The sequence below is a fragment of the Dromiciops gliroides genome, chromosome 3 (genome assembly GCF_019393635.1).
Source record: "Dromiciops gliroides isolate mDroGli1 chromosome 3, mDroGli1.pri, whole genome shotgun sequence".
Lineage (NCBI taxonomy): Eukaryota > Metazoa > Chordata > Mammalia > Microbiotheria > Microbiotheriidae > Dromiciops > Dromiciops gliroides.
In genome coordinates, this window is record NC_057863.1 from 593,145,165 (window position 1) to 593,289,343 (window position 144,179).

Below are 144,179 nucleotides of genomic sequence, written 5' to 3' on the forward strand. Positions count from 1 at the left end.
TATTATTATCAACCCCATTTTACAGATGAGGACACTGAGGCAGCTATCAGCAGATGCCAATATTATCCCAATTTTACAGTTGAAGAGACTGAGGCTGAGAAAATTCAAGTGACCAGGGTCACACCACTAATAACAGGATTTGAACTCAGATCTCTCCTGACTCCAAGTCCAGCACCCTTACCCTCTGTGCCACCTATTAGGATGTGAACTCCTTGAGCGCAAGGATTGTCTTGCTTCTCCACAGTATTTTGCACATAGTAAATCCTCAATAAAGGCTTTTTAATCCATTTATTCACCTAAGGAAGGATTGTAGCTCTCAAACTGATAGAGACTTTGGAAACCATCCAGTTCAAACCCCTTATTTTATAGCTAAGGAAACTAAAGTCCAGAGAATTCAAGTGATTTGCCCACAGTCACACAGGAAGAGAATGTCAAAGGTGGCATTTGAACCCACGTCCTCAGATTCCCGAGCCAGGGAACTTGCCACTGTGCCACCTGATGGCAACAAGCAAGGAGATCCCTAGGTATGAGGAAAAACCAACCACACCCATGGTGTTAAAGTCTGCAGAACCAAGAAACTGAGATAAGAAAGTCATTTACCAGAGCAGGGATTCAGAGAGGGAGAAGTCTGTATTAAACTAGGAAACTGAAATTCTAGGGGCGTCAGGGAATCGATCGCTTATCTGACTCCCAAAGGTCAGGTACCTTTATGGGAGCTGTTTGTATTCTCTGCCCCTGTCTCAGTGCTACCATGGGGATCTATCAAGCCTCCTCCCAATTTAGTAAAAGACCCAATTAAACCATGAGCATCCACTCCCTGTGTGCCTCTGCTCAAGTCATCTCTTCTCTCTGAGCTTCCTCTTCTCTAAGTGACTGTACAGTCTCCAAGATGCACCCTAAGCGAATCACCTGACTTCCCTGAATCTCAGTTTTCTTGTCTGTAAAATGGAGGGATTGGACTCAATGGCCACTGAAGACACTTCTATCTCCAGACTTAGGATGCACATGAAAAAGGGATCAGAGTTGTTACCTTTTTGATATGTAGGATTGTAGATCTAAAGGCCATCAAGTTAAACTACTTCATTTTACAGACAGGGGCTTTGAGGCTGAGAGAAATTAACTTGCCCAGGGTCACACAGCTAGTAAGTGTCTGAGGCAGGATTTCAGCTCAGGTTTTGCTGACTCCAAGCCCCGCATTCTGTCCACTGCATCCCCTTATTTTCTTTCTTTCTTTCTTTCTTTCTTTCTTTCTTTCTTTTTTTTTTTTTTGGTTTTGTTTTGTTTTGGTTTGTTTTTTTGCAGGGCAGTGAGGGTTAAGTGACTTGCCCAGGGTCACATAGCTAGTAAGTGTCAAGTGTCTGAGGCCGGATTTGAACTCAGGGCCTCCTGAATCCAGGGCTGGTGCTTTATCTACTATGCCACCTAGCTGCCCCATCATCCCCTTATTTTCATTGGCAAATTGGGACCAATGGGTGGAAGCAGATTTGGGGTTAACATAAAAAGCAACTTTAAAAAAAACATAAAAAGTAACTTCCTAGCATTTTGAAAAGCAGTATGGCCTCTTGAAATAGAAAGAGGAAGAGGAGGAGGGTGGGGAGGAAGAGTAGGGGGAAGGTAGAAAAGGAAGGTAGGGGAAAGAGGAGGAAAAGGAGGGTGGAGGGTAGGAAGAGGAGGAAGAAGGAAGAAAGGAAGAGAAACAAGGAAGAAAGGAAGGAAGGAAGGAAGGAAGGAAGGAAGGAAGGAAGGAAGGAAGGAAGGAAGGAAGGAAGGAAGGGAAGGAAAGAAAGAGAAAGGAGGAAGGCTAGCATTTACATAGCACCTTTAGATTTGCAAAGCACTTTACAAATATTATCTTATTATAGCCTCATAACAACCTTGGGAGGGAGGTACTATTATGATTTTACAGATGAGAAAACTGAAGCAGACATTTTAAATGACTTGACCTTAGGGTCAAATTTGAACTCAGGTCTTCCTGACTCTAGATCCAACCCTCTATCCACTGAACCACCCTGCAGATTTGTTCACAGGGAATCTCCTCAACTCAATCCCACTCAAATATAGCTCAACCAATCTGAAAGCTTTCAGTAACATAACAAGGGACTTGGCTGATTCGAGCATGCAGTCATGCCCCCACATCCATTGTGCAGCAGGCTAGTCCTGACTTCACTCCAGATGTCCAAGGGCTTGACCCTCCCTTAAAGGCAGACTAAGTGCCAGGTTTTGCATTTGTCCCCTTCTCTGCCCTTTTCTGAAGGAAATCTGATGCTGATGACAATTATAGCAATGACAATGATGATGGTGATTGCTCACATTTTTATGGCACATTAAGGTTTGCAAAGCACTTTAGCAACATTCCATATGACCCTCCCAACAACCCTGTGAAGTAGGTAATATAAGCACTGTTTGGAATGCCTCTGACAGAGGGGTGTGCTGGAGTCAACTCCTACAATTCAAGTGAGCTGGTTGTTAAATTTTCAACATGAGTGTTTACATCTCAGAAATTAGCAAATGGCTACCTGTCAGGGCTCTTCTTTTGTTTTGTTTTAATTGTCTAGTCTTAAGAAAGTGGTGGAGGGGCAGCTAGGTGGCACAGTGGATAGAACACGGGCCCTGGAGTCAAGAGCACCTGAATTCAAATCCGGCCTCAGACACTTAACACTGACTAGCTGTGTGATCCAGGGCAAGTCATTTAACCCCAATTGCCTCACTAAAAAAAAAGTGGTAGAGAAGGGTATGTGGAAGTTTGTTTTTTCAGAGAACCAGTTGTTAAATATTAATAGCACACCTCTGTCCCTGAGTCTTCTCTTCTCCAGGTTAAGCATCCCCATTTGCCTCCAGTTGGCAAAATGGAAAGAGCACTTGCTCTGGAGACAAAGGATGTGGGTTCATATCCTGTGTCCAACACTGTGTAAGTCAGATAAGTCACTCCCCCTCCTCAGGCCACATTTTCTTCATTCATAAAATGAAGAGGTTGGATTTAGCCTCTGAGGTCTCTTCCATCTGCAGGAATATTCTAGGAAATGGTCCTTATAGGGCATGGCTTCCAGTTCTCTCCCCAAACTTGTCAGCTTCCTCTGGGTGCCCTCTAGCTTGTCAATGACCTTCTCAAAACGGGATATCTAGTAAAGAATATATTATCATCCCCAATTGGGGGTGGGGGTTGTGGTTTCTGACTTCATTGGTCTAAGGATCTCTTGGTAAGGAAACTCCCTCTGTCAACAAAGTTCAGCAATTCATAGACTAAGAGAATTCCCTATGGGGCACTGAGACCTGAGTAATTTATCCAGGATCATGTATCTGACTTTCTGACTCCAACACTGCCTCTCTATCCCCATTTTACACACGAGGAAACTGAGGCTCAGAGAGACAGACCACAGAGCTAGTAAGTATCCCAAGTGAGATTTGAACCCAGGTAGCTGGAGAAGGAAATGGCCAACCACTCCAGTATCTCTACAAAAACAAACAAACAAAAAAAATCCAAATCAGGTCATAAAGAGTCAAGACTAAAAGTGACTGAACAACAACCCTCCTACCTCTAGCACCCTTTCAACTCTACCACAATACAGTTCAACAGCTAAATCCTAGTTGCAGCATTCCTCTCTTATTGAGAATTCAGAGCTCCGTCTACTTTGTCTAGATTTCAGTTCAAGATGAAGTCAAGCTAACAAGGGGTTGGAATGTGAATCTTGTCTTTCATCCCTTCATTCCCTCACCCTGCTCAGAAATCCTTTCTGGCTGGAGGGGCTGTAGAAGTTGGAAGAGGAAAGAGTGAGTCATTTAAATAATTATAGTAAAAGTAGGATGTGAGTGTTTCAAGCTGCTCCAGTGGAAAAAAGTACCAATACCTGTGAGAACCTGGGTCTATCCATGTAGACAAGTAAAAAATGTTCTTGCTGTTGTTGTTATTATTGTTGCTGTTGTTGTTATCATTTTATTATTATTCCTAACATTTCTATAACATTTTATAGTCTCAAATATGGGTGTTCTGGTAAATGTTTAACCACCTCGAAAGAAAATGTGCACACAGCACAATATGGTAACACACGGTTAAGTTTAATCTGGGTCATTAACATTTTCTTCATCGCTTTCTTAAGTCTAGACAATCAACAGAACAATAAATCAAGCCCTGATTTGTAGCCATTTACCAATTTCCAAGATGTAAATGCTCACCTTGAAAATTTAACCATCAGTTCTCCTGAGCTGATAGAAGCCAGCTCCAGCACCACCTTGGTTTCAAAGCAATTTCTTTACTTTCATTTTATTTGTTCTTCACCAGAGGAAAGTAGGTGGTGAAGCAGTGAATAGAGTTCAGGGGCAGGAAGATCTGAGTTCAAATCCAGATTCAGACACTTAATAGTGGTATGACCTTGGATAAGTCACTTAACCTCAGTTTCCCCAACCATAAAATGGGATATAATAGTTGGGTTGTTGTAAGGATCAAATGAGATATTTTTAAAGCACAGTGCCTGGCACATAGTGGGCACCTTATAAATGATACATATTCTCACTAAAAGAGAGACTCTGAAGGTAGCCAGATGACATGGGAGAAAAAGTGAAGAAGCTGGAGTCAGAAGGATCTGAGTTTAAATGCTCCTCTAGACACTCTGGCAAGTCATTTACTGTTCCTCAGCTTCAGTTTCTTCATCTGTAAAATGGAGGTGACATTACCACCTATCGCACAGCATTATTGTGAAAAACAAATGAGAAAACCTGAAATCCCTGTAGAAATATAAGCCATTGATAGTAATATTACTTCAGGAGTTCCTGATTTTTCACTTAGCCATATTGAGAAGGCAATGAGGTGGCAAAGTAGGTAGAGAGATGTGGTTGTGGAGTCAGGAAGACATGAGTCTGAATCTAGCCTGAATCTAGGACACTTACTTGCTGTGTGACCTGGGGTAAGACACTTAACTTCTGTCTGCCTCAGTTTCCTCAACTGTAAAATGGAGATAATAATAGCCCATATCCCCCAGGATTATTGTGAAGATCAAATGGGATAATATTGATAAATTTGTAAATTTTACAAATATTTGTTAAAATGCTTTGCAAACCCTAAGGTACCATATTTACATATATCTACACGTACATATACATAAATATATCATATTATATATCTATTTAAAGCTACATATATTGCATGTATGTACGTATGTAAAATAGCTAGCTAACATTCATAGTAAGCACCTAGCATGGCCATTGTATTGGACACTGAGGGAGGGGCACAAGGGTAGAGAATGAAACAGTCCCTGGCTGCCAAAAGCTGACATTGTCCTGGAGGAAGCAACCTTTGGCCAGGGAGGTCAGTACAAGATGATTGGAGGTAGGAGAAAATAACAACAACTAAGACAGTCAGGAAAGGATCTGCAGAAGTCTTTGGTATTTTGCTTTTGTCTATGTCCCCAAAACCTGGCATGTAGAAGGCTCTCAATAAATGTTTGTAGATTTGAATTGCTCTGAGTCCTGAGGAAGCTAAGGATTCTAAGAGGCAGAGATAAGGAGGAAGAACGTCCAGATAATGGGTGACTGCTTATGCAAAGGTCCTGGGGCTGACAATGGAATGTAAGCAACTAGGTTAGTTTGGCTGGACTAGAAAGTCAGTCAATAAGCGATTATTATTATCATTATTATTATTATCATTATCATGTAACTTGTCCAGGGTCACACAGCTAGTAAGTGTCAAGTGTCTGAAGTCACATTTGAACCCAGGTCCTCCTGACAAGCATTTATTAAGTGCCTACTCTGAGGTGCTGTGATAAGTGTTGAGAATACAAAGAAAGACAAAATTCAGCCCCTGCTCTCAAGGAGCTCCCATTCTAATGGGGGAGACGTGAAAACAATTATGTACCAAAAAATATACATATGCAGGATAAATTGGGGATAATCAACAGAGGGAAGGCACTAAGATTAAAAATGATTGGGGGTAGGGCAGCTAGGTGGTGCAGTGGATAAAGCACCGGCCCTGGAATCAGGAGTACCTGAGTTCAAATCAGGCCTCAGACACATAACACTTACTAGCTCTGTGACCCTAGGCAAGTCATTTAACCCCCATTGCCCCACAAAAAAAAAAAAAGATTGGGAAAGGCTTATTGTAGCAAGTGTGACTTAAGCTAATATTTTAAGGAAACCAGGAAAGCTAGGAGGTAGAAATGGGAAGGAAGAGAACTCCAGACATGGAGGAAAGCCCCTGAAAATGCCCAGAGTCAGGAAATGGAAACAGGTGGGAGGCTAGTGGACTCCACAGTACTCTGGGGTGAGTTATGGGTAAGAAAACTAAAAAGGCAGGTAGGGGCCCAGGTTATGGAGAGCTTTAAAAGCCAAACAAAGGGTTTTAGATTTGATCTCAAGAAGCAATAGAGATTTATTGGAGTTGATTTAATAGAGAGGTGACATGATCAGACTTGTGCTTTAGGAAGCTCAATTTGACAGCTGAGTGGAGAATGGATTGGAGTGGGGGGAGACTTGAGGCAGAGAGACGAAGTGATGAGGGCTTGCTCTAGGGTGGTAACAGTGTCAGAGGAGAGAAGGGAGCACATTTGAGACATGTTACAATGGTAAAATTGACAGGACTTGGCAACAGATTGGACATAAGGGGTGAGACAGAAAATGAGGAGTAAAGAATGACACTTAGGTTGTGAACTCAGATGATTGGGAAGATGGAGGTGCCCTCAACAGTAATAATGACATTAAAAGAGGGGCTAGTTTGGAAGGAAAGATAATGAATTCAGTTTTGGACTGTTGAGTTGAAGACGTCTTTTGGAGATTCAATTAGAGATGTCAAATAGGTAGCTGGAGATGCTAGACTGGAAGTCAGTCTATGGCTGGACTGAGACTTATCTGCATAGAGATGATAGTTGAATCCATGATAGCAGATGAGATCACCAAATATATAAAAGGGAAAGAAAAGAGGGACCAGGGGAGAGCCCTGGAAAATAGGTAGAGTTAGAGATCAAGACCTGGATGAATACCCAGCAAAGGAGACTGAAAAACTTAACCTGACTGGGAGGAAGGGGCCCAGGAGAGGGTAATGTCACAGAAATCTTTAAAGAAGACGGTATCTAAGAGGAGAAGGCAATCAGTACTGTCAAAGGCTACAAAAAGGTCAAGAAGGATGAGGACTGAGAAAAGGCCATTAGATTTGGCAATTAAAAGATCATTGGTAACTTTGGGGAGAGTAGTGTCAGTGGAATGATGAGGTCAGAAGCTAGACTGCAGAGAGTTCTCTGCAAAAAAAGAGTGAGAGTAAAGGAAGTAGAGGTATCAATTGTAGATGGCCGTCTTAGGAAGTTTAACCACAAAAAGAAGGAGAGAGATTGGTTGATAACTAGCAGGGATGGATGGATCAAGTGAGAGTTTTGTGAGAATGGAAGAGAGACATGGAAATGTTTAGGGGCAGTTAGGGAAGCAGCCAGGAAACAGGGAAAGATTGAAGATAAGTGAGAAAGTTGGAATGAAAAAGTGAGACAATCTATTGGAGGACATGGGATGGAAGGGGATCACTTGTGCACAAACAGAGATTTACTTTGACAAGGGGAAGGGCCACCTCTTCACATGAAATGGATGAAGAGAAAGATAGCAGGAAAAGGCATCTGAGTAATATGAGATAAGAAGGAGGGGAGAAGAGGGAGCTCTCAGGGAATGGACTCAATTTTTTCATTTAAATATGAGTCAAAGGGGCTGCTAGGTGGTGCAGTGGATAGAGCACAGGCCCTGGATTCAGGAAGACCTGAGTTCAAATCCGGCCTCAGACACTTAACACATACTAGCTGTGTGACCCTGGGCAAGTCACTTAACCCCAATTGCCTCACCAAAAAAAAAAAAAAAGGAATGTAAATATGAGTCAAGGTTCTCAGCTGAGAAAGTGGGTTGGAGGAGCCATGGGAGGTTTGAGGAAGGATGAAAAGGTTCAGGAAAAGACACTTCGATGAGTGGGATACTGAGTCAATTAAGGAGTTGTAAAAGGATTGAGTGCCTTGCCACAGTGAGGACCCAGTTGACACTGTTGTTGTTCAGTTGTTTTCAGTCATCTCCAACTCTTTGAGGCCCCTTTTAGGGTTTTCTTGGCAAAGAGTGGTTTGCCACTTCCTGCTCCAGCTCATTTTACAGATGAGGAAACTAAGGCAAACTGGAGTAAGCAACTTGCCCAGGATCACACAGCTAGTAAGTGTCTGAGGCCAGATTTGAACTCATGAAGATGAGTCTTACTGATTCCAAGCCCAACACTCTGTCCACCATGTCCCCTAGCTGCCAACTGAGATCATGTAACAAATTTGTAGTGGGCTCCGTGGGCATGGCTTTGTGACTTTATCTGGCTTCATTCAGAAGAATATAAGTAGGAACAAAGGCTACAGAGAGCAATCCAAGCCTGAGATTTGACAGGGCAATATAGGTTAAGAGGACAGGGCACTCCAGAGAAGAGGAGAGTAGAGAGTTGAACTGGTTCCCCATGGGGTCAAGATAGGGAAAAGAGGAGAATATAGCCAGTGCAGGGTGATAGCCTAGGAAAGAACTGAGGGGTTGAAGGATTAGAGTTCATTACAAGGACAAATAACAGAGTTTGAAGTTACAAGGCTGAGGGAGAGGTGGAATAACAAAAGATTGTGATCAGATAGAGGAATTTCAGAGTTCATGAACAGGGAAGTGGTGCATTTTCAGGTGATGGCAAGATGAAGAATACAGGCATCTCCGTGTGTAGCTGCAGTGAATTGGAGGATTAGGTCAAGGGAAATGAAAAAAACGAGAGGACTTGAGGGAGTGTCAATATGTATGTTGAAGTCCCTTAGTATGAGGCCAGGTGTTGAGGAAAAGAGAATAACTATGAACCAGGCATTAAACACATTGAGGAGAGTGCCCAGGAGGTCAGTGGAAAACAGCCACTGGAATCTTGATTGAGTGATAATTATGGATTGAATGAATCACAAAGGAGAAAAAATGACTGAGTGATGGGGGTAGAGGGAGAGCCTAGAAGTGACAAGTGGGAGCAAAGAGTATTCCAGCTCCCCCACCAAGACTAGAGTGCAGGAAGGGGAGTAATATGTCAGGAAAGGCAGTCTAAAACCAGGTTGTAAAAACCTTAAATGCTGATCTGAGGAGTTTATATTTTATTCCAGAGTCAATGGGGAGCCACTGGAGGCTTCTGAGCAGGAGAGTGGCACAGCCAGGGCTGAGCTTTAAGAAGATCTTTTGGTGCCTGTGTGGTATTCCCTTCACACAAACACTCCCACTATCATTACATTTAGAAGCCCCTCCATGCCTTAGCTGGCAGTTTCAATACAATCCAACACATAAGTTGTTCAGGCCAAAAAATAAATTCATCACCTGGGGGTCCACCCTCGGGTGATAAAAGTAGTAGAAGTAGTAATATTATTATGTGACAGGAATAAAAGCAGATGGCAATGATTAAGCCCTTCTTCCTCCAACTCCCTGGCTCCTAGATTGCTTTATGTGTATGGGTCCCCTCATACATTCTCCCATAAAGGGAACTCAGAGGACTTTGAAGGTCCTGGACTGGAGACACTTGCTACATTTACTACCTACAAGAATAACTTTGCCTCCTAGGAGGGAATGTGAAGTAGCAAACATCAGTACCAGGAAAGCCCTGTGGCCTTTCCCCTAGAGGAGAGGGGCAATCACAAGGACACTTGTGGGCTATGTACCAGCCCCTTCATCAACATCCAAATTCAGGCAACACCAGAGCCTGCAAGGCCGTCTTTGAAAAGAAGAGCTGCTATATATGTCTTCCTATTATTTGGCTTCTTTGATGTTTTTTTTCTGTTTCAGCAGGTCTCTTCTCTTCCCTGGACCTCAGTTTCCTCACCTGGAAAATGAGGGATTAGAGTAGACAGTCTTTAAAGTCCCTTTTGGCTCTTGTTATGTTTTTGCATTCTAAAGTCCCTACCAGCTCTGACATCCTCTATTCTAAAACCCCTTCCAGCTTTGGCATTCGATGTTCGAAGATCTCCCCCAGCTCTGGCATTCTATGTCCAAAGAAAAGACCTCTCCTAGCTCTGGCATTCAATGCTTGACAGCTCCTTCCGGCTCCGACATTCGATGTTCTGTGGTTCTTTCCAGTTCTAACATTCTGTGCCTTTATTTGCTTGGGAATGAAATTAATTGATCTTGGAGGCAGCAAAAGTCAGAAGCCCCCTTAACCGGAGATAGTGTTCTCTGGTCCCCCAAAGTCCTACAAGTCAAGCAAACTTATGGGGTTTCCTGCAGAAGAACCATGTTATTTCTTCCCCCAAGGTTCTAGACTGAATTATTGTAGCCTGAGGGAGCTATTCATCAGCCCTGACACAGCAGGAAGCTTAGTAGGCAAACAGCTTTATTGCTCCACGAGATTAACCCAGCCTGTAGTAATTTGTAACAAAGATAAGAAAATTGCAATGGTCTCTCAGAAATAAATCTGCAATCCAGGGTGGACAAAGGGGACTTCAGTGAGAAATCTGCTATTTCAGATATAATCAAATTTATAACATCCGCTGCACAGCATAAAGACCCAAGCACCAGAAGTGTCGCCTGGACCTGTCACCGAATGCATCAATTAGCAGGAGCTCCTAGCAGACCTCAAGGAAAATTCCAATGCAGCCCCAGCTCCCACCTTTGAGAAGATTCTATTGTCTTATTGAAGAATTTCATGGGGCTCAAAAAAGACCAGGCCCCCCTAGATAGTGACCACAGTCTCTCCCTGGTAAGACATGTCAGCCTTTGTTAAGGTGTTCACAGGGCCCTGTCCTAGGCACCTTGGAGAGACAATGGAGAGTAAGACCCAGCTCCTGCCTTACAGATCTCACAGTCTAATAGATGGGGCACAACTCATACACAGAAATGATAAGGAATGGAATATATAATAGTAATATGGTGCAGTGCAGAGGGTCCCAACCTTTCTCACTCCCCGTTTCCCTGGGCATACAGTAATCCTACCTCCTATTAATATGGAAGAAAATAAATTCTAGAGTTTACCATGCATATGTATGGAATATATAAATATATGGCATATACATAAGTATATACATATATATATATATGTATGTAAGTATATGGAATATAATTAATTTATTTCAAGAAGATAACATAGTTATTTACTACATATTCATCATATCCTTTTTTGGGGGGGAATGGGGCAATAAAGGTTAAGTGACTTGCCCAGAGTCACACAGTCAAGCGTCTGAGGCCAGATAGGAACTCAGGTCCTCCTGAATCCAGGGACAGTGCCTTATCCACTGCACCACCGTGCGCCCCTCTATCATATCCTTTTGACAAACTTATTTACTCCCTGGAAGTACATGTACCTCAGGTCAGAAGCCCATGATCTTGGATGATCATAGACCTAGAATTGGAAGAAAACTCACAAACCATCTCATCCAACCCCATTATTTAACAAACGGGGAAACTAAGGCATGGGTTGTTCCTTGACCAAGATCACACAAGTAGTATACCTGAGACAGGATTTGAACTCAGGCCTGTTCCTCTGATTCCGGAGTCACCATTCTTTCCATTTTAGTGGAGAACCAGACAGCATCAGGAAGATGTGAGTTCAAATCTTACCTCTAGCATGTCCTGGCTGTATGACTCTAGTCAAATCATTTAACCTCTCTGTGCCCTCAGGCAATTTTCTAAGGCTTTAATAGGTCTGGCCTGTTTAAGTAAAGGGAGTTTCCTCACCCAGCAATACCTACACTAATGAAATCACCAGATGAAGTCCAAAAATAAAAAAAAGGCTCCAAGTAACTAAGAGAGGTACAAAGAGAATTCTTTCTAAGATCTGGGAGGAAAACAAACAGTTCTAACTTGGAACAGGGAGTCAAGAGAGGCTTCTTGGAGAACAGTATGTTGCACATAGCAGGTAATTGATAAATGTTTGTTGAACTGAACTGAAGTTGACATTATGGGGCTGGGTCTTGATGGATGGGTAGGATTTCCACAAACCAAGTTGTGAGGGGAACAAAGAGTGTGAAGAACATTCCAGGTAGAGGGGATAGCCTGAACAAAAATTCTGAGCAGGACAGTGGAATGCAAGCACAAGAGATGGCATGTCATCTAATTTAGTGGGGGCAAATACCAATGCATGAAACAAATACAGATAGCATGATACCATTTTGTTTTGTTTTAATCATGAAGTCTGCTTAATACTACCAAGTCATCTCTGAGTAATTCAGAGAAGTTCTTTGACTTGCCAAAGAGTACCCTATTTAAAGTTGTGGGTTTGCATCCTAGTTCTGCTATTGAGTAGCTGTGTAACCTTGGGTAAATCATTTAATCCCACTAAGTATCGGTTTCTTTATCTGTAAAATGGGAACAAAATACCCCCTCCCCATTTACAAAGCAGTTGCCTGAATAGAAAATGTATGTAAGGCATACTCTAAATCATAACATAAATAAGAATTATTTATAACTAGGAAGGTTGGCCAAGTATTATAGGAGAATAAGGCCTGGAATGGAAGGAGCATAATAGGAAGGAAAGGAACAAGCATTTATCTACTACATGCCAATTACTTTACAAATATTATGTCATTTGAGCCTCACAACAAGCCTGGAAGAGCAATGCCATTATTGTCCCCATTTTACAGATGAGGGAAATGAGGCAAAGAGAGGTTAAGTGACTTGCCCAGGGTGACCCAGCTAGTAAAAGTCTGAGGTAAAATTTGAACTCAGGTCTTCCTGACTCTGGGCCCAGCATTCTATGTTCTACAGCACCACCTACCTGCCTCTAACTGTGCAGTAGAATGGCCAAGACACCTGATTGACCTAAATTTGAATCCCAATTTTGCAACTTACTGGACTGCATGTGTGACCTTGATCAATTAATTCTCTTAACCTCTCTGAACCTGCTTCCTCATCCATCAAATAAGAAAGATGGAATAGGTGGTCTCTACAATCCCCTTCTAGCACCATAGTGATTCTATGAATGTAATTTAGAAATGCCATCTACCTTAGTTCCTTACACACATATGGTTGAATAAACGGCTGGAATAAGACAAATTTCTCATCCTCATTCTGCCCTAACTAGCCATGTGACCTTGAGTGAGTCCCTTCCTCCTCTCTGTGCCTCAGTTTTCTTACCTGTAACATGAGGATCTTGATCTAGACAGCCTCTGAGGTCCTTCCCCACTCTAGCTCTAATACCATATTATCTTTGAGGACTTTTCTAGCTTTGAAATGATATGATTTTGTCACATCTGAGCCTCAGTCCCCTCACCTGTCAAATGATGGTCATAATCTCTACCCTGCCTCCCTCTAAGGATTGTTGGGAGGCAAAAAAAAAAAGAAAAAAAATGAAAGAAACCAAATGCCCTTTTAAATCTTCAAAGCACTATGGAAATACCAGCTACTTTTGTTACATTGGGAAGATTATACACACACAAAAACCAGGACATACACAGACACTAATTCACCTCATTCCCCAAAGAAGACTCACAAACTCTCAGTAGACCGAGTCAGTTTCTGGGTTCAGAGATTTTAGATGCTGCTGAATCTGTGAGACTGGATGGTGACTCAGCTCCATGAAGGTGACTTGAAATTTCTTAAAAGAAAAGGGGCAAGAAAAGGCAAGCACAGGAGGGTTGTAGTTTGCCTCCACACTCTGGTTCCCAACTTCTTGGCTTGGTGACTTGCCTATCTGGAAAAGGCTTCCTTGCTCATTCCTGTCAGGAGGCTAGAGGTGAAAGACAATCACCCATACTTCTGACACAGCAAACAGACTATCACCCAGCATGCCAAGGTGATTATAGAGCTGAATGGAATACTTGGTGTTCACTTAGCAGGGCAGACACAGTGGGCATCAGAATGCAGCCCTGCACCAGAGGAATTTAACTAGGACTACTGCCCAACACTGCTCATTCAGAACAAGGTTGATCGGAAGGGAGACAGTCGTAACTCTTAAATAATTTTTTGAACTCAAGCCCCAAAAGAAACATAGATTCTCAGAGCTGGATGGTTTCTCAAAGCGCATCTGGGCTAACAACCTAAACAAATTTTCTCTATAAGGGGCAGCTGTGGCAGAGTGGATAGCGCACCAACCCTGAAATCAAAAAGACCTGAGTTCAAATCCAGCCTCAGACAACTCACTAGCTGTGTGATCTTGGGCAAGTTACTTAACCCCAATTCCTCCCCTCCCCCCCAAAAAATAATAGAGGAAGAAGAAAGAAAATTATCTCTATGGCAAGTGGTATTCAGGCCTCTGCCTGAATACCTCCAATGGATGAGGAACTCACTAACTTACAAGGTAGAGCCCATTCTGTTTTTAAACAGCTCCTGGTCTCATATTACACTGAAATCTATGTTATTGCAACTTCCCCCATTGACCCTAAATCTGTCCTTTGGGGGAAAGCTGAAGGAATCTAATTGCTCTTCCACAGAGTTGGGAGAAAACATGTGAGGGGAAAAAGACCAATTTGGAATCAGAGGGACTAGTTTTGAATCCTGCCTCTGCTCCATGAACCTTGAATAAGTCACCCTCCCTCTCTGGGCCTCAATTTCCTCATCTTCATAAAATGAAAGAGTTGAATTGGTGATCTTTAAAGTCCTTTCCAGCTCTATCTATGTTCCTCTGGTCTCAATTTAGCTTCACAACAACCCTCTGAAAGAGGCATTTTGAGAATATTATCCCCACTTAACTGCTAATGAATAGGGTTCAGAGAGGCTAGCTGACTTAGCCATGGTCACACAGCTGGTAAGTAACAGAGAGCGCTGAGATCTCTCTTGACTACCTGGGCTATTCTCTTGTCAGCTGCCCTTTCCCTTCCCCCCAGCTGCCTGCATATTACCATGATTATTCTTCTCTTCTCCAGGATAAACAGCCCAGTTCCTATGGCAGATCTTATGACCTGGTCTCTATCTCATTCCCCCAAAGGGGTGCCCTTTGGATCACCATCCACCCACCTTAGAACCCCTTCGGATCTTTCTTCCTAGGGCTTGTCCCCTCCCAAACCCAAAGCCACAGTCCCGCGAACCCCCCGCCCCCGCGCCCATCCCCTATGCCTGGTACCCTCCCCAGAAGCAGAGTAAATATTTTTCCCAGTGGCGCCTGGCGCTCAATTAACCACCAGCTCCTTCTAATCCCCACGTTGCGCCAACAGCCTGTGGCACGGGGGAGATGGGGAAACATTTAAGGCAATTAAACTTTAGCTACTTTTAAAACAAAATTCTTTAAATGCTAATGACCATTGTTTTCCAACTTGATAAGTAAAATTTGTGTCAAGCAAGGTTAGATGATTGCGAAGATTTAATTGTACTTCTCCCAGAAAGAAGTGTTCCTCCAACAGCTCCAACGGACCTCTCCCCGCGCGCCTTCAGAGAAGTGTCCTGCAACAATAGAGCCGTGATTTGCTGAAATTAAAATGCTATTATGGTGAAATTAGGGCTTCAATATTTTAGCAGCTCTAATAGGCCTTGCATTTTAAGGGACATCTGATAAGAGATAATTACATTTCATCTTAAAGAAACTGAGTTGTTTTCTAAGGAAAATACTTTTCTTTCTTCCGCAGAGGTTAAAGCCGCAGCCATCATTAGCAGGAGCAATAAGCAGTAGGTGCCTCCTTCAGCTTGGGGAATATATATTAGCATATAAATAGCCTTCGGTGGCTGCCTGATTCCAGCTATTTTGCGTTTCAATGTGGCATCAGAATGCACTTAGCGAGAAATGGTGGGAGAGGAAAAAGAGGTTTGTAATATGTCGCTTTAGAGAGGGGGGAACTGGAAGCATGAAAAGATCATCCCCTCCTCGGTGGGGCCTTTTTATATATATATTGTATCCTTTCAATGCCCCAATTACAGGCTCCAAAGAACAATCGGAGCCCCCAGAACTGGGCTTCGCCTTGCGCTAGCCGCCTTGTCTACGGGTACCATTGAAGTAAGTCAGTGGTGCATTGAAAACAAGAGAAATGTCGGGGGTCTCGGCTTGGATTTCTCCAGGGGCCCTCTCCCGGCTCCTGGGCTTCTGGGTTTTTATCTGCCCCTCCTCCTCAGCATCCTGCCCCATCATTTCCTATCTATATGTTGGGAGGGAATAATAATAATATTAATAATAATAAAGCTGATGGTGATCATTAAAGTGAAGATGATAACGTTCTACAAAACATTAAACATGAAAAAATGAGAATGACAGGATAACAACTTGTTTTAGGACGATTTCGAAATGACCTCGGAAGAACAAGATGAGGAGATAAGAACAGAAACTGAAATTTGGATTGCACTTCAAAATTTTATCTCACAAAGCCTAATCAAAACTCTAGTAGCTAGAGATAACCTCCACGTCTTACGCATCTTTACTGAGGCTCACAGAGGTCCAATCAATCAATAAACATTAATTAAGCACCTACTATGTGCCAGGCTCTGTGTTAAGCACTGTGGAGATAACAAAAAGAGGCAAAAGACAGTCCCTGCCTTCAAGAAGCTTACAATCTGGGGGCAGCTAGGTGGTGCAGGGGATAAAGCACCAGTCCTGGATTCAGGAGGACCTGAGTTCAAATCCAGCCTCAGACACTTGACACTTATTAGCTGTGTGACTCTGGCCAAGTCACTTAACCCTCATTGCCCTATAAAAAATAAATAAAAAGATAAAAAATAAATTTTTAAAAGAAGTTTACAATCTGTAAACAAATATATAAAAAGCAAGCTATATATATAGGATAAATAGGAAATAATTAGCTGAGGGAAAGTATTAGGATTGAGGAAGGATTAGAGAAGGCTTTCTGTAGAAAGTGGGATTTTAGTTGGGACTAAAGCCAGGGAGGTCAGTAGGCAGAGTGGAGGAGGGGAGAGCATTTCAGGCATGGGGAGAAAATGTTTTGAGTTGAGAGATGAAGTGTCTTGATCATAGAAGGGTCAGCAGGCCTGTGTCACGGGATCCAAAAGAATGTGTTAGGGAGTAAGGTGTAAGAAAACTAGGAAGAATGGATAGAGATAATTATTGTTAGAAACAGGTTAACTAAGACACAACTCCCATCTAGTGCAAAGAAGGAAGGCCATTTTATTAGGATGTTGCAGGTGTGTTTTGCCACAGCAAACTTCCCTTTTTCTCCTAGATCTAAGGCAAAGTCCCTCCCCCATTTTGCCCATTGGCTGGCTAATCTGGATGCACACTCTTCGGGACACTCCTACTTTTATAAAGAGCATTGAATGCCAAACAGAGCATTTTGTATTTGCTCCTAAAGGCATTAGGGAGCCATTGGATTTGGGGGGGGGAAGGGGCAAAGCAGTGACATGATTGGATCTGTGCTTTAGGAAAATCACTTTGGTGGTTGAATGAAGGATAGACTAGAGTTGGGAGAGACCCGAAGCAGCAGACCCACCAGCATGAGAATGGTGGCAGCATCAGAGGAAAGGAGGAGAGTATATTGGAGAGATGTTGCAAAGGTGAAATCAACAGGCCTTGGAAATAAGAATGGAGTGGGGTAGCAGAAATGAGACGTAGTGAGGAGTCCAGGATGATTCCTGGGTTGTAAGCCTAACGGACTGGAAGGATGGTGTTGTCTTCTGCAGTAATGGGGAAGGTAGAAGGAGGTAGAGTTGGAGGGAAGATAATGAGTTCAATTTTGAATATATTGAGTTTAAGGTGTCTACCGGACATCCAGTTTAAGATGTCTGAAAGACAGTTGGAGATGTGAGATAGAAGGTCAGTAATTTTTAACATGGCCATGGGGCTGGAATTACTTAATCTAGGATCCTTCTTTTTTTTTTTTTTTGTGGTGAGGCAATTGGGGTTAAGTGACTTGCCCAGGGTCACACTAGTAAGTGTCAAGGGTCTGAGGCCAGATTTGAACTCAGGTCCTCCTGAATCCAGGGCCGGTGCTCTATCTACTGTGCCACCTAGCTGCCCCTGGAATTACTTAAGAAGGTCCCAAACCTCAATTTACTTATCTGCTGAATGCAGGGATTGAATTTAGAGATCATTAAGTCCAAGAATCCCATCATACAAATATAGAAGGAGGAAGGGTCTTGTCCACAGACTGGATCCAGGGTCCAGGCTGGAAGCCAGGTCTTGGGACACCTAGATTTTTTCCCCTCCTACTCATTAGGCTCTAAATCTCAATTTCGTTCTGAACATTTTAAGTGAGCATTAAGAAACCAGGCTTCCTAACCCATAGCCCAGTATTTCCTCTACCACCCTATGTTGTGTCCTCTTCTGGAAGGGGACCTGGATTGGATGATATTACAAGGTCCTTTGCATCTATCATATCTGAAGGGAGAAAGGAGGAGAAAAGTTTTGTTTTTGCTGAACCAGTCTGCATGCAGACCTGAGTGAGATTCAGCCAGATAGTGAAATGAATGAAGGCATGTCACAGAAAAGTATGCAGGGCTCATAGCTCTGATCACAGAAATAACAAGAGAAGCCCAGGGCCAAAATGTGTGGCCTCCTCCGCCTCCCCTTTTTCCTCCCAGACAGGGATAGGTGGTCAAACTCGATCTATTGCTGTTACTATGTACCTTCCTTGTAGTCAGGGGCACTGATGGCAAAGCAAGCTCCCTTATGGTTACTACTTATTAAGAAGCCAACTGTGATCTCCTCTAGCATATGTACAGGAAGGAGGGAAAGTCTCTACTTTTCTCCTCAGGCAGATGTAGGGGTTCTACTTATATGATCTCAGATGTCCTTTATAGCTTGGACTTTCCACACTTTGTTCTTTCAGGTTCCTTCTGTGATTTTACTCTGTCCATCAAGTAGAAAAATCAAAAGCCTCTCCATCTCAGTTTTCTAATCTGTAACATGGGCCTAAAAATATTTACATTAGCCACCTCATTGAGGTTTTTCAAGAATCTAATGAGATAATAGAGAGAGGGGGGCACTTTGTAACTGTATGTGCTATAGAAATAAGACCGGTGATTACCAAGCCAGGGAATTACTGAACAGAAGGGCCTGCACTCAAAGTTTTCTCTTAACCTCAACCAAGTCCAGGACTCGGTCCATAACACACTGCGGTCTCTTTGATCTCTCCATTGCTTATAATGTGCTCTTTAGAGCATCTCCCAGTCTATTGTCAAAGAACCCAGGTTCAAATTCCAACTTTACCACTTACTACTTATAACTTTGGCAGAGTGACTTAACATCTCTGGGTCTCAGTTTCCTCAACAGTAAAATGAGTGGGGATTGAAGTAGATTAATTCTAAGGTCCCTTCCAGCTCTAAATTTATGATACTACGATCTTGGTGTTCCCACATCACTGATCACTGATAAAAGAGGCCCAGATGCTATTGTGACTCTGAAAACTTATAGCCCAAGTGATTAAGTTTTTTTTTCTGCCTTTGGAAAAGTTGTATTAATTCTTGGGGTTTTTGTTGTTGTTTTTTTGGTTGGGCAATGAGGGTTAAGTGACTTGCCCAAGGTCAGACAGCTAGTAAGTGTTAAATGTCTGAGGTCAAATTTGAACTCAGGTCCTCCTGACTCCAGGGCCAGTGCTCTATCCACTGCTCCACCTAGCTGCCCCTATTAATTTTTACTTGGAGCTCCTGGCTCCTTAATGGGAAGTGTGCTAAATAGACCTACAAATAGAGCTAAGAGAAAACTTAAAACATCTAACAGAATGTCAGTGCTGGAAAGAACTTTAAAATTATCCTATGCTACCTTAGGTAAGCTCCTTACAACTCTGGACTATTGTTTCCTCCTTTATAAAATGAGTAGGTTGAACTAGATGGTTTCCAAGGCCCCTTCCAATTCTTATGATGTGTGATTTTAGTTAATGTTGGGAAAATGTTACTGATCCCCTGCATTCCTACCTTGCCAGAGAGCTACAGCCTACGTTCTCTGGCCTTGGTGCTGAAAATGCAGGAATAGCTTTCTGCCTGTTAGTACCTGAATTCAACCCTTTCACGTTTTCCAATGCTTTCTTGATTCACGCAATCTGGGTGATGGGACATTCCCATGACTTTTATGTGTTTTTCAAATGAATAGAGATTGGTCATAAGGAAGGTACCAAAGTGTCCTTGTAGCACATGTTATGTATTCAGTAGTGAGCTGATAAATGTTTAACTATTGACTTCAGAAAAAAAAATGTATATATACATATATATGTACACATGACACACTTTTAAGTTTTATCTGAATTATTAACATATTCCCCATCACTTTATTAAGCCTAGACAATCAACAATAAACCAAGCCTCGATTTGTAACATTTACTGATTTCCAAGGTATAAATGCTCACCCTGAAAAGTTAACAATCAATTCTTGAGCTGATCTGAATCAGCCCCAGAATGCCATTGACTGCAGGAGGCAGCAGCATGGTGTAGTAGGAGAAGCCATGGATTTCAAGGCAGGAGATCTATGTTCAAATCCCAGTTCAGCCAGTTAGCCATGTGACCATGGGAAATTTGCTTCCCTGACTTGGTTTCTGTTTCTTCATCTATAAATAGGAATAACAATGCTTTACCTGCACTTTGTAACCATCAAGCACTGGAGAAATGTCAACTCCTATTATTACTATCACAGGTTCTGTGTGTGTTGTAGTTGAAAGAGTCTTAGATTAAGAATCCAGAGACATCATTTGAACTCCCAGCTCTACTACTACCTGGCTTAATGTAAGTAAACAAGTAAAAATCACTAGATATGGAGTCAAAGGAACTGGGTTTCAATCTCTAGTCTGCCTTACTACCTGAGTAACCTTAGACAAGTCACCTAACCTCACTCATTAGTCCTCATGACCTCTAGGATCTCTCCCAGCTCTATTTTAGCATCCTATAGTCCTAAATCCCTTCCTTTTTCTGAGCCTCAAGCTCCTCCTTGTTAAAATGAAACACTGTTCTCTAAGGACCCTCCAATTCTAATGTTTTTGTTTTTGTTTTTGTTTTGGTAGGGCAGTGAGGGTTAAGTGGCTTGCCCAGGGTCACACAGCTAGTAAGTGTCAAGTGTCTAAGGCCAGATTTGAACTCAGGTCCTCCTGACTCCAGAGCCCCATGAAATGGATTTTAATGACTCTACATGATAGCAAGTGGAGAGAAAACAGTCAAAGAAATTGTTTACCATCACATGGACTAAACCAGAGGTGTCAAACTTGTGGTCTACAGCAACACTCCCAAGTGCAGCCCAAACCACATTAAAATGTAATTGGGGGGCAGCTAGCTGGCACAGTGGATAGAGCACTGGCCCTGGATTCAGGAGGACCTGAGTTCAAATCTGGCCTCATATACTTAACTCACTAGCTGTGTGACCCTGGGCAAGTCACTTAACTCCAATTGCCTCACCAAAAAAAAAAAATGTAATTGGAAAATGATTAACAAAACCAAGTAAAAATGCAATATAACATAATGATAATATGTGGTTTTCAACACCAATATGCAGCCCACAGGGATCCATTTTTATTTGAGTTTGACACCACTGGACTAAACCATCCTCCTCCTTTGCTCCTTTCACATGCTAATAAATAGCCCTAGAAAAAAGCACTAAACAATGCTTATTGGATCTATATAGATTTATGTTTTCTAATTTCAATTGGGTTCTCACTGTAGGAAGGAAATCATTCTACTGTACACTAACCTATTTGCAATCTTGTTTATCAAAACACTGTTCCTAAATGTCTCATCTTTCCTCAGACCTCCCCTAGTACCCTTTCTCCCTCCTGTGCTAAGAACCTCACTTCATACTTCACTAACAAAATTGACACTAGTCCCCAGAAACTCCCTCTTCTCCTCTCCTTCTCATATCACATCATTCAGAAACTTCTCCACTTTTTCTTCTTTCACTTTGGTCTCTGATAAAGATGTCACCCATCTCCTTGCTTAAGCAAACCCCTCTACATATATTGATCCCTTCACTTCCTGTCTTCTCCAGCAGAGTGCTCCCTTCCTCCCCTTTTTATCACCACTTTCTCTCTAATCTTCATTCTCTATAGATTGACTCATGCCTCATGCCCATCTCTCCCCAATCCTCAAAAAACTCACTGGGCCTATCTATCCCCGCTAGCCATCATCTCATATCTCTCCTCCCTTTGTTGGTCAAACTCCTTAAGAAAGCTGTTTACACTCACTGCCTCTACTTCCTTTTCTCTCATTATCTTCTAAACCTGCTGAAATTGGACATCAAATCTCATTGTCCAACCAAAATTGCCTCTCTAAAATTACTCATTGTTTCTTTAAATTGCTAAATCTAATGGACTTTTCCCAATCCTCATCCTTCTTTACATCTCTGCAGTATCTGACAATGATGATCATGTCCTAAATACACTCTCCTATAGGTTTTCATGACGTTCTCTCCTTGTGTTGGATGTCCTAAAATGTCCAAAACAATACTCATTATCTTTCCAAAAAAAATGCTCCCATCTTCCCAACTTGTCTATCACTGTCAATAGTACCACCATTCTCCTAGTTACCTAGACTCACAAACTCAGTATCATCTTCCACTCATTCTCCAGACCCACTTCATATAACCAATCTGTTGTAGTTTCATTGTTTTTCCTTCATGACAACTAGGAAGTGTCATAATACATAGAGTGCGGACCTGGAAGTCAGTAAGACTCATCTTCCTGAGTTCAAATCTGACCTTAGACCCTTACTAGCCAAAAGACTTTGTGTAAGTCACATAACCCTGTTTGCCTCAATTTCCTCATCTGTAAAATGAACTGGAGAAGGAAATGACAAACCACTCCAGTATATTTGCCAAGAAAACCCTAAATACGGTCACAAGGAGTTGGACACAACTGAAAAATGGCTGAACAACACATTCATAACATCTCTCATGTATGTCCCCTTCTCTCCATGCTCATAGCCACCACCCTGGTGCAGGTCCTCATCACCTCCCACATGGACAATTACAATAGCCTTCCCATTGATCTCCCAGTCTCAAGTCTCTCTCCACTCCAATCCATTTTCCACTCAGCTTCCAGAGTCATTTTTTTCCTAAAGTGCAGGCCTGACTATGTCATGCCACCCCACCCCCACCTCAGTAATCTCAATGGCTCCTTAATCAAGAATCAAATGCAAAACATTCTGTCATTTAAAGGCCTTCATTACCTCTTACTTTTACAGTCTTTTTATACCTAACTTCCATCCATAAACTCTATGATCTAGCTATACTGGCCTTGCTTTTCCTTGACCATGACCCTCCATCTCCCAACTCCATGTCTTTGTACTTTTTGTGCCTCATACCTGGAATACTCTTTCCTCACCTCTGTCTCCTGACTTCACTGGATTCCTTCAAGACTCAGTTCAACTCCCATTTATGCAGGAGGCCTTTCCTAGCTCCCTTCCCTAAAGAGCAGGAAATGTCTTCAGGAAACTGAGGCTCAGTTTAAAGAGATTTTGGAAATCATCTATTCAATCCCTTTATTTTACAAATGAAGAAATGGGGACACAGAAAAGGCAAGTGACTTACCTAACTTAATATAGATAGTAATACTCTTAGGACAATGGATAATTGAAGGTATGATCTTTCAATAGAAGAAACCAACCACAGATGATGTTGTTGTTTATCCTTTATTCTTGAAGAGGACCATGCCATCAGGGTGATGTCATGATTTGCATTGAATTGGATTTAAATAAGGGAGGACTATGCAAGGTCACCAACCTCATTCTCTCCTCTGGAGCTATCTGGATCCAATGACAAGATATAGATCAGGATAACTGGAGATGTACCAGATGTTTTTAAGGCAATTGGGGTTAAGTGACTTGTCCAGGGTCACACAGCTAGTATATGTCTGAGGTGAGATTTGAACACAGGTCCTCCCAACATCAGGGCCACTGCTCTATCCAGTGTGCTACCTAGCTGCCCCACAGATAATGTAAAATAGGTGAAGCCTAAATATCTAATGGTAAGTGGTCTATTCAAAAGAATAGTCAAACTAGAGATGGCCTCAAGTCAAGAAGAAAATCTGGTTTTGAGTCCTTCCTCTGACAAATCCTGGCTGTGTCACCCCTGCCAAGTCACTTACCTTCTCAGAGCTCCCAAGACACTAAGACTCAAAGGTGAAGAGAAGGTGCCAATGTGCACTGATAGAAGAGAAAGAATTCCCTCCTTGGGAGTTCCCTCCATCAATAACATTTGCAGATCCAAGCTTTTGAAAATAGATCTATGTAAAGTCAACTATTTTTAAACCCAGAAATATAGTAATAATAGATGTTTCCATAGTGCTTTAGAGTCATAATACTTTCACACATGTTGTCCTTTTTGATCCTCACAACAATCCTATGAGGTAAATGGTACAAATAAGATGATGGTGCTATTAGCTGACATTTATAAAGCCCATTTTAGCCTCCCAACAGCCCAGTGAGGTAGGCATTTCAAGAATCACCAAGAGCAGCTATGGGGCACCATATGGCATAGAGCACTGGACTTGCAGTCAGAAAGACCTGAATTCAGGGCAGCTAGGCAGCACAGTGGATAGAGCACCAGTCCTGGAGTCTGTAGGGAGGACCTGAGTTTAAATCCGGCCTCAGATACTTTGTGACCCTGGGTAAGTCATGTAACCCTAATTGCCTCAAAAATAAGAAATTAAAGACCTGAGTTCAACTCCAGCCTGATACCAGGCAAGTCATTTAACTTTTGTTGGCCTCAGTTTCCTCATTTGTAAAATTGCAATAATCCAAGAGGGTTATTGTGAAGATTAAATGAGATATATGTAAAGTGCTTTATAAACCTTGAAGACTATTGGAATTCTAATTATTATTTTTATTATTATTGCAGATGAAGAAACTGAACCTCAGAGAAGAGGAATGACCTACCCAATCAAAAATCTGAGAGTTGTGACTATTCATCTCTAGTTTCTGCTGTAGTTCATTCCCTGGCTCTTTTTTTCCTAATTTTTCACAAGCCAGCAAAACCAGAACAACCAAGAGCCAGAACTGATATGGCTCTGGAACATTCACTCAGATGTATACTGGATATGGGACAGGTTTAGGACAGGTCTGTGATTCTGCCCATCAGATTAACCACTTTCCATTTTTATTATCTTAATTATAAACATAAACTATTGGAGGAAATATGGTGGGGGAGGAGTCAACTCTTCATTTCACAATTAACATCTCATTTCAAGAGATCCAGCAACTCAAATTAAGGTCAATGACCTTAATCTTCCATCAGATACACTTCTCGATTCATCATATTAGTTGGAAAATTCCAAACTATAAAATATATGGATTAACCCCATATTTGCATTATTGTGGCCATTAGCGCATTTAGATTTGTCATTTAATCTCCATGACCTTTGTCTTACCATTGATATTGACGAAAGCAAGTCCAGGGCTCTGCACACTGAGGAGGAAAAATAGCAAGGCATCTTAAACATCCCTCCTTTATTTAAAAAAATGAAAAGATAGACAAGGAAAGTGTAGATTGGTGAGACATTTTGCCACCGATTAACTAAAATTAACCCCAGAGCAAGGAAAAGCAGAGAAGTCACAGGAGCCTAATTTTAATCATAAAGGTTGGATGAAATCCCATTTGAAATATGTCTTTTCCTTTGTGTTGTGGAAAATCACCGTTTCTAACAAAGAAAGAAATAGAAAAATTAGTCTTAGCAAACAAGCTACTCCTTGTCCTAGATGTAACCCTCCTATCAGGAGTTGGACTCAAATTCAAGTCCTTTAAGATGTCAGAGGGGCCAGGGAGCAGGACCCACAAACCACTAGGCCCTGTCACCAGACAACTCATCTCCATAATGAACAATGCATGCATTTTCCATACAGCTGCACCGAGACTCCGAGCAGAACACCTTTGGTTCCCAGTCTTCTCATTTCTCGCCCCCACAATCAAATCAGTTCCCCTATCTCTATCTCAGGATCCTCATCAGTAAGATGATGTCCACCTTCCAGTTCTGAAATTCTTTGATTTTCTATCTCTTTCCCATACCAAACTTAGGGTTGTCTAGCTATATTCACTGTCTGCTCTTCTGGATCTGATGCTTCATGGGATCATCAGCTCAAACATCTAGAGCTGGAAATTGGTCCAGCTTTCCAGAGGTCACCTAGCCCAAACCCCTTAAGTTATGGATGATGAAACTGAGTTCTGGAGAAATTCAGTGATGTACCTAAGGTCACATAGGAAGTGGTCAAGCTAGGATAGGAACCCAAGCTCTCTGACTCCACATTCAATGTACTTTCTGTCTCACCACATTGTCTTGAGTTCCTCCCCACTCCCCAACTTTCCCAAATATGACCAAACTACTTCCTGAGCCCTCATGATGACCCCGTAGTAATACTTCAGTCCCAAATATCTGTTGGTCATTCCAAACTAGATGCCCCAGAAACATCTCAAGTTCACTATACCTAAAACTTAATCCATTATGTTTCACCCAAAATCCTCCTCTCCACCAAACTTCCCTACTAAGGGTACCACCATTCTTCTGGCCAACCAGGTTCATAATCTCAGTGTTGTCCTTGACTCCACACTCTCCTACATCCTGATCATTTGTCATACTTTTAGTTCTACCTCCATAAGATCTCAACTGTTTTCTATTCGCATGGCTAAAACCTTAGTTCAGGTCTTCATTACTTCTCCCCTGGACAATTTCAATAGACTCTGAATCAATCTCCCTACCTCAAGTCTCTTCCCGTTCTAAGCCATCCTACACACAGTTGTCAAAGTAATTTCCCTTAAGCAGAGATCTGACCACATAGCTCTTTCTCAATTAACTCAAGTAGTTCCCTATTGTCTTTAAGATAAAATACAAACTCCTCTGGTTGGCTTTTAAAGCCTTTTATGGCTTGCCCCAAACCTATATTTCCAGCCCCATCATACAATGTTCCCCTTCCTAAACTCTACAATCCAATAAAACTCACCTCTTTGTTCTTCATTACACTGCACTCTATCTCCCATCTCCATGCCTTTGTCCTGACTACCCTTCATGCCTAAAATGCACTCCCTAATTACCTCTGTTGCAGAGTTCCTAATTTCCTTCAAGACAAAGTTCAATTACCATTTTCAAAAATAAGCCTATTTTTTGTTATTCTGAACTTGGCAAACATTAACAAACTAGTGTAAAACCACCAATCTCTATTATGTACAGCATTTTTAAAAAAAAATTCAATATGTTGGTTCCAAAGCTGTCCTGCTTGTCTGTTTCTCTCTGAACTTGCTTCTATCCTCTTCTCTTTGTATTTGTTTAATTACTTCAGTGACCCTCTTTTCTTTCTTTTCTTCATCTCTGGGTATCTTAAGTGTATAACCAAGGTAACTAAGAAGGACCATGATGAGGCAGAGTAATGAATGGTTAGGGCCCAGAGATGAGTCTACCCTGTGAAAATTAAGTGTTTTAAGAGAAGAGTAAGCTACTGTTGATACTGCTATATGAGGAAGATTGGCAAGGACACTGAAAGGGTATGACAGAAAGAGAATTGACCCAGGGGTAAAGAGTCCCAATTTTGAGTCCTAAACCACTTAATAGCTGGATAATCTCAGACAATTCACTTTCCTCTCTCTGGGCTTTGGTGTCCTCATCTGTAAAGTAAGAGGCAAGAAGGAAGGGCTTGGACTAGATGAACTCCAAGTGCCCCTTAGGTCCTTGATTTGGATATATAAGGGTCTCTCCAAAGTATCTCTTTCATCTGTCCCTTCCTTTCTATCTACTCCCACCACCACCATGATACAGACCTTTATTGTCACCTCCCTGGACTATTGCAAAGGCCTCCTAGCAGGTCTTCCTGCTTCTACTCTCTCCATTCTCCAATCTGGTCTTTCTCATCCATAGATCTGTTCATGTCACTCCTCACAACCCCTGTAATGAATTTCTGTCCCCTACTGAATAAAATTAAAACCTCCAAATTGGACAGAACCTGAGTCCATCTAGTCCCATCTAAGTAGAAATACCTTCTTTTTTGAGGGACAATGAGGGTTAAGTGACTTGCTTAAGGTCACACAGCTACTAAGTGTCAAGTGTCTGAGGCCAGATTTGAACTCAGGTCCTCCTGAATCCAAGGTCAGTGCTTTATCCACTGTGCCACCTAGCTTCCCCCAGTAGAAAATACCTTCTAAATAATTTCATACCCTTTGATCTGACATTCAAGACCTTTGAATATCTAATGCTACCCTACCTTCTAAACCTTCACTTAAATTTATTCTCTTCCATGCATTCTATGCCCTAACCAATTGGACTCCCCTCTCCATCCCCACCCTGACTCACCTCTTGTTGCGCCTCCATTCTCCAGCCTATCTGTCATTATTCACACTGTTTCCCTAATTCTGGAAATGTCCTCCGTCATCTCTTCATCTACTGAATCCTACTCATCCCTTAAAAATACAACTCAAATACCAGCCTCCTACGGGAAGCCTGCATTAATCGCCTAAGTTGTTACCAGTTGATAACAATTTTCCCCGTTCAACTTCACATAGTACTTTGTGTCTCTGAAATGCACTTATCAAGTAATATTCTGTGTTAGAATGATCTTGTTAGTAGCCTACCCCCTCCCTACTAGGCTAGATGCTTCGTGAGTACAGGTGCTGTGCCCTATTTAAACTTTATCTCTCTTCCAGTGTCTGTTGTGGTGTTCAGCACAGATATGCTGTAAATGAATGGTTACTAAATTGAATTGGTCTGAAAAGGCAAACTAAGAAAAATTAGCAGATATTCCAGGGGCAGCTTATAGCTCAATATAAGAAAAAGTCCCTGAACAATCAGAGCTGCCCGACAGTATAATGGACTGCCTTGGGAAGAAGATTCTCCATCACTAGAGGTCTTTCAACAGAGACCGGATGACTACTTGTTGGAGATTTTATAAAGGGGATTCCTGTTCAGGCATGTGTTGAACCAGAAAAGGAAGAAAATAGGCATTGATCTACTATGCGTGAGGCATTGTGTCAAGCACTTTATAAATATTATCTCATTTGAGCCTCCCAGCAACCTTGGGAACTATGTGCTATTATCATTCCTATTTTACAGAAGAGAAAACAGAGGCAGACAAATGTTAAGTGATTCACCCAGGGTCATGCAGCTAATAAGTATCTGGGGCCAGATTTGAATTCACATCTTCCTGACTCCAGGTCCAGCTCTCTGACCACTGCACCACTTCGTTGCCTCTGATGACAGTGAAGGGAGACTGATACCTTGGATCTGGAGTCAGAGGTTCTGGGATCAGACTCCAGCTATGCCACTTGCTACTTTTGTGACTTTGGGCAAGTCATTTAACCTCTCCGGGCTTCAGTTTCTTCATCTGTAAAATGAGGAGATGGAATCAGATAACCTCTAATGACTCTTCTAGCTTTAGATTTACATACTATGCTCCTAAGATTAAATGATGTGTAAGGTCCTTCCACTTCTCACATTCTGTGATTCTGTCTTTTGTGGCTAGTTCCTGTGCCCTTTGTCTCTACCGCATTCCAACCCTTGAACTTGAAATTTTTTTACTGTTTTTTATATGTCCCCAATTATGGTTAATTATTCTACTTCTCTTACACCCATAACAGGCTGCTTGAAAAGTATTAATGTCCCAAGACATATTAAATGCTGCTCCAAAAGATACTCATTGAGTTTTTGTAAGGAAACTACCATGTCTCTGTGTTTAAAATGGTCAGAGAAAAACAAAAGGTTTGCCCTTTGAAGAAGTTTCTGGCAAAGAAAGTCAGGTTTTAGAGAAACTTCTGGAAGGGCTACTTTGGTAGAGAAAGCCAATTCAGTTGGAACTGGGCATTCACAGGTAGGGACACATCCAAAGAGTGGGTGATGTGGTTGGCAAGGAAACTCTACTATTTGGGAAAAAAACAATCATAGGAGGATGTGACATTTGGAAACTTGGCACACACCTTCCAAGATTTAGAGGAATCTCATCTCTCTTGGCTATGGGAGTCCTTTATGTTACTTTTACATTTTTCTTAGGATGCAATAAAGACTATCCTATACATATAATACGCTTTGTTACCCTGAGTGCTTGTACAGAACCTAAGGACTCTTTGGCCTATATCTGTAGAGACCTAGATATGAGCTATATTACAACTATATATGGACATTTCCAAGAAGTGATTCTGAGTGGGAGCACCATGAGCCAAAAAGAAAATTATTTGGGGAGTTTGACCTCAAAAATTAAACCCAATGCATACAAGTCCAGAACTTGGGGCATTAGGCCATAGGTGACACTAAAGCAAAGAACTAATGATTAATATCTGTGCTGTTATTTTTGTAATACCCATCAAAGTTCATTATTCCAATGTCTCCTCTTAACATAGAGGTGACATTGAGTTCTCAAAAGCTGTAACAGGAAAACCCAAGTTTAGCACAAGTCCTATCAAATCGAAAAGATTTTGAGGATAGGTCTACTTTGTTATCTGAGGACCAGCCAACCTAAAATTGGAGAGGCTTATCATGAGGCTGGGCAGAGAATGATGGGGTTTTTGGCTGCAGCAGCTCTTGAAAACCATTTCTTTTTTTAATAGGAAAAGGATAAAAACCTTGGGCAAATTCATTCCCTTCTCTGGGCCTCTGTTTCTTCCTCTATAAATTAAGGAAACCAAATAAGATGATACTTTGCAGCTGATACACAAGGTGCTTCCCTAAGGGGAAGAAGCAGGGTACAAGATGGAAAGGTGCTGGGTTTGATGTCAGAGGACCTGGGTTCCAATCCTCGACTTATTCCACTTACTGCCTGTGGGACCTTGGATTTGGTGGGCCTCCCAGTTCCCTTCAAGTACTAAATCTATTCTACAATGTTTTCTTTTTGTACCAAATTCCTATGATCTTTTCCTTCTTTCTCTGGGCCCTTGGGGGGGGGGGAAGAGGTGTTTATTGTGTGTGCATGTATATATATAGACGCATATGTATGTATGTACGTATGCATTTGTGTATACATGTATATACATATATACATACATGTATGCATACATACATAATATATATCTAGGCACACTCCAATTACAAGCTGCATTCAGGTTTCCAAGCTCTCCTCTCATTCCATTAATCCATTGCTGGGATGATTTAGACAGAGGTTCTTAACTTTTGTGCCATGGACCCCTTTGTCAGTCTGACAAAGTCTAAGGAACCCTTCTTTGAATAATGTCTTTATACATTTGTATAAAATAAAATACACAGGATTACAAAGGAAAACAATTATATTGGAGTAAAGCTTCAAATCTTTCCCACCCAAATTCACTGATGCTTTGAAATGTATCCCTTGGAAAGGGACAGATCTGTGGAATTCAGGTTAAGAACCCATGGGTTTGGGGTAGCTAGGTGGCGCAGTGGATAGAGCACCGGCTCTGGAGTCAGGAGTACCTGAGTTCAAATCCAGCCTCAGACACATAACACTAGCTGTGTGACCCTGGGCAAGTCACTTAACCCCAATTGCCTCACTAAAATAAAAAAAAAATTTAAAAAAAAAAAGAACCCATGGGTTAGACAGTCACCTTTCTAGAGGCAGAAGGCTGGACCATGTGACTTCTCAAAGCCCCTCCCAGGTCCATGAGTGTCTAAGTTTCTGTCTCCTTAGCTACAGGCAACTGGTTAAATCTCTGGCCAGATTCTGAACCCCTTTGGCCATGATCACCCTTACACAATGCATTTTATTGGAGTACAATCTACTGTCTTTATCATTAACAGTTGTTCTTAAGACTGATTTGAACACGATTTGGATTATTTCATTAATTACTTTCGCTCAAGAAGGAAACACTTTGAGCAGTGAGCCCAAATGTTCTACCCCACACTGTTTCCATTAGCACTTCTATGCCTAGAAACTTGGAGAAAAGTCGATCCTCAGAGCCAAGACCAAATACCATTTCTCTTAACCTTAGATGGTAATAGAAAGACTGCAAAAAGCTATTTTGGGGTTCAATTAAAACAAAAGTGTGTTTTTTCATATTTGTATGAGAGGCAAATCCTTGGACATCCATTTATCCTTAGAACTGGAAGGGCTCTTAGAGATCATTGAGAGACACTTTATAGACAAGGAAACACGAAGGGCAGGGTCTTAGAACTATCATAGAATGTATAACTGTCAGAAATGAAAGAGCCATTAATTAGTACATAAAGAACAGCAGAGCTGGAAGGGATCTCAAAACACAGAATGTTAAAGTAATGAAATTCTGAATTGGAAGAGATCTCAGAATAGAATCTGAAGGAAAACCCACACTTGACCAAGAATTTGCTCAACACCATTTCCCACAAGTCTTTCCTTGAAGCCCTCTAGTGTGGAGGGGCCCACTTTCTCCCAAAGCAATTCATTTCACTTTGGGATTGCCCTAAAAGGGTGGTTTTTTTCCTTACATAGAGTCAAAATCTCCCTCTCTTTTATACATTCCTCCTGGTTCTCCCCACTGGGGCCAAGCAGAATAAGTCTAGATTCCTCCTTCCCTATGACATCCCTTCTCAAATATTTGGTTTTAGCTATTATGCCCACCAGACTTCTCTTCTTCAGACTGAACTTTCCCACTTCAGCTGATCTCCAGTCCTCTCACAATGTTGTCTGCCCTCCTCTGGCTCTTTTTTTTTTTTTTTTTGGTGAGGCAATTGGGGTTAAGTGACCTGCCCAGGGTCACACAGCTAATAAGTGTAAAGTGCCTGAGGCCAGATTTGAACTCAGGTCCTCCTGAATCCAGGGCCAGTTGCTCTATCCACTGCACCACTAGCTTGCCCTTCTCCTCTAGATCTTGCTCCTGTTTATCAATATACTTTCTACAAATATGAGACCCAGAACTAAATACCACCTGCCAGATGTGGGGTAACCATGGTCCAAGTCCAGGGACACTATCATTTCTCTCACTCTATCTTGAAGCCAATCTTTATACAGACAACAGATCTCACACCTTTTTTATTGCTATGTATATTTGATTACTCATATTGAATTTGTGAAATGGATGAATGAATGAAAAGTACTTTTTAAGTGCATGCCACATGTAAGGCATTAGACTAAACACTAGGGATACAAATAAAAAAAAATAAGAATCACTGACCATAAGGGGAAGACAACACATATTGGGGGGGGGACATTGTAGACAAGGAGGGTTTTCTTTTTATCTGAAGTCTTAGTGAGTAGATGGTGAGTGGAATTAAAAAGTGATTAATTGACATATCTTTTGCAGAGATCATAGTGTGATTTTTAATTACTGTTCCCAGAACAAGTGGTGGAAGAGATAAGGAAGGAGAGGGGGGGGGAAAACAAGAAGTCAGTCAATAAGCATTTAGTATGTGTTTTTAGATGATACAGTGGATAGAGCACTGGGCTTGGAATTTATTAGTTCAAATCCAGCCTCAGACATTTACTGGCTGTGTGACCCTGGATAAGTCACTTAACCCTGTTTGCTTCACTTTCCTTATCTGTAAAATGAGCTAGAGAAGGAAATGTCAAACTGCTCCAGTATCTCTGCCAAGAAAACCCCAAAAGTCAGACACGACTGAAATAACTAAACAACAACTATTATATGTCAGGCACTGTGTTAAGTGCTGAGAATATAAAAAGATGCCTGGAGCTGAGAGTTGGAGTGTCTTGTTTATGGAACAGCCAGGAGGCCAATGTCACTAGATCAAAGAGGATCAGTCTAGGAATAAGGTGTAAGAAGACTGGAAAGCTAGGGAGGAGCTAGGTCATGAAGGGCTCTGAACATCAAATAGAGGATTTTATATTTGCTCCTAGTGGTGATAGGGAGCTATTGGAGTTTATTGATTGGGGAGGGGGGAAGTGACAGCCAGACCTGTGCTTAGGAAAATCACTTTGCCAGCTGAATGGAAGATGGATTGGAGTGGGGAAAGACTTGAGGCATGTCTGCTACATGCCAGGCACTGTGTTAAGCACTTACAAATGTTATCTCATTTGATCTTCACAACTCCAGGACATAGGTGCTCTTGTTATCCCCATTTTATAGTTGAAAAAACTAAGACAGATAGAGGTTAAGTGACTTGCCTAGGGTCATGCAGATAGTAAATGTCTACATTCACATTTAAACTCAGGGCTTCCTAATTCTATAACCACCTACTTCTCTATCACTATGCCAACTAGTGGGTGGCATGGCAAGAAGATATCTAGAGTGCATCAAATAGAATCTTTGAACTGGAACATACCTTGGAAGACATCTAGTCCAACATCTAATCAAAGTTGAATCAACTCTATAACTCAACAAGTGGACATCCATTCAGCCTCTACTTGAAGACTTCCTGAAATAGGAAGCTCACCACCCCCATAGACAATACATCGTATTGTCAGACAACTTTAATGGCCCACAAAGTTCCTCTGTATGTTGAAGGAAAATCTGCCTCCCTGTCACTTCCACCCATTGTTCCCTGTTCTGCCTTCTGGTGCCAAACAAAACGTCTAATCTTCCCTCCATACAAGAGCCCTTCAAATATTTGAGAACTATTAAGTAGCTTTAAAAACCTTCTCTTCTCCAGACTAAAAATCTCCAGTTCCACCAGTGTTCATGTGGCATAGTCTATAGACTCCTCACCATCCTCTGTTGCAGCCCAATTTTTCACTTTTCCTTTGAAAATGTGGGGCCCACTTATCAAAATTGCAATCCATCTACAGAGAAAGAACAAATGGTACCTGAAAACAGAGTGAAGCATAATTTTTTGATAGTCCCTTAATCTGAAGTTTTGTTTTTGTCTGTTTTCTTTCATAACCTAGCTAATGTGGAGATGTTTTGTATGACTACTCATGTATAACTTATATTGAATTGTTTGAGTTCTTGGGGGAGGGGAGGAGGGAGGAAGAGAAGTTGGAACACAAAGTTTTTAAAAATTGATGTCAAAATTTGTTTTTACATGTAATTTGGAAAGTAAAATTCTAAATTTTAAAAAAATGTGGGTCCCAGAAATGACCACAACGCACCAGATGTGGTCTGAACAGGGGGAAACTATCAGATCATTACCCCCCTGCCTTGTTCAGTACTCGCTGCCTTATTGTTTTAATATAAATAAGAGAACACTGAATTTAAGGGCAGTCAGGGAGCTTCTAATGAGCTGACTAGAAGACAAATGAGAGCAAACAATCAGGGGAACAGGGCTGATCTAATTCTGGGAGGGTTATTAGAATGATGAGGAAAGGGCCTCAGGCTTTAAAGTCAAGTCACATTTCCACCATGGCTGTGTCGAGATGCCAGGCATAGACATGGGGCCTGGGAAAGGATATAAGAAATGTTGGACCATTTAGGTCAGCATTATCATTTTATTGAGCTTCTAAGCCCCCTTAATAACATGGGGAAGAAGCAGCATGAGGACCCTTGGGAATCTGCCCACAGAAAATTTAACAAGGAGAATAGGGAGACAGGAGAGAAGACAGCACAACTTGGGAAATCAGGGCAGTGAAGCCCACTATCCACTGTCTGTAGGAAGGGCTTCTAGGCCAAAGGGGACTCAGAGGATGTCAGGATTTGAGTGTGCAAGGATACTATATCATCTGAGTCATTTGCTCCCATTGTCTTCGACTGACCCACACATGCCATGGTTTCCAGTCCCTTCACCATCCTGGTTGACCTCCTAAAGACACACTCCAGGGTGTAGCTAGGTGGCACAATGTATAAAGCACTAGCCCTGGATTCAGGAGGACCTGAGTTCAAATCCGGCTTCAAACACTTGACACTTACTAGCTGTGTGGCCCTCAGCAAATCACATAACCCTCACTGCCCCACAAAAAAAAAAAAACCAACAACAACAACAACAAAAACAAAGACACACTTCAGCTGTCTACACCTGTGTCTTCACACAAAATTGCACAAAACTAGAATTACCTAGGGCAGACATAGACCTACACCAAAATCACCACTGCCAACAATCTAGAGAACTATAAGTACTCTATTGTAGACACAAGTATATTTATTTCATTTATTTCTGTGAAGAAAAATGCAAAGACATCCTTGCGTGAAGTGCAGGCACATATACAAATCATTCTACTAGCTGCAGTGTAGACACAAATGCAATTGTCCCACAGCCTACAGGATAAACAAAAGTACAGTGGTTTCTCTGCCTAAGGTATAGACAGAAGTAATAACTCTCATTTCCATAATACTATATGGTTGACGAAGGATTTTCATCACAACAAGCTTGTGAGTTGGAAGCATCAGTATTCTTAACCCCATTTTACAAAATAGAAACCTTAGTGTAGTGAAAAGAACAATGTTTTGGGGGTGGCTAGAGCACCAGCCCTGGAGTCAGGAAAACCTGAGTTCAAATCCGACCTCAGACACTTAACACTCATCAGCTGTGTGACCCTGGGCAAGTCACTTAACCCCAATTGCCTCACCAAAAAAAGAAAAGAAAAGAAAAGAACAAGCACTGGCCCTGGATTCAGGAGTACCTGAGTTCAAATCCGGCCTCAGACACTTGACACTTACTAGCTGTGTGACCCTGGGCAAGTCACTTAACCCCCATTGTCCCGCAAAAAAAAAAAAGAACAGAACAATGTTTTTAGAGCCAAAAAATACTGGGTTCCAATCCTAGTTCTGCCACAATAGCTGCATAACATTGTAAATCTTTTCTCCTCTCTGGTCTCATTTGTCCTCTGTAAAATGAAGGGGATTAGACTTAACCCATTTTGTGTCTGGGTCCCTTTGGCAATCTGGAGAAACCTATAAACCCCCTTCTCAGAATCATGTTTTAAGTCCATAAAATAAAAACATAGGATTACAAATTCTGTTGGAATATTAAAATATTTTTTTAAATAAGGGGGCAGCTAGGTGGTTCAGTGGATAAAGCACAGGCCCTGGATTCAGGAGGACCTGAGTTCAAATCTAGCCTCAGGACACTTGCATTTACTAGCTGTGTGATCATGGGCAAGTCACTTAACCCTCATTGCCCCGCAAAATAAATAAATGGATGGATGGATGGATGAATAAGTGAGTGAATAAATAAACAAACAAATAAATAGATAGATGAGCAGATAGATAAATAGATGAATGAATGATTGGGTGAATGAATAAATAAATAAATGGATGAATGGATAGATAGATGGATGGATGGAGAAATGAATGAACGAATGAATGAAGCAAGTTCACAGACCCTGGGTTAAGAACAATTGGCACTAGATGATACCTGAGGTCTCATCCTTTCCATGATTCTATGAAATCATTTCATAAGATAAGAATTGGGATAATAATTTTTAAAAAGAATTGGGAAAATAAAGAGGAAGAAACTGATGCCTAGGGATGGGAAGTGATTGGCCAAGATCCCATAGCCTCCAGGAACAAATAGATAGTCCTCTTCTGGCATTTAAAAGCTCTTCATTCCTTGACCTCTGGCTACATTCTAACCTCTTTCAACTTATTTCCTCCCCCTCCAATTCAGAGACACTGGCCTCTTGCATTTCCTTTAAAAGCCATCTCCATACCTAGAAGAAGAGGAAGAGGGCTAGCACCATGATGCAAAGGACGGAACAGTTACTCTGGATTCAGAGGGTGTGGGTTTTAAATGCCACCTCTGGAACTATTCAAGGTACCCTAGGCAAATCACTTCATCTCCCCTTGTATGTAAGATGAGGGGGTTGAAGTAGTTGGCCAAGAAGGTCCTTTCTCTTCTCAGTCTATGATCTATGGCATTGCTATTTCTATGTTTCAATGATTTAATTATTGCGTCTTCAGGAAGACATTTGCCAGCATTTTCTAAAGCTCTTGAGATTTACAAAGAATTTTACATAAAATGTCATATTTAATCCTCACAGCAATACTGAGGTTAGGCACCATTATAATCCTCATTTAGTGATTAGGGCCCAGCATCACACAGTTAGTAGGTGCCTGAGGTAGGATTCAAATTCAGGTCTTCCTGCCTCTAAGTACAGGATACTCTTCACTGCACCACCTAGCTGACCCAGACTAGATGGCCATTTGCTAGGAATAGAGATTCATGCCCCGATAGGGCAAGTACTAGAAGGTCTCTGTGGTACCTTCCAGTCTAAGAATCTGAGCAAGGACTTAATGAGCACATGTTGAAGAATGTTTTAGAGACATGATTGCCTCAGGCATGAATTGAAACTAGATAACCCTGATTCATTGTTGTTGATGTTGTTCAGTTGTGTCCAACTTTAATGACTCTGTTTGGAGGTTTCTTGGCAAAGATACAGAGTGGTTTGCCATTTCCTTCTCCAGCTCATTTACAGATGAGGAAACTGAGGTAAACAAGGTTAAGTGACTTGTCCAGAGTCACACAGCTAGTCAGTGTCTGAGGCAACATTTGAACTTATGGAAAATGAGTCTTCTTGACTCGGTCTGACACCCTATCCAACTGTCTACCTAGCTGCCTCCAACACTGAATTTGACCTAGCTGAGGTCTCCTCCAATTCTGAGAGTCTAAGGTTCCCTCCCTGGAGCTGGAAGAAGCACAGATCAAAGATCCCAATCCAGTACACTAGGACCCAATCATCAGACCTCATGCCTTAGCTTGGATTTCTTTACAGGTGCCTCTGGCACCCCCTGCCTCCCACAAAGATATGATTCTTCTCCAAGATCAGCAGGACACTCCAGCAGGGAGGAAGGACATTGATCTTTAGGTCCCTCTTTCCTGCTCAGAGATGTTGATGACAGCACTTCCTTCATCACACCCACCATTCTCTACCCTCCAGGGAAATGAGAAATTCATAAATGAATGAAACCCCAGAAGCTGAGAGCTGGAAGAAACCTCAAAATAGATCTGATCCAAAGCATTGGTACCAAAAGGGGAATACCCTCCACAGCTTCCTCAACAAGCCCCTGCTTGAAGACCTGACAAGTTGGTGAACCCCCTACAACCCAAGTCAGACCATCCCACTGCTGGACAGCTCTAGTCGTGGAGAAGTGGGATTTTTTCCCTTTAAATCAAGCCAAATCTGTCTCCTTGTGGCTTTCCCTGATTGTTTCTAGGTTTGCCCTGTGGGGCCAAATCTTATCTGTCTTCTACATTTCAAGCTCCAACTTGAAGACAGCAGATTTAGCCTCCCTCACTCAAGTCTTCTCTTCTCTATAATCCCTTCAGCTTCTCTCCAAAAGGCAAAGAAAGGTAAGTCAGCATAAACTCCATGATGTTTTCAGTAGAAAAGGAGAAAATGTCAAAGAAGATTATATCCTAGTTCCAGAGCTGGGAAGGACCACTACCTAGTTGACTCCCTAATTTTTATAGGAAAGGAAACTGAGACCCAGGAAGGTTAAAATACTACCCCAATCATTTAAGTAGAAGATATCAGCAGCAGGATTTGAACCCAGATTACACTGAAAGAATTTCTTCTCCAAATTCCAACCTGACCTCTGCCTTCCCTGCCCTCCCTCTGGCCTCTGCCTTCCTTCATTCTCTCCCTTTCTCCTCTCCTTTCTACCTTCCCAATCGCTAGTTTACCTGTGATTTGTGACAACCAATCTGGAGACATCCAGCACCAGTGTGGTCAGTGCTGGGTGAGTCAGAGGATGCGAATGGCAATGCCAGGTTTCTCTTGTCAAGAACCACATCAGCATCCTCTATGCAGTCAGCTGGATAGCTGCACACCTTCCCCATTCCCAAACCCCTCTCCCCACTTCACCTAGGGAGAGAGTTCAAAGAATGAGGAAAACATACACTTCCTCTGAGTCAGGAGACCTGGATTTAAGCTCTACCACTCATTCACTAGTCTTCTCACTTCCCTGAACTTTAGCTTCCTCTTCTGTTTAAATGGGTATAGCAACCCTTGCCATTTTCTACCTCACAATGGTGATTGTAGAGAAGTAGCTCAAATGTAGTATGAAACAAGATCTGTGATTTCCTTCAGTGTAGACTCTTCTCAAACTTAGTTACTTCACCTGGAAGAAGTTAATTCTTCATGCCATACAACAAGGGGTCAATCACCATCAACAAGCAGTTATTAAGAGCCTACTGTGTGGGGGGCTTTATGAAAGGAATAGAATATACAAATACAAATGAAACAATCCCTACCCTCATGGAGCTTATATTCTAATGAACATAAGTTGGGGGAAAAGGGCTCTAAACCCAGAAGGCCAAACCCTATCCATTTGGCCACACTGCCTCTCTTTGAGCCTTCTACTACTGTAGAAATGACAGCTATTATGTGAGCTCTCAACTGGGCCAACAGAATTGTGCCATATTGTTTCTGATGAAACTCAAGAAAAATACTATCCAAGCAATTAGACAAACACAAATAAATTGGCCCCAAATCACAGCTCCCTCAAGCTCAGGGGCTTACTCTGAAGCACCTCTCAAGCTTGCAGCCTTGTCCATCTTAATCAATGTAACTCTGATGAGAACATTACCAACAAGGGCTGCTGCAGCTGCTTTATGCTTTGAGCTACTGAATATTGCTCAATTGGTAACAAGATAATAAGTGAAGGAGGGAAGCCAGAAGAGAGCAGGAGCAGTCCCAGGCATTCTTTCTGAGAAAATAGAACTTCCAAGGAATTGCTACCCTCAGGCTGACCTGTGGACAGAGGAATAAGGTGAAATAAATATGGTGGCCCTTTGGGCATATAATAAATCACAAAGGGCCATGCTTAAGCAAACAATGTATAAAACTGGCCTGATTTAAGGAGATGATTGTCTAGGGAGGACAAGGCTGGCAAAGGTAGAAGGGATCACTGGATTGAGAGCTTTCAGGGAATTTGGAGATAACAAATTCCCAGCCACTTCAGATTAATTCGGTTCAGTGGAATTCCACTTTATTGAATGCTAGGTTCTAGCCCTGACAGTACACAAACTCTCCAAGGATCTGGGATCCCATCAGCTTGGAAGCTCTCTCCAACAACTCTGGATTCACACCTGTCATCCCTCACCCTTGCCATGTGATAAGCCCCCTTTCTCCTCCTGCCATCCTATGTAACTCTTATCCATTTCCTCCTGTGGATTGATTGTAGAAAGCTATCTACAGTCTAGAGGCCTTCTTTCATTATCCCCTGACATGGCACGGGTACCAGTGAGCACTCCAGATGGTCCCCAGTCATCCTCATCCTTGCTAAGTAATCTGTTCATCTTCTCTTCCTGTCATACATTTCCCTGATGTCACCTTTTACTCTTCCGAGTTCCACATTATTGTGTTGCAATCTGAGTCTCCCTTTCCCCTGTATATATTCATTTTTAATTCTCAAAGATTTCTGTATTCCGTGTCTCACATAGCAACACCCATCTCTGATGATACAAAGACAAAACCTAAATAAATCAATGCCCTCTGAGGGCTTACAGTCACCTTATCCTGAGCATGGGTCTTTATTAATCCAGTCAAGGCTACCATTGGATTTCTTGACTTCATTGCTGGCTCCTGTTGTGCTCTAAACCTCCCAAATATTTTTCACATTAACCTTTTCTAAGCACATCTCCTCATCCTGTACATGTACAGATGAACTAGTTAAATTAGAGTTTAGGACTTAAATTGTTCCTATTTAATTTAATCTTATCCTATTTAGATCATTATTCCAGTCTGTCACAATCCTTTTAGCTCCAGGCTCTGTTATCCAATATGTTGCAAGTCCCTCCCAGATTTATGTCATCCACTAATCTGATAAGCATGAAATATGTACACTTGATCCCACAGAGGGTTTGTCATGTGGGCCACTCTCCACAACCTATAGGTTGTCTTTCAGACCCTCAACTTGGAAAGGCAAAGGAATCACCAAATCATCAATAAGGGAAAGGCCCGTTTCTTCAGATGCCTTTTGAAAAAATAGCACTAGAGGCCAGACTCTTCCCTTCACAGGCCTCAGTTTCCCCAATTGTAAAATGAGTACAATGGACTAGATCAGTAGTGGCAAATTTGAATATAAACAACTCACTGCTGGCTTCAGATTGACTTAGAAAACCACAAATCAGCATTCTCCCTGTTGAACTGTATTTTTATTATTTCATTAAACATTTCCCAATTACCATTTTAATCTGGTCCAGACTGCATTAAGTTTTGCCAGCAATGAGTTTGACACCTCTGAACTAAACTCACAAGGTCCTTTACAAGTCTGAAGATTGTTGGCAGGTGGTCTTGAGGACTGCTACAGCAAAAATTCATGAACTTGGTCTCCCCAGGCTTCTAGGGATGAAACTTTCTGAATTACAGCTCATCCTTAGAGCTCCATGATAAACCTTCCAGTGAGAAATACTTGGCTTAAGCCTTGATCAAATTCATAGGATCATAGATTTAGAATAGGAAGGGACCTCAGAGACCATCAGATCCAACTTCCTCATTTTATAGATGGAGAAACTTCAACATAAAGATATTAAGTGACTTAACGAAGGGTCACAAGGCCATGTCAGATTTGAGCCTAGGTCTTCCGAATCTCTCTACAAGTAAAGTATATACAAAATAATAGCCCCTATGCTCCAATCAGTGACATGTGGCCCAGGGATATCAGCTGTCTCCCTAATCACACACACAACACACACACACACACACACCAATTCAAGATTTCTAGAGGGCCCCCTCTTACTACAACAGAGGAACCAGGTGCACAGCCCACACACACATGTACCAGCTGGATGAAATCACTTCATTTCATTATGCCTCTGATGCTACTTACCCGTATGATTGGGCAAATCACTTGACTTGCCTTGGCCTCAGTTTCTCATCTGTAAAATAAGGGAGTAGACTAGATGGCTTCTGAGGTCCCTCCTAGCTATAGAGCCATCATCCTAGGACTTCAGGAAGGACCCAAAGGCCACTGGAACAGCACTGACTGCCACTCCTCTGCCATTTACAGTCCCTGAACTTTGTGGCTAATGGGAAAGCCTTGCCCCCTTGATTCTGTTCCTGTTCAGTTCTTTTTTTAGTTGCATCTGAACTCTCCATGACCCCATTTCAGATTTTCTTGGAAAAGACACTGGAGTGTTTTGCCATCTCCTTTTCTAGCTCATTTTACAGATGAGGAAGCTGGGGAAGACAAAGGTTAAGTGACTTGCCCAGGATCACATGGCTAATCAGTGGCTGAGGGTAATATTTGAACTCAGGTCTTCCTGACTCCAGGTTTAGTGCTCTATCCCCTGCGCCACCTGGCTGCCCCAGGGCCTTGTTAGAAGTGATGAAATTAGGGGCAGCCAGGGTGGCGCTGTGGATAGAGCACTAGGCCTGGAGTCAGGAGGACCTGAGTTCAAATCCAGTCTCAGACACTTGACACTCACTAGCTGTATGACCCTGGGCAAGTCACTTAACCCCCATTGCTCCACCAAAAAAAAGTGACGAATTAGCTGACACTAAAACCTAAGTCCCTTGATTCCTAATCTAGAACTTTTCTACTAGAATATACCACCCTTTTAGAGTTCCTTGTAGCCTTCCCCTTTCTGATTCTCTGAATGCTATGAAAATATAATAATATCTCAACAATATAAGAAGCCTTAGACGTCCTTTAGAGAAATCTCTAATCTGATTCATGGGATCATAGATTTCAATAAGGGAGGTACCTTAGGGCCACCAAATCCCTTCCTCTCATTTTAGCAGTGAAAGGGACTGGGGCACAGAGAGAGTAAATTATTGCTCAGAGTTTCATAGCTAGAAAATACCTGAGGGTATTTGAATCCAGATCTTCCTAACTCCAAGACCAGCCCATCATCCACTGCCCATATAGTCTCTCAAAGGAATGTCCTCTACAACATTCCCTAGCCATAATGCTTGCCTTGTGACCCTGCCCCCTCATAGCCTCAGTTTTCTTTTCTGAGAAGTAAGGTTCTAATAATCCTTGCTTGCCTCCCTTGATGAGTGTTAATAGGGATCGAGTTTGAGAATGTGTGTAGAGCACCAGTGCTCTAGTGCCTAGAATCAGAAGACCTGAGCTCAAATCCAGCCCCAGATATTTACTAGCTATGGGTGCCCTGGGCAAGTCACTTAACCCTTGCCTGTCTCAGTTTGCCAGCAACAAAGTAGAAATAATAATAGTACTTACCTCCCAGGTTGTTGCAAAGATCAAATGAGATAATATATGTAAAACTACTTTGCACAAAGTCTGCATACAGTAGGCATTTAATAACTCTTGTTCCTTTCCCTTGTTCCTACCATACCTCCTTTCCACCAGTGGTGATGATACAACATTACAAAAAGAGACACCCTTGGGAGGCAACTAGGTGGCACTGAGAATAAAGCATTGGGCCCTGGATTCAGGAGGACCTGAGTTCAAATCCAGCCTCAGACACTTGACACTTACTAGCTGTGTGACCTTGGGCAAGTCACTTAACCCTCATTGCCCTGCCCAAAAAACAAACAAACAAACAAATGTTGAAAACTATCTCTACGTGTAACTAGAAAATAAGAGACACCTTTATAAAAGAAGCTTCACCAAGGACAGAATGACAAAACGAGGCATTCTTAGAGCTCATGCAGTCCAAACTCTTGTTTTCCAGAAAACCTAGAGATAGAAAGACTTAGCCAAGGTCACATGCAGCAAGGAAATGGAAGAGTGGGGGCATAGGTATTCCCACTCCAAGTCCCTACTTATCAGGGATGGGTGGAAGATGTCTGGGAGAGGACTGTGATAGAACAGAGAGCTAAGAGGGACAAAGAGCAAGACTCTCTCAAAGTTGGCTAATGGCAGAGCCAGGGCCTTGGGCGCAGACTAGGGTTCTTCCCATTGGAACAGCAGCCGCTGCTCTCTGTACTGACCCATGGCCCCCATCCTGGACATCTCACAACAACATAGACTAACGTCCTCTTATGAGTCCATTAGCATATAAGCAGGAGTTAGTCCTATCCCCCAGCACAGGGTTTCTAACAGTAAGCTTAGATTACCAGTTGTAGTGATGTCCATCCTGGTTAATATATATTTGGCTGGGCTAGAGAGCTTTTCCAGCGGGTAAGCTCTTCCCTGCAAGTAAATTAGGCTCTACTGAAGACTACATTAATGCCCTCATTCCACAAGAGTATAATCAAGGGCCCAACTGCAGCTTCATGACCCATCAACACAACCAAGGGCTCACAGGGCTGGAGAACAGATAGATGTTTGATGTTGAGTGAATGAGTGACTGGGAGAATGAATGAGTGACTAGGAAAATGAATGGATGGATGGATAGATGGATTAATTAATGAATTAATTTAAAAGTGAGTTGAAGCAAAATGTAATAGAAATACACTATACTAGGACATATCTGGCTGTCCTTCCAATCTCAATTTTCTATTTACCATCTATGTGACCTTGGGAAATTGTATTTCTCCGGGCCTCATAAGACCATAGAGCTGACATGGAAGGAAGCTGAGAGGTCATCTAGGGCAACTTCCTCATTTTAAAGATAAGGAAACTGAGGCAAGACGATGTTTCATGACTTGCCCAAAGATAATAAGCATCAGAGAGGGAAATTTAAGCTCAGTTTCTCTGACCTGGGAGTTGTACAACCACCTCTGAGGTGCCCTTTGGCCCTAAATGCCATATGATCCTAAGAAGCTATGACCAAGAGCTTTTTGAATTGAATTCCTTGGTTAAATGGATTACTTTTTACTGCAACATAACATGACCCTTGGAATAAATTTTATAAGTGATAAAGTACATAGCAGCCCATAGCATACCCTATGCCCCATACCCCACATCCATAATCGGGTCAGAAGGCACAAGCTATTGCTCATCTCATTGTGCCAGTCAGATCCGGGGAAAACCAAGCTGGGCTAGAGCCTGAGCCGAATCATTATAAAAATTTCCATTTTCTGTCTTATTAATGTGACTTAAAATGCCACATATTCATAAGTTCACAGATCACAAAGCTTATAGCTGGAAGAGAACTTGGGCTTCAGCTGGTTCAAGTCTCACAGTTTGTAGGGAGAAACTGAGGCCCAGAGAGAAGTGACTAAACAAAGGTCATATAGGAGCAAGGAGTAAAACTGGGATTTGAACCACTGAGATTCACTGACTCTAAATCCAGTGTTCTTGCCAGTGCACCACCCTGCCTCACCCATGGAAAAATAATTTCATATCAGTAGCAACTGACTGGCCTTGGATAAGTCACTTCATTTCTCTGAAAACCTCAGCTTCCTCAACAGGTACAGTCATCTATGCCCTGCTTTTTGCAGTTAGTTGGCATGTAAGCTCCTTAAGCAGAGACTGTCTTTTGGCTCTTTTTGTATCCCTAGCACTTAGCGCAGTGCCTGACACATAATAAATATTTATTGATTGGTTGGTTGTTGGTTGATAAAGGGAAAGCCCTTTATCACCTATAAGGCTCAGTAGAGGCAAATGGTATTATTTTCCTATTTTTGCATCTTTATTGGTATCTTTGGATTTTTATCACTTTCTTTTCCAAAATATAACCCTCTCTCCATCTCCAGAGAATCCTCTCTTTTAACAAAGAATAAAAGAAGGATGAGGGAAGGAAAACAATTCAGGAAAACTAACTAACATAACAAACAAGCCTGTCATTAGGTTCATTGATCTACCCCCCATGGTCCCCCATCTCTACAATAATGAAAAGCCTCCTCTTTAGGACCAAGTTCAGTTCCAGTAATTTACACAGGGTTCTGTCTCACTTTTTGTTCTTCTTCTTTCCATTTACATTGTTGTTGTAGTCATTGTATATAGTATTTTCCTGGACCTGCTCACTTCCCTTTGCATCAGTTCATGTAAGTCTTCCTTTGCTTCTCTGAATTAATTTTATTCATCATTTCTTAAAGTATGATAATGATTGATCTTAAGAAAGGCAAAAGGGGAATTAAAGAAATTTACCCAAAGGATCTTAAAGGAGAAATAAAAGAATCTTTCATTCAGGTTGGGAATGAAATCAAGCCACTCCCTGAAGGGAAGGGAAGGGAAGGGAAGCGAAGGGAAGCGAAGGGAAGCGAAGGGAAGGGAAGAGAAAAGGAAAAGGAAAGGGAAAAGGAAAAGGAAAAGGAAAGAGGAAAGAAAAGGAAAAGGAATTAGGCTACAGGCTTATTTTGAAGTAGAAAGTTAGGTCTCAGGACTGGAAATGGTTTCATTTTTTTTACTTTCTTTCCCCAGCATCTACGTAGTACCTAGGACATAGGGAAATCCTTAATAAATATCTATTGAATAATGAAATCAGAAAGAGTCCTCTCCAACAGCTTAGAGGCACCATAGGGGCAGCTAGATGGTTCAGTGGTAGAACACTGGCCCTGAAGTTGAAAAGGACCTGAGTCAAATCTCACCTCAGCCACTTACTAGCTGTGTGACCCCTAGGCCAAGGTCACTTGGCCCCTGTTGCATTAAACATCCAGGGCCATCTCCAGTCACTCTGGTGTATATCTTGCCACTGGACCCACATGGCTCTGGAGGAGAGAGTGAGGTTGGTGATCTTGCACAGCCCTCCCTCACTTAAATCCAATCAATGCAAGTCATGACATCACCATGATGTCCATGGTCCTCTTTGAGAACAAAGGACAAACAACGGGGGGCATCCATAGCATGGTGGAAAGAGCACCATACAAGAGGTCTGAAGACATGGGGCTCTGGTCCCAGATCTGACATTCACTAGGTAGTTTGGGCAAGTTCCTTCCCTCTCCTCTTTGTGCCTGAATTCATCACTCATAAAATGAGGGAGTTGGAGCAGGTCACTCAAAAAGTCCCGTCCAGCTCAGAGTCCTATCAAACATCCAATGTGGCTTATACAAGGGCTCCCTCAGTGATAGAGACAGGACTAAACACAACACTGTTTTCCTGATTCCTGGCCCAGGGCTTCATCTACCACATTCTACAGTCCTATGTGGACTACCTGAGGTGAGGACTTGTTAAAGAGAAGGAGAAAGGAGCTTGGGGAGAGAGCTGTCTGGGGATTGGTACCAATGTCCCCCCACTTGCTACCTGGGATCATTCCTTATACAATCATATTGAGAGACCGCATAGCATAATGGAGAGTGGATTTAGGAAAACCTAGTTTCAAACCCCACATCGGGTACTTGGCTAGCTATGTGGCCCTGGCTAAGTCATTTGGCCTCTCAGAGCCTCAGTTTCTCATTTGTAAAATGGGAATAATAATATCCATAGTATGCACCTCACAGGAATACAGTGAGATTCAAATGAGATCATGTATATATAACGCTTCACAAACTTTTAGCACTATCAGTTATCATTATAATAACTCTCTTATCTAAAGCACTTTAGGATTTGCAAAGCACTTGCCTGACAACATCCCTCTGAGGTAAATAGTATAAGCATGATTATAAGTAATATCCCCAATTTACAGATAAGAAAACTGAGGGTCAAAAAGGGGAAGCAACTTGTCCGACATTCATAGGTTCAGAAATATAATGATGAGGACTCCACTGGTCATTGAATCCAATTCTACAAAAGAGGAAACTGAATCCCAGAGAGATTAAGTGATTTTGCTCGGGGTAATACAAATAGCCAACTGTCAGGGCCAGGAATTGAAAGCAGATTTTCCTGAGTCCAAACCTAGCACTCTATCCATTACAACATTCTGCCATTCAATAGGATTCTTTTATTTCAACGATTTCAGGTAGGAAGTGGGTCAGACTCCCAGCCAAACCCCAGACCACCCTTTATGCTTCTCTCTCCTCTCTCACAGCAATTTGAGCCCAGGTTTCCTCGGTCAGAGTCTAGGGCCCCTTCAATAACATCCAACAAGGCTCTCTGTACACCTTAGCATCTCATCAAGCCCCAATTCCAAAATCGCCTCCCTGAGCCAGACTGGAATTGGATCTTATCTGTCCTTTAATGTCTTCAAGGAAAACATTCCATACGGTATCCTGGCAAACCCAAATCATGATTAATCTTGACGCTCTCTACCTTCTCCCAGCTAACACAGCCCAATTGGAGACGTCCATGCAGGAGACTAAAAAACGGTTATTGAAATGACTAAGCGCCTTTTGTCTGTGGAATGTTGCATTGATTTGAGATTCGGGCTCACTGGAACACTCGAGGAACACAAGGCAGGATGAAGTTTGCATGAATGAAATGAACATGCAGGCTTCATCCCCCGAAAGTGAATGGAAGGGAAGAAGGGGGAGGAAAAGTTTAACTTTGAAACCTTTTAAAATATTTCACATAAAAACCCAAATCGACTGTACTTAGAGGAGGGCAGGGCTCACATATCACTGAGTTTTATGAGCCAGTGACAGAAAGAATCTCTTTACTTGTCAAATGAGGGAGCTGGGGGAGTGAAAAGAACGAACCCAGCACAGGTTTGAGATGTGTGTGACCTCTAAGGAGGGCCCAACAGTTGAAGGGAGAATTAAGATTGCTTTCAAAAAGTATTTGTACCCTGGAAACAGCGAAGAGCCATCACACTTCCTACACTGCTATAAACGGGCAAGAGAGCCTCCTGGCACTTTCTCCAAAGGCCCATCCATCAAACTAACCTCCCTCCATCCCCCACCCTCTTGCCAAACTGGGTATTATCTGAAGGGAAAAAAGAAGGCATAAAATAGGAGCTTGTATGATTCCTGCAAGGGAAAGGGGGTGGAGAAGGAGGGATGAGATCAGATGACCTCTGAGCTTTCATCAATTTTGAGATTTCTGTCATTTCTATGATTTCGGAGTTTCTAAAACCCCCAAGATGCTTGGATTTTTTTCATCCTAGAAACTGAGAATGAAACATTTTTAAAGGCTACAGAATTTGCTCCTCAGATTCTGAGATGCAAAACTCTATAAATCTGTTTCTCTTTTGATGACTTCATTTCATTTTGTTTGTTTTTCCAAAGAAGGAAGAAATACAAGGGAGTAAAAGGGGGGCAGTAAATCATGACAGTTTCACAGGGCTGGGATCAAGTAAGATCATGCCTATGAAGGCACTTTGGAAACTGGAAGAAATTTTACCAACAGGAATAATTGTTGGCTCTAATATTAATCATGTCTTCTTAGCAAATAAACAGAAGTACACAAGAATCAGTTGTGCCAGTTTGTGTGGGGGGTTTTAATGTTATGTCTCTGACCCCAAAAATAGCTTTTGAAGGAACGTTTTAAAATATTATCATGACTGGTCAGTGTTCAATCCATAGACACACAGGACGTTTGCTTTCAAATTAATTCAATGAAAAAGGCATTTATTAATCATCTACATATGGGCCAGGCACAATGAGGATGCAAAGAGATGCAGAAAGTTTCTGCTCTCAGGGAGTTCACATTCTAGTGGGAAGACGACATGCAAAACAATTATATACAGACAAAGATACAGACAGGATAAATTGGAGATAATCTCAGAGGAAAAGCATGAAAATTAAGCACTAGGGAAGGCTTCTGCAGAAGGGGATTAGCCGGACTTCAAGGCAAATGCTGGAACTGGAAGGGACCTTAGAACAGAGAAGAATCAGACTTTAAAGGGACCATTGTACATAGGATGTCAGAAGAGGGAGGGGCCCTTAGAACCAGAATTTCAGAGTTGGGGAGGACTGTAGAACACAGAATGCCTTTCCAAACAGCAAGTCAGCTGGAAGGGACCTCAGAACACAGAGTGTCCATTTGCAGGGGATCTTAGAACACAGAGAATGTCAGAGCCCAGAGGACCAAGAACATAAAATACAGATCCAAAAGGAACCTTAAAACATAAAAAAGTCAGCTGAAAGGTACCTGAGAACCCAGAATGTCAGAGCTAGGAAGGATCTTAGCACATAGAATATTTAGATCTGAAATATATATAAATATATATATACATATACACATATATGTGTATGTATGTGTATATATACACACAGACACACATATATCTCTCATATATACTTACATATATAAATTATTCAGTTCAATCTCTTCATATATATCTTCATATCTACATGTCTATATATGCATATACATATATAGAAGAGATGTATGAAGCGATTGCATTGAATGATTTCTATATATGTGTATATATGTATATGTATATATGAGATATATGTACCTGTATGCGTGCTGTATATGTGCGTGTGTGCGTACATACATACATAGATTCCACTCAATCTCTTCATTCTCCAGAAGGAGAAATTGAAACCCAAAGAAGGAAGAGACTTTCCCAAGGTCACTCCAGGTAATAAGTAAGAAAGCCAGGATTCAAATTCAGACCCTTTGGCTCCTAATTCAATTATGGTTCCCCTAAACAAGCTACTTCCTTAGAACACAGAAAATTAGTATATAAAACCTTAGAATTTATAAAGTCAGCATTGAAGGATCTTAGAATATAGAATAAAAAATATCGAAAGATAGAGCATGTGATAAAGAATGCCAAAATGTAATAATAGCTCACATTTACATGGTACTTTAAGGTTTGCAAAGTGCATTAGATGTATTGTCTGATTTTAGCCTCAAAACAACCCTGTTAGGTACTACTTTGACCCCCATTTTACAGATGAGGAAACTAAGACTAAGAGAGATTAAGTGATTTTTACCCAGGGTCACAAGGCTAATAAGTGCCAGAGGCAGGAATGGAACCCAATTCTTCCTGCCCAGGATCACCTCTCTGAGCCTCAGTTACCTCCCCTAAAAAATACAGAAACAAAGAACCCTTTAAGACCTTCTAAGTCCAATGCTTCATCTAGAGAGGAAGAAATTAAAGCAAAGGATGGAAAAATAACTTGCCAGTGTCACATAGCAACTCAGTGGCAAAGCTAAATAGGAACTAGGATCCTCTGACTTGCCACCCCAGCCTAAGTCCTTTTCAAAGGGCCCTAACATGGTATTTGCTTTTACTGCCACCCCCCAGGGTGAATAACCTGAATGTTAGACTGGGAAAGGACGTCACTGGGGGCTCCTGGGCACATGGCCTAATGGCCAGCCTTACATCCGGTATTATTGCTGGGCAGGCGCTGGGCGCACAGTGGGCTACTGGACGCCAGCATGGAAATGTTTCATTTATGGCCTTCTGCATAACTATGCAAAAGAAGCCAAAGAATCCATCGGCAAAGAGGCACTCATGCATATTTGATCATCAGAGGCCCGGCCATCATTTAGGCTGCGGGCTTCCTGATGGCAGTGGCCTAATAACAGCCCTGCTGAAGCAATTAATCTCCTTTAAATAAGCACTCACAGTGCTCCAGAGAGCAAACAAAAACCTATCACTAAGATATTTCCAACAAGGGGAGAAGGGAGGAGAGGAAAGGAGGAGTAGATCAATTAGCAGTAGACTATTTTCCTTTTCTTCTTATCTCCAGTACTCCATCTGGCCATTTCCTATTCAGTCCCCCAATGGTCACTAAAGATGGTGATGGTGATGCTAGTGAAGACGGCAATGATGTTGGTGATGATGACGACGACGATGATGGTGATGGAGGTGGCGGCACTATGATGACAATGACAATGACAATGGCAATGATCATGATGATATGGAGGTGGTGATGACAACAAAGATGACTATAACGATAACAACAACATAGCTCCCATTTCTATAGGCTTAAAGATTGCTATCGCACTTTCCCCACTCACTCCAACCAATGGGAAAGTCTTTAGGACAAGAGACTGAATCCTCTGCTTGATTTTTAAAGCTCTTCACAATATGGCTTCTGTGTAGTTCTACATTTCTAACAAATTGACCTATTTGCTGTTCCATGTGCATGATACCTTTTCACAGTCTGTCCATCATGCCTGAAGACTCTTCCTCCTCATGCTCCCCTCTTAGGACCCTCAACTCCTTTCAAGATACTTCTCAAGTTTGGTTTCCTTTAAGAGGCCTTTTGGGATTCTCCCAGTTGTTAGTCCCTCCTCTGGGAAACTAACAGCTATTAGTCCCATCACCGGGTCATTACTTTACATCTATCTTGTCTGTGAATGTGTTGTATTTCCCTATTAGAATATAAGTTTCTTGTCGGTAGAAACTGTCTCACTTTTGCACTTGTATCCCCAATGTCTATTATAGCAACCATCATGCACTTAATAAATGTTGATTAATTGATTGACCATGGGAAAACCACTTCCTTTTTCTGAGCCTCAGTTTCCTTATCTGTAAAATGTGGATAATAATACTGACTCTCACCTAGCTACCTCTCAGGGTTGTTTAAGGAACACTTGTTAAACTCTAACACACTGTAGAAACAGAAGTTATAACTGTCAATATTAATTAGTCTTGGGCAGCTAGGTGGCAGAATGGTTAGCTTCTGGAGTCTGAAAGACTCATCTTCTTGTGTTCAAATCTGGCCACTTCACCCTGTTTGCCCCAGTTTCCTTATCTGTCAAATGAGCTGGAAAAGAAAATGTCAAACCACTACAATATCTTTGCCAAGAAAACCCCAAATGAGATCTCAGAGTCATGACTGAAAAATGATTGAATAAAATTATTCTTAATAATGTCATGGTTTAGTGAATAGATAGCTAGCCTTGGATTAGGAAGACTGTATTCAAGTCCTGCATATGAAAAAAACATGAATGAATGAACATAATTGAATGATGAATGAGTGAGTGAGTGAGTGAATGGATGAATGAATGAATGAAAAAGCATTTAGTAAATGTTTACTACATGTCAAACACTTTACTGTGTATTAGGGATGTAAATTAAAAAAGCAAAAACAGTTCCCTGCCCTCAAAGGAGCTTACATTCTAAAGGAAGGAGACAACCCACAGAGGGAGTGGTAGTCAGGGAAGGGAGTTTTGATCTGGGAAATGTGAGATGAAGACATGAAGAGATGGTGAGTGATGTCATAGGGCTGTCTATTAGTATTTTCTTCCCAGAGGTGATAGAAACATGGATTTGACTCTAGTTCTCAGAGCCAGAAGTGGAGGAAGGAGGGAGAGAGGCCCTGGGTAAATCATTTAACATCTCAGTGCCCATAGCAACTCTCTACATCGCAGATCCCTTTCCAATCTGCATCAGTAGGTGAACTTTCCTTACACAGACGTTCCCTAGAGTCTAGCTTCTAAAACTGTTAGTCACAACCCCATATAGGGTCATGTAACTGAATGTAGGGGTGGAGAAAAACTTGGCAATATTAAAAGGCTATGTCTACCTATTTTATATACCTATATACCTGAGTCTCATAAAAATTTCTCAGGCAAAAAGGGGTCGCGAGTAGAAAAAAAATTTTTTTTATTAATGTATGAGGTATTTTATTTTTTCCATTACATGTAAAGATAGTTCTCAACTTTTGTTTATACATGCTTTACAATTTCAGATTTTTCTCCCTCCCTCCCCTCCCTCCCCCCTCCCCTAGACAGCAGGTAATCTGATATAGGTTATATCTATATATCTCTATACATATACATATAGATATATATATATACACACACATATATATACACATAATAACATTAATCCTATTTCTGCATTAATCCTGTTACAAGAGAAAGAATCAGAGCAGTGATGCAAAACCTCAAAATAGAAAAAAAAAAACAACAGCACCCAAAACAAAAGAAATAATATGGTTCAATCAGCATCTATACTCCACAGTTCTTTCTTTTTTTTTCTTGGATTTGGAGATCCTCTTCTATCATGAGTTCCCTGGAACTCTTCTGTACCATTGCATTGGTGAGAAGAATATAGTCCATCACAGTAGGTCAACACTCAATGTTGATGATACTGTGTACAATGTTCTGGTTCTGCTCATCTCACTCATCATCAGCTCACGCAAGACCCTCCAGGTTTCTCTGAACTCTTCCTGCTCATCATTTCTTACAGCACAATAGTATTCCATTGTATTCATATACCACAACTTGTCCAGCCATTCCCCAATTGATGGGCACCCCCTCAACTTCCAATTCCTTGCTACCACGTAAAGAGCAGCTATAAATATTTTTGTACATGTGGGTCCCTTTCCCCCCTCCATGATTTCTTTGGGCAAAAGACCTAAAAGTGGGATTGCTGGGTCAAAGGGTATGCACAGCTTTATTGCCCTTTGGGCATAATTCCAAATTGCTCTCCAGAATGGTTGGATCAGCTCACAGCTCCACCAACAATGCATTAGTGTTCCAATTTTCCCACAGCCTCTCCAACATTTATTATCTTCCTTTTTTGTCATTTTAGCCAATCTGATAGGTGTCAGGTGGTACCTCAGAGTTGTTTTAATTTGCATCTCTCTAATCATTAGAGATTTAGAGCATTTTTTCATATGGGAATAGATAGCTTTGGTTTCTTCATCAGAAAACTGCCTGTTCATATCCTTTGACCATTTCTCAATTGGGGAATGACTTGGATTCTTATAAATTTGATTTAATTCCCTATATATTTTAGAGATGAGGCCTTTATCAGAAGCACTGGCCTCAAAAATTGTTTCCCAGCTTTCTGCCTCCCTTCCAATTTTGGATGCATTGCTTCTGTTTGTACAAAAATTTTTTAATTTAATATAATCAAAATCATCCATTTTGCATTTTATAATATACTCTATCTCTTGTTTGGTCAAAAACTGTTTTCCTTTCCAAAGATCTGATAGGTACACTATTCCTTTCTCTCCTAATTTACCTATGGTATCACCTCTTATGTCTAAATCATGTATCCATTTTGACCTTATTTTAGTATAAGGTGTAAGATGTTGGTCTATGCCACGAGTAGAAAAAATTTAAGAAGCTCTGCCCTAGACCAATGAACTATCAGATCTGGACCCCCTCCAAAAAAAATACAAAGCAATATCATGCATATAGAGTCAGAAAGCTGTAAGGAAACTTGGGCATAATCTTGTTGGATCTGATCTATTTCCAACAAACAAGCATTTCCTAAGTGCCTGCTAAGTGCCCGGCACTGGGGTTACAAATATAAGCAATAGTAACAGTCTCTGCCTTCAAGGACCTTACATTCTAATGAGGGAAGAAAATATACGAAAGGGAATTTTAAAAAAGCAGGGGTGGAGGGGGCAGCTAGGTGGTACAGTGGATAAAGCACCAGCCCTGGATTCAGGAGGACCTGAGTTCAAATCCAGCCTCAGACACTTGACACTTACTAGCTGTGTGACCCTGGGAAAGTCACTTAACCCTCATTTTCCCACCAAAAACAAACAAACAAACAAAAATGGGGTGGAGAGGAAAGATAGTTGATGGAAGTTGTTGTGGGGGAGAGAGGCATCAATGAGGTCTGGAAGGTCAGAAGCAGAGCCAGGAGGGGAATGAAGACTGGCTAGCCTAAGCCCCTCCCCTAAATGGAAGATCAGAGAAGAGCTCACCAATGGAAGAAGGGGGCTGATAGGGCAGATAGATATTGCAAGGTGAGAAGGCCACAGGGAAAGGTAGATGTCCCCAGGAAAGATCCAGAGTGAGATAGCCACTGAGGCATGGTTGCCAAATCAGGAAAGTCAGAAGCAGGCCCTGCCATGGGCCAAGCACTGTGCCAGGTGCTTGGGGGCAGACAAGATGAACTACCCCCCCCCAGGTATAGAAAGATGAAAGTCACTTATCCAAGGTGACATGAACAGCACATAGCAGAGACATGATTTGAACCCAGCAGCTCTGACCCCCAAATCCTGCCCTTTCTATTTCACTTCTCTCCAAAGCCAATGCTTCTGGAGGCCCAGATCCTCCCCACACGTGCCTATCTTGACTGAGTAGAAAGGGAAACATTCAATCGAGCTATGAAATCGATCATTTCAGTAAGTGAGCTTTCAAAGGCTCCCCCTGGCCCCCCAAGTAATGGCTACTGGTAGAAATTAGCATCTAAATTCTTTTAAGGAAATCTAATCAGGCTCCCCCAGCAGGCTTTTAATGACAGAAGATATTATTACTGGGAAAAATCCAAAGGTAAGTGTTCCCAAGGTTTAGTTCATCCAAATGACCCCCAATCCTCACCCAGCCTGGGCCCTCCTGCCCTATCGATCAGGCAGAGCTGAAGTCACAGCAGCCGGGAGAGAAGGGGATGGTTTATGCAGCCTGATGGCCTCCCTAGAGGACCGGAGTTCAGGAGTGCGGGGTCCGGAGAGAAATGAGATGTTCCCTGAATCACAAGAATTCTCAATGGCAAAGTTTACAGGAACCATCGACCATGCAGGCAGCTGGCTCACAGCCAGACCTAGTTGTCAAGGATTAGATTAATTTTAATTCAGTGGGGAAAAAAACCCACCCCATTAGTACAATGTTGTGGCTGAGAGTTGAAACATACAAGAACCATGAAGGTCCAGGGCCGATGTTTGGGTAAAGACCCAGGAGCGTTCCAGGGCCTGAAGATGTCCTGTCTGCAACAAGATGCAGCATATCTGGGAGAGTGGGAGAGGGTGCATTTCTCTATTTTTTGTTCTCTTTAGTTTCCAGATTGGGCCCACCAAAGACCCAGCTTCTCCCACCTTCCGTCATTCTTTCCCACTCCCAACCCCCAATCTGTCTTCCTTCAGGAGCAGGAAACTCCAAGAAGGAAGACAGGCTTATGTGAACTTTGGCCAAGTCCCTACTCACAGTAGGAGCTTAATCAATGTTTACTGAACTCTTGTTAAAGGGATGACCCTTAGGTTTCCACCTCTGATAAGGAGGTCCTTAGTACAAATTATCACAGGATCACAGATTTCAAAGGGGAAGGGTCCTTAGGCATCATCAAGTCCAGCTTCCTGGTGGAAGGGGCGGTGTTTGTTTATTTTGTTTATTTTGGACCAGATCTCTAATTTCATTGGTCCAGGAACACCTGGTGTGAAAACTCCCTCAACCATATGCAGGTAAGTGCCCACTCTGCAATCAGAATTCAAGGGCACTGAGGGATTAAACTTTCTGCCCAGGGTTACCCAAACCAACAGAAGTCAGAGGTGAGACTGGGAGCCAGGTCTTTCTGCCTCTGAAGTTGGCTCTCTAGTACATCATACAGCTCCATCTAACAGTTGAACAAACCTAGTCAGGTAACATCATTAAGTATCCCTTCATTTGGCATTTAAAGCCCTTCACTATCTGTCCCCCAGTCAACTTCCCAGGCTGATTTCACATTCTCTCCTTCACACAGGCTGCATCCCACACCTAACCGACTTCTCTCCCACTTTACCTTTGTCACTTAAATGTTCAGTATCCTTCAAGGTTCATATTAGATGCCACCCCCTATGCCTTCTTGTGACTCCCCTAGTCATCTCTCCCCCACAAAGGTACCTTGTATTTTCTTCTCTTGTTTACATGTTGTATACACACACAAAACACACACACAATTGAATATAAGCTCCTTGAAACGGGGACTGTTGTCTTTTTGTCCTTGTACCTCCAGCACTTAGTACAGTGACTGACCAAAAAATAATAATAATCATTGTTGTTGTTGTTGTTGTTATTTTCATTCACATACAGGACTCTCAGTGTGGAGGATTAGACCTCAAGGACTCCCTTCCAGTTCTAAGTCTGGGATCCTAAAAATAATTGCTAAGTTATAAGAACAGCTCACATTTCTAAAGAGCCTTACTAGGAGTCAAGAAAACCTGAGTTCAAATCCAGTCTCAGATGCAATATTAGCTGGGTGACCCTGGCAACCCCTATGATATCTGTCATGCTCAGTTTCCTCATCTGTACAATGTAATCATGCTACCTATATTCCAGGGTTGTTGTAAAGATAAACAATGAGAAAATAATTGTAAAGTGCTTTTTCAAACCATAAAAAGCACCATGATGTTGTTTGTCCCTTCATACTTGAAGAAGAACAAAATGGCATCACTATGCTTGGGTCTGGGGTGATGTATTGACTCCCTCATAAATTGAATTTAAGTGGGGCAAAGTTGCACAGTCATCCACCCTCCCTCTGTCTTCCAGAGGCATGAGTCCAGTAGCAAGACAAAAGTCAAGAGGACTGGCGATGGCCCAGGATGCAGCTGGACGTGTCTTCTTGGTGTCTTCCACGTCTGACCAAGTTCAAGCACTCCACACAGCTCCTGCCTCAGCCATCTTCGTGGCCCATTGGAACAAATTGCTCTCATCCACCCATTTCACCTGGGGGAGGTCTTCACATGCTTGGGGTAGACATCCCCTTAACTCACTGACTAGGTAAATGTTGGCTATCATTACTTAATAAGGTTATTGTAAGGTAGGCTCTTTATTCACATGCCAAAAAAGTGAAAGCTGTTGAACTTATTATTATTACAGTTTACAAAAACACTCTATCCACCACAGCTGTGCCTGGTTTGGTAACGCCAGTATTATCAACCCCTATTTTACAAAAGGGAGAAACTAAGACTTATCAATACAAAGGTATTTGCCCATTGTCGATATAGCAATTAGTGACACTTGAGCTTGGAATATCTGACTCAAAACCCTATGACTCTTATGCTGCCTCCTTCGAGATGCTTCCCCCTCCCCTCCCATCCTCACAATTTCACTGTAAATAGCCCATTGGGTACCCGCTGAGGATGTGAAATGGAGGAGGCCGGGCTCTAAAATATGATTGGTCATAATAATCCTCCACTGACCCCTTTCTCTGGTGCCTCAGCATGCATAGCCTAGGCAGGGATCCCAGTGGGATATAGGCTTTGGATCCCACCAAGCCGGTTGATGGCCCAACACTGATCCCAGTACCCTGCACATAGGCGATGCTTAATAAATGTTTGCTGAGTACACTGCCCAGGTAGACATTGAAAACTGGCCTCCAACATTCCTTCCAGCTCTGAGAGCCTCTATCTCACATTACCTTCGTGATCTCATTCCAGCCTACCATGACTCTGTAAAGGAGATAAAGCAAGATTATTTTTTCCCATTTTACAAATGAGGAAACTGAGGCCCAGAAACAGGAAGCAGCTTACCCATGGCTGCTTACAAGGAGTAGACAGATGGACCCGGGTCTTCCAACTCCACATCCTCATAGCTCTATGCCACCTCTTGAATGGAGACAGTGAAATATGGTCATGACATGTCAGATCTAGAGTCAAGAAGATCTGGGTTCAAATGCTGACTCTGAAACCTAATAGACACATGATCTAGTGTTCTAGACCTCTTCATGGAACCAGCATAATGACATCTGCCTTTGATGACAAATGCCACCTCTTCCTAGGAGTCTTCCTTCAATCTCTCCTCTCCAAGCTAGAAGTAAATCCTCTCTATACCAAGCAGAAGCATCTAAGGGTGTGGATAAAGTGCTAGACCTGGGATCAGAAAAGCCTGGGTTCAAATCCTACCTCTGGCCCTTCCCAGTTCTGTAACCACAGACAAGGTAATTAACCTCTCTGACCCTCCTAGTTTAGAGCTGGTAGGCATCTTAGTGGTCATCTAGTTCGAACCCTTCATTTTACAGATAAGGAAACTGAGGTCTATAAAGGAGAAGATACTTGTCCAAGGTCACACAGCTTAGTGAGTGGCAGAACTGGGGTTCAAACCCAGTTTCTTCATTTGTAAAATAAGGATGATAATAATACCTATAAGACCTTCCTCACAGGAATATGGAGCAGCTCCAGGAAGATCATCTACCTAAAGCAGGATATAAATGTCAGCTGTTCTAAGCATTCTGTCCTTTAAGAGGCCAAGGCCCCAGTCAAGGCACTTGAGAGAAGGAGAGTGTGTCAAGTATCAGGGATGAGCCTTGCCTCTCCATTACTGAGGGCACCATGTTTTTTAACTGAAACTTTCCAGGCTAGTGGCTTACAATATAGTCCCACATTTATGCAAAGAAACATGTGGAAGCTAAAAAACAGGCACAAACATGTCGATTTGTCTACAAATGCTGCTCTCAGCTCCTGCCATGATGACCAACAGTGTAATGGAAGTGAGCCTGGTGGCCTCCCCACCTTTACCTGCCCTCTGAGGCAGTGAGAGCTGTGGCCTCTAGCACCCAGAGAATTGGAAAGGAAATTGAAGGCCATCTAGTTCACCCATCCCCATTTTACAGGAGAGGAAACTAAGACACTCCCAAAGAAGCCAAGTGATCTGCCCCAAGTTGTGTAAATAGCAAAGAGCTAGGATTCGAACCCAGACCTTCTAACTCCATACCCAATACTCTTTACACTGTACTAGACCATCTCTCTGCCTTCCTCCCCCTCAGTGGCTACCTATTCATCCAGAGAACATGGGAGAAGTACATGGAAGTCCACTGGCCCTGTGTTGTCAGGAAAATCTCCAGGAGATCCTCTACGATGCATCCGTCTCAGGCCCAATGTGTGCTCCAGTAAGATTGAAAAAAGGGCCCCTGCATGATAGGTCTAATCATGAACCTGGGGGCCTCAGAGTGATCTATGAAGAGGGAAGCTCACTGTTCATTCCAAGCAGGAGCTCCAGCAAGGGTGCGCCCTCTTGGTGAGCAGCTGTCCTGAAGTTAACCAGTCTCAGGCTTAGGCTTAGTTTACATGCCTTCTCCCCCAAGGAAGTCTTTCCTGATTCCTCTAGTTATTAGTGCTCTCTCCTTTCTCCAGTTATCTTATACTTACTTATGTAGTGATCTTCTGGAAGTATCCCCCACCTCATACCCACAAGTTGAGTCCCCACAAGGGACTCCTGTAAATTCAAAGTATTATAAGAGTTCTACTCATAAAACTATTAATTCACAAGACCCCACTAGTATGTTTCCTTTTTTGTTTTTGTTTTTGTTTTTGTTTTTGCAGGGCAATGAGGGTTAAGTGACTTGCCCAGGGTCACACAGCTAGTCAAGTGTCTGAGGCTGGATTTGAACTCAGGTCCTCCTAAATCCAGGGTCGGTGCTTTATCCATTGCACCACCTAGCTTCCCCCTAGTATGTTTCCTTTTAATAGTTAGCCAGTTGACACAGCTCAAGCAAAAACATTTACTCTAAAGATAAAGTAAGGGGGCAGCTAGATGGTGCAGTGGATAGAGCACCGGCCCTGGATTCAGGAGTACCTGAGTTCAAATCTGACCTCAGACACTTGACACTTACTAGCTGTGTGACCCTGGGCAAGTCACTTAACCCTCATTGACCTGCAAATAATAATAATAATAATAAAGATAAAGATAAAGTAAGAACATCAATAATAATACTTAACTCCCCAAAACCTGAAGTACACACTCCCACAAATGCATAAAGCATCAACAGGAAGAGTGGGTATAAAACTCTATCTATCATCTATCATCTATCTATAACTATATATACACACATGCATATATAATTATATATACATATGGAGAGAGAAATAGAGAGGGGGAGAAAGAGGGAGGAGAGAGAGAGAAAGAGAGACAGAGACAGAGAGAGGGACACAGGGAGAGAGAGACACAGAGAGACAGAGACAGAGACAGAGAGAGAGAGTTTACTAATAGAGAACCAAATACACATAGAGAACACATATGGCTCAGGCAATTCATACCCACAGCACTGCAGGGCCCTAATGATCTTTCTCTTCTCATTAATACTTATTGCTATTCTCTTTGGAGCATGGCATCTCTGCAGTCATCCCTGGTTCTATTCTTCACCACATCTCAACTCCCAATGATCAGGGCTAACTTTCTCTCAGTTCACAAAGTTCTTCCAGTCTCATGCCTTGGGTCTGCTCCCTAATGGATGCAGTGTGTCTCCTGCTGGGTAGATAACTCTGATGTAAGACCCCATAGCTCAGGAGGCATAGAAGAGAAAAATCTCCCAGCCAAGAGATGAGGAGTCATTCCTCCCCAAGAGCTAGCTTCTTCCTGCATAGCTGAGTCTCTTCTCTGCTTCCAGATATCATACTTCTCATAGCCAATCTCTTGCTTGACAATCATTTTTAGAGATATTCCCTCAGTAGTTAAAGGGACACTAGGAATGTGGGATAATCTTTTGGCTGGCCTCCTTCTAATTCCACCAAGCATAATTGAAGAACTGCATACCTTATAACAATAGAAGTGCAGCTCTATCATTACACTTCAGTCAATCCCTAAGACTTTGTTTTCCTCTGCTACCTATCCCCCCTTAAATTCTACAATTTTATGACCTTGGCTGGTGGGAAATCAGTTGATCAGGAGTCTTTTGATCAATCCCCCTGTTACACTTTTCCATGTAAATACTGGATTATAGGGTCATACAACTGAGGAAACAAACCACCAAGGACCAGAGAGGTGAAACAAATTTCCCAGGCCCTCAGTTTCCTCACCTGTAAAATGGTCATCTTGAACTAGATGTCTTTCCAGCTTTAAATCTATGCTTCTATGATTATTCCATGTTCTCCAGTTCCCTACACATAGTAGATACTTAATAAATGTCCCTTGGATGGACCTTAGATCATTTTCTCAGTACCATTTCCTCCCTATAGAGCCCATCCAAGGGACTTTTGCCTTCAGTCCCAGGGCTTCCTTTTTTATGTTCTTTCCCAACCCTTTACCGAACTCCCAACACGAGGCATGAAACCTGACCTTCCTAGTCCCTGGACCAGCTTGGCTTTTTGGAATCAGAAACCTGCCCCGCTTAATCCCTAATCATCTTACCTTTCTCCTGCTACTGTCACCATAACTAGACATCTGAACCGGGCACCTACACCTTCTTTCCCTTAATATTCCTGCCCACACACTCCAGACCACAAGTACATGTTTCTAATGATTATGTACAAGGAAAAGAGACCATTATCCCAGATAATTCTAAATTCATAGAAAAGAAGTCTTCCCACACTCAGTGGTTCCTGGGTTCTCTTAGTTCTTCCTCTAGCAACAATTCACCTCGTGCACATCTTGGCCCCTCATAATTCTCACTGGACCTGGAATATTTCCCACCCACCCCCTCAATCCCTAGAGGAAAATCATGTCTCTCATCCCAGAACAGCTCTCCCACCACCAGAATGGCTCACATACTGGATCTAGAGCTGGGAAGGACTTCAGAAGCCATCTAGTCTAACCCCCTCACTTTACAGATGTGGAAACTGAGGCCCAGGAAGGTTAAGTGGCTTCTCCAAAGTATCAGAGTCAAGGAATTTGAACTCAGGTCCTCTGACTCCTGGGCTAGTGCTCATTCCACTATACCATGAAGATCCCCTCAATCTTATGCTTCAAAGACAACATGACAACATGGCAACATGACAACATGGATGGAGTGCTGGACTCAGAATTAGGAAAAACATGAAGTCAAATCCTTTTTCTGACACATATTCCTCGTTCAGCCTTGGACAGATCACCTAACATCTCTGGACCTCCGTTTCTTTCTCTGTGAAATTGGGATGATGATATTTGCACCACTTCCCTCACAGGGTATTATGAGGAAAACACTTTGTAAGTGCCATTATTCCTTTTCATTGGTTCCCTAGAGGATTCTAAATTCAGTGAAAGCCAATCAGGAGGGGGCAGCTAGGTGGCACAGTGGATAAAGCACCAGCCCTGGATTCAGGAGGACCTGAGTTCAAATCTGGCCTCAGACACTTGACACTACCTATGTGACCCTGGGCAAGTCACTTAACCCTCATTGTCCCACAAAAAAAAAAAACAAACAAACAAAAAAGCCAATCAAGAAGATTACTGATATCAGGTTTTGGCAGCTCCAACCAACTTTTGGAATTAGCGGATTAGATATCATCCCTATCAAAGAAAAGCATAAAATGACAGTCTGTGTGGTGAATGTCCCCCTCACCTCCAAAATCATAATCATTCCACCCAACGCACATATCACCTCCAAAGTTTATAGAAGACACCATTTTCACTGACTACCTGGTGCAGATAGCTTTGTCCAGCAGAGTTGGAAAGCCAAATGGCCACAGTATAACAACCTTCAGAAATACATGATCCAAGTTTAAGTCCCAGACCTGACAGTCAATCACCTTGTTTGACCTTGAACAAATTACTTTCCCTTTCTAGGAGTCAGTTTGCTTGTGTGTAAAAAAGGAAATAATAATCTCTTGCCTGCCTAAATACCAGAGATGTGATAAGGCTTAAATAAAATAACAAACTCAAAAGCACATTGTAATCAAAAAATGTTCCATAAGTAAGCTACTAATTATTGCTACTAATAATAACCCTATGTTTAAATTTATGACTTAAAATATGGTCAGTAATAAATAATAATGATGGTAAAAGTTGCATGTTAAGAATAATGATAAAAAACTATCTCTACATGTAACTGAAAAATAATAAAATACTTTTATTTTTAAAAAAATAATAATGATAGTGATGATAACAATAATAATAATAATAATAATAGCCATCCTTGGCTCTGTTCTGTTCCACAGTTTTATCAGTGGGTTAAATTAAAGCATAGATGGTATACATGCCAAATTTGGAGAATCTGGGAGGGATAGCTAACATGTTGAATAGCAGAATCAGGATCCAAAACAGGCTGGAATAATAGTTCAAATCTAATAAGATGAAGTGTAGCAGGCATAAATGTAAAGTTCTACACAGACACAAAAATAAATTTCATCAGTATAGAATGGGATGCCAGACAGCCAAAAAACAGTTCTTATTCAATTAGATTCAACCTAACAATTTAATAAGCATTTGTGAATTTAACAGTGCATAGGATAGGAGACTTTATGGCTAGAGAGCAGATCCTATGAAAAAGATCTGGAGACCTTAGCAGACCTCAAGCTTAATATGAATCCGTGTTACAATGTGGCAGCCAAAAGAGCCAATAAGCTCATAGGTTACATTGATAGGTCATTGTCTGGAACAAGAAAAATGATAGGTCTACTCTACTCTGCCCTGGTCAGACCACATCTGGAAAATTGAGTTCTGAACTGAGTAGCAATCTTTAGGAAAGACATCAGCAAGCTGGAATGCATCCAGAAGGATGTGACCAGGATGGTGAAAACTAGGGATCTTCCACTCAATAGTCATTTAAAAGAACTAGAATCATTTAGCCTGGAGAAAACTTAGGTTTAGGTGAACTCGATAGTAGTCCAAAATGCCTCATTAAAACGTCTACCTATCTATTCGTTTGCCTTCCTGACTTGAGTTTTTGCTTTGCCCTGATTTTTCAAGGGCATTGGAATCCAAAGACTAGACTATGTTTTTCTTCTAATTGTTTGGGATTGACCCACCTGTCATAAACTATTTCTATTATCCAAAAGTGGAACCATTCACTTTGGCTTGAATCAATCCACTCCAATGTGTTAGTGACATGATAGAACATTGGCCTTTGGGGCAGCTAGGTGGCACAGTGGATAAAGCACTGGCCCTAGATTCAGGAGGACCTGAGTTCAAATCTGGCCTCAAACCCTTGACACACTTACTAGCTGTGTGACCCTGGGCTAGTCACTTAACCCCCATTGCCTCGCAAAAAAAAAAAAAGAACATTGGCCTTTGATTAGCCCAATGAACAAATGGTATCTGATGGATAATCCTAGTAACAGTAGCATAATGCCCTATAGACCCCATACCCTCTTTTCTCTGTTGCTTCCTGGTGTCAATGGTTTGGTAAATTGAAATATCTTATTGTGTTAGGATGTCAGGTAGTAGAGTGGTAGTAGTTCATTTGTACTGGGTTTGCTACTTATAGAGCAGAAAGATACCTGACTTCAGATAGAATCTACTGCCAAAGTGTTGTTGCTTTCATTGTTGTTGTATTTCATTTTCCATAGTGGACCATGACATTGGAAGGTGATGTCATGACTTGCCCTGAATTGGATTTAAATGGGGAAGGGCTGTGCAAGGGCACCAGACTCACTCTTTCCTCCAGAGCCATCTGGGTCCAGTGGCAAGATACATTATCAGAACAACTGGAGATGGCCCTGGATTTTTAAGGCAATTGGGATAAAGTGACTTGCCCAGGGTCACACAGCTAGGTCACAGTCACTGGCAGTCTTCAAACAGAAACTGGATGACCAATTGATGAGAATGTCATAAAGGGGAGTCATACCCATGTTAGTGTTGGACTAGAAAGTTGCCAGGGTCTCCTCCAGCTCTGAGATACCATAATTCTTTGATCCTACATCTGTCTCTCCATCACCTCCTTTCATGCTCACAACAGCCCACTGTTGTAGAGAGTGTACATATTATTACCCCCAATTCAAAGATGAAGAAACTGAGGCTTGGAGAGGCAAGCAACTTGCCACCAATTTCTAAATATCAGAGCTATGACTGGAAACCAGATCATAGGATCATACAATTTAGATCCAGGAGGGACAACACCCCCATTTTATGGTTGAAGAAACTGAAGCCAGGAGAAATTAAGCAACTTGTTCAAGGCCACAAAGGAAGCAAGTAGAAGGCTGAAGCATCCAACCCAGGTACCCTGACTCCAAACACAGTGATCTCAACACCACAGCTGTCTCCTCAAAACTGTAAGTCTAACCCCAAACCTAAGCCCAATACCCAGATTATCCCTGAATTTCCACTATCTTTCATCCACTTCCTTTTCTCTTTCAATTCAACATTTACTTACCATCTACTATGCAGTGTGCATTGGGCTTGGAGTAGGAAGAGACGCAAAATTCAGGCAAGACTTGGTCCCTGCCCTCATGGACTTTATGGTCTAAAGAGGGTATAAGATAAACACAAGTAATTATTTGTTTTGGTTTTGGGTTTGGATTTTTTTGGGGGGGGGCAATTGGGGTTAAGTGACTTGCCCAGGGCCACACAGCTCGTAAGTGTTAAGTGTCTGAGGCCGGATTTGAACTCAGGTCCTCCTGAATCCAGGGCTGGTACTCTATCCACTGCACCACCTAGCTGCCCCAACACAAGTAATTATAATATTTGATGTTACATGGTAAATGCTTTAAAGAAAGTAATACATGAAGTTTGAGGTTGAGGGAAAAGGTCATTACTTACAAGAAGTATCAAGAAAGGCTTCCCAGTGGAGGTACCAGTTTGGAATTGGGCCACAAAGGATAGATGGGAATCGAGTAGATGAAGAAGAGAACAGGCATTCAAGATCCAGGGAACAAGGAAGAAGAGTCCATGCATGTTCAGGGGGTCAGGAAAGAGTCTGGTAAGGTTATAACCGAGTTCATAGAAGTGATTAATGAGGTCCAGCTGCTAAGGTGGGGCGGTATAAGATTGTGAAGGGTCCGGAATGGCAAACTGAGGAATTGGAGCTTAACCTTGGAGGGAATGAGGAGCTACTGGAAGTCGTTAGAACAAAGAAAATGACATGACCACATCTATGCATAAATCAAGATTATTATGGCAGCGCATGAAGGATCGCAAAGTGTGTCTTTGCTAAGCGAGGTCTGCCCAGCCACTTGACCAAAAGCTCTCCCTGCCATCCCTGTTGTCGGATCCACGGGGCCAGCCGTGCACACAACTCCCTGATGACTGTTGAACTTATAAAAAATGTGTCATGTTGAATTGTGAAGATGAAGTATAACACAGTGTGATCTGCTCAGCTCCCTAATGCCCTAAGAATATTCTGTTCACTGTACAGTTCTCACACACTCATTTCTGCGAGGCATGCTGTTTCTTGTATATGTCAGCCGGAACGACAGGAGCCCCGTTCAAAGACAGATGATGCACCTCCCGCAGTGCGAGCAAACAGACACTCAACAAGCCTTGACTTTCACCGCTAACAGGCACGGACACGGAGCTGTGCCCTCACTAGCCCTAAGCCTCTGATGGAAGGAAATGGGGGAGCAGAGGCCGCCAGCCCCACATCAAGAGTGGACTCTCTGCAGTCCCCCCCGCCTGGTCACCAGGATGCTCAGGACAACTCTCTCCATTGGCCCGGCTCGACATTTTTCAACTCATTTTCACATGAACCGTGAAACATGAGCCCAGGAAGAATTTTAAATATGCAGAAAGAAAAGCTTCCCAATATTAAGTGGGCTCCCATCACCTGTTGGCACCTGCAGTGTTCTTTATGTAAATAATAATAAAACTCATTTCAATAGCGTTTTATGTTTTACAATGCAATTTCCTCATGGCAGCCCTATGAGGTAGTTAATATGTGTGTTTGTTATTGTCCCCATGTTGCAGTTGGAGAGACCAAGGATCTGAGAAAGAAAATTATTTTGCCAAGGTCATGCAACTAATAAAGGATGATGTTGGAGCTTGAATTCGGGTCTCATGGAGGAATATAGAGCCTGCGTCTGAGTCTGAGCTTTGTTGCACATACCCTACGTGACTTTGGACAGGTCCCTTCTCCTTTCTACTTCTCTATTCCCTCCTTCATAAACTGAGGAGTTAGGGCTAGACAATCTGGAAGGTCCCTTCCAGTTCTGATAGCTGATGTGCTATGGCCTTTCCTGCCCTTGGACGTTCTATAGTTTTATGATCCTATCCCCAAGTCCAAGGCTCTTTCCCCCAGTATTTGCCCAGCCTGGATCCTGGGAATCCCACTGTATATTCAAGAAGAGCTTTTTCTCATCACTCGGCCAACACTCTGCTTTCCACAAGGCACCATAGGTGCGCAGAGCCCCAGACCAGAATCGAAAGTCCTGGTTTTGTCACTTACTAGTTGTGTGACCTGACAAATCACCTCATCAACCTGAGCCTCATTTGCTTCTTGAAATTGAGTCAGCCAGCATTTATGGAGTGCTTACTGTATGCCAGGCACTGAGCTAAGCACCAGGAATACAAATACAAACAGAGAAACAGTCCCTCCCTGCCTTAAAGGAGTTTCCATTCTAATAAAAGAAAGCTGAAAATGAAGGGGGGAGAGTGGGGGTTATGGGAGTATGGTAGAGAACATCCTGTAGAGAGGTGAGTGGGCTGTGTAGCGAGGTGGCACAGTGGATATATAGCACTAGGCTTAGAATCAGAGAGACTCGTCTTCACGAGTTTCAATCTGTCCTCAAATACTTCCTAGCTGTGTAACCCTGGGCAAATCATTTCACCCTGTTTGCTTCAGTTTCCACATCTGTAAAATGAGCTGGAAAAGAAAATGCCAAACCACTCTAATATCTCTGCCAAGAAAACCCCAAAAGGGGTCACAAAGAGTCAGACACAGGGGCAGCTAGGTGGCGCAGTGGATAGAGCATCAACCCTGGATTCAGGAGTACCTGAGTTTAAATCCATTCTCAGACACTTGACACTTACTAGCTGTGTGACCCTGGGCAAGTCACTTAACTCCCATTGCCCTGCAAACAAACAAACAAACAAAAACAAAGAGTCAGACACAACTGAACAATAACAACTAGAACATACGTTGAAGAATGGCAAAATAAATTGTGGTATATGAATGTAAAGGAATATTACTATGATATAACAATGAGCGTGATGAATACTGAAAAGCATGGACTTATATGAACTGATGCAAAGTGAAGTAATCAGAGCTAAGGAAACAATATACACAATGCCTACAACAATGGAAATGAAAAGAACAACCACCACCAAAAAATCAAAATAAATGATGAAAAATGACAAAGAACAAGCTTGCCCCACAAGAAAAAGATAAAAGAAAACACTTCCCCCCCCCCTACTTCTTTACAGATGTTCAGGGTCCCAAGTTATGGAACGTTGCATATATTGTCAAAATTTTTCCTATCTATTGGTCAGTTTTGCTGATTTTATTTCTCTTCTTTTTTCTTTAAAAAAAAATATTGTTGGGGCAGATAGGTGGCACAGTGGATAGAGCACCGGCCCTGGATTCAGGAGGACCTGAGTTCAAATCCGGCCTCAGACACTTTACACACTTACCAGCTGTGTGACCCTGGGCAAGTCACTTAGCCCCAATTGCCTCACCAAAAGCCAAAAACAATTTATTGTTATAATAGTTCACTGGGAAGGGGGCACAGGGGTTTTGTATGTGAAATAAAAGAGACTTTGAGTAGTAAGAGGTAAGGGGGAGCTGAGCTAAGATGATGGCCTGGTGAATGGAAAGAAGGGGATATTATGGAAATAGAATCGATAAGATTTGGCACTAGATTGTATATAGATGATGAAAGAAAGGGCAGAGTCAAAGACGACTCCAAGATTACAAGCCCAGTGACTGGGAGGTTCAACTAAAACCAGAGAAGTTGGAGGTACAGAGGGGTAGGGCAGAAGATGATGAGTCCAGGTGTAAAAGTGAAGCTCAAAGATAAGGGACTTGGTCAAGTTCACACAGTTAGTAATAACTGTTAGTATTTCTAGAACAATTACTGTGTTCCAGGTATTGTACGAAGTGCTTTACAAATATGATTTCATTTTATCCTCACAACAACCTGGGTAGATAGGTTCTATTCTCATCTCTACTTTATACTTGAAGAAACTGAGGTTAAGTGACTTGCCCTGAGTCTACCAGTCAGTAATGTCTGAGGCTGGATTTGAACTCAGGTCTTCCTGACTCCAGGACCACACAGTAATTAAGTAACAAAATCAGAACCTGAACTCATCTATCTCATAGAAACCCAAGAATCTTTATACTGTTCCCTACTATCGCTCCATCATTACCCTAAAGATAAGAGAATGCTTTTTTTTAACGGGGCAATGAGGGTTAAGTGATTTGCCCAAGGTCACACAGCTAGTAAGTGTCAAGTGTCCAAGGTCGGATTTGAACTCAGGTCTTCCTGAATCCAGGGCCGATGCTTTATCCACTGAGCCACCTAGCTGCCCCAAGAATGCTTTTTAACATTCATTTTCTTTACCTGGGTTTTCAGATTGAGACAGGAATGTTTGACCCAGAAAACCTCACTTATACCTCATGCAGCTTCAGACCAGCTGTCTCAGAAATGTGCCCTATCCTCCGAAAAGCTGGAGAGAAAAAAGAATATGTGATATATGAATCAAGAGCCTCCTTAGTGCTCAAACCACTGTCAGGTGCTGAAAATAAATATAAGGGAATGTTATTGTGCAGTCAGAAATGATGACAACAAAGACTTCAGAGAAACTTAGGAAGATTTGTGTAAACTGATGCAGAGCTCAACATGTAGAACCAAGAGAACAAGAGACACACATTAACTATACAGCGGTGTGAATCATAACTGAAAAAACAGTGAAAATGCTGGAGGACAGATCACAAAGAATACCTCCCCTCTGTCCTGGCAGAGAAGCGGAAGACGACAGTGACAGAATATTGTATTTGTCATTGTTGGATGGGGTTGCTGTGTGGAAGGTTTTTTGTTTAATTGTTTTTCTTTGTCACTAGAGATGGTTCAGTCTGGAGGAGGGTAGGGTTGAAAAAGAATCTCAGGCAAGGACAAGAAAGGAGGTGTAGCATAGTGGATTGGACACTGAATTTGGAATTGAGAATACCTGGATTCAAATCCCAACTCAGGAACTTTTTGTCTGTGTTTTTGTTCCTTGTGCCTCAGTTTCCTTATCTTTAAAATGAAAGAGTTGGCTTTCTAAGGTTCCTCTCATCTCTTAATTTATGATCCTATGACAAATGGTATAAATAAAACACATTTTTAAATGCACGTGTGCACACACACACACACACACACACACACACACCTCCCCAAAGATAAAGGGCAGAGGTAGAAAACACTCATCACTCCCCAAGTCAAAATAAGCCAGTCAGGGCCTTTGAAAGAAGGGTAAGGGCCACGCAATTTGTTCCTCACATTCTTGTTCCACACTTTCTTGTTCCTCACACAGGAAACCTGTTTAAGCATTGGGAGGCAAGCCTGTGCAGAAGGGAGCGTGTTTCCAGAATGAGCTCATGGGAGCCCGGAATGAAGCCGCCCAATAGACCAGCTTCCCCTCTGCTCATCCAGAGGGTACCCTTGTGAGAACTCTGCTCTTCCCGCTTATCATCCATTAACATCTCTGATATACTGTCTTTCCTCTGGAAGATTTTGCCTTTGAAGTTTCTTCCCCCTGGAAGTCTCCCGTCCAACCCTGGTTTCTCCCACAGGGCTCCATTTCAGCTGCTGAAAGAATCGTCCAAGAGGCTTTGGACCTGCAGGCCTGGGCACTCTGAAAAAATTCAGAAAGCCAGCAAGCCCATTACAGGCAGTACAATGGGGTGGGAAAGTTCCCTGCCTTTGGAGTCAGAGGGCTGGGTTCAAACTCCACCTCTGTGTGGTCCACTGTGAGCCACTGTGAGCCACTGTGAGCCACTGCAGGGCAGACACCCACCAAGCCTTGTCCCTCTGTCTCCTGCCCAGTGCTTTCAGACTGCAAAATTCTGTATTCCTTCTACTAAAGTTAAAACTCAGAACACGTTGTTGTGGTTGTGGTGGTTGTGGTGGTTGTGGGAATAGGGATTGGATCTGTGATTTCTGAATATAATGAACTCCCAGGAGAGGAAATTTCTTCCACCAGTGCAGGTATCTGCAATTTATAGCCTTAGAGGCAGCTAGGTGATACACTACAGAGAGAGCTCTGGGCCTGAGGTCAGGAAGACCTGAGTTCAAATGTGGCTTCAGACACTTACTAGCTGTGTGACCCTGGGCAAGTCACTCTATGTACCTATTTTCTCGATTGAAAAATGAGAATAATAACAGCTCCTCTTTCCCAGGGTTGCCATGAGGATCAAATGAAATAATTTTTATAAAATGCTTAGCATAGCACCTGGCACACAGTAAACACTATATAAAATGATGGCTACTATTACAGTCTTTAGAGTCCCCTGAGAGCTCAATCAATTTATCCAGCATCACCCAGGAGGGGTATTTTAGAGGCAGTATTTGAACCAGGGTCCTCAATGACTTTGAGGCTAATGCTCTATGCACTCTGCCATGCTGCTGCTCTGTCATTATTATCATTGTTGTTACTACTAATCAATCAAAAAAGATGAGAATAAAAAGACAACCACAACAATAATAATCATTTTCCCAAAGATGCTTCTGGTGAACCTACAGAGGATGGATTTGCATCCCAACCCTTTTATTTAATTATCAAACACCATTATTTTGTCCACCTGTATAAGGGTCTGCCAAACATTAGAAAATGAAAGAATAAGAATAGGAGAGTGAGTGGATAAATCACTGGTCCTGGAGTCAGGAGTACATGAGTTCAAATCCGGCCTCAGACACTTAACACTTACTAGCTGTGTGACCCTGGGCAAGTCACTTAACCCCAATTGCCTTACCGAAAAAAAAAAAACAAACCGAAGAATAGGAGAGTGAATTTGACCCAAGACATTTCTATCTGAACTCCACTAAATGTAAAATGAGAAGACTTAAAATAATAATAATAATAATCTGACAGGGATAGAATACTTTAAGGCTTGTGACATATTTTACATTTATTTAGTCCTCACAACAACCCTATGAGGAAGGTACTAATAGTATCCCCTTTTACATATGAGGAAACTGAGGCTCAGAGAGAGGGTCACACAGTCAGAATTTGAGACCAGGTCTTCCTGACTCTGAGCCCTGGAATCCTTCCACCGACCCACACATTTACCCACTGAAATGAAGCTTTAAATGGTTGTCAGAGTCTGGTCAAAGTACCAGAGTGCCCCAGACAAGGTTTGAAAATTGCTTGTTCCCCAAAGGACTTTCGACTACAGGACTCAAGAGAACAGAATTTTCTGGCATGAAAATGTGCATTTATAAAAATGCATCTTAAAAATCTTTCATTGCATTTTTGATGCATTGTGCCCTAAGTGACTACCTACTTTGCCTACCCTTAGTTCTACCTTTAGTGTTTGTATTCCTAGTTTAGCCCAAAAAAACCTATTGAATCTCATCATGTGCTTGAGCAGTGTATAACTCTATTAATTCCTTAATTTCTCATGTTTCTGTGCCAAATTATATGTAACAAAGCCTTTTCAAATCCATCATGTCATTTGAATCTCACAACAACCCTGTAAGGAAGTTGGAACATACATTATTGTTCCCATTTTAAAGAAAAGGAAACTGAGGACTAGAACAGGAAAGTGGCTTTTCCAAGGTCACCTAGCTAATAAGTTGTTGCTCTGGGAGTAAAATTCAGCTCTTCATGTTATAACAGATCCCGATTGGGGTGAGAGTTAAAGAGGCAGATGAAGAAATGTTGGCTTTGAACTAAGAGGACCTGGTAAAAGGAAAAGGTCCCATCACCTGTAAACACAGGCATGCTACTTCTTTCAGGGTTTCAGAGTGGACTAGATAACCTCTCTGAACCCTTCCAGTTCTGCATCCAAATATCCTGTTACCTGGGGTCGTGTCCATTGACTGTGACCTTGGGAGAGAGTCTACCCATTATGAGCCTCAGTTTCCCCATCCATAAAATAAAGAGATTGGAGTGGATCACCTGTAAGGTCCTTTCTAGTTCTAAATTCTATGATGCCTTCCAATATTATATCCAAGGAGAATTAGAATTAACAAATAAATGAATTGAATGAATGTATGAATGAATGAACAGATGAATTGAATGAATGAATGAGTGAATGAATGAATGAAAAAACATTTATTAAGTATTCATCATGTACCAGGCTGACATTTTTTTTCTAAAGATTGTCCTTAAGGAGTTTACATTCTAATAGAGAGAAAAAAAATAACCCACAAAGGGAAATGGTGACCTGGGAAGTTTTTGCATAGCTGGGCTGACTCTAACTTGTTCTTGTAACACTGTTTCTGTGAGAGATGCTTTGTAACTCAGAGTGAAAGAATACATACACACACACACTCACACACACACACCTTCCCAGGTGTGCAAAGGAGCACACCTGGCTCCTAATAGGGCCCCACAGGCAGCAGGTCTAGAGAGCCCAAGGCTTCGAACGCTAAAGGCTCAGGAGTGTTCATGCCTAAGGGTCTCCCACCAAGCAGCCATTCCCCCATCCTCCCATTCTCTGGTCCCCAGACTGATGACCCAGCTCTGCTAATACTTGCACTACTGTCTTCAGCAGACTTTGGGGACCATCACTTTCCACTGGCCTGTTCAGGGGGGCAAGATCACTTCAAAACCAATCCAAGGAAGACTTTGAGTTGAGTGTCTCTCACATTTGACCCTCAGAAACTCCTGCAATACCTTTCAAGTGTCAATCTGAGCACCCAGGCTGAATTACCTAACCTTCAACTTTAAAGAGCCCTGGCAAAAAAAAAAAAAGGTCGGAATCAGACTGCTGTACTTTTGGGAAGAGGTTGCTTAGATTCATATAAATTAGAGATGGAAAATGGTATGCAAGGGACACTGTCGGGAAAGATGGTCCATTTAAATAGAATGGCCTGCTCTGGATTCTGAAGACTACCTCAGAACAGATCATTAAAAACAAGTCAATTAGGAAGGATGTTTAAAACTGATTTAATTTGCATTGTTTATGTAGCAATAATAGCTTCCATTTGTATAAGAAAAAAAGAAGACTGGGGGTGGTGTCAAGTAGAGATAACTGATGGACTGACTGCCTGGATACTCTGTTGGTCCATACATTGTCAAGAGGTTTAATGGGAGGCCCCCAATATGGCAAAGGCCTCCCTGGGGAATTTACAGAAGGCCAGAGGCAACAGTCACCCTAGATGGGTTTCAATCTGCATAGTTGCAAGGACTTCCCACATCTCCTTCAAAGGATGATGTCTATGGAGCAATTTACAGTTACTACATAGGATTCAAGAATTAGGTAGACTTCACTGTAGAAGAGCCATTGGAGGTCATTGACTCCAACCCCCTCATTTTATAGATCAGGAAACTGAGACTGAGAGGTAAATTGACTTGCCCAACCTTATAGGAGTGTGTCAGAGATGGGCTTGGATTGGCTTTCTTTGCACGATGAGATCCACATGGTCCTCTTTTCACAACTGCTTTAGACTAAATGATAATGACATTTTGTTGTTTGTCTAGAGCTGTGGTTTCATCATGATAAAGAGCTCCCCAGTGTGGAAATTCCCCCTGGCAGCTTTGCAAATGTTCTACAACTCTTAGTCTTGGAGGGCTGGGAGGAGGGGTTCATTGAAAGGACAGAGATCTCAAGGGGCCTACAGTCAATACGAGTCAGAGGTAAAACTTGAACCCAGGTCATGCTGATGCTGGTCCTAGCTCTCAGGCCATTCCACGACCATTCATGTTACTCATATTTGTATAACACTTTAAGGTTTGCAAACCTTTGCAAACATCATCCAGTGGCAATCTCCTGAAAATGAACACTAACCTGGGAGGAGGGTACCATTGTTATTCCCACTTTACAGATGAAAAAAGTGCCCTTCAGTCTGCCATCCCCCTCAAAGTATCATTATTTCTCTTGTCTTTCACTGCAGAACTTCTGGAAAGAATCATTCATCTATACTCATTGCCTCTTACCTCACTTCCCAATTATTCTTCCACCCATTACAAACTGGCTTCCAACTCCACTACTCTGGTAAAACTGTTCTCTTCAAGGTTACCCATGATCTCTCTGTATGTCTTTCTGTCTCTGTCTTCTCTCTCTTTCTCTCCTCTCTCTCTTTTCTCTGACTCAGTCTCTGTCTTCTCTTTCTGTCTCTCTCTCTCTCTCTCTCTCTCCTCTCTCTTCTCTGATTCAGTCTGTCTTCTGTCTCTTTCTCTGTCTCTTTATCTCTCTCTCTCTGTCTCCATCTCTCTGTGTCTCTCTTTCCTCTCTGTGTCTCTCTGTGTCTGTGTGTGTGTGTGTCTCTCTCTACTCTCTCTCTCTCTCTCTCTCTCTCTCTCTCTCTCTCTTCTTTCTCTCTCTCTCTCTCTCTCTCTCTCTCTCTCTCTCTCTGCCTCTCTCTAATTTGTCTGTCTCTCTTTCTCCCTGCTTTGGAAGTATCCGGACCTGTGCTTTTATTGCTGTAGGCCTCTCCCAAGAAGGTCAATACCCTCTACCACTGCAGATCACCAATTGTTCTGCAACTTACAGTCTGTGAGGTTGTCAGGACATTGAGAAGATAAGTGACTTGCCTACAGTCACTACTGCCTGGAAGTAAAGTAAAAGTCAAGACAGAAATAATTGACACCTGGATGAGAAGCCAAGCATGGTCTGGTCTTGTGGTGGTGGTCTGAGGCTGTCTCCATATAATGGCCTATTTAATTTTGCATTGACTCATTTACCAATCAAGACAGCTCAGCTCTAGGGTGGGGGTTCCAAAACTGAGTGCATTATCTCTGTCCCCCAGGGATTAGGGGGACACAGTGCTGTCTTACTTCTTGTGCTTGGAACAATTTAATGCTGTCAGGGAAATTCATGGGAAGTGTTGCCCTCAATAATTTAAAAGGATTTTGGAGAGCAAAGCAATGTTGTAGATTGAAAAGAATCCTGGGATGGGAATCAAGACCTGGGTTTTATTCACAACTCTGCCTATGCCGTGTAACCTTGCCCAAGTCACTTACTTCCCTGGTGTCAGTTTCCTCATCTATAAAAATGATGGGGGTGAGGGAGACTAAATGATGCATTTTGGTTCCAGAATCCTGTGGTTCTCATAAAAAGGACATTGGGGTCTTGGAATCAGGAGACCTGAAACTTGAGAAGTAGCTATTCCACTAGATGCTATGTGACCTTCAGCAGAGCACACACCCTTTCTGAGCCTCAGTTTCTATAAATCAGGTATCAAACTACTTGAACACCTCCTTCTTAGGAGTTTTGTGAGGATCAGATGAGAAGCACTGTGTTCTGCCCCTGGAAGGAACTCAGTAAGTGTTCACTGAACTGTTGAATGAGAGTACAGTAAAATGCTAGCTAGCCTTGTGTGAGCTAATGAGTTAAATGCTTTCACAGGTTCTTTTCCCATGTGCTGGGGAGACCTACAGAAAAATTAGCCATTTAGGTCAGGAAAAATGCCCAGAGAGAACGTACTGTTTTAATTCTCTTTATAATCATAAATCAGGCTTTGTCTAGAGCCCCCAGAGGATTGGGGAGGGGGTGCAGCAGAATGAGGGGAGACAGAGAATTGGCAGAGCCCTGAACCTCGGCTGGCACTCGATAAATATTACCCAACGCCAAGGCTGATGAGATAATCCACAAGAGCTGATGGATGCAGGATTCTGGGCAGAACCCAAGCCAAGATCAGGGCATTCTGGTGGCTAATTGAATATTGAGTTTGGGAAGTGTTTGAGAAGTGTTACTTCCATCAATTTCTACTCTCTGACAGTTTTAGGAATTGCTGTTAGGAGAGTTAGTCAAGTTTGGGTTACAGAGGATACACTGAAGTTTTCCTGTGTGGTAAAATCCATTGTAAGGCAAGAGGGGATTATGGGACTTATACCCCAACTCTGTTACAAGATGTTAAATGGATTGTAAAACTATCATCTCTCCTACTGAAATGTGATCTCCATGAGATTAGAACCAAGTCATTTGCATTTCTCTATCCTCTGATGGGGAGAGGAGGCAGGAACGTCAAGTCAACCAGCATTTATTAAGCACCTACTATGTGCCAGGCACTGTGCCAAGTGCTGAGGATACAAAGAAAGGCAAAATTCAGTCCCTGCTCTTAAAGGAGCTCACAGTCTAGTAGGAGGAAGATATAAGGGCACTTAGTAGGCACTTAATAAATGTTTGCTAAATACATTGATTGACAAACTGAAGTTTGTCCAGAGGATCAGGAGAGGAAGGAAGACCATGACATGAAAAAAATTGGTTGGTGAAACTGCATATGTTTAATTCAGCTCAATTTAACAAGCATTTATTTTGAATTTTTTTCTTTTCAGTTTTGAATTCTCTCTCTCCTTCTACCCCTTTCCCCACCCATTGAGAAGGCCAGAAATAGGAAACCCATTTTACATATGAAACCATGCAAAACAAATTTCCACATTAGTCATGTTCCCAAAAGAAGCAAAGAAAATAAAGGAAATCAAAATGTTTGAGTCTCTCTGTGAGACCATCATTAACAAGCATTTATTAAACACCTATTATGTGGCAGGCAAGAAGCAGCATGGTATAATAGACAGTGAGTCAGCCTCAGAGCTAAGTGGAAAGAGAGGCAGATTTTCTTTCAAAAGAAGGGAAAACTTCCATAGAGTTAAGAGTTATCCAAGAGGAGAATGGGATAACAGAAGAGGGGATGAGTTCATCAGTACTCAAGGTCTCCAAGAAAAGTCTGGATGACCACTCATGAGAAATGTTGCAAAGGAAATTCCCATTTAAGGTTAGGAGCTGGACTTTGAGATCTCTTCCACCTCTATGATTTCAATGATTCAGGGGCAGCTAGGTGGAGCAGTGGATAAAGCACAGGCCCTGGATTCAGGAGGACCTGAGTTCAAATCTGGCCTCAGACACTTGACATTTGCTAGCTGTGTGACCCTGGGCAAGTCATTTAACCCTCATTGACCCACAAAAAAAACTATTTCAATGATTCTATAAATTAGTCAACCCAGTCAGAATTGATTTGATAGAAAAATTAAAATTAAAAAAGAAAAGAATTTCTTTGATAGGCTATCATTGGTATGAACATGTAGTCTAGAGAGAGAGCATGACATTGGGGAAAGAATGTTGGACTTAGAAGCAGAAACCCTGGGTGTCCATCCTAAGGTTACAGAGGTTTAGAGCTAGAAAGGATGTTAGAGGCCCCCTTCATTGTACAAATGGAAAAAAAACAAAACCAAAAGCCCAGACAGAGGTTAAGTAACTTGCCCAGGGTCACACAGCTAGGAACTGTCTGGGGTGGGATTTGACCCAGGTTTTCCTGACTCCAAGTCTAATGCCTCACCCATTTATTGGACAAGTCAGAGAATTTCAAAACTGAAAGGGACCTCAGAAACCATCTAGTCTAACCCATCCTTAAACAAAAATTGCCTCTTCAAAATCCCTGATGAGTAGTTATCCAGTCTTTGCTAAAATGACCTTGAGTGAAAGATAATCCATACCCATTTCACTTATCTAACTGCCAAGGAAGTTTTTCCTTATTGACTTTTTTACAGCTTCTACCCATTGCTCCTGGTCCTGCTCTCTAAGGCCAAGGAGAACAAATCTAATCTCACTTTACAGCCTTTCAAATGCTTGAAAACAGCTGTCTTGCCCCACCCTGAGCCTTCTCTTCTGCACTAGTGTTCCCAGTACTTCCAACCTATCTTCAAATGGCATGCAAATGAATGCAAGGCTTTTCATCCTTCTGGTTGACCTCCTTGGGATGTTCTCCATTTTGTCAATGTCCTTCCTAAAATGTGGCACCCAGAATTGAATATACGACTTCAGACTGGTCTGACCAGGACAGAGGGCAGTGGGTTGATCATTTCCTATGTTCTGGGTACCCCACCTCTCTCAATGTAGCCTAAGATTAAACCTAAGCTTTCTTGGAGGCCATATCCCACTATTGAAATATGTTGAGCTTGGAATCCACTAAAATACCCAGAGGTTCTTCAGGTAAACTGCTGTCTGGATATACTTCCCTAGTATTGTATATATAAAGGTTATCCGATGAAACTAAGTATGTGACTTTATACACTTATTCCTAGGTTTCATTTTATTGGATTGAGTGGTAGAAGTGGGGAATATCCAAAATGACTGTTTTGTTTTGTTTTTTGGTGAGGCAATTGGGGCTAAGTGACTTACCCAGGGTCACACAGCTAGTAAGTGTCAAGTGTCTGAGGCTGGATTTGAACTCAGGTCCTCCTGACTCCAGGGCCGGTGCTCTATCCACTGCGCCACCTAGCTGCCCCCTAAAATGACTGTTACATTAAAAAAAAGAGGAATACTTACACAGACATATATAAAATATATATAATTTATATATACATATATAAATTATATATATGTAATATATATAATTTGTACACACACATACACAAAGAGAGACAGAGACAGGAAGAGTCAAAGACAGACAGATAGAAATAGAGAAAAGTAGAGGCAGAGACAGATTCTGACAGATTCTAACCTAGGTTCTAGCATCTATCAATATCTTTTTGGGTCCTGTCATCCAGTGTGTTAGCTATCCCTCGTGGTTTTAGATCATTTGCAACTTTGAGATCAGAAAATGATCTGTGATTTTGTCAGGATATGTAATTCCTGGTGCAACATGAAAGATTAAGTGACTAGTCCTGCTAATCAGCAAATCAGAGTCCTGATTCAAACCCAAGTCTGGTAGTGTAATGGATAGAGTGCCAGGCCCAAGGTCAGAAAGGCTCATCTTCCTGAGTTAAAATTTGGCCTGTGTGATCCTGGGCAAGTCACTTAACCCTGTTTGCCTCAGTTTCCTCATCTATAAAACAAGCTAGAGAAGGAAAAGGCAAAAGCACTCCAGTATCTTTGCCAAGAAAGCCCCAGATGGGGTCACAAAGAGTCAGACATGACCAAAGAACTTCCTTTCCTGATTCCAAGTATAGGCTTCTATTCATTATATCACACTGCTTCACTCAATTTTAACTAGATTAAACAAAACACAGGTCACAATTTCAGGGAGGTTACAATATAGTGCATATGTGGGGGAGGTAGGGGGCTTATGAGACATGTCGACAGAAAACTATAATGCCAAGGAGACCATTAGGAAGTCCATAAGAGAGACAGGGGAGACTCAAGGAGGAAACCATGACAGGCAGTCGGGAGAGTCTCACCCTTCTCTGAACTCGCTTTAGCAATTAATTGTGGAGATAATTCATTAGGAAAGCAACCACATTTTGCCCCAGGGCATCTCTCCCATCTTGGTCTTGAACTTTTACTTAAATCTTTAACTGTTATTTAATTTGTCACTGTGAGGGTCTTGTCTGGTTTCTCCAAATTGACTGTGAGCACCTGAGGATGAGGCACCTGGTCTCTGCCCTGAGGAGGAAGCAAGGGTTCGGGGTTTTTTTGCTTTTCTTTGTATTCCTGGTGCTTAGCAGGATGCCTGGCACATAGTAGGTCACATTAATAAATGCCAATTTACTGACTGATTGACTTAGTGAGGACGTGATTTCTGCCTTCCATCAGAGATGAGAGGCTGGCATGGGAGAAGGATTAGACTTTTTTTTTCTATCGTGCCAGAGAGCCAATGGATAGGAGATAAAGGGAGCCTGATTTCCACTCCAATATGAGGCAAAGCTGTCTGGGTAGGTAAGGAGCTCCCTGTCACCAGAGGTTTTTAAGCAGAGGTCAAATGCTATGATCAAATAAGATAATATTTGTAAAGTGCTTAGCATAGTGCTTGACACATAGTAGGTGCTTAATAAATGCTCATTCCCTTCTCCTACTCATTAAGCAGGCTGTGAAGGTATAAGATGAGAAGAGACCCCAGAGGACCTTCCTTTTCTAGGATTCCATAGTTCAATGGCAATACCTTACATTGTACCCAGGGATATGAATGGAAGAAATATTAAAAGGCCCTTACACCTAGATAGCACCTAGTCCAAATGTGAAATTTAATTGGAATAGGTAGGGAATTAGCAATGAGAAAAGTCCCTCAATCAATGCAGATCTGCACTTCTTCTTCAATTTGTGATAAGGCCACAAGAAGACTATATGACTTACCCAGGGTCACAGCCAGGTCTTCCTGCCTCTGATATCTACTAACCCCATACAACTTGTACATAGCACCTTCTCCTTATAAAGATACTTATACAGTATTGACCCATTAACTCCAGAGAAACTAGAGCTCTGCCTCTGAGGAGGGAAATGAAACAGACACCTAAGAGACAGCTAACGCATGTGCAAAAGCATATTGATGTCCCAACCAACTTCAATGGCTCCACATTACCTATGAAATAAAAAAGTACACTCCTAATCCCAGCACTTAAGGTTTTCTATAGTCTGGTCCCAATCTACCTTTCCAGCCTGATCTCCCACTAGGCCCCTTCATCACAGGCCAGTCAGCTCAGACTGTTGCCCATTCCTTATTATCATCATGTAATCCCCTACTTCTATACACTCCAGTAGCCCATCAACCACTGCCTGAAATATACCCCCTGTTTGTCTCCTCCCGTAATAATAATAGCTAATATTTGTGCTGTTTAGGGCTGGGACTATAAAGAATGCCCCCCCAAAAAAAAAACCAGTCCCTGCCCTCAAGAAGCCCACACTCAGAGCTAGCAGAACAAACCTTCTCTCCCTTTCACATAACAGGCTTTAAATACTCAATCACAGCTATTGAAATGGTTACTGGCAGTGGCGATCCAGGAAGGTTTCCTAGGGGGGAACATGTTGAAGTTGGGCTTAAATAGAGAGGAAGGCAATAGGTAAAGAGGGGAGAGAAGATACTCCAGGCTCCAGGAATATGAGGCCTAGCACCTTGGGGTTCCTCACTAAATGCCTAGATGAGCGAATGGCTAGATGAGAGTCAAGGCAGAATTGGCCACTTTGCCTCCTAAAAATACATAGGAATGGCACCTTCAATTTATGTCACTGCAAATTCTTGGTTTCTTTTTTGTTTTTGTTTATAGAGACTCCCCAGGGATGTAGATACCTGAATGAGAGCCCAACACTTGCTACATCTCTAACATGGCTTTTCAATACCCTGACAACTGAAAAACTTGACAATGACTGGTATGTCCCAACCATCCCCCTACACCTCCCCTCCTCCCAACCCACATGCCTCATTATCAAGCATATTGCAAGCGCTTATATCATTTTAGGGGAATAAAGATAAGAAAACATTATAAGCAGGAAACATGACCTGGACTTTAAAAGATGGACATCATATGCGGGAAAACATTATAAGTAGGATCAATATAAGCAGGGGTTCACTGTATTTTAAATAGGAAGATTTAAGTGGGCTTTTACTCATAGTCCAGATGGACAATCCTTCTTTAAATTCTGCTGAAGCAATGAGGAAGGGGGCAGGGGAACAGAATAAGTAACTGATCACCTATAAACCATATCTGGGGGTTCTAAATAAGAAAAAAGTTAAAATGCATTTTTCCAGAAAGCTAAACCAATCTCAAGGAAGAGCAATTAGGGAGTGACTTTTTTTTTGTGGCTAAAATGAAGCTGTCCTCCCTCCATCTGCCCATTTGTTCTAGAACCTAGAGCAGTTTGATGTATTTTGATGCAGGAAGGTGGGGTGGAATTCAGATTGTCATTTCTGATGAAAAGTCTTCTAGGAGGTTTTGGGGGAGAGCTTTGGTTCTGACTAGAGCCCCTAAAGATTGAGGTTGAGACTTTCTAATCCAGGAATTTTTACCCTAGGGTCCATGAACTTCAGGAGTGTGCTGGTTTAGGAGAGCCTGTTGTTAAATTTTCTGCATGAACATTTATTTACACCTCAGAAATCAGCAAAAGCTACAAATCAGTGTTAGGTTGATTGTTTTGCTGATTGCCTAGACTTAGGAAAGTGATGGAGAAAATGTTAATAATGCCAACTAAACTTAACAATGTGTTGTGGGTAATGGTTTTGATTTTTTTTTTTCAGAGAGCCAATTGTTAAACATTTTTCAGCACATCCCTGGTTAACTTCATGGGCTTTTAAAAAATCTTTTGATAAGACAGTTTCAAATTAATTGGTTTCCCTTATAGTCCTGTGGGTTTTATTGTATGCATTTAAAAGCACTATTCTGAGAAAGGGTCCATAGGCTGCCAAGGGGGTCCATCTCTCTCTCACACACACACACACACACACACACATTAAGAAGAACACCTGAAATTATAATCCAACTCTCCCCCTCATTTTACAGAGAAAGAAACTGAGGTCCAGAGAGAGGGGAAAGGACTGGGGGAGGGGGGTTACTATTATATTGTAAGGAAATAAATGATTGATTATTATCTATCTAACCATCATCATCATTATAGTTTCCTACCTTGGTTAACAAATGTTGCTGGATCAGATTGGTAACATTTCTCTAGGACTTCACAGTTTACAAAGACCTTTATCTTACTAGATCCTTAAAGAAACTCTGTGAAAGAGGCAGGACAGGATTCATAGGATCATAAGCTTTAGAATCGAAAGGGCTTTTGAGGTCAGTTGGTGTAGTCCACCACTTGACAAAGGAGAGGGGAAAGGACTTTCCCAAGGTCACACAGCAAGCATGAGTGAGGAACTGGACCCTAGTACTGTGACTCTGAGTCCAGTTCTCTTAGCTGGGTGGAACCATAGATAGATCATTGGACCTGGAACAGGAAGACCTGAGTTCAGATCCTGCCCCCAGATATTTACTAGCTGTGTGACTCTGGGCAAGTCACTTAATCTCTCTCAGTCTCAGTTTCTATAAGATGAAAATGATAATATCACCTACCCCCGCCCCGGGTTGTTGTGAGGATCAAATGAAATAATATTTGTAAAGTATTTTGTGAACCTTAAAGTGCTGCATAAAAGATAGCTATCATCATCATGACCACCACCATCATTAACAGGGCTGGAATCTGTAATTCCCAAGAAATTATTCCTATAATTTTTTTTGGTGAGGTAATTGAGGTTAAGTGACTTTCCCAGGGTCACACAGCTAGTAAGTGTTAAGTGTCTGAGGCCGGATTTGAACTCAGGTCCACCTGACTCCAGGCCCGGTGCTCTATCCACTGCACCACCTAGCTACCCCCATTCCTATAATTTTATAATCCTAATACCATAGGATTTTAGGATATATAGCTGGAAGGGTTCTTCAGAGTCAATAATAATAACCCTTAGCATTTATATAGTACCTACTATGTGCCAGACACTATGCTAAGTGCTTTATAAATGTTATCTCAATTGATCTTCACAATAACTCTTGGAGATAGGTGCAGTTATTATCCCCCATTTTATAATTGAGGAAACTGAGGAAAACAGAGGTTAAGTAACTTGCCCGGGTTCACACAACTAGTAAATGTCTGAAGCTGGATTTGAACTCAGGTCTTCCTGACTCTAAACCCAGTGCTCTAGCCATTACACCACAGAGAGTCCAACCTCTTCATGTGGCAAATGGGAAAGCTGAAGCCCAGCTTACCTGAGGTCACACAGGTAGCAAGAAGAAAAGCCAGCATTGTGAACTCAGGTTCTCCAACTCCAACTCACAAAATCTGAATCGCAGAATCAAGGGTTTTCACCCCTGTCCCACCAAGTGAGATTTAATCATTCTGAATGGTTGTCCAGAAAGTACTCTCAGTGACAATCACCTCCCGGGTATTCTTTCAATGAGGCCTCTGGCTCCGGACTGGGGACATTTCCACCGGCTGTCTGCCCTGCCTAAAATGCTCTCCCTCCTCATCTCCACTTCCTTCCAGTCCCAGCTAAAATCCCACCTCCTCCAGGAAGCCTTTCCTGATCCCCCTTGATGCTGCTGCCTTCCCTCTGTTAATTATTTCCAATTTACCTTATATATCCTGTTGGTACACAATTATTTACATGTTGTCTCCCCGATTAGACTATGAGCCTCTTGAGGGCAGGGACTGTCTTTTACCTTCTTTTGTATCCCCAGTGCCTAGTACAGTGCCTGGCACATAGTAGGTGCTTAATAAATATTTATTAACTTTCTGAGAAGGGGAAAAGGACTTAAAAGCTTCAGTTTTAACTTTTCAAAAGGTTTATCTTAAGCTTTTAATACATACTTACAATGAGTAAGGCACTCTGCTAGGGACTAGGAATATAAATACTAATAGAAATAGTTCCTGCCCTCCAGAAACTTATATTCTTTACATTACTATTATAATATCATCATCATCACTCTTTTTGTGAGGCAATTGGGGTTAAGTGACTTGCCCAGGGTCACACAGCTAGTAAATGTCAAGTGTCTAAGGCCAGATTTGAACTCAGGACCTCCTGAACCCAGGATCAGTGCTCTATCCACTGAGCCACCTAGCTGCCCCATCATCATCACTCTTGAAGATCCCTTCTGGTTATATATCATAAAATCCTATGGTATTTTAATTATAAAATTATAGTAATGTCATATTTTTATGTTACATTACAATGGTGGGATACAATACATGTGAAATTAAATAAATACAAATTAATTTCAATAAGGAAAAGGTGCTAATAATTGGGAGATCAGGGAAGGAGATTGTACCCAAGCTGTGCTTTAGAAGATGAATTGGAAGGGGTAGCTAGATGGCACAGTGGATAAACCACCGGCCTTGGATTCAGTAGGACCTGAGTTCAAATCTAGCCTCAGACCCTTGACACTTACTAGCTGTGTGACCCTGGGCAAGTCACTTAGCCCTCACTTCCCCACAAAAAAAATTTTTTTTTAAAGATGAATTGGAGAGAGAAAAGGCTAGACTAATTAGGAGTCCATGGTAATAGTCCAGACAAGAAATTATGAGAGTCTGAATGAGGGTAGAACATGTGTAAGTGGGTAGAAAGGGACAGATTGAGAGATAGTATAGAGGTAGAATTGACAATACTAAGCAATCTATTGGCTATGAAGGTGGAAGGAGAAGGGAGAGCCCAGGAAAAGTCCAAATTTGGGAACCTGGGTAACTGGAAGAATGGTGCTTCCCCCAAAAGAAATGGGGAAGTTTAGAGAATATAATTGACAATATAGGACTAGATTTCAGCATAGAGATGAGGGCAAGATAGATTTGGGGGCCTTCTCCAAGGAAATGAACACTTAACTCAAGGGGATTGATGAGATCACCATGAAAGAGTCTAGTGAGAAAAGAGATGAGGGCCTAAGACAAAGCTGGGGTTGGGTGACTGGGAGGGGGAATGGCCATACTTAGAGCTGGAATATCCATCAAAGGAGACTGAGAAGGATTGATCAGACGAGGAGATAAAAAAAAATGGATAGACAGATAGACAGACAAACAGGCAAAATTTATTGAGTACTTACTATGTGCCAGGTACTGTACTAAGTGTGGAGACACAAATAAAAATAAGCAAGACAGTCTCTACCCTCAAAGAATGTATATTCTAATGTGGTAAAATACATTGAAAAGGAACCAGATGAGAGTAGGGGTGGGGAATGAGCATGGTAGCAAGATATGAAGATGGCTTGCTTGTGGAAGTGAGGTATGGACCTGGACCCAAAATAAGTCAAAAGCTCAACAATCAGCCCAGAATAAAGTCCAAAGTTCCAGTGAAGAGGAGAGAGAGTGTTCAAACAGAAGAACCCTTCTGCTTGGTCAACAGTCCCAACAAAGAGATTAAGAACAGAGATGGCAGGAAACAAAGGTCATTGGGTTTAGCAGTTAAAAGCTCTTGGAGAGAGCAATTTCAGTTGAGTGGTCAGGTTGGAAGTCAGGTGGCTTGGCATTGATAAGTGAGTGGGAAAAGAGGAAATGGAGGCAATAATTATAGTTAACCCTTTCTGAGTTTGGCTGTGAAAGGGAGAAGAGATATAGGTTGATACTTGAGGTAAGGGAAGAGTCAAATAAGGGTTAATGAAGGATGGTGGGTGAGTTAAAATGGGACCTAGGCATGTTTGTCAGCAGCAGTAAGGAAGGAGTAACTGATTAGGAGAAAACTGAAGATGAAAAAAATAGAGGACAATAAAAATAGGGGACAAGATCGTCGAGGTAACAAAGGAGCAGATAAGAATCTAGAATCCAAGAGCAGGGAGTGGCCTTGGCAAGGAAAAATGACCAACTCTTATTTTCCAAGGCAGTGAGGGTTAAGTGACTTGCCCAGGGTCACACAGCTAGTAAGTGTCAAGTGTCTGAGGCCAGATTTGAACTCAGGTCTTCCTGAATCCAGGGCCAGAGCTTTATCCACTGCACCACCCAGCTGCCCCAAAAAGGACTACCTCTTTCTCAAAAACTGGATCATAGAAGGGGAGAACGAGGGATGATAAAGAGGGGTTTTGAAGTAAATTATCCCAAGAGGGATGGAGAAGGAGGCTGGATAGGAGATCTGAAGAGAAAGTTTAGAACAGCCACTGTGAAGATTATGAAAGGAAGTCCATCAAGGAGGGATAAAAGGAAGACTGTGAAGCAATGATGTGCTGGTTGAGATGAGATCATGTTTGTGGTGAAACCAGTAGGTTTGGTTACATGACTTTCTCCAAAAGTATTGAGCAGCACTTTAATAGGACGAGGGGCTGATGGTGGGGCAACCCAAGGTTGAGATTTGGCAAGAGGAAATTGGACAATGGGAGGAGAATCAAAGGGCAGCTGTGGGCATTTGGCTAAACTGGTCAAGCATTGGGTAAATATTGTGATGAGAAAGAAGGGAGGTCAGGGGAAAACAGGGAGAGAGGAGGGGCTGGAGACCACAGTGAGGATGAAGACTAGGTTTAGGAGGACAGATTGCAATCAGAGAAAGGAATGTCAGAGTTGTGTATCAAGTAGGGAGAATGGTTTGGGGTGATGGTTAGATCAAGGATGTGTCCATCCCTGAGTGAGTCTGAGGGGAAGAGAAGGAGTTCATGGGACTTTGGAAGATTGATGGATTAGGAGGCATGGGTGTTAGAGGAGAAATAGATGTGGACATTAAATTTCTCAAATATGAAGGCAGGAAGTGGGTAGAGGAATCCTGAAAAGGAGGGGAAATGACTGGAGGTCAGTAGAAGACTGGGACAAAGATTTAGACTGAATGAAAAATGATAGATGGAGTGAATCTCAGAGAAGAGATTACTGAACCAGGAGAGAGGAAGGGTTAGGATGTAGAGGTCAGAAAGAGATGGAGTAATAAAGATGGATGGAGTGAACCTTAAAGGAAGAAAGGTACCAGAGTGATGGCGGGGCTGGGGCCTGAGAGGAATACGACAACTGTTTGGAGCCATTCCTATATGTCCTCTAGCTCTACCTGGCTAGCATTTCTTGTAGAAGCAGAGGAAGGGGGAAGCAGATCCCTGGATGCTGGGTGGCAGCAGCCTAGAGCATCATTCCAACATAGCAACAGGAAGAGATTCACACAAGGAGATACCTTACATATGTCACAGGCTCTCAGATCTCAGTGTCTGGAGTCCCCAGAAGCAAAAGCCCTTCCCTGGCCCAGCCCCTTGGGTATGCTGAAGCTTGGGATTGGAAAGGACATAGCAACCCCTTCAGAAGGGTCTTTGGCTGCCCCATAGTCCCAGAGGCTGAAGCCTCTTCTAAGCAGGCTGCCTGCCCACTGATTGCCTCAGCCCAGTACTCAAGGTTACTTTGAAGGGGACAACTCATGTTTCCAGATTTGGGGGGGATTAAGTGTATTAATAGAAATCCCTGCTGCCTTCTGGGGAAGCCTGACTACAGTCTGAACCCCTAAAACCTTTTCATGAATGCTCAGTAGATTCCATCAAGTTTCCATTCTCTCTAATCTATTGGTTTTGCATATGAAATACCTCCAGATGTGCTGGTTATCTGTGAACCTAATAGTAGCTGCCAGACCCAGCTGGATGGATGTGTCCTGATGTCACTTCCAGGTCTGACCTTTTGTGTCCTAAAAACCCTGCAATCTCTGACATCCTGGGTTCTAAGGCCCCTCCCAGCTCTGACATTCTAGGTTCTAAGGCCCCTCCCAGCTCTGACATCCTGTTTTCTAAGTTCTCTTCAATTTCTGATGTTCTAAGTTCTAAGGGCATTCCCAGCTCTGGCTTTCTTTGTTCTAAAGTTCCTTCCAGCTCTGACAGTCTCTGGCATCTAGAAGACCATCTCATACAAACACAGGAAGATTGTTGTCTATACAGTACCCTAAATCTGCACTAAAAACAAACAGGAAACAGATGCATCTCCCAAGAAGTTATCTTCCATATAAAGACTATTACTAATTTACAAAAGTGGTGGGGTAAGTGTTCCGGTAAAAACAGGGCTGGCTAGTATTCTAGTGAAATCCAGAGCTGACATGAGAAATGGGACAGAATAAATGCATATAGGTAGAGAGACTTTCAGGGAACGGGAGAGCGGGGGACGAGGGAGCTTTTGCTGACGGGGACTTTGCTGCTGTCAGTGGCCCGTCTCTCTCCCTCTCTCTCGAAGGCAGCTGTCAATCACAGGCCAGCCCGGCTCCCCCAGGACTTCACCGTGCCCGCAGACAGTTGTGGGATAACTGCTCCCAGGCGTCGGAGCGGCAGATGGAGTGTAGCTGTCAATCATTGTCACTAATTATTAACTTCTGTCACTCAGAGCGAGGCAACAGCTCCCTGCCTGATCCTCTGTGATTTGATCTGCTTCGCCACCGCCGAGACACACAGCTCAACCTTTCATTATATGTCACACACACAGCACTTTGCTGGGTCAGCCCCCGTGACTCAGTGTTCCGGTACATTCTATTCTTTTCTAGCCCTCGGAGCCTTTCAGGGACAGGCTTAGGCTTAGCAGAGGGATGAGTGCTCACACACACGCATGCACACAAACACCTGTGCATACACCAGCGCTCATGCATGTACCCAAACATGTGTACATACAAGCACACACATGTATGGGCACACAATTACTCCCTCCCATAAACACACTACACATATGCACGTGTACCATCTCAGGAGCACACACAACTATGCACAACAGACATACACAATATACAAATACCCACATCCATTCACATCACACCCAACTTTTACACACAAACACACAACTCTCACACACCCTTTGAAAATGATCCAGCCACCTAGGTCTAGATAAACACTTCTGAAGCCCCTTCAATGAGGAAGGAGTTCTCTCATTGTGAGGGCATGAAGCTAAACATAGGCCCCCAGTATCTTCCAATTAACTTGACTTTTTCACACTCCAGTTTCCATTTATGAATTATTAAAGCTTGAATTTTTTTCTCTTGGCCACTGAAAGAAATAATAGCTATTCTTTATTGCCTCACATTTTATAAAGTACTTTCCTAGCCATGAGAAGGAAGTGGGGGACAGTGGGAAAAGTCTTAGACTTGGGGTCAGAAGATGTCCTGGGATCAAGTTCAGGCTGTTCCATTTACTAACTGTATGCTCTTGGGTGAGTCCCTTACCTTCTCTGGATCTTGAGTTTCCCCTCTGTAGAATGAAGGGAAGGATTGAGATGACCTCTAAAGTCCCTTCCCACTCAGACAATTCTGATTCTTTGATCTCATCTGAGCCTCACAACAGCCCAGTGAGAGAAATCATTTCCCAGAGGGAAACAGTTTCCCAATTTCCAGAGGAGGCAACTAAGACCCAGAGAGAGGGGAAAAAATGTCCAAGGTCACACATTTAGTAAATAACAAAAATGGGATTTGGACAAGGTCTTCTGACCTCCAGCCCAATGTTCTTTATACTATCCAAGCTGAGTAGAGAATAAGACCAAATAAGAAGATCCGTCCACAGAAAGCATCTTTTCTCACCTCTCCCTACTCTCCTTCCCCAATTTAGGTATAATTTAGTCCCAAATCTATAGAACAGATTAAAATCAATCTGATCCAGATTGACCACATTATTCTTATCTTGTTTTTTCCCAATGATCTTCTTGGGTTCAGCGAGGGGGAATGCCTCCTGAATAATTAATTAAGGCATCTGTAGAGCACTTTACAAACACCAAATGTAACCCAAATGCTCAGTATTAATAGCGCACCACCTGCCCTCAGTGACTGTTCACTACCATGGAAGACAGCCCACAAACACAACAGACTCCAAAAGTTTTGGGTTTTTTTTTTCAGTTGGGAAGTGCCTGTTACTAATAGAGGCAGCATGAGGAAATAGACAGAACATTAGACATGAAGTTAAGAAATGTATGGTTTCAAATTCTACCTATGATACCTGACCGGATCTCTCCTCTCTGGACTTCAGTTTCTTTATGGATGAAGGAGATAGATAGCATCCCCAGGCAAGCAGGCCATGCCTCCATCTGCCCGTCTGCTCACCCCATCATCCTGATGTGTTGAATCAAGCTGCTGCTGAGCCTTTATGTGCAGCATGATGGGGGCCACTAGAACTCTAGAGCGCTGGACAGTGGAAGTGGGGGAGGGGGAAGAAGGAATGGTGCAGTTGTTTGGGTGGTTGAGGAGGCAGCTGACATTGCTGCTGTCAACTCTGTATAACAAACCCTGAGTTTAACTGAACCTACTTGTAAGTCATGCTTGGTAATTAGAGTGCTGGGCTTAGAGTCAGAAGGACCTGAGTTCAAATCACACCTAGGTTATTTACCAACTCTGAAACCCCCAGATGAGTCACTTAACCCCTCTAGGCCTAATTTTCTCACTTGTAAAATGAGACAAGTTGAGCTCAGTGGTCTCTAAGGTTTCTTCCTGCTCTTAATCTATGATCCTACCTCAAAAGGTTGTGGTATAGACCATCCTGACACCTATCAGATTGGCTAGAATGACAAAAAAGGAAAATAATAAATGTTGGAGAAGTTGTGGAAAAATTGGAACACGAATGCATTGTTGGTGGAGCTGTGAACTAATCCAACCATTCTGGAGAGCAATTTGGAATTAAGCCCAAAGGGTTATAAAGCTGTGCCTACCCTTTGACCCAGCAATACCACTTTTGGGTCTTTTTCCCAAAGAGATCATAAAAAAGGGAAAAGGACCCACATGTACAAAAATATTTATAGCTGCTCTTTTTCTGGTGGCAAGGAATTGGCAATTGAGGGGTTGCCCATCAATTGGGGAATGACTGAACAAGTTGTGGTATATGAATGCAATGGAATTCTATTGTGCTGTAAGAAACGATGAGCAGGAGGAGTTCAGAGAAACCTGCAAGGACTTGCATGAACTGATGATGAGTGAGATAAGCAGAACCAGAAGAACATTATACACAGTATCATCAACATTATGTGTTGATCAACTCTGATAGACTAGATTCTTCTCACCAATACAGTGGTACAAGAAAGTTCCAAAGAATTCATGATGGAAAAGGCTCTCCAAATCCAGAAGAAAAAAAGAACTGTGGAATATGGATGCTGATTGAACCATACTATTTCTTTTGTTTTTGGTGCTGGTGTTTTTCTATTTTGAGGTTTTTCCTTATTGCTCTGGCTCTTCTCTTATAACATGACTAATGCAGAAATATGTTTAATGTTATTATATATATACATATATATATATAACCTAAAAAAGATTGTGGTATGGACCAAATGATATTCGGCTATTATTTTAACCTATTCTTTTCTTTTTATAAATCAGGAAACTGAGATCCATAGAGAGGAAGGTATTTGGCCAAGGCCACACAGCTAAGTTCCCAAATACTTCCATGGTTCAAGGTTCCATGATTTCACCAGGCAGTTACTCTTCTTACCAACATACCTCCAATTTCTTCCATGCCTTATTCTATGGTTTGAAGACTTGTCCTCGCTAGAAAATCCATGCACTGGTAACTGACTTCAGATGGCAAGATTTTCTGTGCCATGCCCTACACATTATTACCATACAATAGATTTTTGTTGAATTGAATGGAGTGACTCCCATCCTTCGACTTGTACAAGAAATTCCATCTCCTAACTCCAGGCATTTTCCCTGGATGTCCCCATGCCTGAAATGTTCTCCCCCTTCATCTACACCTCCTTGTTTCCCTGGTTTCCTTTAAGACCCAAGTAAAAATCCCACCTTGTACAGGAACCATGCCAACTAATGCTAGTGCCTTCCGTCTACGATTATCTCCACTTCACTCTGTATATAGCTTGTTTGTACATAGTCGTTTGCTTGTTGTCTCCCCCATTAGACTGTAAGCTCCTTGGGGGCAGGAACTGTCTTTTGCCTTTCTTCATATCCCCATCACTTAGCACAATTGCTGGCCCATATTATTGTTTTGAAGGGGATCAATGACATCCTGGGGAAATATCTTGACTCATGTGTGAGTTGAATCTAAGTGAGGCAGAGTTGCACAAAGTCATCAGCCTTACTTTCTCTTGCTAAATCTTCAAAGTCCAGTGGCGAGACAAAAGTCAAGATGACTTCCAAAGGCCTGGGATGCAGTGGATGACCTTGGCATCTTCAGTGTTTGGCCAATTTCTAAACGTTCCACAGCACCTGATTCAGTCGCCTTCTTGGCTGTTGGAACAAATTGTTCTCATCCTCTCATTCATCCAGGGAAAGCCATCACGTGCTTGGGGTACACACCCCCCTAACTCACCAACAAAGCTGAAGCCTGTCAGTTACCCACAACATGGTTTTTTAGCCCATCTGCCCAGCTGATTTTACCAGGGTGTGGCCACTGCACCTGCTCTAGCTTCTTGAAATCCCAAGTGAGAGTTGGGTAATGTGTGGACACCAAAGGTGGATGAGGAGAAACCCTCATGCCATGGGGGCTAGTCCTCCTTGAACACCCCATATACTCCTGGCACATTTTAGTTGTTTAATAAATGTCGATTGTCTAACTGGCTGGCTTAAAGATGGCCAACACAGTATGTCTTCAGGCCTGTCCTCAAAGCCTTCCCACCTTGTCTGGACCTGCTAGAGCTTGTGCTCAGCTGATAAAGCGCAGGACACCTCCAGGTCTCAAAGTGGTATCCTCGGAGTGAAGACCTTCATTCTCTCAAATCCTGCTGCTGCTACTGCTAGAGCCGTTGTGAAGAGACATTCAATAAATTTAAAGATCACTTATTGAGACTCTCTCAAGGAAAATGCTGATCCAGACAGGTTATAGAGTAGAAAGAGGACTAAATCTGAAGTCAGAAAGCCTGGATTCAAATCTCATCTGATCTGATCTGATATGTACTATGAGCTCCTTGAGGGTGGGCACTATCTCTTAGCTTTCCTTGTATCCTCATCTCGGCACAGTGACTGACACATAGTAGGCATTTAATGAAGGTTGATTGACTAACTGACTGATATGTGACATTGGGCAAATCACCTACCACCTCAGTCTCATTTACTCATCTGTAAAAACTGGGATAATAATACCCAGAGCAATAAAACCTTAGAAGGTTGTCATGAGGATCAAGTGAGATAAAGCATGTGAAGCACTTTGCAAATCTTCAAGTGCTATAGAAATGCTATTATGATGGTGATGGTGATGGCTCATCTACTAAAAGGGGTTAGTGATCTCCTTAATGTGAATGTCCTCCCAATGATTCATCGAAAACTCTATCCATGCCTGCCCATCCTATGCAACTTTTAGCCATATGACAGGATCATGGGATATTAGATTTAGAGATGGAAGGACCTTAGAAACCCCTCATTTTCCATCACCAGTGAGGAAACTGAAGCAAAGTGACCTGCCCAGAGTCACACATCTAGTGTCTGAAACCCAGATCTTCCTGACTCCAACTCTATCACCTACACTACACTGCATCTCCACTATCCTCCCATAAGTTCTACACCTATCATCAGCAGTAGTAGTGGAAGTGGAAGTAGTAGTAGTCATCATTGTCATCCTTTATTTTCTTCATAGGGCTATTGTGAGTAAAGTGCTTTTTAAAATGTAAACTTATTAATATGAGTTGTTATTATTAACACAAATGAGCAAAAAACTAAACTAAAGGATGTTTGATTTTTTAAGACCTAAAACTTTATTAATTTCAAGAACATATAGCAACATGAGACAGACTAACAACATGTGGTGTACTAGGAATCTACACAAAAAAGGCAACATAATACAATGAAAAGAATGCTGGATGAGTAGTCAGAGAACCTGGGTTCAAATCCTGGTTCTGCTACTTGGTATCTCTGTGACCTTAGGCAAGTCACTTTACTTCCCTGGACCTCAGTTTCCTCCACTGTAAAATGAGTGGGTTAGCCCAGATGACCTCTGAAGTCCTTACCATTGTAAATTTAAATTCTGTAAATCTAAATCAACATTCCAATTTGATGAGTTGATAAGAATGATTGGTAATTAGCACAACACCTGGGTAAGCATAAATGGAGACTTCAAACATTCATAGAGTATTTAAAGTGAATCTATTTTCCCAATTGTTCATTTGAACAATCTTATTTGACTTAGCCAAACTTCCCTTCATGCATAGTGCCACAGTGAGTTTCAACCTGATCCTTGTCAGTATAACTAAAAATTTCAAATTCATGAGAAATCCCCAAATCACAGACTCCCTAAGCTAGAAGGGCCCTCAAAGGTAATCTGGCCCAACCTCTACCCAAAGCAGGAATCCTTTCTCACACACTCCTAGTCTCTGACAACCTGGGAGCTGATTTCCTTTGGAAGCATCCATCTCCATTGCTGGACAGCTCTGCTCTGAGGTTTTTCATACATTGAGGTAGGTTCCCTCATTCTGGATCCACCATACCATACTATCTAATACTTATAAAGCATTTAGCACTGGCACATGGGCACTTAACAAACTCTTGCCTACCCCTTTATTGTTTTAATCAGTTCAGTCTCTTCTGGAAACTGTATTTCAGCTGCCCACCTCCCCAATCTTAGGGCCAGGTGCAGCATCACAGTGAATACCAGGAAAGCTCTATCCTGAGTTCCCAATGGATTTATGTTCTCATCCACATCTTCTGTCTACATGAGCAGGAGATAATAGACCAAGTTTGTGGCAAGTTTTTATTTTTATTACTTTATCCAAATGTGGAAAAACAATGTTATTATACTATATATGAGCATCTTCCCCAGAGATGATGATGTACATGATTAGAGCCAAAGTTAAGAGTACAGAAATCATGGTCTGGATTCATCAGAGCATGTTACAGGTTAAAGGAATGTTTGGGTCCAAACTAATGATTTGTTTTTCTTGTCTTTTTTCTTTTTTGTGGGGCAATGGGGGTTAAGTGACTTGCCCAGGGTCACCCAGTTAGTAAGTCTCAAGAGTCTGAGGCTGGATTTGAACTCAGGTCCTCCTGAATCCAGGGCCGGTGCTTTATCCACTGTGCCACCTAGCTGCCCCCCCAAACTAATGATTTCAATGAGTATCTCACTGGCCAAATTACTTAGAGGGTCACGGCTCATAGATTTGGTACTGGAAGAGACCTTAGGGATTGCCTAGTCCAGTGGTTCTCAAACTTTTGGGTCTCATAACCCCTTTACACTGTTAAAAAAAATCATTAAAAAGCCACCAAAGAGCTTTTGTTCATGTGAGATATATAGATATATATGTATCTATGTGTGTGTATCTATATGTGTACACATACATATTTTGTTTATGTGGGGTATATATGCCATATTAGAAACTAAAATGTCTTAGTATAATTTTGAAAATAGTTTTGAAGTTGCAGATCCCCTGAAAGGGTCCTGGGGACCCCCAGAGATCCTTGGACAATACTTTGAGAACAACTGGCCTGTTTCAACACCTTCATTTTACAGATGAAAGAAGTGAAACCAGGAGAGGTTGTGACTTTCCTGAGGTCACAGAGAGAACAACTCTCAGAGCTAGGATTGAACCCAGGTCCTCTGACTCCCAATCCCCAACTCTTTCCATTATTCTATCATCCCCCCCTTTTTTTAAGGTCTGTGACTGGAATTTTTCCTCTCATGTTAAGTGGTAAGAACTGCATAACAAATGTTCAATCCTTTGTTGTGTTTTTGGATGAATTTTTTAAACCAATTAAAAACAAGTGAAGAAGAGGATAAAGGTTAATTTCCTCATGGCTTGTCATCTGAGATGGATGCTTACCCCATGTGGGGCAGGGGGGAGATCATTGTGAAGAATAAGAGTAATTGAAAGATTCATGTTAAAGATCCAAGGTCTATCTCTGTGATGATTCCAATTACTAACTCCCACACCTGTCTACCATAGAGCATGGCCTTTTGTGTGTGTGTGTGAGGCAATTGGGGTTAAATGACTTGCCCAGGGTCACACAGCTAGTAAGTGTTAAGTGTCTGAGGCCAGATTTGAACTCAGGTCCTCCTGAATTCAGGGCCCGTGCTCTATCCACTACGCCACCTAGCTGCCCCAGATCATCGCCTTCTTGAGAAACATCCCACCAGAGCAAAGTATGGCTCCCAGCCTCACTCCTCTGCTATTCCCATCACTGTGAAATCCTCCCCTTAACATAACAGAAAGAAGGATGTCACATACAGAATTCTGGATGGAAAATACAGCTATTCATTCTTGCTGTTTGCAGATTAGTCCCCTTCAGAGAACACAAAACCCATTTCCTTCCATCCCAATGATTTTCCTAAGACAAGAAAATCTTCACATGACCTTCAGATGATTTTTTTTCAGGAAGCAAAAGAAACAGGGGAGAACAGGGACGGCCCAGGGAGCTGGTCACCATGCGGCCGCCGTCATCAGCCAACTGCTGTCACAGCTGCAAGAAACATGTTTTCTTTGCTTTCATAACCTTTGACAACTGGAATCACTAACAGTATTTTTGTTGGAAAAACTTTTATAAAATATTACAATCAATTCAATTGCATTAACACATTTGAACCTCGAAGTTCAACACAGTGGGAAGCACAATACTTCTATATTACATCAGCTGTCTGGTCAGATCTATATCAGGCGTAACTAAAACCAGAGGTACTGGGGGCCCTGTTTATCCCGACTTAGCAAAAGGAATTATCTGACAGTTAGAAATGAAAAACTACTAATAAACATTACAGTTTATTGAAAAGTTTAAACAATAAGATTACGGAAACTTCTGCAATATCAAGAAATGTATATTATCCCATTTTACCTTGCTTGGGGAATTCCTCGCGGATTTATTATTCTGTTATCCAACCAAAAACTGGGTATTATGTTAAGGGATTCTGCCTCTCTTCCAGCATTCTGAATGCATTTCAAATTAAGAGGCAATTTTTCGCTGGCATATTGCACTCTGCTAAATTAGGTTTCCTTTCAAGAAAAGAATTTGGATTTTTTTCCCTCTCCCTGGAACAGTTTGCCCGTCCTAATAAATGTAACCGAGATGAACAAGGCCCTGGCCATTTAGCTCCTAAACATGTGCATCTAAGACAACTTTCATCACTGTCCATTGGATTGAAAGTGAAGGGGCCAGGCAGTAGATGCTTCCTGCTGACCCTCAGGGAAGGAAGCAGGGAGGACCCAGGGGGCAGACTCAAGGACAGAGCCCAGAGGCTGCTCAGGGAGTTGTGGGAGTGGGGGAGGGCCCAGACAGGCATTGGACAACAGCAAACACTGGCAACTGGTACCCCAGAACATCTGGAGAGTGGCCTCCATCCCCACCGAATCCTAGAACTAAAACTAGAAAGGACCTCAGCGACTATCAAGTCTCCACGCCACCCTTCTTTTTACACATTGAGAAACTGACACCTGAGGAAGAGAAGGGAGTACCTGAAGACAGTGTAAATGTGTGTGCTTCCTAGGTGTCCTTCAAAGGCTCCAGAGCAGAGAGAAAACTTAGAGGACCGGAGGATCGTGGGTGGAAGGGGCGTGAGCAGTCATCCAGTACAAACCTCTTATTTTTACAGATGAGGAAACTGAGGCTTGGAATCACTAAGTGATTTGACAGAGATCACACAAGTAGGAAATAGCAGGGCTGGGATCCAAAATCAAGTCCTCTGACTCTCTATCCAACAGTGCAATGCTACCTCCTGTTTTTACCTCATCTAAGCCATAGTCCCATTGTTCAGATAAAGAAACTGAGAACCAGGGAAGGTCAAGTGACTTACCTAATGTAAAGAATTAATTGTTATTTGAGGTTTTAATGCCTCTGCGTGCACTGGCCTGGGGCTCCACAAACTACACGGTGCTCCACCCACTGGTTGGAGCTCTTGCCATGGCGCTGGCACCTCACTTCATCACCACTCGCCAACGCCTACATGGGCCTGGCAAAATTATAATGATTGGAAGCCTAGTGAGGGCAGTCAGAGCAGTCATCCCATTGGCTGGGGCTGTGTGGGGTTTTTCTGGCATTGGGGGAGGAGAATTGGGCATTCTAGCTGGATGCTGGAAGGCGACAGGAATTCTGCTGCATATTCTCAACTGATTCCAGGGCGGTGGTATTTTTTCAGGTTGTATAATTTCCCTTTCCCCATTTTATTTCCTTTCCCTTGATCCTACGGATCCTGTTTGTGTTTTGTTTTGTTTTTAAGTTCGTTCTTGTTAAAATAAATGCTGTTCTATTTTGAGGGAGGCTGCCAGTCTCCTTCCTTGCCCCAATATTGCAGCAAGCCGCTTAGCTAACACTCCAATTAAAAATTGGTCCCCACACTAATGCAGCACTACTGGACAGTAATAGAAGCAGAGCTGAAACCCAAAGTTTCTTAGTCCAAGCCCAAGTCAGTAAAAAGGCCAGTACTAGAGGAGTCTAAAGTGTTTCTTCTTCCTATTTAAGACATTCCAGCACAGGACAGAGGACCCTTCTCAGGCCTGGTCTCAACAATATCGCTGCACACAATCATATCTTCCTTGCAGCAGCACAAGGAAGAGGAAGAACAAGACAAAGAGGAGGGGGATGGGGAAGAGGAAGGGGAAGAGGAAGAAGAGGCAAAGGAAGAGGAGGAAGAAGAGGAAGGGAAGGAGGAAGAGAAGGAAAAGAAGGAAGAAGAGAAGGGGAAGAAGAAGGGAAAGAGGAAAAGGAAGAGGAGGAGGAAGAGAAAGAGAAGGAAGAAGGGAAGGAGGAAGAAGAGGAGGAGAAGAAGCAGGAGGAAGAAGAGGAAAAGAAGGGGGAAGAGGAGGAAGAGGAAAAGAAGGGGAAGAAGAGAAGGAAGAGGAAGGAAAGGAAGAAGAGGAGTAAGGGAAGGAGGAAGAGAAGGGGAGGAAGAAGGGAAAGAGAAAAAAGAAGAAGAGGAAAAAGGGAAAGAGGAAGAGGAGGATAAGAAGGAACAAGAGGAGGAAGAGGAAAAGAAGGGGGAAGAGGAGGAGGAAGAGGAAAAGAAGGAGAAGAAGAGAAAGAAGAGGAGGATGGGAAAGAGGAGGAAGAAAAGGAGGAAGAGGAGGGAAAGAAGGAGGAAGAAGAGGAAGGGAAGGAGGAAGAAGAGGAAGGGAAGGAGGAAGAGAAGGGAAGGAAGAAGGGGAAGAAGAAAAGGAAGAGGAGGAAGAAGGGAAAGAGGAAGAGGAGGAGGAGAAGAAACAGGAGAAAGAAGAGGAAGAAGAAAAAGAAGAAGAGGGGAAGGAAAAGGAGGAGAGTAAAGAGAAGGAAGAGGGAGGGAAAGAAAGGGAAAGGAGGAGGAGAAAGAAGAAGAGGAGGAGGAGGAGGAAGGTGAAAAGGAAGAAGAATAAGGGGAAGAGAAGGAAAATGAAGAAAATGAGGAAGAGAAAGGGGAGGAGGAAGAGGAAAGTGAAAAGGAAGAGGAGGAAAAGGAGGACCAGTAGCTGGAGTATCAAGGTGAAAACAATGAATGAAAACAGTGCTTACTTTAAGTCCCCCAGAAAAGGCCGTGTGCAGACTTTCCCCTCCAGATTACAGGTGTGCAGTAGGACAGAATCTTTGATTAAGCAAGTGCTTCCAAAGCCATTTAGTCCAACCCAAACCAGAGTCAGAATTCCCTCCACGATTTCTCCCACAAGTGCTCATCCAACCTTTGCTCGAAGACTTCCAAGGAGGGAGAACCTAAACAGCTCATTCCCAAAACAGCTCTTTCCATTTTTAGACAGCACCAATTGTTAGGAAGATTTTCCTGACAGTAAGCCTCACTTTGCTTCTCTCTATCAACTCTCACTCCAAATTCTGTCAGTCAATAAACATTTATTAAGCACTTACTATGTGCCTGGCACTGTGCTAAGTGCCTCAGACTGAGTCTAATCCGACTTCCCCATCTCAGCCCTTCAAATACTTGAAGACAACTAGCCCATTCCCTGCCCCCACATCCAAGTCTTTTCTTCTCCGGGCCAAACAACTCCATTTCCTTAACTGTCTCCAAATGCATGTGATCTTCACATGGCTTGATCTCCAAGACCATCACCATTATATTTGCCTTCCGCTGGGCACCCTGGAGTTTATTAATGTCTTTCCACAAAAGCTGTGCTCAGTATGGAGTGCTCAACAAAATCTATTACTTACTGACTTGGAGTCAAGAAGATCTCAGTTCAACTCTTACATTAGAACATCTCAGTTTCCTTATCAGTAAAAATGAAGAGGTTGGACTCTAAGGTGGTGTCTAAGGTCCCTTCCAATTTTAAATCTGTGATCTTTTAGTCTCACAAAGGCAGAGTGCCATCACCTCCCTAGTCTTAGATATCATCTCTCTCTTAATTCATTGAGCTTAAGTCTGCATAAGAACTTTCATGGTCTTGGAAGAAAAAGTGAAGCTGATGACTTTGCACAGCTCTGCTTCACTTAAATCCAACTGACTCTAGTCAAAGATGTCACCCTCTTGTTGTCATTGGTCCCCTTCAAAAATGAAGGCCGAACAACAACAACCACCTCCGATCTGATTCCTTCTCAACCCTCCCGGATAAAGATTAGAACCAATGATGGAGAAGGTAGAGTTTCTGCTCCAAGTTACATTTCTGAGCTTGGAATCATCAAGTACAAAATGCCAAGGCTTGAAAGACCATAGAATAAAGAACATCAAATGTTAGAACATGCACTAATAGAATTTCAGAGCAGAAAGGGACTTTAAAAATCATTTAAGGTCCATCTCATTTTCTAGAGGAGGAAACTGAAGTTAGAGGAGGGGGGGACTTATTCCAGGTCACACAGGGAATTAGAAGAAGAAATGGGATTAGAATCACAAGTCTACAGATTTCCAGTACTCCATCCTAAAGGCCTTTGTGATCAGAACATCCAATATTCATTTCATCTTCTATTCAGTCACTGACTAGACCTTAAATCAGATACCCTAGTAAATGAGGTACAACAGGAAGACTTTCTTTCCACGCCCTATAATTTGTACATCTTCACAGCCCAAGGAAATATGGGCTCAGTCTTTACAAGCTTCAAAAGGTAGGTTTCCTCTTGGCTGTCATGGCTGCTGGGGGCATTTTCTGAAAACCGTAGTCAGCTTTCAGTTTTAATCTATATCTCTGAGGGTCCCTAATTAATGGAATACAAAAATTTGCAAGCTTTCATATACAAAGATGATTTCATTAACTGAAAATACATGGGGTTGGACATACACTTTGGGCTGTTTTCCCAAAGGGAGATGGGGTTCACTCACCAACCTCCACATTCTTACTTGCATCAGACCATCTTCTGCAAATGGCCCGTGCTAATGATAATATAATGTCAATAACAAAAGAAGCCAATGCAGATTTTCTCCTTGGTTGACTGCTAAGAATCTCAATATCTCTGAGCCTCAGTTTTCTCCCACCAGAAAATGGGTATAATAACTTTCACTTTCGCTTCACTCAAATACAGTCCAGTTTTCACTGAGGTTTGCCCCTCTCAGAACATGAATGCTAAACTGAAAGCCACCTTCTCATTTCAGAGGATTATATCATCGCTACCTGCCTCCTATCCCATCTGGTTCATTCTCGATCCTCCCATCATAATCCAAATTAGACAAGGACCCAAAGAACATGTACGAACAGTCCTAGAGTGTTCAAGAGGAAGAGTGAGCAGGGTTAGGGTCTCCTGGTTTATAACACTCAGTTGGGATATTGAAATTCCCCCAAATGCGTTTTAATCTCCATCTGCCATTATAAGGAAATGCCTCCCTTTTTTTCATTATTACACCTTGTTCCTCTAGAGTCTAATACAGCATCTTCAAAACTCCAGAAAACCTTGCAGTTCAAACCGACAATCTCCACTTCCAGAAGAACTTTTGGACCAAGAGTTTGTTCACTGAATTACCAGAAAATGTTGTTGTTGTTGTTGTTGTTAATAACAATAATAATGGTGATGATGGAATGCTTTCAGGTTTGTAAAGTGTTTTATATTTCGAATCACATTTAATCCTGACAACCCTGGAAGGTAGGTATTATTATCATCCTCATTTTGCAGTTAATGAAACTGAGGCATAAAGTTGTTAAATGACTTATCCAGGGTCACACAGCTAGTGAGTACCTGAAGCAAGATCTGAACTTGGGACTTTCTGAGAAAAGTGGACTCTCAGACCAGAGTTCTTTCTGTTGTCGGATGTTGAGCAAGTCACAATATCCGAAAACAGAAAGAACTCTGGTCTGAGAGTAAGGAGACCTGGATTTTAGTCCCAGTTCTGCCCATTTTCTTGCTACATGACTGGGAAAACCCCATTCCCTTTCCAGGCCTCAGTTCCCTCCATTGTAACATGAAGAAGTTGGATATAAGAGATAATCTCCAAGACTCCTTCCAGTTCTGACATCCTATCATTCAGATTATATCTTTATCATTTAGAATATCCAAATCAAGCACCAGATTGGACTTTCTGCAGCCACGAATAAGGCGCAGGGTATGTCTAACAGTCTTAGCCCCCCACTTAGCCAACACTTTTTAAGTGTTTTTCCATTTCCTCTGAGAGTAGATGGTCCAAGTAATGTTATCCCCATTTTGCAGCTAAGGGAATTGAAGTTCAGATACAAGTGACAGGCCTGCCCAGAGTCACATGGCTCCTGAGTGTCAAAGCTGTCATTCAAACCCAGGCCTCCTGACCCCAACACTGGCCCTCTTTCTACTGTGTGACACCACCTCACTCATCTCCAGTCTGAGGGATGCTGCTCGCCTCAGACTAAAGACGAGATATAACAGAGAATGTCGGGTTACGGAACAGTGTCAGCTGAGAGGGACCTTAGTATATAAACAATGTATTAATCAACATGTGTTCATTAATCGCCTTCTACAAGCTAGGCACTAGGGGCAAAAAGACAACATTTAAATATTTCCTGTCTTTAAAGAGTTTACATTCTACTAGGAGAAACAATTTTAATATATAAATACGTAATGCCCCTTCTGAGTTTAATCCCTCAACCTGCAATGGAACTGGTAAGTTGAGGTCCCAGAGGGGTGGCTGCCACTACTCTAGGGAACCTAAAGGTAACATTGTGGGTGCCTGTCATCCTAACTTAGTTAGAACTCATGAGCCCCAACCATTGTGCTTCCCCTTAACAATCAGCCAGTAGACTCAACCGGCTTACTCAAATCACATAGCAAGAACAGTAATCACAAAGCATTTTTCAAAAATACTTGGAGAGGGGCAGCTAGGTGATGCAGTGGATTTTAACACTGGCCCTGGAGTCAGGAAGACCTGAGTTCAAATCTGGCCTCAGACACTTGACACTTACTAGCTGTGTGACCCTGGACAAGTCACTTAACCCCAATTGCCTCACCAAAACAAACAAACAAACAAAACCTAGCAAAAATACTTGGAGAACATTATCCCATAAATACAAAGGACCTGTATTGGAGAAGAGTAGGCATAAGCTTACAGTTAAATAAGAGTGAGGCACACGCATAGCAAATACAAGTGGCCAAGGCAACTCACAACCCTGAAGCTACAGGCCCTCGATGTCCTTTCTGTCTCCAAAGGATCCTCACAAAGCTTCCTGTGGGGTGTGTTATCAGTGATGGCCAGGGCAGGGTAGGCTGCCTGAGCACTGGACATAGCTGCTTCCAGGCTGAACCAGGCAGTCATAAATGCTTATTGACTTGACTCAACCCCCAGACTTGCTGCCAGCCTGGGCTAGCCAGATCTCTCAGCCTCTGAGAGGCTGTTTGAGTTGCTGGGTTATTACTGGACTGAGTCAGGTCTTTCGCTCAGCCACCAGGCACTTCGTATGGCACAGTTAGTCTATTGGATGGGTTGTTTGGTAGAACTTCCTGGGCTTATTCTTCAATGGGCAGCCACAGTCTTTCAGCATCTTCTACCACTGGCTCATCAGGATGGTGCTTTGTTCTCTTTATCTGGAATGCTACAGGGTTCTTTCAGCAAGGTTAACAACCCTTAAGCTAGGACCAGAGGAATACTCTCCTCTTTGATTCCTTCAGAGCTTCAGCTCTGAGATCTGTCTCTTGCAGGCAGGAGGTAGGAGAGGTCTAGCATTTCTTGTTGAACCTCCCTTCCTGGTCCAGAAGTGGCTTCCCAAGTTCAGGACTCCAATTTACTTATGATGATTTGCCAAGAAAAATTAGCCAGAGTCCTGCTGGGTCACAAGCAGATGAATAGCTGACATCAAAGGTATTAAAGGGGTCTGCCCTGGAGTAAGTTCACTGCCTCACTGGACTCTTTCTATTTGAGCTCTTCAAATTTGAGATCCTTTCTATGGAATGGAATATTTCCTTGACATTTAAAGGGCTTCTTTCTGCTTTACATTTCACTGTCTGTCTTTTACTCCGTTCCAACTTTCAGTTTTCTTAGGGGGCAAAGAAAGGAATAAGTATTTCTGTAGCACCTACTATGTGCCAGGGACTCTGCTAAGTGCCTGTTACAAATATGATTTCATGTAATCTTCACAACAACCCTAAGAAGTAGGTGCTGTTACTATCTTCATTTTACAGGAGAGGAAACTGACATTTAAAAAAAAAAAAAGCTCAATCAATTTGCACAGGGTTGCACAGCTAGTAAAATGTCTGAGACCAGATTTGAATTCAATTCTTCCTGACTCCAGGTAAAAAAGGGTGCACAGCACAGAGTGGCGCAAAAGGGGGGTACAGTCAGAAAAGAGCAATCAACTCAGCCTGGACAGTTTTAAAGATACTGGCGGCCAATCAAAGGAGGCTACCCCTGTCCACACGGTAGGGGACACAGGCCTCAGTGGCAGGCAATCTAGATGTGTTCCAAAGGCCCTTCTAGGGAGACTCTATCTTAGGGGAACTGGGCATGCCCACACCAGTCCAGTTTACACACTAGTACTCCCTTTCACATATAAAATAAATACAAGGTAATTTGGGTGGGCAGAGGTACTAGCAGTAACAATCACTAGAATTTATATAGCACTATAAGGTTTTCAAAGCGTTTTGCAAATATCTCACTTTATCTTTACAACAACCATAGAAGATGAGTACTATTATTATCCCCATTTTACAAATGAGGAAACTGAGATTAAGTGACTTGCCCAGGGTCACTAGATTTGAATTCAGATCTATCTTGACTCTAGACTCAGGGCAGTTTTTGTTCTACCAGTTAACTGTGTCTAACTCTAGTTGCCTGGGAACCAGGGTATCAGGAAATGTCTCATGCAAAGGTGATATCTGAATGACCTTTGAAAGAAACTAAATGTAGGAATGTAAAAGGTGGAGATAAGGAGGAAGTATGTCCTAGACATGTGATCCAGCTTGTGCAAAGGCAGAGATGGTAGATCCAACATTTCACATGAAAAGCAGCAAGAAGGTCACTTTGGCAGGACAGTAAAATGCATGAAAGGAAATTATGTATTAATAAGCCTGGAAAGGTAGATTGGAGCCAGGTTGCAAAGGGTTTTAAAAGCCAAGCACCATTAGGGGGGCAGCTAGGTGGCACAGTAGATAAAGCACCGGCCTGGATTCAGGAGTACCTGAGTTCAAATCCGGCCTCAGACATTTGACACCTACTAGCTGTGTGACCCTGGGCAAGTCACTTAACCCCAACTGCTTTGCAAAAGTTTTTTTTAAAAAGCCAAGCAGAGGGGTTTGTATTTGATCCTGGAGGAAATAGGAAGTCTTATGCTTTAGGAATATTAATCAAGGAGTAGCCAGGTGGCCCTGGAATCAGGAGGATCTGAGTTCAAATCCTACCTCAGACACTTACTAGCTGTGTGACCCTGGCAAGTCATTCAATGGGATTGTCCCCCCCCCAAAATGAAATATCAATCCATCAATCAATAAACATTTATTAATCACCTACTCTATACCAGTCACTGTGCTAACCCTAAGGACACAAAAGGAGCAAAAAACAGTCCCTGCCCTCGAGGAGCTTACAATCTAATATCACCTTGTCGGTCACATAGAATATGGATTGGAGTGAGACAGGAAGACCATTCAGAATGCTATTACAATGGTCTAAGGAAAGACTGATGAAGTCCTAAATGAGGAAGAAGAGAGAAAGAGATGGCTGTCAGAGATGCGGTGAAGGTGGAATTGACAAGATTTGTTAAGTAATATGTGAGGGTGAGGAATTGAGGATGACTTCATGGTTGTAGACCTGGCTGACTAGAAAGATGGTGATGTCCTCAATAGAAATTGGAAAATTCAACAGGCAAGGTAGGGGGATGAGGGGGAAGGGAAAGAATGAGTTCAGTTTTGACATAGAATGTTAGAACCTAAAAGGGAGTGGGGGTGGGGGCAGAGCAAGCATTTAAGTTCCTACTATGTGCCAGGCACAAATATTAATTATCTGGTTTGATCCTCACAACAACAGCCCTGGGAGGCAGGTGCTATTATTATCCCCGTTTTACAAAATAATGCTTTGAAATGCATAAAACAAAATATGAAGGATTACAGAAGAAAACAACTTTAAATTAAAATGCAGTTGTCAAAATAATTGTGTATGTGGTTTTTCTTTTTTAAGTTCACAGTCCCCAGGTTAAGAAGCCCACAAATCGCTAGCACTTGTAGTTATAGATAGCCCCGGGAAGCAAGTAGAAGGTCCTAGAATGTGGTAGAATGAGCCCTGGCTGCAGGTGTGCCCACTTTGACCCACTTCGGAGAGAATCCCTGATCCCTCCTCCTGCTGGGCTTGAGAGCCAGGGGCTCCAGCTTCCACTTCCCCCAGAGTCTTGAAGGTAGCAAGGGAACAAGGAAAAGTCCAAAGAATCCTTCAAAACCACAAAAGTGGAAAAACTGGGAGAAAGAATATAGAGCAATGAGCTCTCAATCCAGCCTCTTTGAAGGACAATCTAGACTGGAGAGGGATAGGGGTGGAGGAGTCTGGGAGACAGATGCTCCCATTCAAACTCCAGGCCAGCCTGAGCTTATAGGCTATGTCCTTCCTTCCAAAGGGAAGAAGGCTTCATCAGTGCCTGCCATGATAGTTAAAGCCTAGTTTGTATTTCCCACATACCTCAGGAGTATCTATAAAATGCCCCAGCAACTCATGGGAAGGTGAAAAGTTCCATGAGCTCCCTGACATCCACCCAGTGTCCACAGGCAGCCCTGAACAATGGCTTAGACTGTTGCAACCACACCTTTCTAGTAGTCTTCCAGGTTCACAAGCTCTTGTCCTCACAAATCAATTTTCTTCCCACCTTACCCCTCTTCTTAACTTCCCCATATCTGTCCAGGGCACCACCACCCTCAATTTTGTAGCCTGGATACCATCCTCAGTCTCGACTTCTCCCATACTTCACCATACCAATCAGTTCCCAGATCTTATCTTCTCTATCTACATTCCTATTCCGCCACTGCCCTAGCTCAGGTGTTCAACACATCTCACCTGGAGTATTTCTAGAGCCTCTTAATTGTTCTGACTGACTCCAACCTCTGCTCCAGAGGGAGTTGGTGGTATATTGGGTTAAGTGCTTTTCCTAGAGGCAAGAAGACCACCTGAGTTCCAATCTGACTGGGGAAAAGTCACTCAACCTGCTTGCCTCAGTTTCTTTAGCTGTAAAAAGGGGGTAACAATAGTATGCATCTTACAAGGTTATTGTGAGGAGATGATATGTATAAAAGTGCTTGGCACAGTGCCAGGCTTAGTAGTTGCTTAATGACACCCATTCCTTTCCCCTCTTCAGTTCCATCTTCCACAAAACTACAAAATAAATAGTTGGTCTATCTGTGTCACTCTGCTGCCCAAGAGGCTCCAGCACTTCCCTATTGGCTCCAGGATTAAATACACATTCCTCTATTTGCCAGTCTGGTTCCAAACTATTTTTCCAGACTGATTCCATATTCCTACCCCCACCTGCTCCTTACATCATAACCAGAGTGGTCCACTTGTCTACCCCCCATACATAACATTCCATCTCCAACCTCCCACCTTTATGCCTTTGCACAAACTGTGCCCATGATCTGAGTGCTCTCCATCCTCATCTCTGGCCATTGGAATTCTTATGTAACAGTCTTGCTGACCAAACTCAGACTGGCTGCCTTACTAGGGAGGTCCAAGTCTCTAAGAACTACTTGGTTTTCTTCCCAACTGGGAAAAAGGGGAAGCTACCTGGATATCAAGCACGGAGGACTCTTTTACCCAAGGCTCACCTTAAGTATCTCCTTCTTCCTAAAGGCTTTCTTAATGTTCCCAATTATTAGTCCTTCCCACCAACCACCACTCCTTCTCCACATTCTGGAATTTGTATATCTTGTGTATTTATTTATTTGGGTACAACTCTCTGTGCCTCCACACACACACAATGGAATATAAGTGCCTTGAGGGCAGAGACTTTCTTTTGCCTTGGTGTCCCCAATGCCTAACAAAGTAGCTGCACATAGTGCTATAAGGAATTAATTGTGATTTGGGGTTTTCATAACCCTATCTTCATTTCATTATGGTTAAACTGAAAAAAAAGTAAGCATAAAAGCCTAAGAGAGGGGGAAGCTAGGTGGCGCAGTGGATAGAGCACTGGCCCTGGATTCAGGAGGACCTGAGTTCAAATCTGACCTCAGACACTTAACACTTACTAGCTGTGTGACCCTGGGCAAGTCACTTCACCCCAATTGCCTCACACCCCCCCCCCAAAAAAAAAGCCTAAGAGAAGATGGGTGTGTACTTTGGGAGATAATTGAACAAACAAGAGGAATTCTGACCACAGGGAACATTTATTGAGTCAAAGTATCAAATTAAGTAACTAAGCCTCCCCTAATAGCTCCCCCATGCTCACATGGGCCTGGTCAGATTATAATGGGGACAGCCCATGTGGGTGTGCTGAGCCAATTGGAGACTCAGCATGGCTAAGAACTGCACCTTCCTGTGGGGGAGACAGTTAGACACAGTTAGAGGAAGAGGGAGAGGGAAGTTTTTCTGAGGAGAGTGTTTTTCTGGGAGAAACGGGGAAGGAAGGTAGATAGAGGAGCTGTTGGTGTTTGACCTTCGGAACAAAACAGAAGAGACTGCAAGCTAATTCACCTTGGAGCTACAGATTTTGGGTGGTGGTGAGTTTGTGTTTTTGAAGCAAAGCTAGCTCTTTGGAGCTGGCTGGGCTGGAGACAGTTTCGGGGTGCCTGGGGCCTTTTTACCCCAGAGATTTAGATTCCTTCTCATTGTTCCTAGATCTATTAACCTCACTTGTGTTTTAAATTTTTTCCCATTAATAAACCTGTTTTGTTTTTGAAAGAGGCTATTTCTTTTCTTACCCCAATACTATGGTGAGCAGCCCAATTAACTCTTCCATACTAAATCTGGCCCTTACAGTGCTTAATAAACATATTTTGAATAAAGTTGAGTGGATTTATTTGACCGAGTTGGACAAACTGATCAATAGTTCAGCCATTTGGGGACAAGAGGCAACACGAGAGTAGAAAGAACCCTGGACTAGGGAAGGGTCAAAAGATCTCAGTTCAAGTCTTGGCTCTACTCTCTTCTAATTCAGTGATCTTGAGCAAGTTGACCTGAACCTCAATTTCCTCCTTCATCAAGATTTTTATAAGAACCCCTATTTCAAAAAAAAATTTTTTAAGAACCCCTATTTCCTATGAACAAGTTCTCCCTCCTCTCACCCAGGTCAAAACATGCCTACACCTCCCAGCCCTATAGATTCTCCCAGGGAAAATTCCTCTTCTGGTGCCCAAACTTTTGCTGAAGAGCAACTCTGCACTCAGTGAGACTAGTCCTCAGATGACATACACCATCACCAAGTCCATCACCAAGCCTTTGCTCAAAACCAGCACTCATTCCACTGCCATAACCTTCCAGACAGAATCCAGGGCTGCCCCTAAGCCTTAAGATATCTTTTAAGTGGAATAGAGATGGTAAACCCTGACCTGACTACTTTGGAGCAGCTAGGTGGTACAGTGTGTTGAACACTCATTCTGGAGTGAGGAGGACTTAAATTCAAAACTAGCCTCAGACATTTAATAGCTGTGTGACTCTGGGCAAGTCACTTAACCCCAATTGCCTTAAACATCTAGGGCCATCTCCAGTTGTCCTGATATATATCTCACCACTGGATCCAGATGGCACTGGAGGAAAGAGTGAGGTTGGTGACTTTGCACAGTCCTCCCTCACTTAAATCCAATTAAGTGCAATTTTGCTAGAGGCAGCATGAGCTAGTAACTAGAGTTCCAAAATTTTAGCTAGCAACCTCTGGGTTCAAATCCTACCTCAAACCACTGACTGAGCCGAGTAACCCTGGGCAAGTCACTTAACCTCTTTGCATCTTCCATTTTCTCCTCTGTAAAGTAGGAAAAATAACAGTCTACCTCCCAGAGTGGCTTTAAGGCTCAAATGAGATAATGCACGTTAAGACTCTTCCCAGAATTTAAAGGGCAATGTAAATGGGAGCTATTATTATTATTACTATTCACAGGGCTATTATGAGGCTAACATAAGATAATGGATTTTTTTTTAATGTACTCAATGGTGGTGCAATGATGGTGGCAATGGTGGGTGATGACCAGAAAAGAAAGAGAAACATGGCAAAAAAAAAAAAAAAATCATGACTTTTTGAGCCTAAGCTCACACAGTTTGTCTAACTGATACTCACATGATCATAGATAACTGGCCCTTTGGGAGTAAGGAATGGGAAAATAGATCCTTGATTGTCATGGAGGAAGACCTGGTGTAGGGATAGTGTGGTACCTTGGACAGAGCACTAGATTTGAATTTTGTCACTACTGTCTGATCTAGACCAAGTTACTACAAGTTACTACAAAAAAGGTCCTCAGTTTCTTCATCTATAAGAGTAGGCTACACTGTCCTGAGGACCCTTCCAGCACACTCCAGACATTTGAGTCCTGCTCCCAGAAATAAGGCAGAAAGGAGTAGGATAATGTCTCTTCCTGTTGCTCCTTCCAAGCTGAGAAGCAGTGCCCCCTGCCCAGTCAAGTGAAATGAACACTCTCCCTTCCCCCCACCCCCACCCCTCCCTACACCATTGATGGTGTCCAAACACTCATTCCAGTCCCAGGAATGATTTGGAGGGAGATAGCGTGCTAAAGGTCCAGACTTGATACGTAGATCCTTGCCCCCCAAGCCCAAGGAGAGCAGCTCCTCTGTACCCTCCCAGGACGGGGTTGGGCACCCAGCCGGCCCTCATGTTTGATTCTGAGGATGTCTGTCATGAAACAAGCGCGAGACTTCAGCAGGCCCAGCTGCCTGATTAGTCTCCCGGCCTCTCCACCGAGCTATCAGCTTCCCAGCATGAGCTTCTCCTGCCTCACTGCTCGGCGCCTTTAGGCAAAGGATTCTAATAATGAGTCACAGCGCCGTGACTGAGCCCTGGCTTCTGCTCTGCTGAGCCGCTTGCTGAGAGGGCCTGCGTGGGCCCTCATTATGATTTTATAGGGTTTTTTATTTGTTCTTTTCTATTCATTTTCTTCCCCCCCAAATGCTCGCTACATTGCAGTCAGAGTACTTAGCACGGCCACCAAGGCAGACGGCAAGCGCCCGGGTTTAATAAGGCCCTCCCATCCCCTAAAACAAGAGGGCCTGCACATCAGAGCCATTCTTCCTTCCGGGCCTATGCTCGTTGGGGAGAAAACAGCTATTTCCTACCCTGCCCCCTTAATCGATCTCCCAGGAGGCCGGCTGATGGTCTTCCACCTCAGGGGGGCCTCTGCTCCACTAAAACATTGCTACCAATGGGGCTTTTTATGGGGTGGGGGTGGGGGGCCAGAGAATTGGAGTGGATTTATAGCCATTTGTAAAGAGGCCTTCTCACTGCCCGAATCCCTTCTGTTCTCCTCAACTCACTGGCCACATCTGACTGTTGGCAGCTGAAGGAAATGAATGCTCTATTCATAAGGAAGTCATCTTTTAATCTAGAGCTGGGAGAGGCCAGCAGCAGGAGAAAGGCAGAAGGGAGGCAGCAACTACCCAGGGAGGGGCAGGAGGCAAACATAGATCTTCTTCTATCTCTTTTCTCTCTGTTATTTTCTCTTTGTGTCTGTCTGTCTGTCTGTCTGTCTGTCTGTCTGTCTCTCTCTCTCTCTCTCTCTCTCTCTCTCTCGCTCTTGATGTCTCTCTCTTTATGTCTGCCACCCCCGCTAGAATCATAGACTCATAGAATGTCACAACTAGGAGGGATCTTAGAACACAGAATGTCAGAGCTTTGGGGGCTTTAGAATCCAGAGCTGGGAGGGCCCTTCGATTATAGAATATCAGAGTTGGAAGAGGGCATCTGAGAACACAGACTGTTAGTATACAGAATACTTGAGCTGGAAAAGTCCTTGGAGACCATTCATTCTAATCTCTGTCACTTTACAAAAGAGAAAATGAAGCCCAGCATAGGGAAGTGACTTGCTCAAGATCACACAGAAAGTCAATGGCAAAACCAGAACTCAGGACTCCCAGGCCCGCATGATCTTTCACTCCACCACAATGCTCTTGCACTATTGTACTCAAGAGAAGAGGAAAGAGGGAGGATGAAGAGAATGAAGAAGAGAATGAAGGCAAAGGAGGATGATGGAGGAGGAAAGGGAGAAGGAAGAGGGAGAAATGGATTTGTGTCAGTCATACCATACGTCATTTTTATAGTCAACTTTCTGATCTGGAACTACTTCCTCCTAATTGTCACTCCTACTGGCAGGCTGTTGGGTCCCCAGAGCTCAGCTGTTTCTCTCAGGATCCTAGGGTTAGCTTTGGGGAGGGGGGGTGTCTCTCTAAAGCTACAGTATATTAGCCCCCACCAATGTGTTTCTCCCATGACAATGAGTTTATGTCAATCAGCCAGCAAGACTTAATTACTGGAGTAGCATAGTTGGTACACACTCTCCCACCAATATACACCAGAATTTGGGAGGAAATAGGCTGCATTTTAGAGAAAAAGGGGTAACAGTGCCTGGAAGTCCTTTTGTGCAATCCTCAAGATGTTTCCCTTAGGTAATGATGTAACTTTTCTTCTAGGTTCTTTGTAGAACTCTGAATCTGCTTTTCCTCGCTGTCCAGCTCCCAGTGCTGACATTCCACCAGTCACTGTCCCAGAGATGAAGCTAGGATCCCAAGGGAAAACAGCAAGTCCAAAATCCTCTCAATACTTCAAAGTTCACAAGGTCCTCCTACAGCCAAGAGATAGGGGGTGGGAAGACACCTTGTTGTCATTGTTCATCCCTCATTTTTTTAAGAGGACCATTGGGAGGTGATGTCATGACTTGCAATGAATTGAATCCAGAATCATTGGAGTCAGGCAGCAAGACATAGGTCAGGATGACTGGTGATGGCCCTGGATGTTTGAGGCAATTGGGGTTGTCACTTGCCCAGGTTAACACAGCTAGTGAGTGGCAAGTGTCTGAGGTCAGATTTGAACTCACATCCTCCTGACTCCAGGACCAGTACTCTATCCACTGCACCACCTAATTGCCCTTGGGGAGAGCCCTAGTTGGAGGTAGAAGCACTCTTTCCTATACTCCTTCCTCCACCCCAAGCAATTTCTTTTCAGGAGCAACTCCTTCTTCTCTCCATCATCAGATACTGCAGTTTCCTAAGTTCTGAACCAACTCCTGTCTAGACACAAAAAGCACCCCAGGGTATGGTCAGGTCCTTCACCCAATAGGAACAGACTTGTTGTCATTATTAACCCAGTTCATCCAAAGGCTCTCAAGGACTAAAGTATTTGAGTGATTGAGACATTTTCTCACTTTGTTAAGGTATCAAGGGCTAGTATCTTATCACTTGCTTTAAGTAGAGAGGGGTAATTATCTAGGCTAACACCCACCCTTACATCTCTTTAGTACAGGATCAATTTATAATTATTATAATAAATACTTGAATTTCATCAGGATGGATAATCCCTTTATCAATGTCACTCCCAATCCCTCTATACCTTAGTAGACACTATCCTTGAGTTTCAGTAGGAAAAAGAAAACATTATCTCTTGGTGACCAGCCTTCTAGTGATAAGCCTCTCCACCCATCACTAGGTTTGCCCTTGGCCAGTGACCCCCACAGCCCATCACCAGGCCCAAAGGGTTTCCAGCCTGATAGGGCTTGCCATTGTTTACACTTCACTGGCACAGCCTTCCAAAGCCCAGGTCACCTCTCGGCATCAGAAAAGGATATCACTGGAGGAATAATAATTAGTAATCACAGGATTTCGAGCTGGAAAGAACTTTAGAAGTCATCCAGTCCAGCTAGCAAAATAACAGAGCTAGGATTTACATACATTATCTCCTTTGAGCTTCTCAACAACCCTGTGAAGCAGTAGGCAGGGCCAGGATTATTACCCTGTTTTACTTGTGTGGAAAGGGAGACTCAGAGAGGTAGTCAGGGGGGAAGAGTAGAGTCAGCACTAGAACCCAGATCTCTATCCAACTTAACAATCCTTCTAGGCCGGATGCCATGTGGCCCAAATATACCACCCTAAATAATCATCCATGGGGAGACAACAACTTTGTTTCTTCTTTAATGTGGACCTTTTCTGTCAAAAATCAATGATTTTTCCAAAGGCTTCCATAAAGACCTACCTCTGTAGGGCATAATGGTGTCAGGACAGGAGCTCTGGTCAAGACCCAAGAGAGAGATTGCAGCCACAGAATGTGATGGAATGTACTTTCAGAAGCAAAGGAGCAAGTTCTTGGAGAACCACAAGATCTCAGGGGTGACCTCAGAGGTCATCGAGACAAACTCATACCTGGGCAAGGATTCAAGCTTCCAAGCAGATTATTACTGGGCTCTGTCTCATAAGGGACAACTATAATTCCAACCTGGGTGTACTTCCCTCCTGTCCTTGGAGAGGTGGGGGTCTACAGGTGTAGAATGTTGCATATGTTGTCAGATTCAGTAACTGTGTCAACTGGTTTGTGTTAACTATTTTTGCCTTTTATAAGGGAACATCTCACCAGCTGACATAAGTGGAGGGGCAAGTAATATCCAAAAACAATTGGTGTAAAAACAAAAAGCGGGGGCAGCTAGATGGCGCAGTGGATAGAACACCGGCCCTGGAGTCAGGAGTACCTGAGTTCAAATCCGGCCTCAGACACTTAACACTTACTAGCTGTGTGACCCTGGACAAGTCACTTAACCCCAATTGCCTCACTAAAAAAAAAAAAAAAGCACTAATAAACCTCTTTAAAGTTTTGGTAGACAAGATTGGCCAGGATAAAGGAATCCCAAGAAATGATGCAAGGGGTGGGTTTAATTGATGAAATTGATCATGAGGCATCCCAAAGAATTACAAGACTCGGTGACTCAGTTTCTCAAGTTTTATTAAAAGACTGTTGATCAACAAACAAACAAAAAAAAAGATTGTTGACCACAGGGAGAGCACCATGGAGAGAGGTGTCTCCAATAGGGAGAAGAAGAATAGTTATAGTAAGAAAAAGTAGGTCATCTCATTATCTCAATCTCCCCCTTGTGGGAGGTTCATGGGAGGTCTTATCCTAATTTGGACTTCCTGGGGTCCTAAGACAACCTCCAAGGCAGGTACCTTTTCCCCTGGAGGTGTGTTTTGGGGGGTTACGTGTCATAAGGTGAACCTAAGGACACTTTTGGTATTTTCTGGGCATGTTCATAAAGACATGCTTGAACTTATCAGAGCCAGAGGGTCTCTCTGTTTTTGGTATCTCTTTACTTTAAGATCTTTTTTCTAAGTGTCCTTTCATCAAGGAATATTAATGGCTATTAATAGTTAATGGTCCCTAGTTACTGTCTAAGCTTCTGTTCATAGTATTGGTTGGTAGGGACAAACCCTCTTGATTACTGTTAAGAACACAAACCTTAGTTTCTCTGTTAACCCTTTTAGGTACTATTGATAGGTTGTTAACCCTTTTTAGCGACAATTGATAAATTATCTGTTAACCCTTTTAACCTCCTCCATCAAAAGTCAGTTAATTAATGGTTTTGGGGGACTCAGCAAGATGATGGTAATAATAATCCTTTTACTTTGTACCCAAAAGAGGAGGGGGCTGGATTAGATGATCTCTTAGATCAGTTTCAACTCTGGGGATGCTCTCATCTCATATGAGCTTCAGAACAATAATATTTGCTAGGCAGAACAGGGGCTGGTTAACCATATGGGTATTAGTAAAAAATAAAATAAAATAAAATAATAGCTAACATGAGGGCAGCTAAGTGGTGCAATGGATAAAGCACTGGCCCTGGATTCAGGAATACCTGAGTTCAAATCCGGCCTCAGACACTTAACACTTACTAGCTGTGTGACCCTGGGCAAGTCACTTAACCCTCATTGCCCCCACTAAAATAAAATAAAATTAAATAAATAATCATATGGGTATTTGTTGAAGAAACTGGGGTCAAAAAGCCAGAAGAAAAAATTGGGGGGAGAGAGGATAGAGGGGTAATGAAAGCTGTATTCAATTATTTGAAGAGCTGTCAAATGGAGAAGGAATCAGATTTGTTCTGTTTGATCCAAGAAGGCAGAACTAGAAGCAATGGGTGGCAGCTGCTGAGGAGAAAATTCAGGTTTGCTGTAAGAAAAACTTGCTGAAAATGAGAAGCATCCAAAAGGTGAAATGGACTGCCTCTGGGGGTAGGGATTCCCCTTTGTTTGGGATTTTGCAAACAGTCTGGCTGCCCATTCATTGGCTATATTGTGGAGGGGAGGCATTTCTGGGTCTAGGTTGAACTAAATGATCACCAAAGGGTCCCTTTCGGCTCTGAGACTTTGTGATCCTATGATTTATTTTTTCCATTTTCCAGTTGAAGAAACTATAAGATGCTCCTCTAGAGAGAGACGGTGACCTTACAGCATGGTATAACTGGTGCTGGACTTGGAGTCAGAGAGAAGCAAATTTAAATCTTGTCTCTGATATTTCCTAGTTTTAATTTCTGTAAGCTGCTGTTTCCATATCTGTAAAATGGAGAAACATGCATCACACAGGAACATCATGAAGTTCAAATGAGATAATGTAGGAAAAGCACTTTTCAGACCTTAAAATGCTACATAGGGGCAGCTAGGGGGCGTAGTGGGTAAAGCACCAGCCTTGGATTCAGGAGGACCTGAGTTCAAATGCAGCCTCAGATATTTGACACTTACTAGCTGTGTGACCCTGGGCAAGACATTTAACCCCCATTGCCCTACCAAAAAAAAGATGCTATGTAAACAGTAGTAGTAGTAGTCATACTAGTAGCTCACATTTATATAGAACTTTAAAGTTTACAAAGAGGGGGCAGCTAGGTGGCACAGTGGATAAAGCACCTGCCCCGGATTCAGGAGGACCTGAGTTCAAATCTTGCCTCAGACACTTGACACTTACTAGCTAGCTGTATGACCCCGGGCAAGTCACTTAACCCTCATTGCCCCACCCAAAAATAAATAAATAAGTAAATAATATACAGTTTACAAAGAACTAGACAAATATGATCTCATTTTATCTTCAGAACAACCCTGGGAGGTAGGTGATACTATTATCCCCATTTTACAGATGAGGTAAATGAAGTAGACATCGATTATGTGACATGCCAGCATCACTCAGCTAGCAAGTGCCTAAGGCTAGATTTGAACTCAGATTTTCCTTACTCCAAATCCAATATCTAACCACTGCACCACCCAGCTGTCTTCAGTTATCAGCTATGTTACCCAACTGATAAATTGTGGAGCTAGGTCTTGGTTCTTCTGACTCCAATCCAGAATTCAAATTCTTCAATGGAAATATAATCAATCAATAATGTGCATAATCCCATCAATGAGACAGAATAAAGTCTCTCAGTATCCTGAGCCACTCTTTCCCATGAGTTCTCCATAGAGAGTGAACCCAACATGCCGTGGGCCTTCTTTACTTTCTTGACATTGTAAGCACACCAGTGGTGTGTTTGTGAAGTGTCAATTGTTTATCCAGCTCTCTCATTGTGTCCTTTCTTTTTCACTCATGACATCTCTCAGTCCATGTTGCCTCTGTAACTCTTCATTTGTGATGTATTTCCAGCCCAGCCATACCCACCATGTGCTCACATCCACCACATGCCTCTCCATTGCCCTCTAAATCACACTAATGTTAAATTGGTAGTATTCCATGACTTATTGCTATAGAAAAACACGAGGAGAATGTTGTTATTTAAGAGGTGGCCTTTTGTTTCGTGGAAAACTTTGGAATTATTAAAAAGAATCTTGCCATTAATTTCCCAAAGGCAATCCAAACCACTCTCTTCATGTCGTTCAACTCTGAGCCCAACTTATTGTCCATTTGCAATGTCTACCCAAGTTATAGATACTGATGGAAGAGTGCTACAGACAATTCCTATGCAACACAGCTTTTAAAAAGACACAGTTGGGGTTTAAATTGGGAAGGGGGAGGGGAGCACAATGAAATCCATGTATCCCTGCATAAGAGTGTTTAATACACTGAGCTTAATATAAATATGCATTTGTTGTGGTGGGGACTGTTCAGTTGTGTTCAACTCTTTGTGACCCCATGGACCACAGTAAGGCAATACTGTCCATGGGGTTTTCTTGGCAAGGATACTGGAGTGGTTTGCCATTTCTTTCTCCAGTGAATTAAGACAAAGAGAGGTTAAGTGACTTGCTCAGGGACACACAGCTAGTAAGGGTCTGAGGCCAGATTTTAATACAAGTCTTCCTGACTCCAGGCCCAGTGCTCTATCCACTGAACCACCTGTTTCCTACAAATATGTTTTTTGGGTTTTTTTTCAGTAAGGCAATTGGGGTTAAGTAACTTGCCCAGGGTCACACAGCTAGTAAGTGTTAAGTGTCTGAGGCCGGATTTGAACTCAGGTACTCCTGACTCCCGGGCCGGTGCTCTATCCACTGTGCCACCTAGCTGCCCCCATGCCTTTCTATACATATTTGTGGGGCAGCTAGGTGGAGCAGTGGATAGAGCACCGGCCCGGGAGTCAGGAGTACCTGAGTTCAAATCCGGCCTCAGACACTTAACACTTACTAGCTGTGTGACCCTGGGCAAGTTACTTAACCCCAATTGCCTCACTAAAAAAATTTAAAAAAAAAAGGCATGAATAGAGATGATGTAACATAATAGATAGAAAACTGGCATCGATATCAGGAAGCCGTGGGTCGGGGTCTTGCCTCTAATATTTGCTGGTTGTGAATGAATTTATTGAGTACTAACCATATACAAAGCACTGTCCTAAGCCATGGGGATACAAATAGAAAAGTAAGACAGTCACTGTCTCCAGGATCTCACATTCTACAGGGGAGATGACCCCCTGGGACTCTAGACAAGTCACTTAATTTCTCAGGGCCACACACAACTTACCACAGCTAAAGGACACAACGAAGGTCCATTGGTAGAGGGGGCTTTCTAACCTGAGTGTTCACTGTATCAATAAAATCATCAATCTGGTCCCTATCACTTTAATATAAATACTTCACATCTAGCTATGCACAAAATATAGAGATATACAATGTTTCTATATGGGCTTGAAGAATATTTATGTACTTCTATAAGCTTCCACTCCTCTCTAAAGGGTAGTATCGAGGCTGTGAGGCAGGGAAGCCCGGCAGATTAAAGGGTGATGTTCAGACAATGAGGTTAAGAGCACTGGCTGGGTAAGTTCTTTCATAAAACCCGCTCGATGCAAAGGGGAAATCATTTACGAGAACATTAACAATTAGCACTTTGTAAGAAAGAAATAATGCACTCAACTTGATCCCTGCATTTAACATCAATTAAAAATTATCCTCATGAATGAAATGCAACCTGGAAAGGAAAAGGAAATTTCAGTCACATTGGCCTAGGCGGAGAGAAGGAGAGCCCACAGCTGGGGTTTGCTGTTCCCCAGAACTTGGCAGGATCCTGTGATGCCGAGAGGAAGAGATTTGCTCAAGACCACGCAGCAGATAAGTAGTAGAATCAGGCCGGGACCTCAGGTCCCCCGGCTCCCAATCCTACACCATTTAGAGCGGGCAGAGTCCTTAGAGATCATTTTACAGAGGAAAGGGCCAGAGAGGGGGCAGCCACATGGATGTCCCCAGGTCTCTGCAGTCATAGGCCTAAAAGCTGGAAAGGACCTTGGGAATCATTTATTCCAACAGCCTCATTTTGTAGAAGAAGCTTACTGAGAGCCAGATTTGGAAAAAAGGATTTGCCCAGATTCCTGCAACAAGTAATTGGCTAAGCCAGAATTCAAACCCAGGCCTTCTGACTTTCTGCCCAGTACTCTTTCCTCTGCCTCTGAAGGAAAAGTAAAGGTGTTCATAGTTCTCTCTTCTACGAGACATTACTGAATGTGCCCACTGAAACATCTGGTGATAAAAAGCCCCATTATTGTTCAGTAGTGCCCAACTCTTCATGACCCCATCTGGAGTTTTCTTGGCAAAGATACTGGCATGGTTTGCCATTTCCTTCTCCAGCTCATTTTAAAGATAAGGAAACTGAGGCAAACAGGGTTCAGTGACTTGCCCAGGGTCACATAGCTAGTAGGGGTCTAAGGCCAGATTTGAACTCATGAAGATGTCTTCCTGACTCTAGGCCTAGCGCTCTATCCACTGTGTCACATACCTATTCCGAAAATCTCTACATAATTTGAAATACCAAGTCGGAACTTTCCTCTTTAAAAGGAATTTCTGGGTCATATCATTCTGCTGACCTGAATAGAGAGGTTTCAGATGCATTTAACAACTATCCCACCCTCCCCGTCCCCATTGGAATAGAATAGTCAAGCCACCCTAAGATTGAGTCTTATTCAAAAATGGTACCTGAGGGGTAGCTAGGTGGTTCAGTGGATAAAACACTGGTCCTGGATTCAGGAGGACCTGAGTTCAAATCCAGCCTCAGACACTTGACACTAGCTGTGTGACCCTGGGCAAGTCACTTAACCCTCATTGTCCCACCAAAAACAAAACAACAACAACAACAAATGGTACCCAAGACTACCTGGACCCAAACCACAAAGAACCTTATGGCCTTTAGTCAGCACCATAAATTCAGATATCTTTGAACATAGAATGTTGGCCCTATGATTCTTCATCTTTGCCATCCCCTCTGACATTTCCATGTTGCATTACTGGTTACAGAATGCTTCCCTCACAATAACCCTTCAGACTGATAGGAATCTTAGAAGTCATCTAATCCATCTCCCTCATTTTACAGATGGAAAAACTGAGACTAACTGAAAGTACTGCAGCAAGGAAGAAAACAGAGATTCCTGAAATATTAGAGCTGAGAAAGCCTTAGAATGTGTATCATAGAATGTAGCACTGAAGGAGAATTCAGAATCACAGGATCTTAGGTCCTACCATTCTGTGTTCTATGTGTAATAAACAATCTACAGTATAAGCAGCATTCCAAGGAAGGAGGGAGTTGTTGTTGTTGTTGTTTGGCCTTTATTTTCAAAGAGAACCAATGATATCACCCTGTGACTTGTGAATAAATTGGATTCAAGTGAGGCAGAGTTGCACAAAGCCACCAACCCTACTCTCTCTTCCAGAGTCATCAAAGTCCAGTGGCAGAACAAAAGTCAAGACTGGTGATAGCCCAGGGTTCAGTGAATGATCTTGGCATCTTTGATACCCTATCTCTCCACTCCAAGCACTCCACAGTGGCTGCTTCAGCCACCTTGAGGGCCCTTGGAACAAATTGTTCTAATCTTCACATTCCTCCAAGGAATGTCTTTACATGCTTGGGATAGACATTCCCTAACTCACCAACCAGTTAGCCGCCCATCAGTTACCCAAGAAAAGGAGAGACTACACTGGGGAGCAGAGAGAAACACAGTGAAGACAAACTCTGGAAGTAGGTGAAGGAAGATGACCAGGGCCTGTGTGCAGGATAGATCAGAAAGAGGAAAGGCTAGAGGCCAAAAAGATCAGCCAGCTATCTTCAGTGTGATCTCCCACCTGTCCCTCCCAAAAGTTATCCAGGTCATATATTGCCTCAAGCTTTGCCATTCTTTCTATCCCAAAAGACACAAAACTGATACCCACCAGAACTCACCTCTGTAGACTGACCTGATCACTCCCATGTCCATCCCACTGCTTCCTGGAACCCATAAGTAAATATAATAGATAGATAAGCAGAAAAAAAATTAATAATGTGAGTTCAACCTATTTAAAAGACATCTTTTAAAAAAATAAAAGAGGCAGCTAGGTGGCACAGTGGATAGAGCACTGGCCGTGGAGTCAAGGGAACCTGAGTTCAAACCTGGCCTCAGACACTTAACACTTACTAGCTGTGTGACCCTGGGCAAGTCACTTAAACCCAATCGCCTAAAAAAAATATAAAAAAATAAAATAAAAGATATCTTTGCTTTACACATAAGCAAAGTCTCTCCATAGCATTTCTTTTGTTGCTGTAGGTACTTCCTAGAGGGAGGGAATAATATCTGGCTGGAAGAAATTAGGGAAGGCTTGATGCTTGGTGAAGTGAAAGGAGAATTAGCATGAATAGGGTCAGAAAACCCCGGTTGGAATCCTACTTCTGCTGCACGGTCTTGGACCATGGGATGGTAGAGTTGGGAGAGACCTTCCAGGTTCTCTAACTCTACCCCCTCGTTTTACAGATAAAGAAACTAGAAGGGGAAGTGCGTTGTTCAAGGCTACACAGGGAGCGAGTGAAAGAAATAAGATTTGAACCCAGGTTGTCTACTTCTAAATCTAGTGTCCCTTCCACTATCCCGTGCTGCTTAATGTACTTCACCTCCTCTGAACCTCGCTTTGCTTATCTGCAAATCAGGTACAATAACACTTCTTATATGGAGGTGTTGTGACAATATCATGAGATGAAGTTTGGGAAAGGGCTCTTTAAGCCTTGGAGCTTTCTCAGTTCCCACTGTGGCTCCTGTTCTGGGCTCAGCAGACAGCACCTGAGTCAGGCTTGGCCAGAGAAGGATCTCTGTGAACACCTCAGCAAGCCATGAACACTCCTAGCAGACGTCTCCCAATTCTCATCCACAAGGTCTGCTACCTCACCTAGGGAAGCAAAGAGCTTACCCTCTGCTTTCAGGAGGACAGGGCCTCATTTGAAGGCAAGGACCTATATGGGCAAGACTGTCCTTTGGCTTTTGTTCTCTACATCTCTTGGGATTGTAGGATCTCCACTCGAGAGGGACCTTAGGGTGCATCTGGTCCCCAACACACAGTAGGTGCTTAATAAATATTTATTGTCAGACTGACTCCCACATTTTATAGATAAGTGAACCAAGGCCCAGAGAAGGTAAGGACTTCACTCCCCTAAGGTCTCCGGAGCAGAGTCAGAATCTGAAGACACATTATCCAACTCTAGACTCAATACTCTTTCCACTACAACAGGTCAGGAGAGAGATGGTCATCTCTGACTCCCCATGCTGTGCGTGTGCAGACCTGAGGGTTTCCACTGGCAGCTTAGGAAAGCAAGAAGCAGGTGCTCAAGCATTTCCCCTGGAGAATTCCCCCTCTCGGTTCTGTCGAATTCTGCATTATTAACTCCCCCAAATCTTTCCCGTCTGCTGTACAGCTTGAGCTCTGAGTGAATATTTGAGAATTCAAAACTGTGGAAAGGATAGAGGTAGCAGAAGTTCATTAAATTGGCCCAGGGCACTTTGGGAATTGGAAAGTTTCTAACTCTCCATGGCTCTGGGCCAACTCACAACCCACTCAATGAAGACTGTGTGGGAGCTACTGACAGGGTATTTCTCATTCCATCCTTACAGAGAAAAGGACAGTGACCCAAGGACTGACCTAGATCGTATGGAGTCAGTGTTTCTAAGGGAGCCCGATGTCCCCTTTTGTCCGTGACTGCTCTAAACTGACATCCACCTATTCTTATTACCGCTAAAGCCCAGTGTCTACCTGGGCCTGTCACCACCACCGCCTGATATGCCTCTGCCTATTACGGCTCTAACCAGATATCCACCAGTGCCTGTGATTGCTAGAGCCCAATGTATCATTACTCTCTGACCATCTCTACCCCAATAGAAATTTGGACAGACTCCTCCACCCTGACAGGTAAGCTATCTGCCTGATCTTGTCAGAATCAAGGCCTCCAAGAAACTTCCCCCAGTCTTCAACTCCCCCTCCCTCCATCCCCCAATATGGGGACCCTAGCTCTCCCTGTCCCCATTTAGTCTTCTCCCACCCTCTTCCCCCGGACTTTCCAGCACTCCCTTATTCATGTCTCTCCAGCCCACACCTGTTTGAATGTAAGTTCCATGACAGCAGGCACCATAATACTAACTTGTACTTGCTCCCTGGGTATGTAGGAAGCACTTCAATGTTTTCTCTACCTGCCTATGCTCTAACGTGATGTCCACCTAGGCCTGTCATTGTGATTCCTGTAGGCTGACATCCACCTGTGTCTATAAGAGGAGAAAGATGTGTTCAGTTGCCTTCTTTGCCAGGCCTGACCCTCACAAAGACCATACAGGGGCGAAAGGAGCATAAAGAACACCTAGCCCTACCGGGAGCCCTAGGCCGCTCAGACAGCCTAGTGAAACCTGTGGACTCCCTTCTCAAAATCATATTTTTTAATAATCAAAGGGATTTTTTTCTTGTTGTTCAGTGGTTTTTCAGTCATGCCTCACTCTTTGTGACCCCCATTTGGGGTTTCCTTGGCAAAGATACTATAGTGGTTTGCCATTTCCTTCTCCAGCTCATTTTACAGATAAGGAAACTGAGGCAAACTGGGTTAAGTGACTTACCCAGAGTCCCACAGCTAGTAAATGTCTGCAGTCCAATTTGAACTCATGAAGATGAGTCTTCCTGACTCGAAGCCTGGCACTCTACCCACTGCACCTAGCTGCCCCAATTGAAGGAAATACTCAAATGTAATTCGGAGATAATGAAAATAAAGATGTCATTTTTTTTTTTGCCTTCCAAGTTCACAGACCCCCTGAAACCTATCCATAACCTCTTGGAGTGAAGAACCAAGTGAAGAACCCCTGACCTAGTCCAACTAGATGAAGAACGGGCAGCCCATAAAGGGGAAGGTCACACAATACCAACAGGCAGATGATCAGCCTCTTGACTCAAAGGCCAATGTTCTCACCACTCACTTTCATTGACAGAAAATGGGGGCTTTGTTGCGGACTTCTCTGAAATAAGAGTATTATTAAATGACACTTTTATGGAAACTTAAAGTTTGCAAAACACTTTCTATAAACTGCGGTGGCTCCCATGGCCCCGAAGAACAAATAGGAAATCTTCTGCTTGTAGCTTTTAAAGCTCCTCCCGCCCCAGCCCCTCCCAACCTTCCCAGGCCTCTTGCATCTTACTCTCCCCCACCTTGGATTCTGCCCTTCACAACCCAGTGATACTGCCCTTCTGGTTGTTCCTCACCTATGATAGGCCACCATGCCTTCTTACCATCCCCACCACCCCTCTGCCCACTCGTCATGCCTCCAGTGCTTTCCCACCTCTCTTCTACCTTTACCCACTGGCTGCCTTCACACTCAGTTCAAATCTCCAGTCCTGAAGGAGGACTTTCTCCATTCTCCATCCCTCACCCATGCCCCCACTTCTAGTGTCTTTCCTCTGATATCTCCCATTGATGCTGTATATTTTATATATAATTATATATCTTTTGTGCACAATTTTTTGTATGTCATCTTCCCATTAGCATTTGTGCTCCTTCAGGAAAAGGGCTGGTTTTACCTTTCTTTGTATCCCCAAGGGTTTTCTGTTCTGGCCAGAAACCAGGAGGGTCTTCCCCTCCCAGACGGATCCTCTTCATTAGGCAAACTGGACCTTCTTTTGCCTCACTTTTTACCTAGCCTTAAATCACTGAATCACTGAATGGGTGTTGCCTCAGACGAAATGAGACTTCAGTCTTGCCAGTGAACTCAGATGACCCTGGAGGAGAAAGTGAGGATGCTGACTCTGCACAGCCCTGCCTCACTTAAATCCAATTCACTTGCAAGTCAAGACATCACCCTCCTGATGTCATTGGTCCTTTGCAAGAACAAGAGACAGGGGCAGCTAGATGGCGCAGTGGATAGAGCACCAGCCCTGGAGTCAGGAGTACCTGAGTTCAAATTCGGCCTCAGACACTTAACACTTACTAGCTGTGTGACCCTAGGCAAGTCACTTAACCCCAATTGCCTCACTAAAAAAAAAAAAATTAAATAAATAAATATAAATAAATAAATAAAATAAGAACAAGAGACAAACAAAAACAATCCCCTTAGCTTATGGTAGTGCCTAGAATACACTAAGTGTTTAATAAATCTTTTTTGGTTGACTAACATACATTATCTTCTTTGAGCTTCATAAGAACCCTGTAAGGTAGATATTCCAGGTTCTTATTATGCACTGGCTAACTGTCTGACTCTAGCTAACTCTAAGCCTCCAATTACACATCTGTAAAGTGGGGCTAGCTAACAATAGCACCTCTTTCACAAGGTTGTTGTGAGAATCAAATGAGATGATGCGTAAATGCAAACTAAAAGACACCATACAAGTGCTATTATATACTATATCATTACTATTATTGCTCTCTCTACCTAGCAGATAAAGAAACTGAGGTTGAAAGGTTAAGCAACTTTTTCAAAATCAGCCTCAGACATTATTAACTATGTGACCTTGAACAAGTCACTTAACCTCTGCCTGTTTCCTCAATTGTAAAATGGGGATAATAATAGCACCTGCCTCCTAAGGTTCTTGTGAGAATCAAATGAGATAAAATTTACAAAGTACTTTTCAAACCTTAAAGTGTTATGTAAATGGAGGTAGCAGCATTAGTAGCAGTAGGGACAGTAGAAGTAGTAGTGTTTGTAGCAGTGCTGCTAGTAGTAGTAGTAGTAGTAGTAGTAGTTGTTGTTCTTGTTAGATGTCAAAGAAAAGATCTAAACTCGGGTCTTCCTAGCTCCAAGTCCTGCACAAAATCCACTCTCCCAATGTGCCTCAAGCTGCTGCTCTAAGTAAGGTCACAGAATCACAGGATTCAGAACTAAAAGAGACCTCAGGGGCATGGAGTCAGGCTCCCTACTTGTAAAGATAAGGTGATTGTGGTTCATAGAGAAGTGATTTACACCTCCAAAGAGCTTTAAAGTTTGCAAAGGACTTTACATACATTATTTCATTTGAACAGGGTCATAATGACCCAGGAAGAGTAGATGTTAGAGAAATCATAATGTTCTTGGCATCTCCTCACCACTGAGTGCTCCCTCTTCCTGGGTAGTCTCTTTTCCCATTGTTACTCACTCTCTCATTTGAAGTCTCATAACGCCGCCCTCTACATTTTCTCCTCCCTGTCTAACTGTTCCTGCACATTCTCCTTCACTCATTCATGTACCCCAAAGCTCTGTCCTCGGTCCCCTTCTCTTTTCTCTCTGGTGCCTTTATCAGTTCCCATGGGTTTAATTATGATCTCTATACAGATCTATGGGAGCAGCCAGACAGTACAGTAGATAAAGCGCTGGGCCTGGCATCAAGAAGACTCATCTTCCTGAGTTCAAATCTGACCTCAAACACTTCCTAGCTGTGCCAATCTGGGCAAGTCACTTACCCCTCCTTACCTCAGTTTCCTCATCTGTCAAATGAGCTGGAGAAGGAAATGGAAAACCACTCCAGGATCTTCGACAAGAAAACCCCAAATCACAAAGAGTCAGGCACAACTGAAAGAACTGATCAGCGACAATGACAACAACACAGTCTTTCTTCTGAGCTCCAGTCCCACATCCCTCACTGCCTATTGGACATTTCCAGGGGGATGTACATCGGGCATCTCAAACTCAACAACTCTAGAACAGAAGTTTCTCCCAAACTCACACCCTTTCTCAACCTCCTTTTTCTTGTCAAGGGCATTGCCATCCTTCTAGTCACCCAGATTCACAAATCAAGACTCTAGTTCAGGCCCCCAGCAGCTCTTGCCTGGAATATGGCAATAGCTTGGTGGCCTCCAAACATCCTCAATGTTTGCTCATTTATTTACTTACCTATTTGTTTTTTTATTATAAAAGTATTTTATTATTTCCAATTACATGTATATTTGTTTTTATACACTATCAATCAGAAAGCATTTTTTCTGAGGCAATTGGGGTTAAGTGACTTGCCCAGGGTCACACAGCTAGTAAGTGTCAAGTGTCTGAGGATGGATTTGAACTCAGGTCCTCCTGAATCCAGGGCCAGTGCATTATCCACTACACCACCTAGCTGCCCCCAGAAAGCATTTATTAAGCATTTACTGTGTGCTAGTCCTTGTGCTGGCCCCTTGCTACCTTTCCACTTTCTTATACATCAATCCCCTTCACACCATGCTGACCTACTTGCAGTTCTGTGTCCATGATTCTCCATCCCCTACCCCCTTGTCTTTGCAGTGGTTATCCTCCATGTCTAGCACCTCTCAGAATCCTTGCTTCCCTTTAGGATTCAGCTCAATCACCACCTTTACATAAAGCTTTTCCTGATCCCACTCTTCCCTCTGCACCAGCGACTAGTGCACTCTCCCAAAACAACTCTGCAGTTATTTTGTACTGACTTACATGGTATCTCCCAAGTAGAATATAAGTCCCTTGAGGACAGGGACTGTTTCACTTTTGTCTTTGTAGCCTTCCTGTTTCACACAATGCCAGGCATACAGTAGGTGCTTAGTATCTGCTTGATAGTTATCTCCATTTTACAGATAAGTAAACTGAGGCTCAGAAAGAGTAAATGACTTATATGTGGTCATACATGCTGGTAAGTAACATCAGAAGCAGGTCTAACACCACATCCACCATACCAACTTGCCTCTGCCTAATTTCTACCTTGTGGAGGGGGAATTAAGGGAGGATTCCTGGAGAGAGTGATATTGATCATCAGAGTTAGATATGATTAAACAAAGTGGGGGGGGCAGCTAGGTGGGGCAGTGGATAAAACACTGGCCCTGGATTCAGGAAGACCTGAGTTCAAATCCGGCCTCAGACACTTGACACTTACTAGTTGTGTGACCTTGGGTAAGTCACTTAACCCTCATTGCCCTGCAAAAGGAAAAGGGGGAAAAAAGTGTAAGGATTCTGTCTTCTGTGTGGAGGGAATACATTCCCGATATTGCTAAGACCCAGAAGCCAGTTTGACTGGAGGGCATGAGGCAGAGTCAAGTCATATGAAATCAGATTCCAAAGGTAGGTGGGAGTCGGATTGTGGCTCTCGATCCCATGGGGTGGTCTAAACCTGCCACAGAAAGAAGGGCCGGACTGTCTGTCAGCCTTCCCCCGGGGGTGTCCAGCGCCTGCCACTGCCACCGCCTCCCCTCCCCCACCCCTGTGGCTGCGCAGAATAATTATGGGGTGATTACGATGGCGGCTCTGATAGGCACCAAGTTTAACTCCCCCTCCAGAATGGAGTCGTGCTCTATAATTACCCGACTACGGGAAATGTTACAGTTAACTTATCCAATCCCGCGTTCGGGGAGTGTGTCCCGGTGATGTGCTGTGAGCCATAGCGGCCAAGGCTGAGCTGACAGACTCCATTAGGGGCTGTGCCGGCAGGGAAATGGCGATCTTAACAGTGGGGCATGTGATGGGTACCAATTACCAATACTTTGCTCCTCTGTGTCACGCCGACTTTTTCCAAGTAAGTTATTATGAATGACTGATAAGATCACTGAATGTTTTACAGAACAGCCTCTCTAACAACGCGGATTGGCCATCAGCAGGGAACAGACCCGGTGCTTGGCTGTTGGGTGGCGACCTATCCTGGAGAAGACGGAGTTGTTCCTTTGCCTCTGATCTCATTGATCCTGTTATTGGGGCCTAATTATCAGCACAGTCCCAGCAAGGCCTTATACCCTACCCTTCCCATGGTTCAGAGGATCCTCAAAGACAAAGCTCTGCAAACTCCAGGGGACAAGTTTGTTTGCCAGTGCCTCTGGAACAAAATACCAACTCCTGGGCTTAGCATTTAACCCCCTCGCAGAAGACTCCCCAAATCTGCTGATCCAAGGCTCCTCTCTGTCTCTGTCTCCCCCTCCCTTCCTCCTCCTCCTCCTCCTCCTTCTCTGTCTCTGTTGTTGTCTCTCTCTCTCCCTCCCTGTCTCTCTCTCCCTCTCTGTCTCTCAGTCTCTGTCTGTCTCTCTGTCTCTGTCTGTCTGTCTCTATTTCTCTTTCTCCCCTCTCCCCCATATCTCTGTCTCTCAGTCTCTGTCTCTGTCTCTCTCTCTCTCTGTGTCTCTCTCTCCGTATCCTTCCCTCTCTCCTTCCCTTTCTCCCTCCCTCCCTCCCTCCCTCCCTAGTTCCCAATCCCGCATCACTAACTTCTTGCTGGACATCTTCAGACAGATATTCTATCAGCATCTCAAACTCAACAAGGCCAAAACAGAGCCCATTTTTTCTCCCTCCAAACCCACCCCCTTCCAAATTCCCTTATATCTGTCAAGGTCACTGCCATCCTTCCAGTCACTCAAGTTCCCCACCTAAAAGTCACCCTCAACTCTTCACTCTCCCTCATTTCCTTTAATGATTCCCTTTCAAAGACCTGTCCATTGTCTTTCCATGACATCTCTATCTGTCCCCTTCTCTACACTCATAGAGCCACAACCCTAGCTCCAACCCTCCATGTCTCTTGGATGATGGATCTAGCTTCCTAATTGAGACCCTATCCTCTGGTCTCTCCCCTCTCCAGTCCATCCTTCCACCAGCTGCCAAACTGATATTCCACAAGCACAGATCTGACTGTGCCAAATGCCCTGCTCAAGGACCTTCCAAACCTCTTTATCACCTCTAGGACAAAATATGAACCCTTCTGTTTGGCATTGAAAGCCCTTCCTTCACAATCTGGCTCCAAACTCTATTTCCAGAGAGATCACACATCATTTTCCTTCACAAACTCTCCATTATGGTCAAATTGGAGTATAGCGACTCTCAGTATGAAAACTCCTTTTACCAATGCAGAGAAGTAACTCAGCTGTAATTTATAGAATTACAACAAGAGACACAAAGTCCATTCCTGGCCTCATCTTCAAGACCTCTCCAGATTGGTAGAGAGTTGCCTAGGGCCCTGAGAGTTCAGTAACTTGTCCAGGATTACAAAGGCATTGTCTGGGGGGGCAGCTAGATGGCGCAGTGGATAAAGCACCGGCCCTGGATTCAGGAGGACCTGAGTTCAAATCTTGACTCAGACACTTGACACTTACTAGCTGTGTGACCTTGGGCAAGTCACTTAACCCCTATTGCCCCACAAAAAACCAAACAAACAAACAAAAAACCAACAACAACAAAAAAGAATGAAGGACAAAAAATGTTGAAAACTATCTCTGTATGTAACTAGAAAATAATAAAATCCTTTAAAAAAAAACAAAGGCATTGTCTGTGTCAGAGGCAAGATTTGAACCCAGGTTTTCTTGACACCACATTGCCTCTCACCCAACACACGATCGATGCTTTAAAATGTTTGCTGGAATGAGTTGAATGGAATTGACTATGAAAAGTCCACCAACACCAAGGTCCCCTTCCCATACCTTAGTGTGGGGAAGACACCTGACCCAGACTCCCAAAGGCTATGCTGGCTCCAGAAAGTCCCCAAAAGTTAGAGGAACTCCAAAGATAAGGCCAGGAGGGGATTTTGTGTCTTTAATCCTAGACCCAATCTAGCTAAGCTCAGAAAATTTATCATCATAGAGTTGGCCACCAGGGGATGTTTTTTTCTTCTTTCCCTTGGTAACTGATTCACGTATTCTGCTATGGTTAGGACTTAGATCCATGGAGGGAGGACCCACACTGGTGAAATTACAAGTCCTTGAACTATTAAAGTATTAAATAAGTCTCAAGTACAATCCCCTGAAAGCCATTGGTTCAATCATTGACCTCTATCTAGGTCTTTGTCCAGACCTATAAATTTTATTAGTGTAGGGAACTGTCCCAATGCAGAGTAGCAAGATGTTCTGCAATTTATGGTCTTAAGCAATTCTTAGCCTGGGGTCCATGGATTTGTTGGGGTGGGGGTTAATATTTTGAAATTTATATTTTCATATAATTGGTTTCCTTTGGAATACTGTATGTTTTATTGTATGCATCTAAAAATATTACTCCGAGAAAAGGTCCATATGCTTCACCAGATTGCCAAAGGGGTCCATGACACAAGAAAAGTTAAGATCCCCTGTCTCCCAGAGTTGTCAAAGACACTATAAGGTTGAGTCACTAACTCAGTCACACAAGTCAATGTGTGTGAGAAATAGGACTTGGATGCAAACCTTCCAGCTGCACTGTCAGGTCTCTAACCCCTACCCCACACTGCCTCTAGGTGCTTTTCTTGCCTATTTAATGATTGTTAGTGTTGGGGAAAGTGTGAAAACAATTTACTTTAATTCAGAGATCAGAAAGAACTAAAGGGGAGCTTAGAAACAACCTAATCCAAATACTATACTTTATAGAAAGGGAAATTACTTTTTCAAGGTCATACAAGTTAGTGCCAGAGTTGGGACTAATAATAATAGGTAGCATTTAGCACTTTTAACTAAATATTATCTCATTTGATTCATGTGATTGACACAACAACTCTGGGAATTAGGTGCTGTTAATATGCTCATTTTATAGTTAAGCATACTGAGGTTAAGTGACTTTCACAGGGTCACACAGCTAGTAAGTATCGGAGGCCAAATTTGAGTTCAGGTCTTCCTTACTCCAGACCCAGTGCTCTATCTGCTGCCCCAACCAGCTGCCCCTGACCCAAAATTCATTCCAAGGCTATTTCCACTCCTCAGCACTGCCTCTGTCCCCTTCTTAAAGTGAAGCATAAATATAAAAATATAGTAGGTCTCAGAAAAAAAAAAAGTATTTCTAAAGAGAAGTAGGTGTTTTGATCCAGCCGCTACCCTAGAAGGCAGTACTCAATTTGCTTTGTCCTAGACATTGAACTGCCTAAAACACATAATCCAAGAAGTTTGTTAGAGTGTTGGACCTGGAGGCAGGAAGTTCTAGGTTCAAATTTTCACCATAGTACTTAATGTCTATATGACCTCTCTGAGCCTTAGTTTCTTCATCTGTAAAATGGGGATAACATCTACAATAAACACCTAAAAGGTAAGGCTGAGACTCAAATGAGTTAAAACTTCCAAGTCCATGGGGGCAGCTAGGTGGCACAGTGGATAAAGCACCAGCCCTGGATTCAGGAGGCCCTGAGTTCAAATCTGGCCTCAGACACTTGATACTTCCTAGCTGTGTGACTCTGGGCAAGTCACTTAACCCTCATTGCCACATCAAAAAAAAAAAAAAAACCTTCCAAGCCCTATATCAATATCAGTTATTAAGGTCTCCGTGTCCTTAAAATAAGAGAGCCACTAAAATGAATTCATAACCGAATATTCATTCCCCCAAGTTGGGCCATGATTTCAGGGAGTCTATGTTCTATCCAAATAGATGAGTCCCTGCCCAGAGGAGCTCTTTGAGGTATAAACTCCATCCTCCTAAGGATGCAGGAGAGATTCTGGATGCAATCACAGACAGAATTTTCTTTTAAAAAGCAAAGCAAAGCAAAGTAGGGGCAGCTAGGTGGCACAGTGGATAGAGCACTGGCCTTGGATTCAGGAGGACCTGAGTTCAAATTTGGCCTCAGACACTTGACACTTACTAGCTGTGTGACCCTGGGCAAGTCATTTAACCTAAATTGCCTCGCCAAAAAAAAAAAAAAAAAAGCAAAGCAAAGTGACTGCTTTCTGGAAAGAGTAGACTTTTCTTTCCAGTGTTTGAGAAGGTACCACACACTATAGCTCTCGAGACACAGGCCTCGGAGGGGACCATGCATCCATTCCTATGCAGCAGCCTGCCCGAATCAAGACTATCGGATGAATGAGGATCCAGTATAGCAGGATGGATGGAGCACTTGTCTCAGAGACCAGTCTTGGGTTCAAGTGTTGCCTCTGACAGCTACTGGCTGAGTGACCCTAGGTAAATCACTTACCCTCTATGATCCAGACAATGCTCTAAGAACATAAATTGGAGGACAGGTACCAATATCCATGGGTAAAGAGAGTTTACTCTTTGAAATTTCCCTATCCCATTGTTTATTTATTGTTTATTATTTATCATATTTATTTTTTATTTGTTGTTCTAGTTCAGAAAAAAATTTAAACACTGAGTAAAGTTAGTGCTTGTTCTGAGACTGACAAAGGGTAAATTTGTTGAGGTGAAGAGTCACTCCATAAATACCTTTCTGTTCTACCTCTTCCTGGTAGAAAAGATAAAGAACCAACCCCTCACTTCAGGAAGGAGTTGTAAGGAAGGGCCTTGATCCAAGGAACTCAACAATAGTCACCACTGTGACTGTGACAAAAAGTGCCCTTACAGTAAGAGACTAAGAATTATAACATTGTGCAGCACACAGTCAGAAGCTGGAAGGAGACCTAACCTAGAACAGAGAACATCAGAGCCTGAAGAGACGAGAACAAGGACTATAAACCTGTTTCCAGCACAGGTTCTGATTGGCCTTGGCTAAAGGAATTCCCTATAAGCAATGATGCTGCAGGCCCATTCCAAAGAAAAAGGATCCCTCCTAGCTTTGACACTCTGTGTTCTAAGACCCCTCCCAGCTCTGACATTATGTGTTCTAAAGAATCTCCCAGCTCTGACATTCTCTGTTCTAAGGGTCCTCCCAGCTCTGACAGTCTGTGTTCCAAGGGCCCTCCTAGCTCTGACAGTCTGTGTTCTAAGGGTCCTCCCAGCTCTGACAGTCTGTGTTCCAAGGGCCCTCCTAGCTCTGACAGTCTGTGTTCTAAGACCCCTCCCAGCTCTGATAGTCTGTGTTCTAAGGGCCCTCCCAGCTCTGACATCCTGTATTCTAAGGGCCCTCCCAGCTCTGACATCCTGTGTTCTAAGACCCCTCCCAGCTCTGACATGCTGTGTTCTAAGTGCCCTCTCAGCTCTGACATCCTGTATTCTAATGTTCCTCCCAGCTCTGACATTCTGTTCTAAGTCAGGAGAGAAAGAACACTGCTTTCATCTTTTTGGCCAAACTTTAAATTTTTTCACACAAAGCTTTAAAAAAAAATCAAGACCCTTTTCCATTCAATCTGAAAAAATGTCTCAGGAGGGTACATGCATGGGTCTCTTCCAAGAGGGTCCCATGGCTGTGCAAAGAGCCCACCACGCCTGCTCACTTGTTGCCAGAATCCCAGCCTGGTTTCTGGGGGGCCCAGCATCTTGGAGCCCAGCAGCAGCATCCCGGAAAAGAGAACAAGAGTGCCACCTAGGGGACCACAGCGGGAAGGGGAGGCAGGGGCCTAGAGAAAGCACCGAGGCGGTGATGGTCAGGCTAGGCAGTACAGGCAGGGCAGGGCTGGAATCTGGCTCTGCCAGATCAGGCCCTTATTGGGTGGGTCACCAGTCCATGCAGGCATCAGTCATTCAGAGAAGTTCAGAACATCCAAACTAGAAGAGAGACCTTAGTTTAACAGAGAAGGAAACTCAGACCTGAAGCAGGAAAGAGATTTGCTCAGTGTCAGAGAGGAGGTCAGTGTCAGAACTAGCACCTGAACTCGAGGTCTCTGAATATGAGACCAATTTCCAACTCCCAGGACACTAGGCAGATTGAGCAAAACAAGCAGATCCTGCCAGGAAAACCTGCCCCTTTCATCAGTTTGATGACTTTGCAGCACCTGCTGTGAATCACTTCTGGAAAGCAGCAGAGAGAGTGGCTGGGCTGGGCCTAGAATCCAGGCCTCTGATCCCACACCCACTGCTTCCTAAACGAGGACACAAGTATTTATTACAGAAAGACAAACTTTGAAAAACTCCACTCTGCTGGATGCGCTGACCAGCCCCAATCCCAGAGGACCAGCAGCCAAGAAAGCTGCCCACTTCTTGACAGAAGGTGACTGACGGACTCAGGGTGCTGAATAAAATGGATGCTTTTGCACATGATCAATGCAGGCGTTTGTTGGACTGTGCAAATTTGTCACAGGGGCCTTTTTATTTCTTTTCCAATGTCATTGCTGTTGTTCACAACTGAAAATGACCAAACAACAACAAACGCAAATTTGTCATTGGGGCTTTTAAAATTTCTTTTCCAATGAGAGGAAAGAAAGAAAATGTGTTGCCGTTTCAGTTGTTTCTTATTCTTCATAACCCTATTTGGGGTTTTCAAAGCAAAGATACTGGAGTGGTTTGCCACTTCCTTCTCTGGCTCATTTTATAGATGAGGAAACAGGTCAATGACTTGCCCAGGGTCACACAGCTACTAAGTATCTGAGGCTGGATTTGAGTTCAAGTTCATCCTTATTCCCTGCCTGGTGCTCTATCTATTGTGCCACCATCTATCTCATAACATACTACGATTATAGTCTTCAGGTTTATACTCAATAGCTATGACCTGCTTTGTAAATGAATGAATGAATGAATGAATGAATGAATGAATGAATGAATGAATGAATGAATGAATGAAATAAGGAAGCAGCAGGATAGAGCGAAAAGAGCACTGACTTTAGAGTCAGAAGATCTGAGTTCAATCCCACCTAGAATGCCTACTACCTCTGTGTCCTTGGGCAAGTCATTTCAGTTCCTTGGGCCTCCCTTTCTTCATTTGCTAAGTGAGGGAATTGGATTAGATAACCTTGGAGGTCCTTTCTAGATCTGTGCTTTTAGGAAAATAAGCCTCTGCCTATTATACCCCATTGTTTGAAAGAGCTTTCTTGTTTCTAATTATATCATCCATGTGAGTATCTTCATTCGTCCCCTTTCCTGGGACAGCTGAAGGGTCTGAAATCCCCTTCCAAGGAGTAGCCCAGTATTACCATCTTCGCAAGCATTCTTTTTTTTTTTTTTTTTTTTTTTTTTTTTTTTTTTAGTGAGGCAATTGGGGTTAAGTGACTTGCCCAGGGTCACACAGCTAGTAAGTGTTAAGTGTCTGAGGCCGGATTTGAACTCAGGTACTCCTGACTCCAGGGCCGGTGCTCTATCCACTGCGCCATCTAGCTGCCCCCTTTCCAAGCATTCTTGATGGATGTTTTACAAGTATTAGTCTTTGAAAATGGAACCTATAAGGTTGAAACAAAAACAAACCCCAAACATCCAAATTGCATTTTGCTACATAGGGGTAAGGAGAAGTAAGGGTCAGCTAGGAGGCACAATGGATAGAGCCCCGGGCCTGGAATCAGGAAGACCTGAGTTCAAATCTACCTTCAGACACTTACTAGCTGTGTGACCCTGGGTAAGTCACTTCACCCTGTTTGCCTCAGTTTCCTCATCTATAAAATGAGCTGAAGAAGGAAATGGTAAAACCACTCCAGGGTCTCTGCCAAGAATATCCCAAGTAGGATCATGCAGAGTTGGACGCAACTGAAATAACTAAACAACAACTTCTGTGTGGGAGGAGAGTCAACTACCATGTGGTCAATTCAATCCCATTCTAGTCAACAAACATTCATTAAGCTCCTACTATGTTCAAGGCCTGAAAGATCATTAGCTCACATTTCCATTGCACTTTATGGGACTCTTGCTCCACATCACCCCTGTGAAGACAGTGGAAGGGTTATTATGCCCATTTTAAAGATGAAGAAACTGAGGCCCAGAACAAGGGCCAGGCTAGGCAGTACAGGCAGGGCAGGGCTGGAATCTGGCTCTGCCAGATCAGGCCCTTATTGGGTGGGTCACCAGTCCATGCAGGCAGGGTAATGCCAGAAGTGGCATTACCCAAGGCCACCCAGCTAGTCATTGGTTGGGCCAACAGTGAAACTCAGGTTTCCTGATTTCCCAGTTCAGGGAGAGACTGCCTTTTATCACACATGCACAATCATGACTCTAGAAACGAAGGACCTTGGAATGACAGAGTAGCCCTCTCCCAGGATAACAAAGGGGAGGGGGACAACTAGGTGGTGCAGTGGATAGAGCACTGGTCCTAGATTCAGGAGGACCTAAATTCAAATCCAGGCTCAGACACTTGACACGTACTAGCTGTGTGATCCTGGGCAAGTCACTTAACCCTCATTGCCCTGCCAATAATAATAATAACAAAGGAGAGGGTGGACAAGGGGGAAGGAAGGGAAGGTCTAGTCATGGGGAGGATAGATGCCTCTAAAGGGAGGAGTCAGGAGAAAGGACTGTAAGCCCCTGGAGGGTAGGCACTGTGCTGTTTTTCTTCCATGCATCTCGAGCACTGAGCATGGAGCCCAGTTTGTTGAATGGAATGCAGACAAAAATCCAGTATTTTCCCACTCCCTTCTCCCCCATGGGTGGGTCTCTAACCAAGCCAGGTCACCAAAGTCAGGGCGCTGGCAACTGTTGTTGCCTCCTGGGAAGTTAAGATCAAAGGCTGAGGCACGACATTCAGCTATTAAAGTCATTGACAAGCTGGAGCTGACCCAAAGGAACAGCTACAAAGATGGTCAGAAGGCTGGCAACTGTGCCTTAGAAGGATGAGCCAATTGGAAGAGCTATTGGATGTTTACTTTCAACAACAGAAGACTTGGGGCAGGAGAACAACATCTTTGTGAAGGACTATTGTCCAGGAGAAGGATTTTTAGCATATTCTGCTTGGCCTCACAGAGTAGACTAGAGTCGGTGGGGAAAGGCTGTTACTGTTGTTCAGTTGTTTTCAGTTGTGTCAGTCTCTTTGTTTGGGGTTTTCTTGGCAAAGATCCTGGAGCAGTCGGCCATTTCCTTCTCCAGCTCATTTTATAGATGAGGAAACTGAGGCAAACAGGGTGAAGTGACTTGCCCAGGGTCACACGGCTAGGAAGTGTCTGAGGCTAGATTTGAACTCAGGAAGAAGCTTTCTAACTCCAGGCTCAGTGCTCTATTCACTATGCCACATGGCTGCACTTGGGGGGAAGTTACAGAGAGACATATTCCAGCTAAGTATAAAGTGGGGGTAAACTCCTTAATTCATCATAGATATTTAACCATGGACTTGGGGATGCTTCAGGAAACAGGTCTGAGCAGGACTGGAGGAGACCTTCAAGGAAAGGCTGAAAGAGTCTCATCAAGGATGCTGAAGAGGTCAGACCAGATGCCCCCCCCCCAGGTCCCTTCCAGCCCTCACATTCTCAGATTCAAGGGAATCATCCTCTCCCAAGGACTGAGTGCATGAAACATCCAGAGTTTATTCAGCTGGTTTTTATTCCTCAAAGGTCTTTCTTTTTTAATATGTTAAAAATTACTCATTTGAGATGAATTTGCATCCCCTGCTGTCATGGGAACCACGGCAGTAGGTGACCTCTCTGAGTGGGGGATGGGGAAGACGTGGCAGTGGGCAAGTCAGACATGTTGAACACAGAAAACATTTCGTCAGGTTCCTGCCCCAGTACTTCATTAGGAAAAATGATGCTTTCAGTGATGGGGAGACAATGGTTCACAAAGCTTTGAGTGATTATCTTCAAGAGCACATACACACACACACACCCTCACAGTCACACAGTGGAATGGGGGAAGGGTAGTGGGAAAGGAGGGAGCCAGGTACCCTAGCTCCAATCCAGTGAACAGGAAGAATCCTGAGGTGCTCATGTCTGTCCCTCCAGCACCTGTCAAAGGAGAGAAGCAAATTGTTTGCTTGCTTCTTCAATAAAAGCATTTCTTCCCTCACCCCACCTTCAAAGTGGCTTCTCGTAAAGCGGATGTGTTTCCAATTAATGAGACCTTTCTCGGGACTATCTGAATGCGAGGCTAAAAGTAGCCAAGGATGAGCTAACTTCTTCCCTCAGAAAAACATCCTGCTTTCAGACAGTTGTGGCAATCAGTCTCTATTTGCAGGGAATGGTGCTCAGGTGCCAGCAATGGGCATAAAGAGTCACAGGAGCAGGAAGGAGACTTTAGGCAGACAAGATTAGACCTTGCAAAAATATAACATTAGGACGTTGAACAATAGAATACGTGATGTCAGAGCTGGAAGAAACCTCGAACTCGTCAAATCCAACTTTACAGATTAGAAAACTGAGGAAAAGAAAGAGGAAGAGATCACACCGCTATTAATTTTCAAAATCAGGATTCAAATGCCGGGCTCTTGGCTTGCCATCCAGGGCCTTTCACCTGAACCACATTATTTTTTTCATCTATTTTTTATTCTATTTCTGTGAATAGTTAAAATTTGGGGAAAAGGGGGGGGCGCGGCTAGGTGGCACAGTGGATAAAGCACCGGCCCTGGATTCAGGAGTACCTGAGTTCAAATCTAGCCTCAGACACTTGACACTTACTAGCTGTGTGACCCTGGGCAAGTCACTTAACCCCCATTGCCCTGCAAAAAAAAAAAAAAAGATCTCTTCTCTCTCCAAGTATGACCTTAGGCAAGTCATTTCCCTCTGAGCCTTGGTTTTTCTTTTCTGTATGGGAAATGGGAAGGATGGAGTCCCTTCTAAGATTTCAATAAGCTCTGACATTCTTTATTCTGGGATTCCTCCCACTTCTGACATTTTATATTTTAAAGTTCCTTCTAGTTCTAATGTTCTTTGTTTTAATGTTCCATGTTCTAAGCTCCCTTCCAGCTTTGACATTCTATGTTCTAAGGTCCCTTCCAACTCTGACATTCTATATGTTCTAAGCTCCCTTCTAGCTTTGACATTCTATATGTTCTAAGCTCCCTTCCAGCTCTGGTATTCTATGACTTAAGGCCTCTCCCAGTTTATCTATCCTATGTTATGTGTTACTTCCAACTCTTATCATTTTATGTTCTAAAGTCTCTTCCAGCTCTGACATCCTATGTTTGCAAATCTCCTTCAGCTCTGACATTCTTTGTTCTAAGGTCTCTTCCAGCCCTATTCATTATACTGTGTAAGTATTTAGCCAGTGAATAGGGTTATGGCATTTCATAAATGGAATGTGAGGATGCTGATAGCTGAGAAAGGGAGAACGAGGCTACTCGCTTAAAGGAAGGAAGAGAAGGTCCGAGACAATTCCCTAGGGAGTTTACATTTCAGATATAACTCAGCCTTTTTCCATAAAAACAAATAGTGCAGCAAAAAGATGTGGCATCAGGGGCAACTAGGTGTCGAAGTGGATAGAGCACCAGCCCTGGATTCAGGAGGACCTGAGTTCAAATCCAGCCTCAGACACTTAACACTTACTAGCTGTGTGACCCTGGGCAAGTCACTTAACCCCAATTGCCTCACCAAAAAAAAGAAAAGATGTGGCATCCATCAACATACTGTTTTGGGGAACAGATCTAGGACTTCTTGTGATTTTTCTTAGGATGGACTTTAGCTATATAGATATGGCTCTGATAGCTCTGGTGAGTTCCAAACTAAACAGTGGCCCTTGGGGCCTGGGAGAACACAAGAACCTTCAGAAGGCTAGCTAATAGGGTAAGCAGTCAAAGCCAGTGGCTCCCCATGTCCACTGTCATTCCTGAATCTGACACTCAACCAGATAATAGTTGGGACCAGCTGCAGACAGTTCTCAACCACAGGCCTGTCCCACACAGCCATGGTTTTCCCACCTGGAGACAGCTTGTTAGACACAAAATTCATTCACTGCCCCCCCCAGCCCCTCAAGGTAAGGTCGGAATGAGTTCTGTTGCACCTGGTGCTTCCTGTGCCTCCCCAGCCCACTGCTCTAAGGGAGAATCAAAGGCTACAGAATTCCTGATCACCTTGGAGGGGAGAGCCACTGCCAGACTCGATGCTCCTAGGGGTGAGAGAACAATGTCAAAATCTCATTGATCAATTGGGTCCCACCCCTGGATCAATCCCTGGCCTTCCGGAAGCCTGGTGCTGTTTTAGTAGTCTTACCACACTCCTACAGATGTTATAGATGAAGGAATAAAGTGAGGGGGAGAGGGAAGACGGGACACAGTCATTAGTCTGATGGAGGCCAAGAAGACTCTCCCCTCGTTTGTATTCAGATTTGGAGATGTGGTGTCCAAGACCAGAGTAAAAAATGTCTATTTCTTATGCCATTTCCAGGAGAGGTTAAGCCTGAGACTCTTTTTTTTCTCAAGTATGACCCCAGAGAAGTTATTTCCCTCTCTGGGCCTTGATTTTCTCTTCTGTAAAAGGTGATAGGGAAAGAAGAGAGGAAAACATGACAACATGTGTGAGCTTTTTTGCTTCCAACATTCCATGTTCCCAGTCCCTTCCAGCCTTGACATCCTCTAGGATGTCCCATTCTGCCCTCATGTCTATCTAGTCATTCAGCCA